The sequence below is a fragment of the Astatotilapia calliptera genome, chromosome 15 (genome assembly GCF_964374335.1).
Source record: "Astatotilapia calliptera chromosome 15, fAstCal68.1, whole genome shotgun sequence".
Taxonomy (NCBI): domain Eukaryota; kingdom Metazoa; phylum Chordata; class Actinopteri; order Cichliformes; family Cichlidae; genus Astatotilapia; species Astatotilapia calliptera.
This window is the reverse complement of record NC_137436.1, coordinates 30,908,989-31,053,167: the sequence shown is the minus strand read 5'-3', so window position 1 is coordinate 31,053,167 and position 144,179 is coordinate 30,908,989. Positions and strand designations below refer to the sequence as shown.

General features: G+C 41.6%; 1 protein-coding gene across 1 annotated transcript in view; it reads left to right on the top strand.

Moving 5' to 3' along the window:
* Positions 1–141,622: 141,622 nt before the first annotated feature.
* The window catches only part of lama4 (laminin, alpha 4), a 33,077-nt gene continuing 30,520 nt past the window's right edge, over positions 141,623–144,179 (top strand). The window contains exon 1 of the mRNA XM_026194639.2: positions 141,623–141,928. Coding sequence (XP_026050424.2) covers positions 141,836–141,928 — 93 coding nt within the window. The 5' untranslated portion in view covers positions 141,623–141,835. The remainder of the gene's footprint in view (positions 141,929–144,179) is intronic.

Here is a 144,179-nt window from a genome sequence, read left to right as displayed (position 1 = left end):
GCTTTCAACAGATTACCACAAAGCTCCTATTTCAGCCACTTAACCTCTAAACTCAAATTAAACTTGGCCTGTCCCGAGGTTAAGCCACTTATACCTCTGCTGGCAGGAGACTTTCTTTTTTAGTGTTACGTAAGAGCAGCGAGTATTAGTGAGCTTGCACACATCTGGAGGAAAATAACAGTATTTCCCTTTCTGGTACACTCATATTAATTGGTATTAGCAAACCTCTCAGTTGTTCTTGTCTAACATGCTGTATTTTTTGCAATTTTTAGTAATTGCCCAAGTGCCCATTAACGCAGAGCATTAGTCACCTCGTTAGAGGTCACTAGGATTGACTTGATTAATAAGGACATGAACATTAACAGAATGATTTGTTGGACTAAATAGATAGCACATAGTTTTAGGATTAAAATCAATTACTTGTCATGGTCCGGAGTCTGTGACTCCGTGTTTATGTTTAGTCTATTAGTATTCTGTGGTTTTGGTTACCTTGGGTGTTTGTATTCTTTTGTTCATGTTCCTATGTTCTGTGTCCCCCAGTCTGTGTTAAGTTGGTGTGTTATGTCATTGCGTGTATGTGTTTCCTGTTTTATTGTGAAGGTCTGCGTCTTATGTGAGTGTTTTCAGTTTGCCTCCCTAGTCTCGTCATGATAATCACTCCCAGCTGTGTTCCCCACCTGCGTGTAATCTCCCTGTGTTCTCTGGGTGTATTTAAGTTGTGTCTTCTGTCATGGTAGTTGCTGGTTCGTCTGCGTTATTTTCCTCGTCGCCATTCTGTGTTTATTCCTCCAGCTTCCTGGTCATTCTCCCTGCAAGGTACCCTCGTTAGTGTTCTGGTTTCGTGTTTAGTTTAGTTTTCCCAGTTTAGAGTTATTACCGTTCTGTTTCTCGCCACCCCTTTTGTTGTTCTTATCCGGTTGTAAATAAAGCTCATCCTCCACTTAAGCAGTCTGCATTTTGGGTCCTATTTCATATTCCACACGGCTTGCCCCGGCAAACCATGACAGTACTAAAGCAACAAGGTTATCTGGAAATATGTATAAAATGTGCATTCAACATATTTTTAGTGACCAACAATATGGAACCAAGTGTGACACTGAAGCTTCGTTTGAACAAAACTTGTTGTTGGGGTAGATGGTATTTCAAGTAACATGAAACCTACAACGCACCTTTAATCTGTGTGTTTTAAATACTGAGCTGAGAAGTTTTTAGCTTGAAATTTCTTGCCTTCTTAAAGCTTTTATGCTAGCTTAGCACAAGCAACCAGGAGGGACAGCTAGCTCAGCTCCATCGAACATAAAAAGGAAAAAAATGCAATACCATCACATATGAGCATGTTGCTTTAGTTTAATCCTTTCTCAAACAAAACTATTAAATCACTGTTAGTGGTTTTAATAGGCGTTGTATGGTGAAATGTTTTAAACCTAGCTTAAATTTAGCATTAATGTTAATGTGCAAAGTCAAAATATAAAATATATAAGGAAACAAAAATATCTATATGATATGTTTAAAGTGGCATCATTCTCACTCCCAATTTGTCACATAGGGATGCTTGTTCAGGATATGTGTCACATACACCATAATATATTGTAATTGTCGCATTCAGTGTAACCATCATTTTTAGTTATGTCTTCTTCTTTTTTTATGGAAAACTTTTTCCAGTTCCAAAATCATTAAAACACCTTGATGCATAATTGAAACAACATGAATTACGCTATCCAACACCAGTGGAAAAAGGAAAGCATTTTGTTTTCCCGATTAAAATTTCCTCATCCTACCTTTTGTGAACTTGAAGCTGGATAGAAATGAGAACATGAGAATGAATTTCCACAGGCACAAAGTAGAATGTAAATCAAACACTGTAAATCATGACGGGAGCAAGGAGAACAGTGTATAAAAGTGAGAGGAATGCCAAGATTCCTTCTATCCCTTAGGTCACTTTGGGTTTTTAGATTAGAACTCTTAGCTGTCTTGTATTTCACTGGACTACTGGCAAAAAAATTCCCAATGCAAGCTCGAGCCACGAGCAATATTCTAGTTTGAAAACCAGAAAGCATGTCACTCAGCACATTATAATTTACAGACAAATGAAGTAACACATTCTCTGTAAGTAAACAGCTTGGATAACTTAAATATGGCTGAAGCGGCATAATATATTTTTGCATTTCCCACTGACTTTATAAAACATAGATGTAGCCACCATGAAAACACCCACTGACTTTTGGCTATTCATGTGTTCGTTTTCTGGAGCCAGAAGTGACGAGAATCTGTACCACATAGCAGGCCATACTATTTGTCAGCTAATTCCAAAACAACACAAACACAGCTGAGAGGTCCAATTCAGTGTGTCCAGTTAATTTCAGTTATAATCAGCTACTTCTCTCACCTACCAAAAGGCCATACTTGATCATTGAGTTTTGTATCTAACCACAACACCACTCTTACCCCTGAGCCTAAACGGGAATTTGGTAACCTCACGAATGTTGAGACTGTTTACAAAGCAGCCATTATTCCATGCCTCTTTAGCTTTTAATTTCTCTCTGCAGTGTTGTAGTTTAGGATTTAAGTCCTGCAATGAGAATTAATGGAGTCAGTTATGGGTGAAGCAGACCTGGTGTTAACTTTCCATTTAAGAAGCCTTAAAAGCATTTAGGGTTTTTCTTCATTATTGTGTTCCTTTGTCATATTTTTATCCCCACTATTGTACATTCTGCAGACTTTCCTCTGTTACTGTGTTTTTATGCTTGCACATTATTTGCTGGTAGATGCAGAGCCAGTTCTAAACACACCAGCACATTGTCTCATCTTATTTGTCCCTCAGCTGGGCTTTTGTTCCAAAATGGTTTTAGCTTTTCACTGTTTGTTACTGGAACCCTTCCTGAACAATTGCACACCTGCAGTCCAGATAAGCGAAGTAGCCATTAGTACAGGCGGTGCTGTCATCAGTGATAATGGTGACTATTTCCACAGACTCTCACAGCCGGAGTTGATGATGAACCAAGCCCATTATAGTGGTCATATGTGACTCTGATGACGCATTCATCCTTTTATTGATTCTGACATTTATTAATTAGACATTTCAGATAAGTGATTCCTGAAGATTAATGACTGCCTTTAACATCCCAGTGTGAAGTTGTAAGATGGAGCCCTTCAAATAAATCACAGGCATTTAATTCAGTGTCACATTAGATGGATAGTAGCTTTGTGAAGCATGGCAGCCTAAAGACAACAGCCTCCCTAGGCTCAGCAGTGTGCAGACAGCAGGTCACAGGGCTGTGCTCCAACTGATTACCTGAACCACAGGCAGACGACATGATCCCATGCTACTTCTCTTCCCATCTCTCACTTTGACCATGTTTTCCTTCACTCTCTCTCAGAGTATAGATCTGGCTGTACACCCTAGGAGAAGAAGCCAATTAGTTGATAATGATTCTTTGCCTCACCAGCCTGTGAGATGAATAAGGCAAGTGGGCACGGAAAGTGAGTGTGCCCATCTGCCATGGCTTCATCATTCCTAATATGCCATGCGTCTCCCTGGGAGACCAGCAGGGGCTAGTGGAAAGTGAGGAAGCATTTACAACAGTAAACAGGCTGCTGGTTAACTTAAGCATATACTACTGCAGTGAAGCAATTAAACATAAACAAAAAGCACACTTTTACACTTGGCATTAAATACTTCCTGGCTTCTATACAGCAGAAACATACATTCTTGAGTCATTTTCTCCTGCAACAATGATCACCTTAATGATCATCATAAACATACTAAATCTGATTGGACTGCCCTAGCCTTTATTTAAAAATAAATAAATAAATAAAGTGAAAGTTAAGATCACACCTGGTCTTTTGTTTCAAAAACAGGGTGTTTGTCTATTTTTAATATTGCATTTGTTTCCTGGATCCTAAGGGTGCATGGTGGTGCAGTGGAAGGCAATGTCACCTAAAAGCTAGACTTTATGGACAGAAGTACGGTGCCACCCACATATTACATCTTTACTGTACAGGTACTGCTTCACCACAGAAACCCAAATCATGAAGCTCCCAACACCCAATTTTTATGCTGATGTTAATGCCAGGTGAGGTTTAGAATTCTGCAGTAAATACTTCCTGGCTTCTATACAGCAGAAACATACATTCAGACATTTCACAAGCTGGCTTGTTGCAACACTGCCCTTCCATGAGTTTTTGAGAGTAACCCATTCTCTCTCCAATGTTTGTAAAGGCATATTGCATGCATTTAAATATATCAGTCAAGGTCTTAAATTTTTGTCACTTTTACACTTAACTTTATAAAGTGTTATCTTTTTTGTCTTCTAGACCTGGGCACAAACTTGCATACTCTCAGCTTGATGCCTGTACAAATGGGATTTTACCAGTGCACAAGAGAGTTGTCTCCCTTTACCTTTGGTGACAGTTCAGAGTACCCAGCCTTCTCAGAGTCACTGGGTTTCACTAAAACCTGAAGGGACACCAATGGCAGGAACAGGCTGATCTTAACCTGACACTCTATGTTGCAGATTGATGATTGATTTTGTGAATGTATCATCTGGGCACAGGTGAAGAAATGATTTGCGTTGTCAACTGATCAGGTGAGAGGGAACAATGCTCGACAGGCCTGCTACACCTGAAAGTATAGCGAAGGTGCACTGAGAGTGCCTGGCACAGGCCCCAAACTCCCACCTCCAGCAGAACTTCAACAGCTTTCCCAGAGAGGCTGGAGATACTGAGTCTGAATGAACCATTTTCCATTCTTCCATTGTATGGTGCTTTCGAAGGCGGTAACCTCCAAACCAGATGAACGGGCCAATTGAAAAGAGCCAGTTGACGTGGTTTAGGCATCTGACAAGGATGCCTAAGGTATTCCAGGTATGTCCGAGGGTAGACCCAGAACATGCTGGAGAGATATCTCTTGGCTGTCAGTTCTAATTTTAATACACTGTAGGTGGCTTGGGCTTAGGCTACTCTGCAATGGACAATTCAAAGTAGAGGAGGATGTATGGATCTGGAAATAACCTTTATCTTCAGAGTGCCATGATATGCAGAAAGAAAGGAATCAAATGCAGGCACCAAAAAATAGACTGACGAAAACATAAAGTGAACCTTTAGTTTTGGTTGAAGGCACGATCCAGAACTCAAAAATCCAAATGAAAGAAACAGCAAATTAGAAGCTTTAATTAAAAGCAAATACAAGAATATGACACAACAACGACAAAGAAAGAGTCAATAAAATCACAAGGGCTGATGAGAGGAATGGGAACAAGTGAATAAATAATCAGGTTCAAACAATCAAGGGATGATGAGACAAAGGAAGTAAAACTTGGAAAAATAATGGGGGCAACTATACTAAGTAAACCGTGGCTAAATTCAAATGAAAATTAATTCAAACCAAGAGCTAAATACTCAAAATTCACTGTGACAATAAATAACCTAAGACTACAAAGAGACATCAAAGTCTAGTAAACTCAAAACTCTGCAGACCCAGGACCATGACACAGAGGTCTTATAGAGCTCTTGCTTTGGTTTATCACAGCCCTTCTGCCAAAATAATGATCAATAAATATTAAAGAGAAGAAATGATCAGATTCATTTTAGTGAACTTTCCCAGTCTGATAAATGCGAAAAGATTATTAAATGATGCTATCAAGATGCATTCATAAAGCAACCACTACAAGCACTTTGAGCTGAAAGAAGATATAATGCTTGTGAAATGTTGGATACCTTTAGGACCTTTGTAATGTGCCTTTATCTAAAACTATTGAGATTTCCTGGAAACCATTGAAGGTATGAAAAGCCTGAATGTAATATTATCTAACTGTAATGACCTCACTCCATCTCGCAGTCAGTTTTTCCTTCCACGCTGTCCCTTGGTCTCTTGTGTGGTTGGTGTGCAGTGTGCCCAGAGGGCCGGGCGGGAGTGATATCAAACCACTTTGGAAGTGTGAGTTTGCATGTGTGTGTGCACCTGGAGCTCCTCTCCCCACAGGGAGAGGGTTTATTTCCACCAGATTAATCTGGGGCAGACTTGGGGAACTGTGTGCTTAAACAGACATCTGGCTACAGTGTCTGGAGTATGTTCGATTTCAGATTACATTCAGTGCTCTTCTTAAAGAGAGCTTATGGTAATTGTGTGGGCATCCACACTATTGAGTTCCTGTTTCTCTCTAAACTTTATTCTTCATGTTGCTCCGCGTTTTTCGGCACTTAACTACTCCCTCAGTTTTCAGCCGATTTTCTCCGTTCAAACTCTAAACTGTTCTGCTATTTCTCCTAATTCCAGCTATATCTTTTGGTGTTTATTACTATTATACGTTTTAAAATATTACATTTTTTTCCTTTTTTTTGTCCCATTGAAATGAATGGGAAACTTCCACAATTCTGCTAAAACTTGCTTGTTTTTCAAACTTAACTACTTCCTCATACTTTCACCTAGAAACTCCATTCAAACTTTAAAATGTTCTCAAATGATTGGGCTATTCCTGTATGATTCAGCTTTTTCAGATCTTCTACCGTTTTAATCTTATCCCTCTTTAAGTTTTCAGTTGCAAAATTGTGATTTTTCAGAAAATATATGCGTTGCTATGGTTGCTATGCAATTAACTCAGAGTGTGTGCTGGTCCTTTTTCAGTTTTCTCTTCATGTCTGAACAACTTCTTGCTACTCATTCAATTTTCACTCAACCTCCTCAAATTATACATCAAAACGTAGGTATTTCTGCTGGCTTTCAGAAAATGTCACTGTCACTGTTGTGGAAGTTACAGATTTTTATCAAATCGCCTCAGAGCAACACAAAGTTTTAAAACTCTCCATAGAAAGTCAATGGAGAGTTTGTTTAAAACCAGCGCTGGATTTCTATAATGAGAGGCATTTTCAAATCGTCATATCTCCGTAACAAAGCAAAGTTAAGACATGAGGCTTGTGCCAATACATCTTCAGACACTGCTGTATGTATCGGTTTTTACAGCAGTTTTTACAGTCATCTTACCGTTGAGCCATAAATTATGTTTGTTTGAGGGGTGGAAATCTGTCCTCCTCTCAGTTGTCAAACTCCAAAAATGAAGCCGTTTCTTCTCTTGTCATAACTCCGCGACGGAGGTACATAGCGCTATGAAAATCGCAGTGAAAGTTCACCAAAGTCTGCTGATTCACCCAGTGCAAGAATTATGCGTCTATGTCACCTAGTTTTTGAGTTACACGACGTTTTGTAACTCCAAAAAACGGCGTTTTTCGCCTCTTACCGCGATCTAATTCTGACTGCTCATCACCCTGTTTTCCAGGCACCCACTCTCTTTGCCAGTGGCGCAGTTGGTAATGACACGGTCGTGGGTTCAATTACACCTTGTCCATATGTTTTTTTCCACTACAAATTAATACACTATCGCAGACATATTGATCATTTATTACAATTCTGCAAACTTTTATGATTTTACCAGCTTTTCTAATATGGACCTCAGATTCTTGTTAACAGTCCATGGCAGAAATACATACAAGTACACAGCCTGATGAAGCAGACAGAAGCAGTACCTCTGATTGGTGGACTGAAATTGAGCAGAACCAGGTTGTTCTGCCTCTTTTCACCAGAAAGTTCAGTGTTTTCTCAGCCTCTTCTGCTGTTTTTAATAAGACTTTTCAGCTTTTTCACCTTTTTCAGGTATATGAGAACCAGTTTGGCTCAGTGAGATGAGTATGAGATGAAATTCTGCTGATTTACCTCTTTTCTGCCAAATCTTCAACCATTTTACCTCTTATCAGCATAATTCTCAGCAGCTTCTGCTCTTTTCAGCAGAATTCTGCTCATTCACCTCTTTTCAGCAGAAATTCTGCTGATTGAACTCTTTTCAGCAGAAAGAACAGAATTTTCACGTCTTTTCAGCCCAAATTCTGCTTATTCATCTCTGCTGCAAAAATTTTCAGCCTTTTCACCTCTTATCAGCATAAATCTCAGCTGTTTTAAGAAAAAACCTCCTTTGAGCAGAAATTCTGCTGATTCATCTCTTTTCAGCGCAACTTTCTGCTTCTTTACCTCTTTTCAGCAGAAATTCTGCTGATTCACCTCTTCTGCAAAATTTTCAGCCTTTTCACCTCTTATCAGCACAATTCTCAGCAGCTTCTGCTCATTTCAGCAAAATTGTCAGATTCCCCACCAATTCGTTGTGCGAATGAGTTTGGCGCAGTAAGATAAGATAAGATAAGATAAGATAAGATAAGATAAGATAACCTTTATTAGTCCCACACGTGGGAAATTTGTTTTGTCACAGCAGGAAGTGGACAGTGCAAAAGTTATAAGGCAAAAATTAGAATACAATAAGAATAAATACAGTACACAGCTGTACAGAATAGAATAAAATAATATACTATATACAGTAGAATAAAATAGAATAAAAATATACAATAAGATAAAAATAGAATACGAATGCTATATACAACTGAGTAAAAATACAACGATGCCAGAAAAGATTATTGCACTTAGTGTTATTGCACATGTGTGGATGTGTGTGTTTGTTCAGTTAAAGTCTTTGTTGTGGAGTCTGACAGCAGTGGGGAGGAAAGACCTGCGAAATCTCTCCGTCCCACACCGTGGGTGCCGCAGTCTCCCACTGAAGGAGCTGCTCAGTGCTGTCACAGTCTGCTGCATGGGGTGGGAGACGTTGTCCAACAGGGATGACAGCTTAGCCGCCATTCTCCTGTCACTCACCACCTCCACTGGGTCCAGAGGGCATCCTAGAACAGAGCTGGCCCTTCGGATCACCCTGTTCAGTCTCTTCCTGTCCCCAGCAGAGATGCTGCCGCCCCAGCAGACCACACCATAAAAGATAGCAGAAGCCACCACAGAGTCATAGAAGGTCTTCAGGAGTGGGCCCTCCACCCCAAACGACCTGAGTCTCCGCAGCAGGTACAGCCTGCTCTGCCCTTTCCTGTAGAGGGCGTCTGAGTTATGAGTCCAGTCCAGTCTGTTGTTCAGATGAACACCAAGGTACCTGTAGCTGTCCACAGCCTCAATGTCCATACCCTGGATGTTCAGTGGTTGCAGTGGAGAATGCTTGTGCCTGCGGAAGTCTACCACCAGCTCCTTGGTTTTACTGGCGTTGATCTGGAGGTAGTTCAGCTGGCACCAGTCCACAAAGTCTTGGGTCAGTCCTCTGTACTCCTTGTCGTCCCCATCAGTGATGAGGCCGACTATTGCAGAGTCATCAGAGAACTTCTGCAGGAAGCACTGGGTGGAATTGTGGGAGAAGTCTGCAGTGTAGATGGTGAAGAGGAACGGAGCCAGAACCGTTCCCTGTGGGTAAGATGAGTAGCTGCCTTGAGACCTGAAAGGCCAGGTCAGGGGCAATGTTTTTTTCAACTTTATACTTTTTCAGCTTTTTTCAGCAGAAATCTTCAGCGTTAAGGCATCCACACAGCATTTTCGCAGGAAATGCAAATTTTTTCTAGTTATAGTACACGTTGTTTTATTGGTGGCCAGCCCTGGGTTGTTGTACTGAGATGAAGAAGGGACAGATGAATTGAAGGTAAAGTAGAAGATATTGTGGGTGAATGGAGGTGGCCAAAAATTTTACAAAATCTCTCCTACCTTTAAGAAGAAGATGTGGAGAGAGATACTCTTACAATTGCTCCAGTTATGCACCAATCAAAGTCACTCACATTCATACAAGTGATTAATGACCCTGAATTGGTTCATCCCTGTCTAAGCCTGGGACGGGCTGAGTCAGTGACGCGTAGTGAGTATTATTTTTCACCAGGATATATTAGCTGTGTTATTACAAGGGCATGCCTTTTTGACTTTCTCTGTTTGACCCGCAGGGGAAATAAGTGAAAAACAACAAATGGGGCAAAAGAAATCCGAACCACCACCACCCTGTTTCCTCCAGCAGCATTACTCCACCCTAAGCACATCCATGCATACTGATTTATCTCTTGTTAAAATGAAGAAGAATTACTTCACATACAGAATGCTGTCATGAGCAGTTAAGCAAATAATTTTTTTTTTTTTGTTTGCTGTAACAGTAATCAGTAATAACGAGACAGGATTTTTGGCTTCCACCAGGCTGACAATACAATTTGTCAGCATGCTAATGAGGGTGCTGTCAGCGGAAGACAGAGCATGCAAGTCAAATGCAGTGGCAAGTGGCATACAGAGGAACTCTTTGTCTGCTGCATGTACAGTGCATGATACTGTATCAGCCACTGTGTGTTGTTCATTTGACCTCCTGGAATGTCCAGGAAAATCTCCATCTCCTCCATAGCTGCTGTGTTTCTTTCTGATGCATGTACAATCCTGTTCATCTCATATATGCTGTAGGCATGCAGAAATAGGGTTCAGTACAGGTGATACAGAATTCTCCAATGATGTATTTTTACTCTGTAAGATTTGCACATGTAAAAGAGGACTGAAGACATAGAAACAGACTTTCTATTAATTTGCCTTTTTCAGCATTGTTAATGTTTGTGACTCTTATTTGCATTTAACTTGGTACATGTAGTTTGTTAACCTCTTCACACTCACTGTGTCCCTATAGTGAACGAATTAGGGGCAGAAAATTTGGTTAGATTGCATTCAGTCCACACGAAAAAGAATACGTTTGTGAATCAAATCAAGCAATTTCTCTTACATCTATTTCAGACAAATTGTTACAAATTTTGGAAAAAATCAGTTTAATGGAGTATATCGGATTATTTTAGATGTATTTCTCTGTCTTAGAAAATCTAACATTGTCATGTTCACAATAAAGCAATGACTTGGACATTTTCTGACATTTCTTGGATTTATAAAATACCCCATAGTACTATGAAGCATTTTACTGTTACCTTGACTCGCCATCAGGAGTAGGCTGCTCTTTGCCTCACCTGCCTGCCCTTCTGCCATCCTGCAAACTTGGCCAGCCTCTGCTTCTATTCGTTGCAAGTAAGCTCCCACTAATTTTCTTTTCATCCCTGGTCCATCTTCTTCTCCGTTAACCTCTTTTCTTCTGTGTTGCTGACCCATTGCCTCTGTGACTCTCAGCACCAAACCCAGTGTAGCTCCTGATTGTTTTCAACTACAACCAGTTGCCAGTGTTTCCCCCGATTCTCCACGCAACTCCTATTATGCTCCTTGTGGTTGTCCAGGGTTTTCCACAAGACATTTACTATAACCAAACATATTCATTCATTCATTCCACTAGTCTGTCTTGGAATAAGACTTGAAAACACACCCTCTGAGGCATTAAAATGCCTTTCTTACAGATTGTGTAAATGAAGAGAAAAAGTTGTTTTCTGTTGCAACAGTAATTGAGTTCAAATGTTAAAATCATTTTTATGAGCACATTAAGATGTCAGAAAGCACACTTGATCCATTATTTAATGCCTAAATATTTATCTCAGCCCTAGTGTTTACATGTTTGAGTTCCCAGTAACATCACATAAAGTTTTAATCAATGAAATGTGCTTGAGAGAGTCTTAATTGCATCCATAAGCAACACAGGGTTTTGAAATTATTTAAAATGTGGTCACAACAAACATTTCTGGTTACACCCACGTGTAAAACCTTCACATCAGAGCATAAATCCTCAATGGCCACACATTTCTACACAGTCTGAGATCTTCTTGTTGCAGTTTTTCACTTCTGCAGTACAGAGGTGACGAACAGCTTTGTTGCTGTCTGTGCCTTTACAGTAGGTATTCAGGTGCTTCATATAAAAATGTAAATAATTTGAAGTCTGCTTGCAGTCTGAGTCCCATTGACCAATCATCTTTGAGCTTTGGGTAGGTTCCTCTTATTTTATTTCCTCGCTTTAGGGATCACCTGCCCTCATCTCACTCTGTCGCTGTGCTGACACATCAACCCAGAGCAGAGACAGCAAGTTGTTTTAAAATGTTTATTAATTAAACTTAAAAGCGTGACAAGGACAAAGGGCAACAAAGCACAGAACTTGAAGTGGTGAGCCCTGGGTAACATGGCTAGGTGGAAGTGGATCTAAAAAAAAGGGGGAATTGGGCCAAAGTTGCAGACTAGAAGGGCCAGTTAAGCAGTCAGACAGAGGAGAGAACACAATGGAGAGGAGCTCTGAAGTTGGCAAGTATATTATATAACACTTCTTACTTGCAGGAGGAGAAAGGGAGCGATGAGAGGGGAGTAACACAAACCCAGAGTGAGCTGTGGAAAGGCTGACCTGAGATCCAGAGGTTCATGATGGTATGTGGCGGCAGGAGGGTAGGCAGGTGATGCACTGAGTGATTTCCAAGATGGAGGCTTGGTATCCTGAGTTCCAGAAAGAAGCTTAAGCTGGAGGTTTATGACAAGGTGAGTTCAGGAACTGTGGCATAAGAAAGCAATGTTAGCATGGCAGTGACAAACTGGCAGTGAATGAATGTCAGCGTGAGGCTTAAATCACTCTGGCTTAACTGCCCAGGGGCGGATACCAGCTAGACTCAGGAAGAACTGATGGAAAATTCCAGCCACACACCCCGGACCATGACAACTAGTGCAAGGCACACGAAGTTCTGGGCAAGAAAAAGGTTACCCTGATAGGTGAAGGTAATACTGAAAGCTACATCATTATAGAATAGCTTATGAATCTGTCATTTTCACTTGTGTGCACTAGACAAAGAAAGAAGGATGTAACCAGGGATTAAAGTGGACCCAGCATCCTTTCAGCACCTTCAGTTAACGAGCAGTTAAGTCAGAAAGTTAAATTAATGCATATTACTTTTGAATTGGCACATTTCTTATGTGCTGTCACTTTCAGTGATGCGTGGAGATATTTGGTTTTTAATATGAAAATCACGATATTGCATAGTCTATTTATACTATTAACACATCCTTCTTTTAGGTTCTCCTAAAGAATTCCTGCTGGAGTCCTTTTAAAATATAATTTTGAAAGCCCTGGTAGAACATCCTACATTCTGAAATTCAGGGAATTCTGGGTTTAGCTACCCTGGAAAAAAAATAGCTTCATTTAGTTTCTAATAAGCTTTGATTCTCAATACTTGCAATGAATGAACAATCGCATGCTTATAGTGCATGTCATATCATATGCAGCATGGGAATTCTAAGAAAAAGCCCTTCATCAGTTCCTTCCTTATCAGTTATGAAGGGCTTTTCTTTTTTGTGCATGTACTTTGCCTCTGGGTTGAACGAGTCATTACAGAACTATTTGTATTTCTGAATGGAGGATGCAAAATTAATGTAATGCCTTTTTACCAACCAGTGTGCCTCTCTGTAGCCACAAGCAAAGAACAGTGACACTGTTATATCCTCTGGTTTTAAGATGGGAGACAGGGAGTGGTGTCTGTGAGAGTCAGAGGTTTTGAACTCAGTGAATGTACTTTTGTGACAGCTCTTCACAAAAGAGCCACACATCATGTCAAACAAGTCTGTGTACAATGAAAGAGCATTATGCTGTGATGTATAGAGTTGTACCATCTGGATTCCTGGCAAGTGACAGAAAGACGCTTTGGAAGCAGAGACTTGAGGCTTTGTTTGGATTTTCTGTCACTTGCATTAAGAATGAGGCCTGATTTATGTGGTCCGTACCCACTGGAGATAATGGCACATATGAAAATACAACGACTGCACACACAGTCACAGATATCTAGGCAGCGCCAGATACAGAGATGAATCATCTCCTTCAGTTTGCAGGTGTTGCATTGTGGAGCCAAAATAAAATCAGGTCAGCTTTTAACTTCCCGAACAAAGTAGGAGAGAAGTTTGAGGAAAGTGGCTCTATGGGAGGCAAAAAGTAAACTGCTGGACTGTTTGCAATGTACGACGGGCACGTGAAAAAATTAGCACAGTGCCTCCTAGCCTGATGATAGCTGGTATTTAAGTGCCATTCCACAGTAATGGCATAACAGGAAGACGTGACATCTTAATAGACTAAGCTTTACAGTAGATCCAGGCCGAGTATTGTTGTGGTTCTCATTAGGCTCATGTGTGATAGCTGACAGGTATTCAGAACGTCTTTGGAGCAACGCCAGACAGGAAGTTGGAATAATAGCAATGCCGCAGCTATATGCAACCACTCCAACCAGCAGTGGACTGTCCAAGACGCCCTAGGTCTGTGTGTGCGTCACAGTTGAGCTCTTGCCTGCCAAGTTGGCCAACAAAAGTACATCAATGGGAAGCTTTGTGTGTTAAATTGTTGCCAAGGGATAGAACATCAAACTGGGTGTGCTCCATTCACTTGATTTTATCACCCGTCATCCAAAAAATAAATCTTTCTAGAGCAGATAAGTGTGTTGCTGTTGAAGAAAAATCTGCATCAAATCATGCAGAAGCTTAGCCAAATGCAATCTCTATCTTATATACCACATTAGAGTACAGAGTCCTGTCTCTGTTCTTTCTACAGTCTCAAAGTTGCTGCATATTAAAATATTCTATTTCATTTTGACCATTGACCATTAAAAAAATAGAGGGATAATAGACTCAGACCAGTAAATCATTAGTATTGTGATGAGATAAATTGCTGGTTTACACATCACCTAAACCTAAACCAAGGCGCAAAATAACTGCCCATGAACTGAGAAAAGTCAAGCGTGCAGCTGCCAAGATGCCACTTGCCACCAGTTTGGCCATATTTCAGAGCTGCAACATCACTGGAGTGCCCAAAAGCACAAGGTGTGCAATACTCAGAGACATGGCCAAGGTAAGAAAGGCTGAAAGACGACCACCACTGAACAAGACACACAAGCTGAAACGTCAAGACTGGGCCAAGAAATATCTCAAGACTGATTTTTCTAAGGTTTTATAGACTGATGAAATGAGAGTGAGTCTTGATGGGCCAGATGGATGGGCCCGTGGCTGGATTGGTAAAGGGCAGAGAGCTCCAGTCCGACTCAGACGCCAGCAAGGTGGAGGTGGAGTACTGGTTTGGGCTGGTATCATCAAAGATGAGCTTGTGGGGCCTTTTCGGGTTGAGGATGGAGTCAAGCTCAACTCCCAGTCCTACTGCCAGTTTCTGGAAGACACCTTCTTCAAGCAGTGGTACAGGAAGAAGTCTGCATCCTTCAAGAAAAACATGACTTTCATGCAGGACAATGCTCCATCACACGCGTCCAAGTACTCCACAGCATGGCTGGCAAGAAAGGGTATAAAAGAAGAAAAACTAATGACATGGCCTTCTTGTTCACCTGATCTGAACCCCATTGAGAACCTGTGGTCCATCATCAAATGTGAGATGGTGAACAGATCAAAACACTGACAGAATCCATGGATGGCAGGCTTTTGAATGTCCTTGCAAAGAAAGGTGGCTATATTGGTCACTGATTTGTTTTTGTTTTGTTTTTGAATGTCAGAAATGTATATTTGTGAATGTGGAGATGTTATATTGGTTTCACTGGTAAAAATAAATAATTGAAATGGGTATATATTTGAGGTTTATAAAGAAAGAGAAGTAATATATTAAAATGCCCCCAGCATCGAACATCAGCATGGAAGAGAGGAAGGCACTCACATCACTTAGTAATGACAACACCTTTATCATCCTTCCAAGTGGTCGAGTCTGTCGTGCGTATTTTACAGTGGTGCCGAAACCCAGAATGGGGCACGGCCGACCCAGTACTGGGCAAGCCAGGGGAAGAGCTGGCCCAAATGGTGGTCGAGATGGCGGCCACGTATACGTGAGGGATCTCACCTGCCGGAGACGGAGGTCGAAGCATACGAGAGTCCTGCTAAGCCTGAGGTCAGCGTGCCGGCCAGACTGGTGTTCTGGGAGTCCATCCTACCTCATAAACCGTCCTATCTGTTGTTTCTGCACATACGCTGGACTTGCACACAATACAAAACCCAAATTTACTTCATTTTTTAACCCATTGTGAATATTTGTTATGGTTAGGGTTGGGTTTAGTCAGAAGTCACCATCAAATTATAATATGGGTAGGACGATTTGTAGAACGGTTTCTCAGAACACCGGCCTCACCTAGCAGCTATTTATGGTATTATTCTATTGCTGAAACAGTCTTTATCATTTCATTTTCAATCATACTGAAACTGAGTTGAATTTTTATTTATGTACAATGAAACATGAAAACAGCACATTTCTGCCCAGGCCACCAAACCAATGGTGGAGGGTACATTAGAATTTGTTTGATGATCAGAAACATTTAACTGTACCTGAGGTGACTGTGGTTGTGATTTGGTGCTATATAAATAAAATTGTGTGTGACAAATATCTGAAAAACTAAGAAATTGTGAAGGAGAGGTGAAAACTTTTTCATGGCACTGAATGTGTAGCCTCTTTGTTTTGTGGCAGTGGGCATCCTTCTCATGGCCAGTGAACCATGCCAGGGTGCCTGACCTATGACAAAGTCTGTCAGGGGTACTTCAAACAGGACATCCTGCTATTCAGAGCTGCTGTCACAGTTGGGAAGGTGGTACTGCTGCAAAGAACGTCCTGACCAGGGTTATATCTGGGAACAGGAAGAAGGTCATTTCTAACCCTGGACCAGAAATGCATCACACATGTTTTTGAGAAAAAGTAAGAGTTAGTTCCATAAATATCATAACAAGAGAATGTGGACAGCATCAGGTCATCTTTTTCTCTCTTGAAACTTTGACAGTCTGAAAATATTTTCTAAAACTTTTCTAAATAACCTTTTTATTGAGGGGGCCTTGTTTGGTGCATCAAATGTGTAAAAAAAAATACTTATTTTTCTATTGAGGTTTTGCAAATGTGACCATGTGACTTCGACTTGTATCTCATTTTGGATATGTGACAATCACATTGAATAATTAGTCACACAGACCTAGAGACTGGTGCGTTGATAGTCTAATGTACCAGTCTATAGACCTGTGTGGCTAGTGAAGGAAAAATGAGTATTCTCAAAATAGCTGGGAGCGGTTCTTGGAAGTTGGTGGGAATCACTGAGAAAATGATTGCAAAAGTCCCAGTCTTCTAGGCCAAGAGAGTGGTCCATGACCCAGTGGCTATGATCTGTCACAAGGGCAAATTGTGTATTTTTGCACTAGTTAGATAGGATTTTGCTGCAGTGGTATTTGAATGGAAATGAAGGATTTGTCTATAAACACTTTCCAGCTACTCTAGGTAGTGCAACTGTGAAAAGTGCATTGCAAACCAGAAAAGAAGGTCTGCCATCATACTAAAAGCCGTGCCCTTTGAAACATTTTTGCAGTGGCATAAATTTACTTTGAAGGTGAATCCTCCTTTTATTTCTAGTTTTACTTCTGTTGAGGTGTAGTTTTTGCAGACAAACATTAAAACTAAAAGCTACCATGGCAATCTGCTAGCAACCAAAGCAATCACTAGAAGGCTTTTAGTGGAGCACCCTCTTTGCAGCCAGTAACATGCAGCTAGAACAAGTACCCTCAAGAAACCACAACCAGCCAGTGAGGAACCAGTGGTGGTCTATCATGTCCAATATAAACGTGACGTCACATCAAAAACCTCAGTAGCATCCTGTGGGAAAATGGCCATCTGTGTTCGAGGGTTGAGTCAGACATGGCTCCGTATATGGATCTGAACGTGGCTTAATGATGCAGTGCTCACAGTGCTCGCCGGCTGGTCCAGATGGGCGTAGACACGATTGAGCAGGTAGATGATGGGGCAGGGCTGGTAAGAAAACTGAAAGGGATCCTGATGTGGCCTGACTATAGGTTGGAGCTGGCACAGGATGAGTCTTTCCAGGGTCTTCATGACATAGGATGTCAGTGCCACTGGCCTCTAATCCTGGGGGCCACTGGGACGTAGCGTCTTTGGTGCAGGAACAAGGCATGACATCTTCCACAGCACTGGGACCCTCTGCAGACTCAGACGTATCAATAACAGTTTATGAAAGACTCCACAAAGCTGGGGGGCACAAGCCTTGAGGAAGCGGGGACTCACCCCATCTGGTCCAGCGGACTTGCCTAAGTGGAGTCTCCTCATTTGTCTCTGATCCTGGTCGTGAGTGAAAGCGATGGGTGGGGGAGGGGTGTCAGGACTTCTACAAGAGGCAACGGTGCGATGTGGTGCAAAAGCGCTGTGGCTGTGGGTTGCAGGCTAACTGCAGGTAAGGCTGTAGGGGGGGTGAGCATTCACTGCAGTGTTGAAACTGTTGAAAAACACACCCAACTTATTAGCTCTGTCCTCACCGCAGTTTTAAACTCCAGAACTGACAGACTAGGCAGGTGCACCAGCCAAGCCATCAGTTGAGACCAGTCAAGGAGACACCTTTAGGGAGGTAGGAGAGACAAACAGTTGTGATCTTTATCATTTGATTGAAAATATTCTCATTGTTAACAACCTATTTGAAAGAAAAGTAATCCCATGTACTAGAAGCTTCTGTTTTATTTTCATTATTACTACAGTGGTGTGTCCGTTACTGGTCACGACACAACCACATTGGACTGTGGTTATATTGACTACACATTTTAGGTCCAGACTGAATTCCACCCAAGTCTGCTTTTCTTGTAGGGTGAAATTTGATGGAGAAGGGTAAACAGCACATTATAATATGACTCCTTTGCTTCATATATTTGGTCAATAGATCCTGTACTCCATTGTCCCTGTGTGTGTTTACGTTAGTGTGCCTCCTGGGTAACTATGTGTACACGCTGACAAATGTATGTGTTTCCTTTTAAACCCACTTACTCTCTCTTTCTCTCAAGTAGCCTCTATTCTCATCAAACACCAAAAGGGCTGAACTCATGAGGGAAAATTACTTGTGGGTATCATCATTTTCATGACAACTTGATAGACTGGTGCTACATAATTAGAGGCTCCCATCATCTCATGTCTCTTTCTACACTGCCGGAAGAACTGAAATACCTGTAGGTAGTACATAGCAGCTGTGGCAGAGAGCTACATCATGTATATTTCATTCCTGTTAACACCACCTGTAAGTTAATTATTGCCATTTTTACAAACGGATCATTTTATTATGGTCATATTTTTATTGCCACAGAATTGAAATATATACATGTCATCTATGGTGTTTTGAGATGTTCATGTTCATTTAATGTTATTTATATTGTGTTATTTATATTGTGTAATTTGATAGTATAGCGAAACAATGAACATCAGCATAAAAACAAAAATAGAAGAAAAGCAGACAAAAGTTAATGACACTCCCATTTGCATCTCAGAGGGAAAAGGTAAAGGGAAAATGTAAGCTTTTTCAATATAAAGTTTTAAGTCTAACTTTTAAAGGATGGGGTCCACACAAGAGGAGCCTGATACCTGAAGTCTGTCTACAATTCTACTTTTGGAAACTGTAGGAACCACAAGTCAGCACAGTCTAAAATTCAAGTGCTTATGGTCATAAAATGATCGGTCTTTAAAATATGTTAGGGCCTGATCATCCATAACTTTCTATGTGAGGAGAAGGCTTTAAGTTTAAAACTGGATTTAACAGGGGAGGAGCTAATATAAGAGATATCTCTCTCTAGTCCCTGTTAACTCTGATCAAGGTAATTAGAACAGTACATGGCTTTTGTATTCTATTTTTCTATTCTTCCAGAGCACTCAGTACGACATGCCTTGTTCATCTGTTTACATAAGCACCTTTTTTCACCTATTAGCTTTTTTATCTAATATTCATATTCTGATAAACACATCAGAGACCAACTTGTCACATGTCACATTAATTTGGGAGTGTAGCTCAAGCTGACTGTGTGGTAGACTTCACCTCATATACTGTAAAATTTTCAAACTTTTTATGACCTGTTGAAATTGGCAGTGTTTAAAATAAACTAATAAAAAAATAATAATAATCGATTAACTGAATAAAAAATGACCACCTGTAGCTCAGAGCTTTTCATGTGATTTTCTCATTTGGTTAGGTTTAGGCTAATATTTGAAGATCACCTTATACCTCAAACCACTCTTGCATGATGGGCTGCTAACACTTGTGGTAGTAGATTTTCATGACTGTCTGATCATCTGCACTCTTCTCTCATGACATGCTAGCTTTACCTGGTGGTTTTGACCTGGAACTAATTTTTGTGGTTTTACACAAGACTTAGTTTGGCTTTGCTTTGGCTTTCTCCTACAGGGAGTGCAGAATTATTAGGCAAGTTGTATTTTTGAGGAATAATTTCATTGTTGAACAACAACCATGTTCTCAGTGAACCCAAAAAACTCATTAATATCAAAGCTGAATGTTTTTGGAAGTAGTTTTTAGTTTGTTTTTAGTTTTAGCTATTTTAGGGGGATATCTGTGTGTGCAGGTGACTATTACTGTGCATAATTATTAGGCAACTTAACAAAAAACAAATATATACCCATTTCAATTATTTATTTTTACCAGTGAAACCAATATAACATCTCCACATTCACAAATATACATTTCTGACATTCAAAAACAAAACAAAAACAAATCAGCGACCAATATAGCCACCTTTCTTTGCAAGGACACTCAAAAGCCTGCCATCCATGGATTCTGTCAGTGTTTTGATCTGTTCACCATCAACATTGCGTGCAGCAGCAACCACAGCCTCCCAGACACTGTTCAGAGAGGTGTACTGTTTTCCCTCCTTGTAAATCTCACATTTGATGATGGACCACAGGTTCTCAATGGGGTTCAGATCAGGTGAACAAGGAGGCCATGTCATTAGTTTTTCTTCTTTTATACCCTTTCTTGCCAGCCACGCTGTGGAGTACTTGAACGCGTGTGATGGAGCATTGTCCTGCATGAAAGTCATGTTTTTCTTGAAGGATGCAGACTTCTTCCTGTACCACTGCTTGAAGAAGGTGTCTTCCAGAAACTGGCAGTAGGACTGGGAGTTGAGCTTGACTCCATCCTCAACCCGAAAAGGCCCCACAAGCTCATCTTTGATGATACCAGCCCAAACCAGTACTCCACCTCCACCTTGCTGGCGTCTGAGTCGGACTGGAGCTCTCTGCCCTTTACCAATCCAGCCACGGGCCCATCCATCTGGCCCATCAAGACTCACTCTCATTTCATCAGTCTATAAAACCTTAGAAAAATCAGTCTTGAGATATTTCTTGGCCCAGTCTTGACGTTTCAGCTTGTGTGTCTTGTTCAGTGGTGGTCATCTTTCAGCCTTTCTTACCTTGGCCATGTCTCTGAGTATTGCACACCTTGTGCTTTTGGGCACTCCAGTGATGTTGCAGCTCTGAAATATGGCCAAACTGGTGGCAAGTGGCATCTTGGCAGCTGCACGCTTGACTTTTCTCAGTTCATGGGCAGTTATTTTGCGCCTTGGTTTTTCCACACGCTTCTTGCGACCCTGTTGACTATTTTGAATGAAACGCTTGATTGTTCGATGATCACGCTTCAGAAGCTTTGCAATTTTGAGACTGCTGCATCCCTCTGCAAGATATCTCACTATTTTTGACTTTTCTGAGCCTGTCAAGTCCTTCTTTTGACCCATTTTGCCAAAGGAAAGGACGTTGCCTAATAATTATGCACACCTGATATAGGGTGTTGATGTCATTAGACCACACCCCTTCTCATTACAGAGATGCACATCACCTAATATGCTTAATTGGTAGTAGGCTTTTGAGCCTATACAGCTTGGAGTATAAGACAACATGCATGAAGAGGATGATGTGGACAAAATACTCATTTGCTTAATAATTCTGCACTCCCTGTATTATTATTATTATTATTATTATTATTATTACAATGAGGCATTTCTGCTAAGTAGCTGACGAATTCCCAAATGTCTTTCACAGCCCTGCTCAGTCTTTGAGAAACACTTATTGGAGGCTTTGGAAAGTCTCACACTACAAATACACTCCATAACATGGTTTTATGGAGTGTGAGTTGAGGTCTGTCACTGTGAAGGCCTCTGCCACCATGTGTCTCGGGTTGCTACAGGAAGTGTGCAGAACTCATTGGCTTGATTTTCCTGCGCACAAATCATCATCCTGTCTCAGAGGAGTTCTTTCCACTATGCCTATCAGCTCTGGAATAAAACTAGGCTCTTCTTTTCTCCCAGTTTCAGTCAGATTACATACTGATTAGTTTTGTACATGTAAGTTCACATACCATAGTTCTTTTTTTCTTTTAACATGTATGCCATCTACGTTAAATGACACGACTCTTTAGGGCTGGGAGGTGTGAGACAGTGCCCAGGATGACACAATGACTGCATCCCATCAGAATGTAAATGCCCTGGCCCAGCTGAGTCCAGCTTACTTCCTGTGGATCAGAGCTTTCTCTCATACACCTCTGAATGGGCCTGGTGTGACAGCACTGAATTGAGTTCCTGTTTTTGCTCTTCAATCGAAAGCGATCCTCTTGCCAAGGTTCTGCCCACTTTTCAACTTTCTATCTACTAAAACAAACCCAGGACCTCTCAAGAAATGAGAAATGAAAGTTGGCTTCTGGTTTAGAAAAAACCCTGAGCTTAGGGATTTTCCTTACTGAACAGAGAAGGTCTTTTTTTTCTTAACTAAGTCAAGTGTTCTTCTTTCAGTCTCACATTTGGTATTGGCAAAGACAGCTCATAGTTAACATTCTCTTTGCTGATTTGTCAGATTGTACTGAGGGTAACCACCTCCATTCAGATTAACAATTTAACACTAACCGCTTAGGCAAGTAATAAAAGGTGAAATAGTTTGACACCGAGATGTGGGATCTCAGAACGCCTACACTGGAGCAATTTATCATTGTATCATTGTTTTTTTACCTTGTTCATAACTTCCATGTAATCCACATTTCTTTCAGAACACTGTCTGCTAAACATTTTGTGTTCTCAAAGCAATAGCAGATAAGAATTTTCCATTCTGTTAAAGTTTGATGGATATTTACAACACAGTGTTCAGACAGACCTGTATACTCAAAAGAAAATAGATATTTCCATCTGCTGTAATTCATATGTGGTAGTGTAACTCTGTTATGGGACTTTCCTGCCCCTCAATCTCCATACAATAAAAGCAGCAGAAGGGGAGAGCAGCAAAGTCCCTGCACCCATTAGAGCAGACATCAGTAATTACACATACAATCATTTTGAAGTCTGAAATAGAAAGAAACAGGAGCTGAGGTGAAAGTTTGGTTAGTAAGCATCTTTTATGTGAAGCAACTATCAGTAGGCTACAGAACTGTAAAAAGCATGCTCTATGTGAACCACTGACATCAACTGACTTACCAGTATTGGAGCTCTAACTTGAGTTTACCTTTTCTTGAATGTGGCCTTTTATTTGATGTTTCATCAGCTAATTTCATTAAAAAACAAACGTATTTTAGTGATTGTCAGAGAGAAAATGTGTTTCAATAAACTGTAGATTCCCTTTTAACTTTTTACTTTTTCCCATATTTCTGCAAGCTCTTTTATCCCCCTATTTAAAACAAAAGGCTGTTGTTACAGTAGCAGTCCCTAAGATGCTCAAAATACACTTTGCCAAAATTGACTTACTCAATGTAAACTTTGCTTGAACTTTGCTTAAACAGAATAAGAATATTAGATGAACTCTTGCCACGACCACAAATCCTCAGGAATGCATGTCTTTAATTAATTGCACATTACAGTGGCTCTGACTCAGATTTTACAGTCAAGGATATAATGTGTTCCATGACATTGAAGAATGCACTGATTGGTTTCTTTCTGGCTAAGATGAGACGATGGTGGAAATATTTGACTACTAGCTTGGATTGCTTTAACATGCTCTCATTCTGCACTTTTACCTGGCTGTCCTTGTCACCAGTGCTGTATAGGAACAGCTGATGTAGTCTTTGGCAGGCCACACTGCAAAAGGAAATATTCAAAGTAACAGAGAAGTAAAAGCCGATTTGGAAAGCTGGTTTTGCCATAAAGCTATTGGAAGGAATTTTATCTCTGTACTTCCCAAGGAAAGACTTGAACTGATGCAGATTTTTATGTATTTTAGGCCCTGTAATGAACTTTTAGAAAACATTTCTCTTTTTTATTGGTTCTCATCTCTCTATATAATCTCAAATGTTAGCTGTAGAGGTATTTACATGTGCTCCTTTGTTGCATGGAATTTGGTCCTTCACTACTATATTTGGTTGGAAGAATGTGTAACAGTTTGTTTCTCCCCCAAGAAATCTCTATCTCACAAAACTATGCCAATGTTGACAGTGTTGCTGAGTAGAGTAGCAGTATCCCAGTAAGAAAACCTCATAGCAACTTATCAAACAGTGGGGTATATAAAGGAAAAAAGGTTTTCTGAGTCACATGATTGCCATGACAACTCCACGTAGAGCTTCTCTTTGATCTGGTAGAGTTCTCTCCATAATCATTTTTATTCTATGAACAAAACACTTAAAATTTGAAGAGTTAATGTCTCAGCATCACACAGCTGAGACATTATGTTATTTAGGCATCAGTCTACATCATCATCAGATATTGCTGTTTTGACATTCTTAATGCAGTACAATTTCAATATGGAGAAATCATTTTGAGAAACTGAGCATGATTCATTGAGATACAAAATTCAGATGAGCTTTTTGGTGATTAGACTCCAATGACCCATCATAAAACAGAATCCCAGCGGTGATATGAATTAACTAAGGCCCCCCTGAAGTCTAGATGCTGGTGGCGAAAATGAAAATGGAGGCTTGGATGGAGCTCTGAGTGACCTGGTTGAGCCGGAGCTAGGGAGGAGGTGGGATCACAAATGAGAGTCCAAAATAACAAAAGAACAGTGAATTCAGAACAGTCTAGTAGCCAAACAGCCAGGAAAGCAGGCCAAAGAAATGTCACACCATGAAACTCATCAAAACCTTCGTGTCTACACATATGCAAATACTTACAGTTTTACTTGGGAACAGCCCTTTAACAAATGAAACACCGGTGTTGTGTTTATACAGTGATGGACAGATCAGAACTTCCACGACTTGTGTTTAGCCTAGTGGCCATTTCTGTTGGAGACCAGAACTTGAGCTACATGTAACAGATATAATCCAAACTGCAAATTGCAAAACATGAAAATAAAAGGTTCAATGAATTACAGGCCTCTTGACAGGGTCTTATATGAATAGGGAGACAGTCATGTGCATAATCTATTCTCTGTCCTGTCATTAGTAACAACACTGAGACCTTGGTGACAGTTGAATGACTGGTGCCAAAGTGTGACTCATTCTCTGGCAGGCACTCTCTGTCCAGAACAGGACTGCTGATGACCAGCCATGATGGCTAAAGCATTGTGGAGAGAATATGTCTGATTGAGGCCTCTGAATTCTCCCAAAGCTCTAGCTCAGTTGCTATAATGACAACAATAATATAATATAGTTGGAATACATGCAACTGTTTTTACAAAAGCAGACATGTGATTGTCTTGGCAGAAGGGAATAGAGGCTGACATTTAAATAACAAAAAAAACCAACATAAACTAAAAGCAAAATTAGAGTCAGAATGAGCTCAAAATCTTGATGTAAGCTCTTATTCATACATACATTCATGAATGTGTGTACTTATACCTGGCCAAACATTCAGTTTGAGTGTAAACAAAACTATTATCCTTTGCCATCGTCATCGCAGGACACCAACTCTTTATTGCATCTTCTGTTATTGATTCTGACACATGAATTGTTACATTTTATAGTGTTTTCTTTGCAAAAGCTAAATTGCTCCAAACCAATTTAATTTAATAAACTGCTGTTTCTATATCTTTCTCTATCAAGCACATTTAACCACTGTGAGTGCTATCATTGCCTCAACATACAACTGTCAAAAAAAAGTTATCTGAAAAATTCATTCAGAATGCTTAATAGCATTTCTTCTCCCTTTCTGTGGGACCTTCAGAGAGTCTACAAAGCTTAATAATGACTGCCAGAATAATCCCATAGGAACCAGGAATGTCAGTCCCCCAGTTAGATACATATCTAGAATCACAGTTCCAAGTTCTGTTTTCAAAATCTCTAGGAATCATTCCTCCCAAGGATGATCTCAGTGTCCTCAGATGACTTTACGCTTTTTAGTTAATTTAAAATGTCTTAGAACTGCTGTGGTTCAGCGCTCAGCTTGGCAACTATGATTCTCTGGTTTTCCAATTTGGCACGTTGCACGTAGACGTGGCTTCTGAAAACCATGACAGAGGCAGATTTTTATATTCCTGACACAAGAACCCTTCCAGGAGTCCCGTGTGAGGACTTTACACAGCACACAGAAGGCTTTAAAGGCACATTTTGCATGACGTTACTTTGGGCTTTAGTGGTAATGTGATTGACAAATGCGAATTCCACTTGATTCATTGATGTTTTCAGTCTTTTTTAAAGTATGATGCTGTCACAGTTTAACTCTGAGTCGGCTGAGTTACTTTTATACTACATAATCTTTGGGCATGACTGAGTAGAAACATCTGGAAAATGAAAACTGATTTGGGACTTTGTCCATATCCTTGAACTGTCACTAGTCTGTGTATTATATGGCTGGAGTTGGGAAAAGTCCATGTTTTACCTTAAATTAGTGGTCACAGCATTCCTTTTGTTGTTAATTAAACAATAAACACTTGTGACATCACAGATTAAAGGTTTGCTTACTGGCCAACAACGTAATTGACGAACTGGTCATTGCGAAATCAGCCAATTTTTAGACCATTTTGTCTTCAACAATCTCCAGTTTGCATAAAATGGTCCAAAGTTAGAACATATAATGAGTGCTGTGAAATGTTAGTTTCATATATCAGTACTTTTCAGTAGTATTTTAATATATACCATTCAGAGTTTGTCAGTACTTGTCTTTTGCCGTTTTGCAAGTTTTTTATATTTGCTCAAATATGGGATTTTTTTTTCCCACGTTTTAACCCGGCACTACTTTTTGAAACATTAAAGATTGAGATTTTTTTTTTAATTTGAGTTTACTAGAAGTTAGGGGTAACAAAGCTTAAATGTAATAAATTTTACTTTTTATGCAACCTGACGATTCAAATTATTTACTTAGTTATTACCTGCATCTTCTTGACTGCTTTCTGAAGGTCAGGTTCTTTTGTTGTGAAAAGGTTCAAACCTTTCATTGCAAATCTCAGTGAAAGTGCACATAGACAGTTATTCATCTTTTATTTTCTTCTTTTCTTTCTCTATGTGGGGTTTAAAAGGTTTTCCTTGCTGGGAGATAATACTTGAGTAGACTGGCTTAGCTCTCAGAGCTAATCTCTAAGAGCTAACACCAACAGCAGTGTGGATTAAAGTTTTCGTTAATATTGTAATATTTTTTTCTTTTTTCTTTTTTCTTTTTTTTTTTGAAGACTTTTGTAGAAATAAGCTAATTGTCTAATTTTGAGCAATCTAGGATAAGTTTACAATTGGAACCAGTTCTTATTGGCATCAGTATCAACATAAAATGGAAGAGACTGATTTGAGCGGATACACTAGTGTAGTGGTTGGTTAGAGAAAACCATATTCCCACCCACAAAATAAATCAGTTACGTATCAAACAATCTGTCACACTATGGAAATCTATCAGGCAAAAAAAAAAAAACTTTTTCAATATCAGTATTGTTTTCAGTATAATAGGTCTGTGGATTTCCTATTAGGGAGGGGAAGTATTGCTGTTAAAATATGAATGGATATTATTTTATGTTATATTTGATGTTTTCTGGTCTTTACTGTGAAATGATTGCTCAGTGGCTGTCATTAAGGTACTGATGTGATTACACTAACTTGCCACCACAACTCAGGCATCTTTCTGTTACCTTACTGTGCCACTGTCAGAATCCATTTCTGCTTACAAGGTTTAAGGAGATCAGGATGAAAGCTTTTCTGGTTTTCACTGCTGTCAGCAAACCTGTCATTCCCTGATACTTTGGGTATTTGTTCCTCCCAGTTAATCTGCCAAATGACACATCCTTAAGTTCTTAACAGGGCCAATTAAAAACTGATGCGAGTAAGTCAGTAATATACATCTGAAGTGAAGTAAGTCATGGAATTGACTGATCTGAATTACATGGACTATTTGTTTTACTGGAGACTTTACTAATACCCAAACATGCCTGCCTCTGTTTATTCACACAGTATCAAGAAGCTGAAAAAAGGAAACAAGTGTGACGTTTCCATGGCAACTGTATCTGAAACAAAACTGAAAAGCCTATAGTAATCACAGTTACTGGATACATGAATCATCCTGCTTTGTGAGGGAGCAGAAATTTGCAGCAGGATCCAAACTAAGTGGCTGTTATTGCTCAAAACTGACAAGAGTTTTGATTTCAAATACAGTATGTTCAGGGAAAAAAAGTACTGGAAGTCTGGACAAGTAGATGTCCTTCTGAGGGGGCCGGGGTTGGCCGATGGTGGCCCGAGCAGTTTTTATCACCCTATGGAGAGCTGCACTGTCTGCTGCTGAGCTGTTCCCAACCTAGACAGTTATACAGTACATCAGGATGCTGTCTATTTAGCAGCAGTAGAAAGACTGATTTGCAGACACGTAGGTCTTCTTCAGTATTCTGAGGAAATAAAGCCTGTGTTGTACCTTTTTTGTTATAATAGCAGCAGCGTTTGCTATCCATTTAAGGTCCTCACTGATGGCAACTCCGAGAAATTTAAAGCAAACCATTCTCTCTCCTGAAATTCCTCTCTGTTGCCTGAAATTAAATTAAAGATTTCCTTTGTTTTTTGAATGTTCAGGGAGAGGTTGTTATATGAGCACCACGCAGATACGATTTGTACCTCATCTCTATACGTGACCTCATTCCTATTTGAGATGACCATGATTTGAGGTGACCTAGGACTAGTCTTTCAAAGCATTTAGATATTACAGATGTGAGAGTAACAGGCCTGTAGTCACTGAGGGAGCTTGAAAATATCTGAAAAATATAGTGAGCTGGTGTCACAGTCCTGGAGCACCCTACCTGGGATCTCATTCGGGCCAACAGCCTTCCTGGCATTGGCTGCCCTCTGGGCCTGTTTTTAACCTCATCTACCTGGAAAATAAGTTGTTGTTCAGCAGGAGTCACCTGGGAGAAAACAGTTCAGTCAGCTCACAGCAGCAGTATCTGTGTGCACAGCCATCTCATCACCTGTAGCTGAATATACCATTCATCTACAGTTTCACAGCATACATATGTATTCGTATTTTTAAAAACAAGTCATCATTTCACATAGTAGCATTACATTTTTAGAATTTCAATTTAAAAAGGTTTTTGGATGGAAATATTGTAATTCAAAATGTAACAATGTTACAGCAGTGATATGACATTTTATGGGCAATAAATCATTTCAATGCATTAAATATGAATTTAATGTACAAGATATTCCACATGAACAAACAATAATGCATAATAAAATCCAACTAAAAATAGTAGTCTATTGCAATTTTGAGCTTGACTATTTGTATTAATACTATTTATTATTATTTGTTGTTATTTGTCAGTCGTTCACAGACTGAATCTGAAATTTTGCTTAAAACACAAATATCAGCTGCAGTGTTTTTAGAGGAAAATATGGTTTGTGATGGTGAAATACCGCTGCACTCAGAGGCCAATTCATCTCTCCTTATTGCATCATCTTGCAGTCCAGCATTTCAGCATCGTAACAGTTTACTGCGTGCAGCTATCTCGAGTGTTTTTGTGTTTTTTGTTTTGTTCTTCATAAAGGCCTAAGATGGCACCCAAACACATATTTAGGGTTAAAACATTCACGGGGACTCTATGAACTCCTGTCAATTTTGGGGTCAACTGTATATTTAATATTTTATTATATTATTCATATAATATTTCAAACAATACACAATTGATTATGTAAAACTGTTTTTTAATTGTGGAAATTTTCTGAATTTGTATAAATTCACTACTGTCATTTTACAGGTGACAGAATATAACACTTATTTTTTGTTAGTTTATGTGATTGCAGTTTGGGTTTTTTTGTTTGTTTTGTATAAAGACATTGGATTCATTTAAAGGAAATGTATCTTTTCTCATCAACGTTCTGGTCATCATCATTCTCATTGTAAATGGATGAATGGAAACAAATGGATACCTGAAAAATCAGGAGGTAGATATCTGCGTGGATATCTTTACCCAGAGCTATTTATAAAATATTTAACTTTGAACATGCACAATTCAACTTTTTACAATGTGCTGATGCTCCTTAAAGATTCCAGCTTCTAATCCCATGTAGCTCAGTCTAAGAAACTAAAGTTCTTCTTCTGTTTGGCACATTGAGTGTCTGTCTAATGTTAGATCTGCTCTTTGTTTAATGTCACATGTCAGATTTTTTGTCTGAGTTTGAGGGGAAAAGTTTGGGTGCTGGTAATAGGGTGTAATCTCACTCATAGTTCTTGGTTTAGCCATCTCCTCAGGGCTTCACCCAGTGCCCTTAGTTAGTCAACTTGACTTTCATGTAACCCTTTAACACAATGAAAGTGATTCACAGTTGAATATCTGGCTATTAATTTGTAAATTGATTGTAACATTTGTATTGTAACTTGCTCAGGGACACTCACAACACAAAGCTGGACTGTTTGCAAAGTCTACTAGCAGTCTGCCACACTGGAAAGAACAACAACATTAGTTACTTATTTCCCTAGCAGCTATTGTATTTGCTGACATTGATGTACAGTTGCAGTACACAACATACAGTTGTAAATACTACTGTATACTGTACTGTTAGTTGGAAACTAGATTAAACTAGACTAATATAACATAGCAGCCCTCAGCAGGGGCCACTCCTGTTTTGTCTTTCTCCATTAGGCGGTTCGTGCATCATTGCAAAGAGTTACAGTAGACTAACAGTCTGTGCTACAAGCTGCAGCTATCAGGGCCACCAGCATCTTCCACTCTCCATCTCTCTTTGTATTCAGATTTGTTTTCCACTCTCAAATGTAAATCCAAACTGGTCTCAAACCTTCCATAAGAAAACCATTTCCAAAAGTTGTTGCAGTGCACAGTTCAAGAAGCCGTTTTAACATTGACATATTATACCAACACCATATTTTTTTCATGGACTAATTGAGAATTTCCTTATTGATTCATACTAATCCTTATTTATTCTATTTTTGTGCCTTGGTAAGAGATAAGATAACTCTTTATTGTCATTGCACAGTCATACAAAGTACAGTAATACAATGAAATTGGAAAACTGTCCTACGTCGGCACTACATATAACACAACACGACACGATATGACACATCACAACGCAACACAAAAAACACAACACAGTATATTAACTTAGTATAAAAAAAGAAGAATAAGTGTATTTGTATTGCACACTGTTATTATTGCACATTAATTATTATTGCACCTTGTTATAAATATAAATATTATTATTGTTATTGTTTAAACATTGTTACCTCCCCCCTAAAAAAGTCCAGGGAGGTAGCCAGTCAGGTGAGCTATTTACATTGATCAGAGTGCTGTACAGGTCCTTCAGGGAGGGAAGAAGATGTCCAATGATTTTTTGGGCCTTATTGATGACCCTCTGGAGTGCCTTTCTGTGTGCTGTGGTGCAGCTGGAGAACCACACACCGATGCAATATGTCAGCACACTTTCAATGGAGCAGCGGTAGAAGACGTCAGCAGCTCCTTTTCAGGTCCATTTTTCTGAGGATTCTCAGAAAGTGGAGAGGCTGTTAGGCCTTCTTTAAGACCGCAGAGGTGTTAGAGCTCCATTGGAGGTCTGTGTCTATGTGCACACCCAGAAACTTGAAACTGGAGACCCTTTCCACGCACTCCCCGTTGATGCTGACAGGCTGCAGCTCGGACTTCCTCCTTCTGAAGTCAACTACCAGTTCTTTTGTCTTGGTGGTATTGAGGTCCAGGTTGTTATCTACACACCAATCTGACAGCCTCTGAACTTCAGCTCTGTACGCAGTCTCATCTCCCCCTGAGATGAGCCCCACCACGGTGGTATCATCTGCAAAATTGATGACTGTGTTGTCTGGGTGGGAACTAACACAGTCATGTGTGTACAGAGTGTACAGTAGGGGACTCAGTACACAGCCTTGTGGAGAGCCGGTGTTAAGGCTGAGGGCTGAGGAAAGATGATGTCATGGTCCTGGGTCGTGTGACCCAGTGTGTTATGCTTAACCTATTTTGATGTTTATTGTTTGCTTAGGTTCTTTAAGGTAGTCCAGTCCTTTTTGTAATTATGTTACCCTTGCATTACGTCTCCCTTGCCCTTCGTGTGGTTATGTCTGTGTGTCTTGTACTGTCAAGTTCATGCTGTCAGTTATGTCACCTCCCCCTGTACTACGTCTCCCCGGTTCATGTCTCATGTTTCCTGTTTTACTTTGAAGGCCTGCATTCACTGTCTGTGTATTCAGCTCACTCCTCCTGTCCTGTCGTTAAGTTCATGTGTGTCAGCTGCGTTCCCATGTGTGGCCACTTCCCCTGATCATCCCTCATGTGTATTTAATCTCTGTGTTTTTTACAGTCTGTGTCGCGTCGTCTGTGTTCCCACCCTCCATGTTTCCATGCCCGGTCTGTTGCATTCTAAGTCATAGCCTTACCTTAGTTCATTCCCAGTTTAGGTTTCTGTTTAGTTATTGCTTTCGTGCTGCCCTTATTCTTGTTTGTTTCTCTTGCGTTACCAGCCACAATAAAAGGCTCGCTTTTGTTTAAAGTTCACTCCCGTCTGCTCACTTGTGTTCGCACCTGGGTCCACCACTCACACCACCGCACGGTCTGTCACAGCGGACCGCGACAGATGAGGCCCCACTCTAACTCTCTGTACACGAGGAAGTCTCTGATTCAGCGGCAGGTGGTAGAAGGAAGTCCGATTTCCAGCAGTTTAACTATTAGTCTGTCCGGGAGTATCGTATTGAAAGCAGAGCTAAAGTCAACAAAGAGCAGCCTGGCGTAAAGGCCCTGCACTTCCAGGTGAGAGATGGTGGTGTGGAGCGTTGAAGCAATGGCATCTTCAGTTGATCTGTTAGCTCTGTATGCGAACTGGAGCGGGTCGAGTGTGGGTGGCAAGCAGGACATGATGTGACGTCGGACCAGTTTCTCGAAGCACTTCATTATAACAGGTGTTAGAGCAACTGGTCGGTACTCATTGAGGCTGCTAATGTTAGTACGCTTTGGCAATTGTGGCTGACTTTAGGCACGGCGGGATGCAGGACTGGTACAGTGAAGTGTTGAAGATCTTAGTGAAGACCCCAGCCAGCTGGTCTGCACACTCTTTTAGGACCTTTGCGGTTACCTCATCTGGTCCGGCGGCCTTCCTGGGGTCCACTGCCCTCAGTGTGCGCCTCACCTCATATTCCTGCACTATGAGGCTTGGGCTGCTGCTGCTGTCCGATGTTTTTGCTGCTGCTGCCTCCGGTCCCTTCGCCTCAAAGCGTGCGAAGTGAAGTGTTGGCTTATTTTCTGTCTGAAACAAGATGTTTTAGCTCCTCACTCATGCGCCCCTTAAACCGACTTTCTTCTGAATGGCTGCTAATTTCTCAAATGTAAGATTTGGACACCGTGTGGGTGGGCCTTCTGTGGACAAAGTCAAACCTGTGTGCCTGAAATGACAACATTTGAAATTATACAGAGCCAATAGTAGTAAAAGCTGCCTGGAACATGGTGGTTAGAGCGGTCTGAAGCATGAGCTTTTTAATCGCAGGTATTGCTCACATACACACTGTCCTAATTTTTTTTGTGAAACTTTGGCAATATTTATTAAGTACATCATATACTGTATATGACAGAAAATAAGAACAAATATATAACAGGTCCCCTTTAACATGTCTTTAGTGAGTATGGACCATTAAGAATTTCTCCATATGCACTGTTGTAATGACGTCTCACACTTTACTCTGGTACTACCGGATTTGTCAGCAAATTGCTGGGATTGCAGAGATCAAACCACTGACCTTATGATTAGAAGCTAACCATGGCTACATCCTAAGCCACAGCCAGCCCTTAGGCCTCTGTATCATGTTCCTAAAAAAGTCTTTGCTGACTGTGTACATCGAGACATTAAAGGGAAACATGAACATTATTCATTGGAAACTGTGTTTCTAGCATGTTCATGAATGTCCATACTCACAATTGCCTCTCCTGAGAAACCCTGTGGCTTTCTGTCTACTGCCCTTCTGGGTGGATGTGTGATACACTTCTGTTCACTGCACACAGCAGACTTGCAACTGAGTAAGTTGTACATAGTGACACTTACAAGAGCTTTTTCTCAGAAAACACCTGCAGTGGCTGAAAACATTGAGTACGCCATAATTTATATTTTTTTTTGAGAAAGCTGACACTATTTTACTTAATGTTAGAAAATCAAATCATTATCAGTAATAATTTTATTATTGTAGGGTCTACCTTACAATATAAAGTGCCATATGTAATTTTAATTCTCTCTTTCTCTATATATATTTTTTTTTCAGTCATTTGAAAAAGATTCTATTCACTGGTCACAGCCATGTGAAAAGCTAAGTACAGTGGGGCAAAAAAGTATTTAGTCAGCCACCGATTGTGCAAGTTCCCCCACTTAAAATGATGCCAGAGGTCAGTAATTTGCACCAGAGGTACACTTCAACTGTGAGAGACAGAATGTGAAAAAAAAATCCATGAATTCACATGGTAGGATTTGTAAAGAATTTATTCGTAAATTAGGGTGGAAAATAAGTATTTGGTCACCTCAAACAAGGAAAATCTCTGGCTCTCACAGACCTGTAACGTCTTCTGTAAGAAGCTTTTCTGTCCCCCACTCGTTACCTGTATGAATGGCACCTGTTTGAACTCATCATCTGTATAAAAGACACCTGTCCACAGCCTCAAACAGTCAGACTCCAAACTCCGCCATGGCCAAGACCAAAGAGCTTTCGAAGGACACCAGGAAAAGTATTGTAGACCTGCACCAGACTGGGAAGAGTGAATCTACAATAGGCAAGCAGCTTGGTGTGAAAAAATCAACTGTGGGAGCAATCATCAGAAAATGGAAGACATACAAGACCACTGATAATCTCCCTCGATCTGGGGCTCCATGCAAGATCTCATCCCGTGGGGTCAAAATGATCATGAAAACGGTGAGCAAAGATCCCAGAACCACACGGGGGGACCTGGTGAATGACCTGCAGAGAGCTGGGACCAAAGTAACAAAGGTCACCATCAGTAACACACTACAACGGCAGGGAATCAAATCCCGCAGTGCCAGACGTGTTCCGCTGCTGAAGCCAGTGCATGTCCAGGCCCGTCTGAAGTTTGCCAGAGAGCACATGGATGATACAGCAGAGGATTGGGAGAATGTCATGTGGTCAGATGAAACCAAAGTAGAACTTTTTGGTATAAACTCAACTCGTCGTGTTTGGAGGAAGAAGAATACTGAGTTGCATCCCAAGAACACCATACCTACTGTGAAGCATGGGGGTGGAAACATCATGCTATGGGGCTGTTTTTCTGCCAAGGGGACAGGACGACTGATCCGTGTTAAGGACAGAATGAATGGGGCCATGTATCGTGAGATTTTGAGCCAAAACCTCCTTCCATCAGTGAGAACTTTGAAGATGAAACGAGGCTGGGTCTTCCAACATGACAATGATCCAAAACACACCGCCCGGGCAACAAAGGAGTGGCTCCGTAAGAAGCATTTGAAAGTCCTGGAGTGGCCTAGCCAGTCTCCAGACCTCAACCCCATAGAAAATCTGTGGCGGGAGTTGAAAGTCCGTGTTGCTCGGCGACAGCCCCAAAACATCACTGCTCTCGAGAAGATCTGCATGGAGGAATGGGCCAAAATATCAGCTACTGTGTGTGCAAACCTCCTCCCCTTTTGTGAGTGTGGACACTTCATCTCTTTGCTCTTTAATGCTTTGCTTCTTTTATTGATTTTATTGATTTTTATGCTGATTTTTTCCCTTTTTTTCTTATGAGCTTACCTGCGATAGCTTCTGGACACTCATAGATCATTAGGACTAAAGAGTTCTTAACAGAAACAGCAACATTTTTATAGTTACCTTATCCTCAGCGCTCCATGTGTCACGGTGGTTAGAGAGTAGACTCAGGCGCGGAGCTCAGAAATGATGACAGTGCATTTATTTACAGTGCAGCAAGGTGAAAACAGTTCAAATGTGCGACAGTGGTGATAGTGCGTCCCTCCTTCCGTGTAAGCCCGTGCGTAGTAATGAGTGCCCGTCTCTCCTCCAGGTGCTTCCCTTGTGTCCGTGAATCCTCCGTCAATCCCTGGGTGAACACACACACACGACAGCAGAATGAGTATGATGATCGGACAGCACTACAATAACGTTTAGTGACTCAACGACACTACCAGGCTTAATGCAATACTCCAGCGCTGTCTGTCGCTCAGCCACACCATTAAGTAGTCCTGCTGAAGATGGAAGTTGATTGGCAGCAGCTGGTGGCTTGACTGTAGGTGTGGCAGGTCCGGGCGACAGCACCTCCGGGTCGAAGGTAGCCCGTTGCTAGGCTACCCCCCAACACATCACAGCGGAGCCGGAGGGGAAGACAGAGCGACAGGAGAGACACATACACACGCACACAGATATACACATACACACACCGGCAGGTCGACCGGTCAGGGCACCGTCAGATCCTGACACCATGTGTCTGTGGCCTAGACACAGCTGAAGCCTGATTACAGCGTCTGGGCACCGAGCAGCCTCAATAGCCTGGAAAGGGGCTAACCGCTAGGCTAACTAGCAACAAGATGCCTTCCCTCTCCACAGATGAGTACCACAGCCTCCTGCAGAAGATTGCAGTACTGGAGACAAAAATTCATCGCTTAGAAGTAAACGTGGAGGTAAATGGACTGTGTGGAAATGAAACAACCTTGCCTTTGATTCAAAACAATGGCGATGAGCAAGCTAGTATACAGCTAAGGAGCACAGATAACATGACCAAGAAAGTAGACGCTGTGCATTATTATAAATCCTCAAGTGATAATCCCCCCTTGGACTGTCTTGGTGCAAAACCAAGACATAAATCATGTCTCCTGGAAGGGGGAGGACGTACCACAGGCAGGGCACAGCGAGCTGAAATCTCTGAAACCGACTGGCTTTCACTTCCTACGAGACAGAGAAGCTCTTCTACCCCTGTATACGGGAGGAAACAGGACTGGACAACCGTGAATAGGAAGAATAACAACAAACCTCCAAAACAACTGAATGTGAAACTGCAGAACAGATTTGCTCCACTATCAAAGGACCCTGGATCTATATCGGACAACCATCCATCTAAAAGCAGCGAAGTAAGGTCTGAAAATCTGTTGAATAGCAAAAGACCACAGGGAAAGCTAAAGGCTAGGCCTGAAACTCTGATTGTGGGTGACTCTGCCGTAAAGGATGTACAAAGGATGTGCGGTAAGAACACTAAAGTCCTCTGCTTTCCTAAGGATATGGTCAACAACCTGAAGGAGAGAATTCTTCAAATTGCAGATGAATATCCAACTGTGACAAACATTGTTCTGCATACAGGGTCAAACGATGTGTCCAAACAAAAGTCGGAGGTTCTGAAACGGGACTTTACTGGATTATTAAATACTGTAAACTCTCTGAATGCAGCTGTATTCATCAGTGGACCTGTACCGCCGGTCAGAGGAGGAGACGAGAGATTCAGCAGGTTGTTTACACTGAATAAATGGCTTATATCAGCACGTGCTGACCACTCAGTGCATTTTATCGACAACTTTAATATTTTTTGGGAACGCAGGCATCTGTTCAAAGCAAATGGATTTAATTTTAACAAGTCAGGGATGAAACTGTTCACCTCCAACTTGTTTTATTCCATACGTCATCCATCTGTTCTTGGTGCCAAGGCTGAGATAAACGAGGAGTTATCTCATAAAGAGGAACAAACAGTACTCCAAGAACAGACAAAGCCCAGCAGAAACCTTGAGGAGGAGCTCCATCTGCCCCCACCCGGGAAGAGCCTGTAACGTTGGGTTGTGTTGTGTGGTTGAGAAGAGGCGGCAAAACACCTAGCAGGCTAGGCGGAAGGATACACACCCACACTGGTATCAGTAATCCACGGTGGTTCTTTAATACGCATTCTTCAGCAACCGTATAAAAGCCCGGCTGAACGGCTGCGGCTCAACAACAAAATGCCCAGCGTTCATACAACCCAAGCGTTGCAAACAAAACAAAAAAAAAGGGTCTGGAAAAGAAAACATAAGTCCGTCCCTCGTTAAGCACGAGCGTGAAGGCACGTGTCCTCATAATCCCAGAGTGAGAGAGCGAGAGAGCAGTGGCACACACTGATGACACCATCAACCCTCGACTTGGGTGTCTTAAAGGGACACCAAACCATAACGGCTGTTACATATTCCCCCCCGGTTAAACAAAGGCTGTCCCCAGCCGAACACAGCAAAGGTACAGTTCAAACTTAACCAGCCTCCATACATGGTCAGCAGGATAAGACGTCAAAACTAAAATAGGGGAATGTACAGTCCAAAATTGACAAACTGGCATACATGACAGTGTCCCACACGGTGAATGCCCATTCAAATAAATGTCAAAGAAAGAAAATAAGCTTAGGACAGCCAGGACAATGGCAGAATGAAATTCCCTCTTATTGTTACATTGCGTTTCCACCGTTTTCCCAAAAATTACAACAGTAAGCATGAACATATCACCACAACATGAAAACAGTGCCAACATGAATCGTAGAAAACTCAAACAACGGTCCTGTGACAACAGTAGACCACATGAAACACATCAGAAAGCAAACAAGGTCACTTTATGTTAAATCTGTCAGTATGAAAAGGGTTGGTCCACCTATTGACCGACCAGTCAGCGGTGACCCTAGGAACTCGTCTTGGTCTGAGGTCATAATAACCTCTAACAGCACACCCATCGGCAGCAGGAGGTGAACTGTTAACCTCTGTCTCCAGAGCAACGTCAGCAGTCTCTTGGAAAGAGTTCTGGTCCACGACAAGCGGGGCAGCGTCAGCACAGTCAAAGCCAGTCTCAGCAGGGGCGTTGCTAAAGACTGCGGGACTTGCGTCAACCGCGTCACAGTCAATGCGGCCCGGGACTGAAAGAGCAGGAGGCAAACTGCTGTCCGGGACACTGAGATCCAAAGCTGCTGTAGCATTTAGCTTCGCACACTGGCTAGACAAAGCTGAGTCCCAGGTATGGAATGGTTGCATGTTCGCAACATGAAAAACTCCCACTCTCTCCCCAGTGTCCACTGTGGTGAGAGAGTAAGATAAGATAAGATAAGATAAGATAAGATAAGATAAGATAAGATAGAACTTTATTAATCCCTCGGGTGGGTTCCTCTGGGAAATTCGACTTCCAAAAAGCACAGCAACGACCGAAGTTACAGTTACAGAATTGTTATATATATATATATATATATATACACACACACACACACACACATATATAAATACAGAGACAAATATAAATAAAATATACAAAGGGGATAAATAGAATAAATAGGAATAAAAAATAAAAATACAAGTGAATTGCACATTTCAAGTATTGAGGTCTATTGCACTGTTGACTATTTACAAAAAGTATTGCACAAGGTATTGTACAGTGAGGTGAAGAGGCACTACAGCTTAGTTGTTCCCCCCTCCTTTGTCCTCCTGTTTCCCCTCCCTCTCCCCTCCAGAGAGGAGTTAAACAGTTTGATGGCGTGTGGGACAAAGGAGTTTTTAAGTCTGTTAGTTCTTGTCTTGGGGAGAAGCAACCTGTCACTGAACAGACTCTTCTGATTGTTTATGGCCGTGTGCAGAGGATGCCCAGCATTGTTCATAATGTCCATCAGTTTCTTTAATGTCCTTTTCTCTGCCACTGTCACCAGAGTGTCCAGCTTCATGCCGACCACAGAGCTAGCCTTCCTGATCAGTTTCTCCAGCCTGGATGAGTCCCTCTTTGCTGTGCTGCTCCCGACTGGTAAAACATCCTCAGGAGCTTCCTGCAGATGTTAAAAGACCTCAGCCTCCTGAGGAAGTACAGTCGGCTTTGGGCTTTTTTATACAGGTGCTCTGTGTTGCATGACCAGTCCAGTTTATTGTCCACCCACAGCCCGAGGTACTTGTACTTGTTGACCACCTCCACCTCCTCCCCCTCTATCTGAACCGGCAGTGGACCTTCTCTGGACCTCCCGAAGTCCACAACCAGTTCCTTAGTCTTTGAGGTGTTGAGTTGCAGGTGGTTTGTGTGACTCCATGCGACAAAGATTCTCATTTTGGCAGCAAAGAAGGCCATCACCAAAAACTGGCTTAAGACAGAAACACCAGACTTCTGTACTCCTCTTCCTGATCATCCCAGATACACCCCATGATGGCCGTGTCATCTGCAAACTTCTGAATATGGCATAATTCAGAGTTGTAGCAGAAGTCAGAGGTGTACAGGGTGAAGAGAAGAGGGGACAGCACATCCGACATCCTCTTGGAGATGCGGTAGGGACCCGTGTAAAGCGGGGCCAACTTAGCAGAAAAGTTGGACGATGCGTCTGATTTTGGGTGTGACTTTACCCTGACGAGGTCCCCAACTTCATAAGAAACCGTGCGACGTCTCAGATCATAGTAGCGCTTTTGCCTTTCATGACTCTCTCCGAGCACCAAGCGAGCTTGTTCATGAGCATCCCGAAGCGAAGCTCTCAGGTTATCTGAGTGGGGCGTTTCCGGGCGCTCAGTCCCTCCCAGGAGGGTTGAGTGACAAGGTCCAACTCTCGCCCATACAGCATCATGGACGGGCTCAAGCCTGTGCTCTCGTGAGGCGCAGTGCGCAGTGCAAAACAGATCTGGGGAAGATACTTGTCCCAAGAGGTGTGTTTATCCCCAACATAGGCTCGAATGGCCATTTTCAAAGTGCGATTTACACGCTCAGTTGCATTCGTTTGAGGATGGTATGCAGTTGTTAGTCTGTGTTCAGTTCCAAGAGTCAACAAAACATGCTCAAAGAGTTCACTGACGAAAGGCGTTCCCCTATCAGAAATAAGGTGGGAGGGAGAACCATGTCGGGCAAAAATGTCAGTAATGAACTTGAGCAGTGGCTTCTCTCACAGCACTCACCTCGACCCATTTTGAGAAATAGTCCACAAAAACAAGGATATAAGCATTCCCCCTTTGTGTGCGGGGCAGTGGGCCAACATAGTCCACCCCTGCGTACTCCCATGGTCTTTGTGGCTGGATAGGGACTATAAGGCCTGCTGTTTTTCTTTGACTCGGCTTAGTGGTTTGACACGAACAACATGAGACCACATACTTTTTCACGTCAGAGTTCATGTGTGGCCAGAAGAATCTGAGACGCAAGCGTGCCAGCGTTTTTGCAATGCCCAGGTGTCCAGCTGTGGGATGATCGTGGTAATATTTGAGCAGATAACCACGGAGGGCAGTAGGAGCAAACAGTTTAAGCTGCTTGAGTGGGTGGAGACCACACTTTGTCTTTGGGTCGAGGAAATAGAGGAGACTGTCATGGACAACGTACTGTTCCAGATCTTGATTATTCTCCCCCGTTTGTTGGTCAGTTTCCAGTTGATTGAGCAACGGGCCTGTGACTGGGTCCTCAAGCTGCAGCTGACGAACATGCGGGCGGTCTGAAACAATCACAGAAGGTAGAGCACGAAGGTCCATGCTCCCAATCACGGCATAGGGAGGGAGAAGATCAATGGGGGCATCCACATCTGGTAGAGGATTACGGGAAAGGGCATCGGGCACCTTATTACGTTCTCCAGGTTTGTGGATGATGCTGAAGTCAAAGTCTTGAAGGCGCAGAGACCACCGAGCAAGCCTGCCAGAGGGATTCGGTCGAGAAATCAACCACTTGAGGCTGCTGTGGTCGGTGTAAATGGTTACGTGCAAGCCTTCGACATAGGGTCGGAAATGTTCCAAGGCCCAGATCACGGCCAGACACTCCTTCTCTGGAGTTGAGTAGGGCTTTTCCGATTTGTGCATAGCCCGGCTAGCAAACGCTACAGCAACGTCTTTGTCATCCTCATCTTTTTGCATTAATGCTGCCCCAAGACCAGCATCGCATGCATCAGTGTGAATGAAGAATGGACGCGAAAAATCTGGGAACCTGAGGACCGGCGCTGAGGTTATTGAATGTTTCAGAAAGTCCACAGCTGCCTGGCACTTGTCATCCCAGTGAAACTGCACGTCCTTTTTAGTGAGGGCGAAGAGTGGCTCTGCATGGCGGGCATAGTCCTGCACAAAGCGGCAATAGTAGCCAGTCAGGCCAAGGAACTGTCGCACCTGCTTTGTTGTGGTCGGCACTCTGAAGTCAGTCACAGCTCTCACCTTGTCAGGGTCAGGATGAATGCCAGCCGGCGTAACCCGATAACCAAGGAAGGTGAGTTCTGAAAGACAGAATTGGCATTTGCTCAGCTTTAAAGAGAGGCCAGCAGACTGAAGCCTACCAAGGACCTCTTTTAAGTCAAGCAGGTGTTGCTCAAAGGTCGGTGATGCGACAACAATGTCATCTAGATACACCGCGCAGGACTTATAAATCAGGCCAGCTAGAACATTGTTCATAAGCCGCTGAAAAGTCGCAGGGGCGTTACACAGGCCGAAAGGAAGGACTCTGAACTGAAACAGGCCACAGTGCGTGATAAAAGCAGTCTTTGGTTTAGCTTCTTCAGCAATGGGGACCTGCCAGTAACCTCGAGCGAGGTCTAGTGTTGTGAGAAACTTCCCTCTCGACAGAAAGTCCAGTGATTCATCCACTCGCGGGAGTGGGTAAGAATCCTTCACGGTCAGCTGATTCAGACCACGGAAGTCAACACAGAACCGTGGTTCGCGGGGGGGTTTGTTCACAATGACCACGGGGGCTGCCCATGGTCCTGATGCAGGTTCGATGATGTTATCCTGTAGCATTTTTTTCACTTGCTCTTCTATGATTTGCTTTTTAGCTGGTGAGGTGCAGTATGGTGGCAAGTTAACAGGCTTTGCATCCCCAGTTACAATGACATGTTCTGCCAGAGAAGTGCGACCAAGGTGGCCATCAAACAGGTCATCAAAACTATTTAATAACTCCAACAGTTCTTCCCGTTCCTCAGAATCCAAGTTAGCTTCTCCAGCCTTATCATGGAGCTGCGGGGTGTTCTGCAGGGTCATAGTTCCACACTCAAGATCAGCTTCCACAAAGCCATTTTCACAGAGTTCATCAAGACATGGGGGATTATCATCCATAATTACAGTTCTTGTTGGGACATGTATTGTCAGTGAAGTGCGAGTCATGAAGTCCATCCCAAGAACAAAGGGGGATGACAGGTCCTGCACTATCACAAACCGCTGATAGACTCGCTTGCCCATAAATCCAATGGTCAGCCAGGTTACTCCTAATGGACTGCAGTTGGTGCCATTGGCCAGTCTTATTGGAGGAGAATCCCACGGATTCTCTAATGACTGGTTTCAGTGTCTCTCAGATAATAGGTCTGCATTTACTGCTGAAAGAGATGCCCCTGTATCTAGTGTGGCATCCAGAGCCGCCCCATTAAAGTTCACTTTAACTCTGAGAGGGGTGTTCCACGATGCTTGCGAAGTTCCATCTTCAACGTGATTGAGCACTGGTGGCACACTTTGATTTGACAAAGACGATGAGGGCTGAGTTATTGGTTGGGGGGAGGGTTGCCCCTGTGAAACACTCTCCCCCCCCTGAAGTTTCCCGGCCTCCTGCCCGTTGCTCTCGTCTCCCTGACCCCGCCAGTTTCATCTGGATCCGCAGGCTGAGTTACTGGATGTTGGTCAGGAGACAGCGTTTGGGGAAGCTCCGGAGCCATCCTGGGAGAGTGTGGAGCTCCCTGAAAATCAGTGGAACAGTTAGGGCACGTACGAGAGGTAACACCAGGCATGGCACATTTGAAACAGCGGGGTCCTCCCTCAGTTCTGTTTTTTGGCTGAGCTCGGGAGGGCCGTGAAAGGTTAGTGCCAAGAACAGAATGCAGCTCGTGGGCACGCAGCACTAGATCAATTACTGACTTTACAGGCGTTCCGTACAGTGCTACTCTGTACTTCTCCACTGCGTGGTTACAGATGAGCTCAATTTGCTCCAGTTCAGATGGTGGGTTCCTCAGTCTCCTAAATTCACTGAGCATGTGGGCAACAAACGTTGGCAGAGGTTCTTCGGGGTGCTGGAAACAGTCCAGGATGCCTCTCAAAATCTGCTCCTGGTTGTCAGCAGGCAAGAAGACGGTTCTGAAAAGTTCACAAAACTTAGCCCATGTAGATACGTGAGGAATGAGCACATTAGACCACTTTCTTGGTTCCTTAGCTAGGAAGTGTGGCAGCTCTCTGAGGATTTGGGCGTCTGTTAGGTCTAAGGAGGTTTTATAAGCAGCAACAGACTGCAGCCATTCTTCTGGGTGAAGGCTGCCATCATTAGCGAACACCTTGGGCTCCAATTTGGCTTGGTGCAATGCCGCAGCAAGGACTCTGGTTGTATTAATTAGCTCCAGTGAATCTGAGTGGGATTGGGACAAGGCTCTGGCGGGCTGCGTGGGGCCAGGTGTTGAGATAGATTGTTGCGTTTCCCTGGTTGGGAGGCCTGGCACATATGGGGTAGAGGAGGCCTGAGGAAAAGGGTGAGTAATCTGGGCAGCTGGCACTTTTGGGACTGGTCGTTTTTGTTGAGTCCACTGCTCCAGAATATTCCTCTGGAGGTCCAAAGAGTCATGAAGACACTGCTGAAGCATATCAACCTCTGCTTGCAGACTTTGCACTTTATGCCCAAGGTCAGCAGTACTATGTCTGGCAGTAAGTCGGTTGGGGTGTAACATAAAGTCTATATCATCACACATGTCATTCAAGTCAGGATGAGTAGCCATAATACACACTTATCAAAGACCCAAATCTATACAAGGTAGCAGTTAAGCAGAAATCAACTTCAGTTCTGGTCACACAAAAGTATATGAAACATGTGAATTCTGAAGTTTAGCTACACATGTCTTATCTGACTTTGAAACGTGGAGGTGGAAGGAGCAAACACCCTGGATCAAAAGCATTTAGGTGTAAAATAGATCCAAACTTACGAGTAACTGAGTATGAGCAACACCTTTTCAAGTCAGATGCACTTAAAACAGCATTTCAATAAGGACAGTTAAGCCAGTGAGAATCAATAGCAAATCAGTTTGAAATATAGACAGCGTTCTTTTTTTTTTCTTTTCTTTTTTTTTAAAATACACTCACTACATCAGTTCGGCGATTTTCCAGAGGACACCAGACTTGTCCAGTCCTGACGCGGTATAGAGGTTTGTCCCATGGAAAAGTTCCCACTTGCAGAGACCGTACGAACGAAGCAAAGTCTGCAGCGTGAGCTCAGCTGGCGAGGAAGAAAAAAAATCCGGTGCGCTTTACTCCGCTTACATTTACATCAGAAACTATGAAGAAACGGCATCCATCTCGCGTCCAAGTAGCGTAAATCCACGTTAATCCAAAAATGTCGCAGTAAAGGCGTTCGGCAGATGACGATAATACATCCCGAAAACAGCGCTGCGGCGGCTCCACTCGTTGCCGTAGAAACACACTTCCGTGATCCGGCGAATCGGACGTCCGCGTCGAGGCCAGCCTGGTCTGTCTCCGCGAAGTATGGCAGGCTACTACTAGCTCTACTTTGCCGCTATGTACCTTTCAGTGTATCAATCATCCGCTGCTCGAAGATACTGCATACTGAGGTCCAAGAGAAGATGTTCGGGCGCCATTTTGTAACGTTGGGTTGTGTTGTGTGGTTGAGAAGAGGCGGCAAAACACCTAGCAGGCTAGGCGGAAGGATACACACCCACACTGGTATCAGTAATCCACGGTGGTTCTTTAATACGCATTCTTCAGCAACCGTATAAAAGCCCGGCTGAACGGCTGCGGCTCAACAACAAAATGCCCAGCGTTCATACAACCCAAGCGTTGCAAACAAAACAAAAAAAAAAGGGTCTGGAAAAGAAAACATAAGTCCGTCCCTCGTTAAGCACGAGCATGAAGGCACGTGTCCTCATAATCCCAGAGCGAGAGAGCGAGAGAGCAGTGGCACACACTGATGACACCATCAACCCTCGACTTGGGTGTCTTAAAGGGACACCACACCATAACGGCTGTTACAAGCCTCAGAAAGGAGAGACATCTAAGGCATCTGAGGAAGAGCCTCAGAAAGGAGAGACATCTAAGGCAAGAAGAGGGGTCCCTATTTGCCTCCAACTCTCTCAACAACACCAACGACCAGGACAAGGGACCACGACCTTCCCCAGTCCCCCAAACCCCTGACAGGCCATCACCCTCCTCCCCCTCCCTTTCTCCCTCCTCCCCACACCTGAAATTCACTGAGGAGATGATGGAGCGGGTCAATGCTGGGCTCAGATCTACCCCCCGTCCCAATCCCTTTTTGTCCCCCATAAACCCCCCACCAGAGCGGCCAAAGGTTCGCCATCGAGCCCCACCCTCAACAGAGCAATCGAAGTCACATTGCCCAGCCTCGCCCCCCTTAGTTCCTCTTCATGCCCTGTCTCCGCAGTCTGATGTGTGATGTGTGAAGGGTCCGGGCTGTGAGGATTATGGCAGTGGTGACTTTTCCCAGGAGAAGCTGGGACCCTGTTTACTAGAAGGTTTTAAAATTTCTGTACTTTTAGGTGACAGGAGACATGTGGCCTGGTCAAAACACAGAGAGCTGCACTCTAAAAGATCTTTAAATATAGTAAACATACCTTGTGTGCCACAGACTGCTCCCAAACACGAGGGACAAGTAATACCTCTAAAACACTTAAGTTGGCTTTATTAAACGTTAGATCTTTAGCTGGGAAAACATTTTTAATTAATGATTTAATCACTGAGCACAGCCTTGATTTTATGTTTTTAACTGAAACTTGGTTGGACCAAAGTAACAGTGGAGCTGTTCTCATCGAGACGACCCCTCCTAACTACAGTTTTATCAGTGAGGTCAGGGCGAGCAGGAGAGGAGGAGGGGTTGCTGTCTTATTTAATGAATCATTTCAATGTAAGCAGCTATCTCCTGGAAGTTTTCAGTCTTTTGAATATGTGTCTTTACAGCTGAAGGCCCCATCCAAAGTTGTGTTTCTTAATGTTTACAGGCCTCCCAAATACTGCACAGACTTTTTTAATGACCTCAGTGAACTGCTGTCTGTGATCTGTGTTGATTTTGACTGTGTAATTATTGTTGGGGATTTTAACATTCATGTGGACAACCCTCAGGACAAAGGGACTAAAGACCTGAGTAACACTCTGGGCAACTTTGGGCTGACTCAGCATGTAACAGAGGCCACACATAATAGAGGACACACTCTTGACCTACTGATCTCCAAAGGCCTGAGCATTTCAACGGTTACTGTGTCTGATGTGGGCCTGTCTGATCATTACTGTGTTTTCTTTGAAAGTAAAATCTCAGCCCACACAAATATATCAACAACAGTGATCACAAAACGGTGTATAACTGAACACAGTAGTGCAATTTTTAACCAGGTCTTCCCATTAACACCTGACCTGCCCAGAGGGTCAGTCAATGAGCTCGTCAATAGCTTTAATGCAAAAATGTTAAATGTAATGGACACTATTGCTCCCATTAAGGTGAAGGTTATCTCTGGAAGGAAAAAGTCTCCATGGAGAAACTCCACACTGGTGAAAAATGAAAAAAGAGAGTGTAGGAAAGCTGAGCGCAGATGGAGAAAAACAAACCTCCAGGTTCATTATGACATTTATAAAGAGAAACTTCACAATTATAATTTACAACTGAGGAATGCAAGGAGGTCCTACTTCTCTGACATCATCACTAAAAACAGCCATAATGCTCGGGTCTTATTTTCTACAGTTGACAGGCTAACAAACCCTCCTGTGTCAGTGGCAGCTGAACTTCATTCGACCATGGCCTGCAATGACTTTGCCAAATTCTTCACAGAAAAAATCCAAAAAATTAGACAAGCAATTGGTACATCAACAGCAGATCCAGGATATGTACTGTGTCCACCAAAAAACTGTTTAAACACCATGAAACAGTTTCAACCTATTAACAGCAAAGACCTGGAGGACATCTTAGGTAAACTGAACTCCGCCTCCTGCTGTTTAGATGTCCTGCCAACAAGTTTTTTCAAAAAGGTCTCAAAGACTTTAGAGTCAGACCTGTTACAGATCGTCAACTTTTCGTTATTATCAGGTGTGTTTCCAGAATCACTAAAAACTGCTGTAATCAAACCTATACTGAAAAAGGACAATCTTGACAAGACACAAATGAACAACTACAGGCCGATCTCAAATCTCCCATTTTTAAGTAAGATCATTGAAAAAGCAGTTTCTCAACAGCTCAGTTACTTCTTAAAACAGAATAACTGCTACGATGCCTTCCAGTCAGGTTTTAGACAGAACCACAGCACTGAAACCGCTCTGACAAAAGTGTTTAATGACATATGTCTGAACACAGACAGTGGAAAAATGTCAGTCCTAGTTTTACTGGATCTCAGTGCAGCATTTGATACAGTTGACCACAACATATTACTCAAATGACTGGAGAACTGGACAGGTCTTTCAGGAACTGTACTAAACTGGTTCAAAACATACGTAGAAAACAGGAAATACTTTCAATACTATCAATAGGTAACTTCACATCTGAACAGACAAGTATCACATGTGGAGTTCCCCATGGTTCCATCTTGGGACCCCTTCTGTTTAACATCTACATGCTCCAACTGGCACAGATTATAAACAACAACAAAATAAACTATCACAGCTATGCAGATGACACACAAATATATATCACAATGTCACCAGGAGACCGAGGCCCTGTACAGGCTCTTGGTAAATGCATTGAGGAAATCAATGACTGGTTGTGCCACAATTTTCTCCAGCTAAACAAAAACAAAACTGAGGTAATAGTCTTTGGCGCCAAAGAAAAACGATTACAGGTCACCAGAGAACTTCAATCTATACATCTAAAAACCACAAACCAGGCGAGAAATTTGGGTGTAGTGATGGATGCAGACCTAAACTTAGAAAAACACATTAAGACAATAACAAAGTCAGCTTACTATCACCTCAAGAATATTTCAAGGATAAAAGATCTGATGTCTCAACAGGACCTGGAAAAACTAGTCCATGCATTCATCTTTAGTAGGCTTGATTACTGTAACAGCATCTTTACAGGTCTACCTAAAAAATCAGTCAGACAACTACAGCTCATTCAGAACTCTGCTGCTCGAGTCCTCACTAAGACCAAAAAAGTGGACCACATCAGTCCAGCTCTGAGGTCCTTACACTGGCTGCCTGTCCGTCAGAGGATAGACTTTAAAGTTCTGATGCTGGTCTATAAAGCTCTGAATGGTTTAGGACCAAAATACAACAGTGACCTCCTGACCCAGTATGAACCTTCCAGATCCCTCAGGTCATCTGGATCCGGTCTTTTATCAGTTCCCAGAGTCAGAACCAGACACGGAGAAGCTGCATTCAGCTTTTATGCTCCTTATATCTGGAACAAACTCCCAGAAAGCCTCAGATCACCTGAAACACTCAGTTTATTTAAATCCAGGTTGAAGACTCACCTGTTCTCAGCTGCATTTGAATAAAGCACCAAATCCACACTTTTAAGCTTAAATTTCAAAACTTACATTTAACTACTGATTTTATCTACTGTTCTGATTTTATCTGTTTTGATTTTATATACTGTTTTGTTTGTTTGTTTGTTTGTTTGTTTGTTTGTTTGTTTGTTAATTAGTTAGTTAGTTTATTTGCTTGTTTTAATCAATTTTAAATCATGCTTTTTATTTGTTCTTGTTTCTAATGTCTCTGTAAAGCACTTTGAATCACCTTGTTGTTGAATTGTGCTATACAAATAAACTTGCCTAAAGACCTATAGTAAACGTTTGACCTCTGTTATTGCCAACAAAGGTTATGTTACAAAGTATTGAGTTGTATTTTTGTTATTGACCAAATACTTTCCACCCTGATTTACGAATAAATTCTTTACAAATCCTACCATGTGGATTCATGGATTTTTTTTTTCACATTCTGTTGCTCACAGTTGAAGTGTACCTCTGGTGCAAATTACTGACCTCTGTCATCATTTTAGGTGGGGGAACTTGCACAGTCGGTGGCTGACTAAATACTTTTTTGCCCCACTGTACATCCTTACTGCTTATAAGAGCCGGTCATTAGCAAGTGTGACCATATCAGCACAACCACCTCAAACCAAGGATGGTGATGGAGGGGTGATGATTTTGGTTTGTTTTACAGTTTTAACAGCTAAAGCTTGGTCAAAGATGAGTCATGCACAAGGATGATGATACTAAGCACACCACCAAACCTCAGTGAACTGAAGCGTATTAGAAAGAAGTGTCCTCTTCTTCCACAGCAATGTGGAACACTGGTCACAAATACAAGCTACTGAATCACGGGGTGTATTTAGATTTATAGGACTGAATAGAATCGTGGCAAAACGTTTTTCCACATATCTGTATATTCTTCACATATTGCTAATGATAGTTCAACAAGAAGAGCACCCAAACAAAGACAGGACACCAGTCACATAAAAATGTCAAATTAAAATCTATAAAGCTGGACTTGATGTAATACTTTAACGTCAGAGCTCATTCAACAATTAAAAAAAGACTTGGCAAAAATGGCAAAAGAACACAAAGACTCACATTTACCCATTAAACAGGCTGATGATTCCCAAGACATTTGGGAAAATATTCTGTTGATTAATGAGACAAAAATGTTCTATTTGGTATAAAACTAAAATAGCAATTTCAGTAAAATAACTTCAACAGGATAGATACCTGCTACAGATACTACTGGCTGCCAGCAAGAAAGCAATAACACGCAAATGGCTGAATGAGGAACCACCAACTGTTTCGGACTGGATGGAAATAATACACGAAATGGCTAACCTTCTCTTTGAGACCATCTTCAGAAAAATATGGACAATATTGGAAGAAATGGAAATGTTTTCACAGAGAAATGACTGTAGACTCCAGTGTTATTTCTTTGTAACATTTGTATTAATAAGATATCTTTTTGTGTATATATAACTCGACATGACACAACTTTTTTCTTCTTTTTTTGTCTGGGTTTTTTTGTTTGTTTTGGGTTTTTTTGTTGTTTTGTTTCAATTTATTTATGTTGATCCTGCTTGTGTTACTTCATGTTTAAATGAAAAAAAAACAAACAAACCAATAACTATATAGTTTAAAAAAAATAACTTCATACCAAAATTGTGATGGTCTGATCTGGTCATACTGGAAAACCTTCCATGTTGCCGAATTAAAGCAATCTGCAAAGAAGATTGGGACTAAATTCTTCCACGGTGATGTGAAAGGCTCATTGCCACTTATCACAAACACTTGATTGGAGTTCTTGCTCCTCAGGGTGGCACAAGCAGTTATTAGGTTCAGGAAGCAATTACTTTTTCACAGTACTGTAGTCACTACTAACATAGCAAACCGTGATCTCTGATTGAGCTCTTGATGATCAAGTTTCACTGTGGGCAGTGAAGCTTGATGATTTTGACAAGGAATGAGAAAACAGAACACGTTTTTTTAAACTCTCCTTTATGATAGAGCTCGGTTGGTTGTTGGTTGTGTTAGTGTTGATTTCATGGGAAAGATTTTCATATTGATTATTGTTCCTGTTCTTAAAAGCACTCTGTACACTGAATGCTCTTGGTAATTATTTTAACATTTGCTGCCACATTTTTTAAAGCGGGCTCTACTCTTGAAAGCCTAAGGGTTCATTGAGTTCTGAACAGAACACAAAGCTGCCATTCATTTTGCAGCCCTTTGTATTTCTTTGTCCTCAACAGAGAAATCTTGTTCTCTTATCCCTGGGAGCTTCATTTATTTCCCATTATTTTGCGAGATGGCTATTTGTTCACCAAATATAAGTCCGATGTCCTTGGAGACAAGTGCACAAAAGATCCCTCTTGGTGGTTCGAAGTTAATTCATTACTCTGTAGCCTCCTCCCACCATATGCCTTTAAGCTTTTCATTGCTCACACAAGTAGCAATGAAATTACACAGTGGAGGAGAATAACACCTTCAGTGTCTTGTGAGAAACCCAGTAGGATACTTTCAAATGGATAGAAAAGCTCAGCTAAATATATTACATTGTCTCTTTTTTTTTTCTTTTTTTTACCACAGAGGTCAGGTAGGGATGACAACAGTACAAGAGGAAGCACACTACTAATCCATACACTAATATGTAATATCACTGCTATTATCTAATGCTGATATCAGGAAATCTGAGACCGAGGACTTTATTTTGGTGTGGATGCAGCTGGTGCATTGATCACACTGGCACGCAGTGGACAGTGGTTGTGGCTTTTTCTTTTCTTATTGCCAGCCCACATTTCCAATCATCAGCAACATTCATATAATAAAGCATATATATAATGAAGCATCATTGCTTCATTTTCTTTCTTTTTCTTCTTTTTACTGCTGCCTTTTGAAGTTGCCACAGTGGATCATCTGCTTCCATCTCACCCTATCCTTAGCATCCTCTTCTGTCACACCACCCCTGTGCATATCCTCCTTTACTACATCTGTAAATCTTCTGTGTAGCCTTCCTCTTCTTCTCCTGCCTGGCAACTCCATCTTCAACATCCTTTGTCCAGTAAAAACACTATCCCTCCTCTGCACATGTCACGTGTTCAGTCTAACTTTGTCTCCAAACCACTCAACCTCAGCTGTCCTTCTGATATACTCATTCCCGCTCCTAATGAAAATCTTAACATCTTAAATTCTCCCACCGCCAGCTCATCCTCCTGTCTTTTTATTATTGCCAACATCTTCAAACCATACATCAAAGCAGGTCTCACTACCATCTTGTAAGTCTTACTTATGTTGCCACTAATCACCTTTGTCTTCACCCACTCCACTCTGTCTGCACTCTCTTCTTTACTGCTCTTATCCACTCTCTGTCACTTTGGATGGTTGACCCCAAGTATTTAAATTAGTCCATCTTCACTATCTCTACTTCTTGTAGTTTCACTGTTACACCTCCCCCTGCTCCTTACAATGTTGTCTGCTGTCCAGTGCTCCTGGCCTTGCTTTCCTTCCATCTTGTCTCCAGCAGACAATTCACTTCAGTTCAATTTTATGTAACAGCAATCCACAACAAGGCACTTTTTAGTGTTAAGTTCCCTACAACACTGAACAGAGAAAGAAACCCCAGCAATCACACGACTCCCCATGAGCAAGCACTTGGCGAAAAAAGGAAGGAAAAACTCCCTTTTAACAGGAAGAAACCACCTAAAGAATCAGGCTCATGGAGGGGTGGACATTTACCACAACCAGTTGGGGGTGAGGGGAAAAAGAAGAGAGCAGAGTGAGACAGAACAATAGGCAAACTGTGAGAGCGAGAGCCAGAGATTAAAAACTGCTGATGAGTAAGTACAGTCTTCAGCCAACAGTAGTATAGTTCTGTTGTTGGCCAACAGTACCAGAAACAGTTGTTAACCCAAGCCCTGACTGATGAGGTGTGGAAATGTCATAACTGATGTTTTGTTTTATGCTGAATCCCCTTCCTGATGCACCCCTTCAGATTTATCTGGGCTGGCAACTGCATTGCATTGGGAGTACACTGGCATGTGACCCCCAGAGATGACAAGGACTATATTAAATTAACCTTTGTTAGAAGCAAAACCTGCACAACTGAACTGCACAGCATAGTTAAGAGAAGTACTAGAATTAACAGTCAAATATGATAATCTAATACTGTCCATACAACTGAATGTATGCTGAGCTTTAATCATCAGAACATTACTGCCTGTGTGGTGAGAAGTACAGAGAAAGAGTCAGAGAGTAAAAGTACAAACTCAGAAAGCCTGAGAGTTTAAGTTCTTGAATCTTTTGGTAAATGAGATGTGAAGTTGAAATCGTAAATACTGCATAATGATTTTCTAAAAAAAAAAAAAGAAAAAAAAAAAGGAAGAGCTATTTGCCAGCTATGGCAGAGCGTCTACTTAAAAGCCCTGGGGCTTTCAAGTGTTGTGTGTGGGTGTTTTAGTGCAGCATAGTTCCTTTACTATAGACTGCTGCTGGTGTCTGTGCCTGTGAAAAGTATGATCAATTTAGGCCATTGGGGGATGATAGAAATCCTCTTAGTTTCCAAATTATTTGGCCATTAATCAAAATAATGAACAAATTAAACTTTTGACCTGCTGGTAGTGTTGGATGAGAAATTTGCACTTCACCCAGTCATTACTACATTCATACAATTTTGAGACAGTTTTAAAGTCAAGGTTGAATTACTGAATTTAATTGTCTTTTTTGACCTCAGTAGGAGAAAAATGAGTGAATCACCAGCCTGCTAAGGATTTATCAGCTCGAGCTAAGGACATTTGAGCCAAACTTCCTTGTAGGCATATGTTTGGAAGTGATGATGGAGCAGTGTTGTTGATAAGGATATGGTTTGCTTTTGTCTGCCATCACTTCCAGCGAGCAACTGTTCTGTTTTTTCTGAGTTATGTTAATGGACCCAGAGCCAGATACATTCTGTAGACAGAAAGCATTGTTATTTTAGCCCAGTATTTAACTCGGCATTAGGAAATATCACATTCCAAATGCTACTGTGAAACAAGCTGCAAGCAATGCAAGCTGGTGACACAAACAGCAAACTGCTGATCCAGCCTCAGAATGCCAGTTTCTTGAAATGTGGTTTGATCTCAGCAATCCTGTTAGATGCATCATTTAGCCGCCTGTGTGTACATCCCAGGGTACCTACTTGAGACACATATGTCATTGTTGCCCTGCCTGGGATGTCTCTAATATGCCCTAAAATCATCCAGCTACTGCAGGAATTAGAATAGAATAGAATAGAATAGAATAGAATAGAATTCAACTTTATTGTCATTGCACATGCAGGGCAACGAAATGCAGTTTGCATCCATCCAGAAGTGCTTTAGCCATGATATAGATATATTACAATATATATTAGCAATAATATAGATATGCAAGTATATTACAGAAATGGGTCTATTACGGTATGAAATATGTACACGGTATGAAGTATGTTGTGAATATGCTTTAACTACAAGTATGTACAGGCTGTAGTGAGTACAAGCTATGTACAGGCTATATAAAGTGCTAGTGGTTGTGGGTGGTGGTTCAGTCCATGTTATTATTGTGTGTTTGAGGGTACAGTTGTCCATTGTGTGTGTGTGTGTGTGTGTAGGTGGTTGTGGGTGTGTGTATGTCCAGACCATGTGTTAACGTGGGTCAGATGTCAGGAGGCAGAGTTCAGGAGTCTGACAGCTGTGGGGAAGAAGCTGTTCCGGTACCTGGTGGTCTTAGTCCGGAGGCTCCTGTAGAACTCAGGACCTTCTTGCTGTGAGACAATAGTTCTAACCACCATGCTGGGGTATTTAAAAGCAATGTAGCTGCTAAACACTGCATGTTTTTGGGGGGGTTTTAGCAACAAAAAAAAAAGGGGTTCTTGTATAGGACCTTTCTACTCTACTGGAGCATTCAAAGGTCTTTATACAACTTGTCTCATTCATCCATTTATACAGGCACTTTTTTTCTATGCCCAATGCTTTCTAAGATTCACACTTTGGCATATAGACTGAAGCACCCAGGGATTGAACCACAAGCCACAAGCTCATTAGTAAATAACCTGCACCGTATCCTGAGCTAGAGTCGGCCCAAACAGTAAATATTAAAATAGCAACAAGTAAATCGTAACGTGTGTATCATTATTAAATCAGTTTACCCTTGATATAAATACATTCCTCCCTATATTTTGTTTCATAAGAAAGGAACTCCCAGAAATACGTACTGTAAGCATCAGGGTCAGTCACAAAAATCTTTCCACCTCGTGCATGCAGTCTTGTTACTGCAATCTACACCCTGATGCACTGAGATTCTGTGCCCGCTGCAACACCACATTAGCAAATCTAGCCCTTCGAGTAAAAATTTGGGTGTCCTTCAACTTTTCTCAACCTCTACACAGAAATGTATTGAGGTTTGGTCAGTATTATTCTGCTCTTTGGTTTAGTTTAGGTAATAAAACTACTTGGTTAACAAAAGATCACATTTACAACTCCTGTCAACACTACATCTGTTTACCACTGATATAGCTGTGAACTGCTGAAAAAGAGCTTTGTTTATTTACTCTAGTGGCAAGTCAGGGGAGCTACTGTTTGGCAATGGATGATGTCAGTTCGATTTAGCACCCAACCACAACAGTTCCCTTAATGCGCTCATGTGCAACACATAGGTATTTAATGCTCTTTTGGGGGCTTTCTAATGCATTTCATCGATTTATGCCAACAATTCTAATCTGTCAAACTCTGTCTATAGAAATATTTCTGCTGATTTCCTCGGTTCTGTGCCCCTACTGGCTATCATGATCAGTGTGTTGAAATCAGTGGCCAAAAGTGTTTGGCTTGTCATGCTGTGAAGGAATTTGGTGCAGCTCTCCAGATGGCAGTGGTCACTCTGTCCCTCTTGACCTGAAATAATGAATTTGAGCTGTATTGTGCAGGCATGTTAGTCTGTATGTGCCTGCCCAGCAAAACACCAGTGCCCTGACCAGCAGACCATAGGAGGGAATGTACTGAGGGTCACAGACAGGCCAGTCGGCAATTTCAGGCCATCTACTGCTGACGCGTTGCTCCCCTCCAGCCTCTCCAGTCAACTGTGTGCACAACCCGTCACACTGACCGACCTGCATATTGATGTAGATACAGAGAGCCTGAAGCTGTACACACTGCAGTCCAAAAAAATAGCAATCAGACCAGTTGAATCACCCTCAGAGGGTCACGTATTGTTGCTTTTGATGAGTTTTCTGTTGCTTGGTTTCTGGCAGAAATCCAGCCTACATTAAATCACACAAGTCTTTTATTCTTCGAACAATGCGTTTGTGGTTTCAGGTCCAGCATGAAAGTGTGTTTGCTCAGCTGTTCTCCACTATCTCCACTTTGACAGAATTCAGAGCTGTGTCCCAGTGCTGAGGAACCATTCATTCGCTGATCTTATAAACTTTTTGACAGCCAAATGTCAGTATTTGGTTACTAACATGATCTATTTTCCAAATGGATTATTTGTATTTGGAAATGATGGATATACTTGCAGAGAAGAAATCTAGCTGCCACACATGAAAAACTGTTTCCTAGAAAGAGTTGATCATTTGGAATTTGGAAAATCCAAGTAATCCATGCATCATCAGGTAGTGTAAGCACCCTAAGACTGCAAATAAACTCCCATCCCACAAAGATTATTGTACTGTGGAGCTGGAGCCTTAGGGAACACTGGAAAAGAAACAATTTTCATATTTCTTTCAGCAATCCAAAAAACCAGAGAGCCCACAGCCACAGTGATTCTTAGGAAATGTATGCACGCTGGTGGGCTGTGTTTCACATCAAGATCTCCGTTCTTTTATACACATATGTGGTGTGATTGAAAAATCAAATCACAACCAAAATTTCAGAAACTAGTAACTTTATGCAAAGTGCTGTTGCTTTTTGCGTGTATTTTAATTACTTCATCTTCAGTTTTTCAGTTGTTTATTTCAATTAGAGAAATCTATTTGACATGTTCTGTCTAATTGCCAACAATTCTGCCCATGAATGAAGAGAATTTTTTCAGATGCTCTTTATCCCAATGTTCGGTGACTGTACATACAATGGATGCTGAAAGATCAATATGCTTGGCTGAGATTGGTTTGAAATTTGAATGACCAAGGGGGGCAAATAAGGAAGTACAGGCTCTGTGAAATGCCACTATTCAGCTTTTTAATCTGAAAATAAAAAGGACCTCCAACTTTGTCTATTACTTTTCTTTTGCTTATACAGTTATGTGAAAAATAAAAATTTTACAGGACAATATGTAGTAATGTTAGAAACTAAGTAGCGCTAGTAACAGTGGTCCAAAGCTCTTCGACAATGTCGTGAAAGAGAGCTAGAAGAAAACCATTACTTCCAATTTTGCTGCTGCTACAGGTGATTCTCAAAGCTACTGAATTTCAGTGTGTACTTAGTTGTTCACAGGCCTAAAGAGTCCTTTGAAAGCTTTCTATGTTACACTACTGCAGCTGCAATAGCAGTATGTGGTCATACTATTCAGCACAACAAATTGGCTCCTCGTGCTGCAGTAGGGCATTCTGTTAAAGCTGTTTTAGCCTGTATAGTGTTACTGCACAGTGTAAGCTGCTTTACAACCCACTACTATCCCAGTTTTTCATTTGATGTTGTGTCTGAATTAATTAGTTTCATGTAAGTCATTAATGCCTGCACTGTTTTACGCTGGAGGTTTTGCTATACGCTCCTTGTTGCCATCTTATTCCATGTCTTCACAAGGCAGAGCACAGACCACAGAGCAATGCTGGTAAATTTAAATTACAGCAGCTAGAGAGATTTTATTTTACTATGTAGAAGTATCATAGATATTACCATGAGATTTTGTACTAACCCTGTTAGTCTTCTGAGGTTGAATGATGCTGACTTTGCTGTACCCAGAATTCAGTCAACATTTCTGACATATCGTGCCCATCTTAAAATTTAATGTCCTTTGAATCTGAATTTAAATGACTGGGACTAACATCTGTCCTGTGATACACATCAGCTGATATATGTAAAACAGAATTATGTGTAGGCCCCAACCAGGGATACATCTGGCTCTGCATATGTGCCGCAGTTTATCACTAAGTGTGGTAACACAATCGGAAAAACGCAATGTTTATTTTTTGCTTTATATTTGTTCTTGAACCATTATTTGTTGCAGAAATCACAACATCCTGGAATCCACTGTTTCTTTTTGTCATAAAGTAACCATACCTAATTGTGCTACAGTATGTTTACTGTACAGTAGTTACTGTACAGTAAATAGTGATAAGCAAACATTATCTCTGTGCTAAAAATGTAAGCAGCTATTCTTGAAAGTACACAGACTCCTCGTTGAAACCAAAACAAATCAGACAACATAATCACAGCGTAGAAAAGTTTAAAACAACAAAACAATATTCTGAGGTCATAACTTCAACCTGGTCAGTGCAGCGGACCAGTCTGTTTACACTGGGAAGAGGAAGAAATTGCAAGTGTAGCCACAGTCAGAGAATGTGTGTGATTGCTATCTCACATGTCCTACATACATTTTGAGAGGAGGAATGTCAGTGGTTTTTTCTGCTAAATGGTAACAGCTGTCTCTGAGTGATGTTTCTGATGGAGGTCGAAAGAGGGGTTTGCTTTTATTTACTTTGGCCACAGCCTTGGAAGGGGAGTACATCAAACAGACGCAGACTGCCATCAGACGCCAGGCCCAGCGGTCAAACATTCTTTGGTTTCCTGCAGCAAAACATGGGTGTTTAGTTTCAATGAGAAATATCCAGTTTGTGTTGGGTACCACAAGGCCCACAGCTGGGATTTTACAGGTCAGCACATTTCAGCTGCCAGTTCTGATTATGGGAGAGGAAAAGAAATAGATTTACCTCAGCCTGGGAATGTGTTTACGGGCTGCTGGTTAGTCTCACAATTCACACTCTGGTTTTATCTCTTACTTAATATATGTACATGTAGTGAAATGAAATGATTCGAGATGTATTATGGAAAAAGATGCATTTTGTCTTGTAAATGTGTGAAGAGGAATGTTGTGGGAAATGTCATGGATTATTTCAAGTAAATTTTTGTATTAACTATTTGTATTCTCACAAGTCCAGTAATAGGCTTCACAGTGTGGTTCAGTAGGTAGTCCTTAAAAGTTATTTTTTAATGTGAAGTATAATCCCTCATTGTCTAAAACAGCAGCAGTAACCCTTTATTTATTTTCTAAAATAAAAGGTTTTGAAAGGTATGAATTTTAACCCAAACCACAATTTCTTTTAACTAAACCTTTCTAAGCAGTTTTCAGTGCCTAAAGCTAGCTTGAAAGTAAAGTCAGAAATAAAGGGCGAGGACATGAGCCGGTGTTTTTGGCTGACAAACTTGCATTTTATGATGTAAAAAAGCATCCCAGAACCCAACTTACCTTACCATAATCATTTTTTTTTCTTTTCTCATTTTTTGTCTTACTTTTTTGTCAGGCCAAAAGATAATCAAGTTATAATTAATATTACAGAAAAACAAAACAGTCGTCCATTATCACATTTGACAGATGTATCAAATAGTCAGTATGTTGTGCTTTTGTATTTCTTTCCAGATAAAATGCATTCATTACACCTTTTATGATTGCAAAGTAATGGCACAAACCACTATACGTAAGATATTTCCAATCTGTCAAGTAGTATTTAATAGGGATAGGAATTGATAAATGGCCTGTATTTGTATAGCGCTTTACTTAGTCCCTATGGACCCCAAAGCTGGGTGACATTCAGTCACCCACCTATTCACACACTGGTGATGGCAAGCTACATTGTAGCCACAGCCACCCTGGGGCGCACTGACAGAGGCGAGGGTGCCGGACACTGGCGCCACCGGGCCCTCTGACCACCACCAGTAGGCAACAGGTGAAGTGTCTTGCCCAAGGACACGACGACCAAGACTGTCGGAGCCGGGGCTCGAACTGGCAACCTTCCGATTACAAGAATAACTGATTCTGACTCCATTACTGATATCACTTATCGATTCAATTCCTTATCGATTCTTGTTGGCTTCTCGTTGACTCTGCTTTGCCTTTTTGGTGCCTCTTGAAGTTCAGGGTCTGGCTACTACACTGGGGTCAGCATGTACTCATCTTTAACGTCATTCTGGGTTCTTGTCTAGCTTAGCATTAGCATGCTGTCTGAGTAGGTGCTTGCAAAGAGCCAAAGTTAGCAACATAATGCAGCTGTTTCTGTCCTGGATGCAGTTTCCTCTTTATCATCATGCTCTCGTCCTTTTGTGCTATAAAAAACAAAGTATTGTCCATATCCACACATGTCCTCCTCCAACACAAACTGAAATCAGCTGATAGTAGCGCAAGTGCAAGAACCAATAAGTGGGAACGATAGGCAGACAGACTGACAATTCCAAGTTAGAATACTGGGAACCGGTTCTCTACAAGAAGTGGTTCTCGATTCCCATCCCTAGTACTGACTGACTGGACAGGCCTGTATAGTAAACTGGTAAGCAAAAGCAGCACTTGCAATAAGATACTGCCTCAGTAAGTATTTATCAGGATATCAGAAATTTGAGTTCTCTGTTGATAATGAAGCTCTTCTCCATAACCATAGGTTACAAAATGATTGTGTTGCATATAGAAAACCTGTTTTACTACTTAAACATAAAAGAAAATAAAAAAATATTCTTTTAGAAAAGAGTTTGGAACCAACCTATTTGGTTGTATTGATTATTTATAGGTACAAAGCTTATATGTGTACTTATCAGCAATTCTGCAATACAACCACAGACATGGCCTTAATAGTTGAGATATAAACTGCAAAGTGAGATAGACTCTAATAATCACATGGAAATGAGACAGGAAGGTGTATTAAATATTTCTCAGGTAAGAAGGTGAACAAACAAGTGGAACTTTTTATTATATATCAGGTCATCAGGAACCTACCTATGGACTGGGAAGAGTTGCAATGTCAAAGTCACTGTAAGGGTCTGCATTTAAAAAATTTCAAGCAATATTCTAAGTACTATCTGCTAAATCAAGAGGACTCTGATGTATGGTAAGATCTTAAGTGACAACCTGTTTGACCTGCACTTGATTCCAATTTCTTTTGTCCTGAAGGGCTTGATAAGGTTAACTTTGGAAGAAGATTCTAAAGCAAAACAAGTGCACTCTTGTTTTGTTCAGCACCCTTAATTTGTGTCTGTAATGTTCAGTGTTCATCTACACACAATAATGACCGACTGCCTGATATTTTTTACATATCTGCGGTGTTGTTGGTTGCTCACTATGTTTGGTATTTAAAGTAGTACATTTTTGTGTTACGTTTTTTCAAAGCAGCATAGCTGATATTAAATACTGCTGTCTGGATGTACATAACATGTATGGCTGATGTTTAAGGATAACTGATAATCACTGTGAAGTATCATAACCCTTTCCTCTACTACATGTAGCGTCCCCTTGCATCACCACTCAAGTATCCATCCATCCATCCATCCATCCATCTTCATCCGCTTTATCCGAGGCCGGGTCGCGGGGGCAGCAGCCTAAGCAAAGATGCCCAGACCTCCCTCTCCCTAGCCACCTCCTCCAGCTTATCCGGGGGAACACCAAGGCGTTCCCAGGCCAGCCGAGAGATATAATCTCTCCAGCGTGTCCTGGGTCTGCCCCGGGGCCTCCTCCCGGTGGGACATGCCTGGAACACCTCACCCAGGAGGCGCCCAGGGGGCATCCTTGTCAGATGCCCGAACCACCTCAGCTGGCTCCTTTCGATGTGGAGCAGCATCTGCTCTACTCTGAGCCCCTCCCGGATGGCCGAACTTCTCACCCTATCTCTAAGGGAGAGGCCAGCCACCCTTCGGAGGAAGCTCATTTCTGCCGCTTGTATCCGCGATCTCGTTCTTTCGGTCACTACCCACAACTCGTGGCCATAGGTGACGGTAGAGACGTAGATCGACCGGTAAATTGAGAGCTTCGCTTTTACACTCAGCTCCCTCTTCACCACGACGGACCGGTGCAGCGTCCGCATTACTGCAGCTGCAGCCCCAATCCGTCTGTCGATCTCCGGCTCCCTTCTCCCATCACTCGCGAACAAGACCCCGAGATACTTGAACTCCTCCACTTGGGGCAGGAACTCATCCCCGACCCGGAGTGGGCACTCCACCCTTTTCCGGCTGAGAACCATGGCCTCAGATTTGGAGATGCTGATCCTCATTCCCGCTGCTTCACACTCGGCTGCGAACCGTTCCAGTGCGAGCTGGAGGCCTTCACCCGATGAAGCCAACAGAACCACATCATCCGCAAAAATCAGAGATGAGGTTCTGAGGCCACCAAAGCGAAAGCCCTCCGCCACTTGGCTGCGCCTAGAAATCCTGTCCATAAAAATTATGAACAGAACCGGAGACAAAGGGCAGCCCTGGCGGAGCCCATCACCCACCGGGAACGAGTCCGACTTATTGCCGGCAATGCTAAGCAAGCTCTTGCAACGGTTGTATAGGGATCGAATGGCCCGTAGCAATGGGCCAGACACCCCATACTCCCACAACACCTCCCACAGGACACCCCGAGGGACACGGTCGAATGCCTTCTCCAAGTCCACAAAACACATGTAGACTGGTTGGGCAAACTCCCATGCACCCTCAAGTATCCTCGAGAGGATAAAGAGCTGGTCCAGTGTTCCGCGACCAGGACGAAAACCGCATTGTTCCTCCTGTATCCGAGGTTCGACTAGCGGACGAACTCTCCTTTCCAGCACCCTGGCATAGACTTTCCCAGGGAGGCTGAGGAGTGTGATCCCCCTGTAGTTGGAACACACCCTCCGGTCTCCCTTCTTAAAGATGGGGACCACCACCCTGGTCTGCCAATCCACAGGTACTGCCCCTGATCTCCACGCAACATTGCAGAGGCGTGTCAACCAGGACAGCCCTACAACGTCCAGAGCCTTCAGGAACTCGGGCGGACCTCATCAACACCAGGGGCTCTGCCACCAAGGAGTTGTTTAACTGCCTCAGTGACCTCGCCCCCGGAAATTGGCGGGTCATTCCCCTCATCCCCAGACTCTGCTTCCTCCTCGGAAGACGTGTCAGTGGGATTAAGGAGGTCCTCGAAGTATTCCTTCCACCGCCTGACAATTTTCTCAGTCGACGTCAGCAGCGCTCCGCCAGCACTATACACCGTGCAGGTAGAGCACCGCTTTCCCCTCCTGAGACGCCTGACGGTTTGCCAGAATCTCTTCGAGGCAGTCCGAAAGTCTTTTTCCATGGCCTCTCCGAACTCCTCCCACACCCGAGTTTTTGCTTCAGCCACTGCCCGAGCCGCATTCCGCTTGGCCTGTCGATACCTGTCGGCTGCCTCCGGAGTCCCACAGGCTAACCAAGCCCGATAGGACTCCTTCTTCAGCCTGGTGGCTCCCTTCACCTCTGGTGTCCACCATTTGGTTCGGGGATTACCACCACAGCAGGCACCAACCACCTTGCGGCCGCAGCTCAATGCAGCAGCTTCGGCTATGGAGACGCTGAACATGGTCCATTCGGACTCAATGTCCCCAGTCTCCCTCGGAATGCTGTTGAAGCTCTGCCGGAGGTGTGCGTTGAAGATCTCGCGGACTGGGGCCTCTGCTAGACGTTCCCAGCACAACCTCACTACGCGTTTAGGTGCACCAGGTCTGTCCAGCGTCCTCCCCCACCACCTGATCCAACTCACCACCAGGTGGTGATCAGTTGACAGCTCAGCCCCTCTCTTTACCCGAGCGTCCAAAACATAAGGGTACAGGTCTGGTGATACGATTACAAAATCGATCATCAACCTACGGCCTAGAGCGTCCTGGTGCCACGTGCACTTATGGACATTGTTATGTTCGAACAGGGTGTTCGTTATGGCCAAGCTGTGATTAGCACAGAAGTCCAATAACAAAGCACCGCTCGGGTTCAGATCAGGGAGGCCGTTCCTCCCAATCACGCCCCTCCAGGTCTCGCTGTCGTTACAGCGAGACCTGGAGGTAGTACAATCACATTTATAATATTCTCACGACAGCTATGTCGATCTGTTTGCAATTAAAGCGATCACAATGAAGTTTTCGGTGCAGCATCCTCTTTGTGACCAATTTAACCTGGTGACAGCCAGGAGTCCGCCAAACACCAGTTGCCAACCAGTCAAGAAATACATGTTTCCCTAGTGACCAGAGGTTGCCAGGAGCTTGCCTATCAGTCTAGGCCTGTATGTTGAGTGCTGGATATTAGCCACTTCCTCTTTCTGCCTCTGGTACATACTGTGCAGGGGCCTGTCCTTCCATGATGGTTCCTCCTCTTGCTCCTATTTCTTAGGTTTCTGCTGCCTGAGGTATTTACTGAGCATGCGCTCAGTTGTGACGATCTACCTGACGTACCTGTACAAGTTTGTCGTCTCAGCCTGGACTGTGGTACTGACACTCACTAGTCCTCTGCCCCCTTCTTTCCAATTAGCATACAGCCTAAGGGTGCTTGACTTGGGGTGTAGCTGTCCTTCATTTCTGCAATGTTGCTTTCTGGTAGTTCAAGCCCCTCAGTTCTGACTACTTTCCCTCTCTTCATTACCATCCAGCCACACTTCTTCAATCCGAATGACATTCCGATGTCCTTGCTGTATATCCTGGTGTGTGGATCAGTGAATTGATGTCTTGTTCACTCTAGGCATAGAGCTTGATGTTATCCATATGGAGGAGGTGGCTGACGATTGCTCATTTCCGTAGTCAGTATCCGTAACCAGTCTTGTCTATAATTTCACTGAGTGGGTTCAGGCATATGCAGAACAGCAGTGGTGACAGAGCATCTCCTTGGTAGATCCCGCACATGATGCTGACTTCTGCTATGGGCTTAAAGTTGGCCTCTGGTGTTGTACACCACATCCCCACTGAGTTGCTGAGGAAGGCTCTTAGGGTCCTGTTGATCTTGTACAGTTCTAGGCATTCCAGGATCCAGGTTTGGGGCATCGAGTCATATATATACATATCTACAGTACTGTGCAAAGGTTTAGGCAGGTGAGAAAAAATGCTGTAAGCAAAGAATGCTTTCAAAAATGGAGGTGTTAATCATTTATTTTCGTCAATCAGCAAATACCAGCGAATGAACAAAAGAGAAATCTAAATCAAATCAATATTTGGTGTGACCACCCTTTGCCTTCAAAACAGCATCAATTCTTCTAGGTACTCTTGGACACAGTTTTTGAAGGAACTCGGCTGGTAAGTTGTTTCAAACATCTTGGAGAACTAACCACAGATCTTCTGTGAATCTAGCTTCCTCACATCCTTCTGTCTCTTCATGTAATCCCAGACACACTCAGTGATGTTGAGATCAGGACTCTGTGGGGACCATACCATCAGTTCTTGTTCTTCTTTACGCTAAAGAAAGTTCTTTAATGACTTTGGCTGTATGTTTGGGGTCGTTGTCCTGCTGCAGAATACATTTGGGGCCAATAAACAATAATTTATATTTCTGAAAGAATCTTTGTTTACAGCATTTTTTCACACCTGCCTACAACTTTTGCACAGTACTGTATATATTATAAATAAAATATCTCAATCCTGCAACTGTCTATGTCATGCTGTGTTTTTGCTTTTTAATATGGACCAAGTTAATGTCACTACTCCAGTGAGTGCACAAAGTCTTGTACAGTTGGATGGTACTTAAATTTGTTTTGGTCTCAAGGTCTTTGCAGCAAATTCAAAATACATTTTCTCAAGTTCTGTTTATATCAGGTGTAGTCAGTGGTTCAATATGGATGAGATGGTGCAGACCCTATAACTGCCAGTGTTGTGCAAGTTACTTTGACAAAATAATTTGTTATAGTTACTAGTTACTTCTTCAAAAAAGTGAGTTACAATATTATAAAAGTAACCGATTACTAGGAAAAGTAACGATTGTGTTACTTTAAAAAAATGTTTAACCCTCTGGGGTCCAGGGTATAACTGGCCATTTTTGACTACTTTTGATTTTATCTCTACATTTCACCTTTAAAACTGTTTACCTTACCTTGTTTGGTATCATTCTTTTCAGCACAACCTCACATGTCTGAATTTATAGTTACAGTATTTTAATTTTGACATACTGTATTAACACGATTAATCCAAAATTAGATTAAAAACACAAAATCCGACAGCCCGACTGATGTAAACTCTTTTTTCATGAACAGTTGAAGATGAACTTAGTCAACCCTGCTAGTAATCTCTATTTCTTACACTGTCTTCACCCCCCTCTATCCCTCCCTCTGAGACACAGAGAAGACAAGAAGAGAAGAAGGGGAGCTGAGGAATGCACTTTAGCACCGGCACAATGGAAGCCTTTTGTGGAAGATGAAAAGAATATTAGTCACCACTAATGAGATTTGATGTTGGACTGCCATTGTCAGTTCAAGCCAGATGGGTAGGGTGCACAGTGGAGCCGCCAGTCACCACACATCAAAGACAAGGGGAACCCTGTATTGCGTACTCTTTCGTTATTTAATTAAGTGACAAAAATGAACAGATTAATTAAAAGCATGGCTTTTGTCAGCCCAGTGCTAATGAGCACACTGCTTTGTGCACAGCCTCAAGCAGCAGCCACCTACAATCCATAGCAGGCTCTGAACTTGACAACAAAACATCCTCTAGTCTGTTTTCTTTTCATCTTCAACACTACACTTCCTCCACCCACTGATTCTTGCCTTACCTTTCTTCACTCTTCCGCCTAAGCTTTGTTTGCTCACTCAAATATTGTATGATGACACACGTCTGAAAATTCTGTAAATCTCTATCATCTAAATGTGTCTCTGTCAAGGCAAACTCAAAGCAATTTTAGTATACTGAAATAGAAGTGATACTGCACCAAAAACATCGCGCCGAGAATATACAGCACACAACCACAGATGTAACTAATGCTTGTTTTCCTATAATCTGCCAAGATTATATGAAATCTGAATCTCCCAGGCAGAAGTATTGTTGGCACAGAAACCCCAGTAAGCTATAAAAGCATTATCTGAGTTAATCTGGAAACAAACTCAAACCTGTTTGTCCAAAGATACGCTCATCATCTGTTGACTGGCAGATACATAGAAAAAAAGTTGAAGGCTGCATACCTCCACCGAGGTAAAAAAGGAGAAAAATTCCCACCTCACCTATCACTGAATATATTAAGAAGAATATCTGAATATTTTTTTCATATGAAGACAATATTCCCCAGTTTTATTGTGAAAATAAGAGAAAATGCTCAACCCTGCCCTATATTTTTCACACTACCCATAAATGAACATGGAGTCTGAAGAAAGGCAGCTCACAGTTGGTTTGATCCCAAATTTAGAAATAAAGCCGTTAAGCGCAAATGAGAACGTTCTGGGTTGTTTATTTTAACTCATGACCTGGAATTGTCACAATGACCGAAGGCTGGTCCAGAACTGGACTCAAACGCAGAAACCCAAGGCAGAGATGGCAGAATGTTTAACAATGTTTATTAAACTAGCACAGGTTAGATTTAACAGTACTGGGCACAGAGAGACATGGAATGAAACTATGATGTGGCGTGAGTGGTGTGGTGCCGAGGTCGTGGGCCTAGAGAGGGGAATGGGGCTTGGAGAAACGACTGGAAGGTGACAGGTACATCTAGAGGTCGTACTGAGGAGAGAGGAGAATGGCGTTACAATGGTGGATTAGAGAGGAGCGCATGAAGGATCAGGCCTTAAGGGAGAGGCGGTGAGTATCCGAGTGAGGTGATGGTGCGAGCTGGCTGACCTGAGTTCCGTAGGATACGATAGCGTTCGATGGCTGGAGGGCAGCCAGGTGAGGTTCATAGAGATTTTCAGAGTGAGATAATTATCCAAGACAATAAGCTGAAGCCAAAGGCAAGTGTCGTGGAGAGTCCAGGAGAGCTGAGGCACAGGGAAACAAGCTAAGTAAGGCACTTAGTAACAGGAACATGGAGCATGGGAGCCAATTACCAACTTGGAGTAGCTGAAAAACTGGTGATGAAGGAGAGTCCACATAAAGCTTCAATCTCTCATTCTGATTGCCTTGAATCAACTCCAGGTGCGTGGAGCTGCTGGAGAGGTAGCAGCCCTGCCCAGGGGTGGAGACCAGAGAAACTCGGGAACCTGGCGGAAATTTCCAGCTTCTCAGCCAGATCATGACAGGAATGACTATGCAGTTTCTGATTACTGTAGTTTCTTAAATTCAGAATAACAGTAAAAAGTTCACTATTATGTCTGCACTTAGTTGAGTAACTGAACAGTGGCTTGGAACGCCCTCTGGTACCAACACTAACTGTGTCCCTACCTACCTACCGTTAAGATTGTTCTATTTAAAGTCTTCACAGCCATGTAACAATGTAAACCTCTTCTATAAAATGAACATTTTTCATCAATGAATAACTGCCTTGATGACATCACATAATAACATATTCTTACAAAATGTAACTTATTTTTAACATTGGATGTCTTATTTATACTATTATTAGTTAGTCTGCATTTTATATTTTTGCATTATATATTTTTCTTTTTCACATTTCCAACTATTTGCAGGAACAGGATTGTACTTTTGATGTACCATCACTTTCCTTCAAACTTAGTCGCTGAAAATACATTTGACTGAAAATAAAAACATAATAAGTTTTGTTCTGGAGCCCATGTTTCCTTAATGCCAAAGGGACAGTGCAAAACATTTCTCATTTACTGAAGCAACATGTCTGAGTAACAAGCCTGATTTATGCTCTAGGAAATATAGAAACATATGACATGTCCAGCAAAATTACTGAACCACGTATCTGTAGACAAAGTAATATGTGGTCCTAGGCACACCTACTTTGTCTTGAACTACCACTAAGATCCTTTCAAGTGGTCTGACAGATTGTTACAGATGTCTGTCAGTCTAGAGTCAGAATGACAAGCATGAGAGCCACTGACCATGCTCATATAAAGTACGTTTTAGCTGCTGTGTTAGCATACAGTATGATGGGATCACTGAAAAAAAATTAAGCCACAGCGGATGTGCCTGCTTTGAGTTTGACTCAAAGCTGTGGCTGAGGTCTAGCAGACACCAGTTGGCTTTAGGTGCCATGGCTGACACCATTCAATCGATTCAGCTAGACACCTAATTTAAATATACAATGAGTTATAAACACATTTAAACCACTGAGCAGTTACAAGGGTGGAAACTATCAGCATTTTATATCAGGCTGTAAATATGCTTCTTTGCTGGCCAAGCTGGCCACAGAATCCGTGGGGATTGGAATAAGCTTCAAGTGCCTGAGGAACTGCAGTTTGCATTTCCGAATTTCTGTCCTGGCTTGATTTATAAGCTCCAGAGGTTGCCCTTTAGTTAAAAATCACTCACCTAAAGGCATTAAAATCATATTTATAGGACTTCAAATACCTCACAGAGTAAAAAAGAATATGAGACATGGGCATAAAGTGTCTCTTCCCCTACCATTTTACAAGTTGGACCACTCCAACCCATTAATACTCAAATGCGCTTAATAGTGTTGTAAATGTACAGACACCTACCCTATGTGTTTATATTATAAACACCTAGAGTATTCACAACTACAGCTCCCACTCCAGTGGGTGTGTCAAGGAAGACATATAATTAACTTAATATATCACTTTATAGTCATGGATTAATTTGGGTTCAGAAAGCTAGAGATCAATTGTGATAAATGGACTGGTTCTTATATTACACTACCTGAGTACTCAAAGTACTTTATACAACTTGCCTTTGCACCCACACATACAAGCACATTTTTCTTTGTAAGTGCTTTCTATGAACGACTTGGTGCTGGCATCTTGCCCAAGGATATTTGGCATGCAGACTGGAGCAGCCAATGATTGAACCATAGTCCTTCTGATTAGTGACACTATACAATACACCTGCAACAGACTAAAGTTTTATCTTGGGAAATACTTGTTATAGGATTTTAGTTTATAATTTAAACATTTTTTTATGTACAGCCAATTTCATGCCAGAAAGCTTGGCAGTAGAGTGGAAACACAGGGAAACTAGTCTGATTTGCTAAGGACTTATGACTGACAAATGGTAAATAGACTCCCAGTGTCAATGCAATGTTTCAGAGCGCCAGCTACAAAGGACAATTTCACTTTTTTTTTTACTTTCTGTATGAATTGTCTAAAATGTTATATCCCACCACCACCACCTCCCACTTCCCTCAGCACTTCCTCTGCCTGTTAAAATAAGTCATCTTCTCAACTTCCAAAAACGGAAGCTGCTCAATCAGTCTGCAGATTGCACACAGTGTAACCAAATGCTTTAACAGAATGTCATTGTGGCGACAGGAAGAGTGTTTATCCTGAATTATAGCTGAAGCAAATGACACAAATTTTGGCGGTGATTGGGAAAAAAGAATGGCCTTCTACAATTTGATGATGATTTATCACAGTGCTTAATTTGTTCATCACAACACAATTGATCTAAAAGATTTTAGGAACATCTACATTTTCTAAAAAAAATAAAAATAAAAATTAGCAGAGAAGCCCAGGTCTCTCCCTCCCCAAACACTTAGTCCAGCTCATATGGAGTCAAAAGAAACAGTGACAAAGAAAACTATACTAATACTAATGTCAATTTTACATTCATCCTCTGCATCAAACAAAGACCTTGAAGTACACCCTTAGCCACTTCAAAGATAATACATTGAGCAGGCTTCCAAAGGAAGACAAATCCTGAGGCATCAGAGGCTTAAGAAGAAAGGAGTGCACTCAAAGGGGACCATAAGCCGTCTGTCCCTCCCTATCTCCCGTCTGTCTGAGCAGAAGAGGGGGGCTTAGGGGTGCGTGGTGACTTTTGACACTGGGCATCTGTTGCTTAACCAAGGAGTTCCTTCTGGAGTCCATGTGCAAACAAATACTGTACCAAACATCCCCCTTCCCTGCTGGCTTTTGACCCCAGGCACATGGCCCACAGGTCTTGCATTAATGTTACACAAAACCTCAGTGGATCTAATTTCAGTTAAAGGTTTCTTTTGAAATTAGTTTTAGAAACACTTGAGAATTATAAATGTTTTTTGGGTTACTTATTGTAAGTCTCCAGCTTATTTTATTCTGGAAAATTAGTTAAGAAGCCCACGCACCCTTGTGAAGACACAAACTGTTTCCAACTGCTTTCCAAAAACTATCCAGTAAAAGTCTAAAATGAATCCTATTAGTTGCCAATCACTGTCAATCTGTGCATTTTCTCTTAATTAAATAAGAGATGTTTCTTTCTTTTCCTTTTTCTGCTCTACTGACTATGTCTCCTTCATTAATGCTACTGGTGTAATAAATGGCTCCATTTCAAGTAGGCAGTGTCCTGCAACTGTTTTCCTCTCAGTTGGGGGGCACACATCTTTCTTTTACTTAGAAAAGCAAAGATTTGGCCTTGTGGAAGGTGGTGGAGACTGAAATAATGGTGAGGACTTAAAAAATGAGTTCATTCAGTTGTCACAATGAGCGTGAGCCCACAACCAGCCAAAACACATTGTGGGCCAAGTCCTGTCATCATCCCAGGTTCTTGCTCTGTATTTGTTGAGTTTGTTTTGCTCTTTAGTCATCTTTTTAAATCATATTTCCTGGTGTTCCCAGTGTTTCCCTGTCTTTTCCTCCTGATTACTGAAAACACAGCTTGTGAACTCAAAAATCTGTGTTTACATTTGAATGAAAAAACAGAGGTTTAGTTTATTTTTACTCCAGAGAAACTCTGGATGCTCTTAATATATACCAATTCTAATCTACCTGTTGCCAATTAACCATCTTCTTGTCCTTTTGTCTGCTCACTTTAGGGGTCAACACAGCAGATCATCTGCAGATCATCCCTCCTCTGTCACACCAATCCTCTGGATATCCTCCTTCACTACTTCAGTTAATCGTCTTTGAGAGCTTTCTTTTCTCTTTCATCATCAGCATCCTTTGTCCAGTATATCCATCATCTGCACATGTTCAAACCATGTCAGCCGTGCTCCTCTAACATTGTCTTAAAACTTAACATTTAAACATTTCCCAGCTTCTTGTTGTGTTAACCTAACTCTTTTGTGACATGTTGCTGGCGTCCATTTCAAACTAATCTAATATTTTTCATGAAATAAAAACACTTTTCAGTTTGTTGATACAGTATGTTTTCTGTGTTCTATTGAATTGATGAAATTATGGCTTTATGTGGTTTATGCAATTTGCAAAATGTTGCATTCTGTTTTTATTTACATTTTATACCACATCCCAAGTTTTTTGGAATTGGGGTTGCACTTAATAATTAGCAAGTGACTGCATCTGCATTTCTTAGTTGCATTTGCACAGTTTATGGTTGTGGTTTGCTAAGCTTATTTGCTACTGTTAGCTGAAAACAGAAGCTTCTTGGCCAGATAAACTAACTCAAGGCTTCAAAATGTATCAAATCTACATTTTCCACAAAAAATTCCGATGATGCTACAAAACGCACACAATACTTAAAGTGCATCAAATTTAAAGGTCTGATTTTCTGACATATTACATGCAACAATAGTCAGAAGGGACAGATTTTTCCTGGCTTGTATTTGGGGAAAGTTTGGTTAGTACTGTTGCCTCACAGCAAGAGGGTCCCCCCACCCCCATGACCCTGAGAGGAGCATGGATTATGTCTTCCTAGACATAATTTCTTTTAGAACTTTATATGGTTACACATATTTTTTTTCTTTTTTTCACATTTTCTTTTTCTGTAGTGAACAATGCAACCTCTATTTGTAATTATCAGCAAAGGCAAGTGTGGGCCGCAGGTCCATCCAGTTTGACAGGGTTATACAGTAAGTCACTCTGAAAGAACTAAAGAGGTTTTCTCCAGGAGCTAGTCTGTTCACTGAGCCAAAGAAAGCTGTCAAGTGCACCATTAAGCCAGGCTCAACCACCAATAAATCTGACTGATGTCTCATTCTACACACAAGAAAGACACACTGAGGGAGAGCAAACCATGCATGGAAGAGTTTGAATGGTATATGGCAGGCATTAACATTATTTTAGTGAAAACAGGCTGTGCTTCTTAGCACAGTGTTTATGTTCAATTTCCTTCGTGCACAGCACAGCATTATTGTATTCAACACAGGAATGAACTGCAATATCACATTTTAAGCACTGCTTAGTCAGTAATTTGCACTTATATAACAGTGAATATTTAATTCTATTGATCATGTCCCAGAGTACTGAACTCAGTATTAAGTGCTTGTGAACAGGAAATTAAATGTCAGCCACAAATGTCTGGCACTGTTCCTTCATATATTACATTCTAGCAAATCTGTGACTCTCAACTAAATCAGCTCGTTAATAATAATATACCCTCTAATTTCCATTCTAGAACGCCTACATTTTCTCTGTTAAAACTTCCTGTACAGAACATCATGAAACAAAAGCTGCACTGAGGGGGCTTTTCCTTGGAGACACTAGAACCTTTTGTCGACTCCATTCCTCTGTTTCATTTACTCTTGAGGAAAAACTGTTTACCTGCTGAAAAGTCCCTTTTCAAGGCATAGTGCTTTGGAAAGATAAGGAACTTTTAGAGTGCAATGCAATCATGTATAACAATGAAAAATGACCCAAGTTTGGTCTGTGCTGTCCCTGAGAAGTCTGGAGCTGATATCATCCAGGCCCTTTGCTTTCCTTACTTTCATCTCCCTTAACACATTTCTCACCTCGTCTGTCATTATGGAAAGCAGCTGGGGTGGTAACTCCTGAAGGCTGAGGTATAGTCGATTCCTCTGATGTGGAGTGGAGCGGGTGATAGTGTAAAGTGAATGCTACTGGTGTTAGTGGGGCACTGGAGTCTCAGAATCTCATCTCTGCTTTTCGCAGATGACGTGGTTCTGTTGGCTTCATCGGGTGATGCCCTCCAGCTCGCACTGGAATGGTTCAAAGGCGAGTGTGAAATGGTGGGAATGAGAATCAGCGATAGAGTGATAGGGTGATAGGGACGGGGTCAGAGTAGTTGAGGTGGCTGGGGAGTGGGATGTCTGGGCCCCCCTCCTAAGCTGCTGCCGCCACGACCCGGCTCTGGATAAGGGGATGGATGGATGGATGGATGGATGGATGGATGGATGGATGGATGGATGCTCCTCCATGCTTTCTCCTGTGGCTGTCCTTTCCCTTTTCAGCTCCTTTTACACTCTCCTTTTTCTTTCCAGATCCAAAAACCCTCTTCTTCAATTTCAGTAGGGTTTAGTTCTGAGGTCAGCTTTGGATTATTGTTTTGAAAAACAGCATCTTCTTGATTGGCAGTGTTGTCTACACAAAAGCTTTAATGATTTTTGTTAGGGCTGATGGTGTCCAGCAAAAGTGGCAGCTGTAAATTTTGACAGATCAGTCGGGTAATTTGCATAATTATCATAGGCTTTTTGCCCACATGACTCACTCACAAAATATTTAAGGGTCATTTCAGTATTTGTGTGAATCCATGTTAAACCTGGCAAAATTATAGATAAAGCAGGAAGATAAAACAGGGAGGTAGCTACAGGCCAGTGAATTATTGACTTTCCCTTTGTCAAGGGCAGACTTATTAGCCTGAAGTCATGACTTCAAAGCTATTTGGTTTCTTTTTTCTTTTCAGATAATCAGGTTATGATTCTCTCACCTGTGCATACTATGATTTCATACCCAACACTTTTAACGAAAAGAATCTTCTTTTTCTTTTTTTCACAGATAACCTACAGAAAAACCAGTGGTAAAGTACGTCTGCACATCCAGTCGAGCTCCTTCACTGAGCATTGCTTCATGCATTAATGAAGATAATGTGACTGTCTGTCCTCTTTCTTGAGCTACTGTTTACTGTCTGCTGCTCTTTGAATGCACCATATTTGTCTTGCTGTTTGCTTGGACCTTACAGAACCAGTTTGGAAGATTAATAGTAGATGGCTCAGTAGATGGCTACTGTTATGGCAAAATGATGGTGTGCTATTATATTATTAAATAAAGCAAATGATTAGAAGTGGAAGGCAATATAAAACATTAAACATCAACAATAAAACTTCCCACAAAAAGGTAGAGCAGATCAGCTACTGATTGGAAGGTTGGTGATTCAATCATTGGCTTCCCCAGTCTGCATGCCAAATATCCTTGGGCAAGATACTAACCGAAGTTGCCCTCCGATGCATTCATTGGAGTGTGAATGTGTGTGAATGTTGGTTAGTTTGCATTTGGGTTTAGAAGTGCTTGCATGAGTGGGTGTGAATGGGTGAATGAGGCATGTTGTATAAAGCGCTTTGAGTACTCCGGGAGAGTAGAAAAGCACTATATAAGAATCGGACCATTTACCATAATGCATTTTCAATTGTTTGTGATGGGTTTTTTCTTTACTTTCGTTTTGCGTTTTATGTATTTTGTTTTTGATTTTTTGGAGGCGGGGTATTAAGTCTTTAGTTTGTTATGCTCTGTAGACCTTTGTCTTTAAACTGTAGACATGCACAGGCACAGATACTAAAATCACCTAGCAAACATGCCGTGTGGGCCTACACCTGGCAGATGTTGGTGAACTGTAGGAAGGGCAAACCCATGCTTATTTCACCTGGGCTCAAGTGGGTGTTTTGTGCCTTTTATGGGTTTCCTGCTAGGTAGAGAGAAGAATGCCCAGTGTCAATTGCCCACACAAAGCAAATGCAGTCCTTATGTGGTAAAAGCATCATCACCTTACAATATAAAGCACCTTAAGGTGACTATTGTTGTGATTTGGCACTGTCAAAATAAAACTGAATTGAATTAAAACTACTGTAGTGTCTGCATAATCTAACCCACCAGGGTGCAAAAAGGACAAAACTGCTTTGAGAGGCCTATTGGTTATACTACATGAGCCCTACATGGTTTTCAGTGAGCGAATCCCCTCTAGGGTGCTCACAGAAATTTTTCTTAGGGGACAAAAAGTGCAAAATTATTATGAGCACCACAAGGGGTTTCTATGGATTGAAAGCCCATATAGGGGCCCCAGTGGAGACTGGGCTTTACCCGGGAGATTGGGGTTCGTACCCTCTGTGTAAACATTATTACATCCCCCAAGGAGGTTATATTTTTGGTAGTGCTTGTGTGCGTGTGTCTGATTCAAACATGATAACTTGAAAAGTTTTGAATGAATTCTTATAAAACTAAGCCTCTGTAGGGTGGGATAATGTTAGCAATCCAATGAAATTTGGCTTACATCCACCAAGGTCTTCAAGGTCAACTAAGTGATTCTTTGGTTGAAAAATGAAAAAAAGGCATTGTAACTTTTATAACCATTACTCTTAAGTGGGGTAGTGTCAAGATAAAGAATGTACCACAGACAGGATTTAAAATATGTCACATTTCACCTCTGACCTCTCCTTCAAGGACAATAGATTGATCTGAAGGTCAATGTAATAATAATGCTATATAGAGCTGTTAAAAACTGTTTCTTATTGCTAACTTTTAAGAAAAACACTTGACAATTACAGAATGGTGTGTATGTGTAAGTTTGGTGATGGAGTTTTTATCATGAATGAATGATGAATTTTTATGAATTATGTCTAATTTTTATGCTTAAGGACAACAGATGGAAATTAGCCCTTGGCTATAATCTGGTATGTTTACATTCATGTATTTATTTTTTTTACATTTATGTTCATTAACATGCACTGTCCTAAATAAATAAATAAATAAATGTCACCAGATAAAATGCTTTGAGCTGAAAAAAAATTAAAGCAGAATGGGAATGAGCATGTGAGGACTCATAGTTGTAGTGAAAGGAGGGTCACCTACCTCCTTACTAGAGGAAGAAATTAGGTAAAGTATTCAGTGGCTACTAAAAACAACCACAGTCCCAGAGTCTCTTTAAAAATGTAATTTTAAGACTTGTATATTATACAATAAATATTTAATCAGCAGCTCCAGTGCACTTGCTCTCTGCTGCTTTTAAGTTTCTGACTTTTTGCCTGCTACTGTTGTAAAATTGGTACTGATGCTGTGTGAGAGAGCTACCCTCAGCTTTTTAGCTAAGACATTTTAAATGGTATTAATTTCAATATTTGTGGTTTTACAATAGTATCATATATTCAGGATGTCTTTAACATGTGTGGTTTCACAAATGACAGTACTGAGAAAGCTTCACCAACTTGGCAGAGGTTAATTTTAATATTTACTAAACTGAGACTGACTGGAGCAGGTTGCACCATGGAAACAATTCTTTTGGGTAAATTAACTGTTATGGTGCTAAATTATATCAACCAAGTTGCTTCCTGAGTCCCACAAGCTAACCAAGCCCAAACCTGTGCAGCCACCTCAATAATGGAGGTGTTCTGCTCTGGGAGGGATTTAAAGAGGTCTACTAAACAGGGCCTCTGCTAGATCCTCCACAGCATAGCTTTACTATATATTTGGGTATGCTAGTCCTGTCAAGCACCACCTGATCCAACCAATGGATGAGTTGAGAGCTCAGCTCCTTCCTTCACCTGCATGTCCAGAGTGTACTGCCACACATCTAATGATACAAATACAAACTCTATCATCACTGAGTAGTGATCTAAGGTGTCCTGGTGCCATGTGCACTTATGAACACCTTTATGGTCATTATGAACCAACCATCCAAAAATAGAACCCCACTCGTTTTCAGATCAGGCAGGTCATTCTTCCCAATCACATTACTCCAGGTATCACTTTCATTGCCTAGGTCAGTGCTGAATTCTCAGGTAGGGCATTCTCCAGCACCACATCCAGCAACTCAAAGACACCTGGGTATTTTGAACTGTCATTCAGTGCTTAAGCACAAATGATAGTAAGGACCCATTTCCCAGCCCAAAGGCAAAGGGAATAGGTCCTAGGAAATACTCCAATCTACACATAACAAACCAACGGGATACAAGATTACCTACCTCTCTCTCACCTAGGGCAATTCCAGATTGGGACAGTCCAGTATAAACTTCAGCTAAAAAACTGAGTTGATGCTTGTCATTGCAGACTTTTGCAACAATAGTAAAGGTACAAGTTCCTTTTAAAATATTCATACAGATGGTCAGGAGCAATTACGAAGCAGACCACTGTATTGTAGTACAGCTGTCACAAAAAACTAAACTAAACAGGAAAACACACAGAAGAATAAGCTCAACAGAGGAAATAACACAGGAGGTAGAAACAGAAAACACCCACAGATCAAAATAACTCTTAATATGAACAAGGACTGAACTAATAACTAAAGACTCAAACATATAAAAGACTATACATTATGATGAAAATGTAACAAATAAACCAATTAAAATCCAAATGACAAATATCAAATAAACAATCACATATATGTCCAAACCTCAAAACTCTAGATCCAAGATCCAGGACCATACAGCACACTTTTTAGCTATTTCTGCAGAATATGGCAAATAGGAAAGAAAATACTTGGTGTGCTATATTATCTTCATTAAATATTGATAGAAAAGAAAATACATTCTGTATTCATCCACACCCTCAAAGTCTCTACCATCTTCCAAGGCATGAGCTTCTGAAAGCCTGTGAGATGGTATTCACTGCCAGCCATCTGTATAGGGAAAGAAGTGGGTTATATTTAGATCTGGCTTGGATTCATGTGTAGATGCCCACCGAGGCAATCACAGTTACTATCAATAAACATCCTGTCTGTTTCATTTGCAGGCTGAGTTACAGGCGGCTTCCTTGGGGAGCTAATAATACAAAAAGCCAAGGGGTGAGTTAGTCTTCCAAAGCTATATCAGAGAAACATATTGCAATTTATCTTACTAGTTTACATTTTGAAAGATCATAGCTTTAAAGGTGCATGATTGTCGTGCGTGCCTTCAATGTTTATACATTGTTTTAAGGATTTTAAATTTTACAAACCTGTGGTTGTATAATGATAAAAAGTTAAACTTCTTAAATTTGTCCAGTCCTAGGCCCACTGCTTAAGAACATTGTTGAATCAAAGGAGCTTGCAAAGAAAAGCGTCTGGACTTCTTTAAGTTACTTGAAGACGTTTCACCTCTCATCCGAGAAGCTTCTTCAGTTCTAAGGTCAAATGGTGGAGAGTCCCAGATATAAACCTAGTGGGAGTATCCCCCCACAGAGGGACAAAAGGACCCCCTGATGATCCTCTAATAATCGCCTGAGCCAAGGTGTGAAACTGGGTGTGGGTCCCAATCAGCCAGAGTTTCGGGTGAGTTCATTGTGAAACCTGGCCCCACCTTATCATGCGAATTCCTGAGATCAGATGGCCCAGGATGTGAGTGGGCGTTAAGGCGTCTGGGAAGGGATCTCAAAACTGGATTATAGATGGCAGAGAGTTGGTGTCGTTTTATATATATATATATATATATATAGATAGATAGATAGATAGATAGATAGATAGATAGATAGATAGATAGATAGATAGATAGATAGATAGATAGATAGATAGATAGATAGATAGATAGATAGATAGATAGATAGATAGATAGATAGATAGATAGATAGATAGATAGATAGATAGATATGTCAAGATGTTTCTGTATTTGTAGTTCATGGACATCAGGACTCAAATCTGTCAAATGAACCACTGGTACATTCTTTAACTATGACCATTATGTTGTAAGGCAATGAATTGCTTTTTACCAGGTGTATCAATGCTGTTGAGCATCAGCATTTTGACAGATATACAATGCACAGGAAGCTTCCATGTTACTCAAATCATATTCTTGTATTGGACTGTTCACTTTTATGTAACCCTGTAGTTACATAAGTAGTGCTTGTCACAGTAATGGCTTTCCAACCAAGCATTTCAAGTTCTGACACTTATGTTTGATCTGTAATATGTTTCTGTATAGTTTGCTGCTCATTTTGGGTTTTGTATTCTAGCATAGTCTCCTGGTTTGATTGCAATTATACCATTCTCAAACTTTCCCTGTCTCAGTGTTTTGATTAGTTTCAGCTGTGTATCCTGGTGTTTCATTTCTTTGAATTGAATTGAATTGAATTGAATTGAATTGAATGAATGCTTTATTGGCCATATGCAGGTTGCCCCGCAGAGGAATACATGTGATTACATTGTGTGGAAGCAGCCTGTGTCTCCCCTCAGTTCTGTTGTTATGTACTGTGTGCTTGTTGGTTTCCTGTGGGTTTCCAGGTAGCAAATTTCCATTTATTTAATATTTTTTTAATAATTTTTTCATTGGCATTACTTCACCCTCCATTAAGTTAGTTTTTTACAATGCTGGAAGTCCTTCAACAGTGATGACCAGATGAAGCCTCATGAAGCCTTGAAGCTTTCCATCCAGTTGGTTCAGAGAAGGTTTCATTTGTCTAGACTTCATGTGCACGCAAACCCCCTGCTGGTCAAAACCTGTATTTCCATTTCAACTATTTGTCATTCCTCTTGCTGTCTAACAACAGTGTCAGCATGGGAAACACTACCAAGAAAAACAATAAAAAACACCTTCATCTGATTTTTGTTGCTGTTGTTGTTTGTGTTGAATTAGTGTTAAATTAATGTGTTCGTATTGGGAATAGAAGTCAATATAAAAAAACATGATTTCAGTCAGTCTTTCAATAAATCCAACAGTCTGGTACAAAATGTAGCTAAACAGCCAAAACACTCTAGAAATATTAAATCACTGAAATCCTAAACCTGACCAAGTAGCCAGTGAAATGTAACTAAAGATAATCTAAAATCAACGATCTTGGTATTCCAAGATGGGTGTCGTTTACTGCCATGTGAACAGTGCTTCAAGGACATGATGTGCAGCCGCTGTTAATCATGGACCACAGCTAAACTCTTGGTTGAACTACAGGACAGGTGGACTTTTAAAGTGTCTCTAACTGATTCTCCAGGGTCGAGAATACACTGCTTAAACTCTACACTAGTGCATGCTCAAGCTGCATTGATTTTCTTTTTTGCCCTGTATAAATACAATACCAGAATGAAACATTTATCAAAGTGCTTGTCTTGTAAAACCAAATCAGGAGACCGAATCTGAGTAATGATGATCCCCTTTTGCAGCTCCTCTCTTTCCAAATTTATTTGTGTAATTTTTCAGATGGATAAACAGTTGTTTAAAGCAGTCTCATTTTGTTATTTGGATTTGTGCTAAACCTACTTGGCAGAATACTGACATGTGTCCCCAGTTCATGAACATCCCCTCTTTTAGTCTATAAGAATTTACGTAGCGGAACATAATAAAACTGAATATTTATTAGGTCTTATAATTAGGTAAATAATCATGCAGTGTACTTAGTTTTTCACAAATCTTTCACACATATTTTATCATTTTTATAATTTTAAAACCAAGTGTTATAAACATTATGTCTAGACATGTCTGGTCAATTTAGATCTGGAAGACAGTCCATTTTTTTACCCCCACTCAGACAGGTCGCCAGTCTGTCACAGCGCTAACACAGACAATCATTCGAATTCACATTCACACCCATGGGCAATTTAGAGTTACGAATGACCTAACCTAACTACAGTTGGACTGTGGGAGGAAGCCAAATACCCAGAGAGAACTCACGCAGACACTGGGAGAACATACAAACTCCACAGACAAAGGCCCCAGCCAGGTGGTGAAATGTAATTCAGGCCAGAACGGTGGGACTGTGGTTTGCACTGTTGCCTCACAGCAAGAAGGTCCTATTTGTATAAATTTGTCAAAATTTCAGTCTGCACCAAGTTGTTTTAAATCCTCATGTACATGTCACACAGTGGAAATTTGTATTTGTCTTTTATAATCGATTTTATTCTGAGTGGTTTTGTGAGTGTAGATGTTATTTGCATGATTTTATTCTGATGCTTGTAGACTGAAGGTGATTATTTGGTGCTTTGGTGGGACTTGAGTTGGAAGTTGCTCCAGAGAATAATAAATTAATCAGAGCTCCTCATTACTGGTTCCTGAGGAGCAGCTGGTAATATCATCAAAACAGGGCTCAGAGGGGCTCACAATGTTTCTACCTGATCATCAGGAGGGAGAAAATGGAGAGAAAACTGACAAATTGTAACAGCCTTTACTAATGGATGGTTCTGTGAACACCCCACCCCAAATTACTCCTCAGAGGAGTTCATGTGCAATTTGTGAGCATTTTTTAAAAATCCTGCTTAGTGGAGCACTGGTTTCTGCTTGTAATTCGTGTTTGGTCTGAGCATAGACCCACTGATGGGATGGAAACTAATCTTCTGTCAGATATAGCATCTGAGTAGAAATGATGTTTTAATGCCTATATCACTTATAGGAAGATATTACAGAGGCGTTCGAGGGCTGCAGTCTAATAGCAATAAAAATGGGTGTAATTAGAAAAGTAACATATAATGTCCTGTTAGTGTCTCCACAGCTATGACTAGTGTAAACAGAGTAAGGCATATTGTAAACCAATAAAAAGGCTTTTGTTAAATTACATATTCTGATTAAAGTTACTCTAGCTTCTTGCATACTTCTTCTGACACACATTTGGTGATATAAACATTCCATCCTAAGCGCAGAAACACGCATGTTATCTGAACACCAGAATAAACCAAGGTTTATAGCACATCTTGCCAGTTCACATCCTCCATTCTTGGCAGTTAGAATTAAAGAAAGACAAAACTGCATTTTAAACGCACAAAAAATCTCAAAGCATAGGATAAATTATCCTCAGTAATTAGAGATACCGAGTGTATACTCATTTCACTCTGCTCATTATTTATCAGCATCAAATATTGATGTGTGAATCTACTGCCTCCCCATTAGCAACCGTGTGGGATTTGACAGCAGGAGTTTTCCAGTGAGGCTTAAGGAAACAAATACAGCTGATTGATTAGTCTGTGTAACATGTTTATCTTTGCTCCAGGGTAACAATTTAATACTACATGTAATGCTGCCAGCATAATTTACCTTAATCTCCATTTGAACCATTTGTCATAGAGAACAAGATCAGTCAATCATGTGACAGCAGAGCAGTAGTTAAAGTCTTGCAAATATCTGTCAAAAGCTTCAGTAAATGTTCAGGCAACATCAGGATGGAAAAAAACATCCCTACTATTGTGGTGATTTAAAAAAAAAAAAAGCTTGATATTTCCATCTGCAGTAATTTATTATTGGCTCTGTTCTGGAATTTCCGCACACTTCGAAGTGCATATGTGGAATACATACTTCGATGAAATGGAAAGCTAGAGGCATCAGCAGCAATACCTTACCAAAGAAAAGAGCAGGATAGAGTGACAACACGGTGTGACTGTCAAGTGCAGACTATGTAGAAAAAATTAATAAACAACAGACAAACCTTCAGTCAGCTGGAGCAGCAGTTTAAATGGCAGCTGAAAACAAAGACCATGGGAATACAAACAGAAGCAGAGGAAATACAGAAGTAAAGCCAGACAGTAATACAGTACAATGAAATGAGAAACAAACAGACTGAGGCATTGAATAGATTGGTAGTCAAAGGAGACGGGAAACACCAGTGTAAAAGAGACCACTAAAACAAATCCATGATGTCAAGACAGGAAATCAAACTAAATACTGGACAAAAAAGACACAAACTAAAACAGTTCTTTAATCAGAAATGTGATAGTGGCATTGATTAAGACCATGAATGATTGATCCTGCCCATCATAAATATCTGCGGTCCAAGCTGCTGGGGGTATAATGTTATAATGCTTCGTCATTGTTCACCATGTCTAGCTCTTTAAGATCACAGCTTACCATCCCCTTATAGTAAAGTAACAGAAAATGAGTCCAATAGATTTCATTCACAAATTCCAATGTGTGAGTCAGTGACTGACATAATGAATGTGCACTTGACAAATTTGCTGAAATTATGTGACATAATCATGTGGATATGCAGTATAGTCTCTGTTGAATGTTTCAAATTGTGTGTGAAATCACGAATACAACAAATGACGACTAACTGAGAGACAAGGGAGGCTTGTTCCAGTACTAGTGGCAGCAGCATATGTTAGTGTGCATTTACACCTAGAAGCATTAGCAATAAACACTCTAAAACTGTAATGCCCACTTGTGTCACCAAAATGGTTTTTGGTGCATCAGTGCACCTACATGGAACTCCTCAGGACATTCAGTGGTGTTTGGAACCAAGATGTGATTTACACTCATCCTGGCACATCGGTTGCTCAGTCAGAAAGGTCGTGGTACTTTGGAAGTGTTGTTAAAGACTTAGGCTCTTTGTCGCATTCCTTGAGCTATTGAAAAAGGCCACTGCTCTTTAAGTGCGATGTATCATGTGTCGAAGTAACATCCGTATAAATGCCAGCACACACGATTTTTCCAGCAGAATATTTTTAGTTAATTGATGCTAGCCATTTCACCTGTTGCTTTTAAAATATAAAAAAAATCAAAATTTAGAAGCATGTGGTCGCCAAGTGGTGGGAGGCTTTTACCTTTTCAGCATCAGAATCTTATCTCTGTTTTTTGCAGATGACATGATTTTGTTGGCTTGGTTAGGCTTACACTGGAGCGGTTGTGAACCAAGAGTCTGAGGCCATGGTTCTCAGCCGGTAAAGCATGTAGTGCAAAATCCTGGTCCAAATGGAAGACTTTAAGTATGTCAGGGTCTTGTTCACAAGTGAGGCAAATTGGATTGGTTCAGCATCTAGCAGTGATGTACTGGTCTGGTGTGATGAAGAGAGAGCTGAACGTTAAACCAAAACTGTGAGTTTACCAGTTGATCTATGTCTCTACCCCCTTCTATGGTCATGAGTTCTGGGTAATAGCAACAAGAATGAGGCCACGAATACAAATGGTTGAAATTAGCGTTCCCTAAAATGTGGTTGGGTTCACCCTTAGAGATAGGGTGAAGTTCCGTTAATCGAGAGGGACTTCATAAGGAGCCAGTTGAGGTGAATCGGGCATTTGATCGGGATGTCTCCTAGGGTCTTCACAGGATCGTAGGTTATATCATACCAGATGTTGTTGTTGATGTGAGTACGGCTGGCAGCGGGATTCACTACAGTCCTAAACTGTGTATATTAAACAAATATATCAGACTGCTTTTTCCATTTTTTTTTCAAAATCTCTCAAATTAGAAAAGCTGGTTTATGGATTTATTACTTCTGGATGGCAGAGCCTTCAGTTTTCAGGACCCTTTTCTGTGGAACCAGCTTCCAGTTTGAATTCGAGAGACAGATACCCTGTCTATGTTTAATATTAGGCTTAAAACTTTACTTTTTGACAAAGTATAATGTTAAGGCTGGATCAGGTGACCCTGAATCCTTCTTTGGTTATGTTGCAATAGGTCAAGACTGATGGGGTCTCATCACGATGAGTGCTTTTTCATTCACATTTTTTCACTCAGTATGTGTTCACACACCACTTTGCATTTAAACATCAGTTAATATTCATCTCTGTCTCTCTTCCATAATATGTCTTTTGTTCTGTCTTCCTCCCCTCACCCGACCTCAAACGGCCAGTCAGGGACAACCAATCGTGTTCACATCCAGTCCTCGGGTCTCATTTGTTTCTGTGGAGCCATTAGAGACTCCCCTGAGAGTCTCTCAGGACCATATGGCAGATGACATTAGACCTCTGGGAGTGCGTAGTACACAGCCCTTCTCATTATCTGAAGCCTTGATAAGAATACTTTAATATTCTCCTCCCATACTGGAGATCACGCAGTGCTGAAGCAGAGAATGTGGCTAGGGAATAGTTGTGGTGGAGAATGGGGAAGGAGAGGGTTACCAAGGCAACTGGTTACTCAGCGACAAGCTCACCATAGAAATACGCTCAATGTTACATCAGTTTTATTACTTGATCACTCCCCTCCCCCATCATATCAAACTGAGAGCTATTTTAGAGAGACAGAAAAAAGGTCACTGAATAAAACCGTCAACAAGTCATGACTCCACCATTAAACTTAAAGGATTCCCCTTGTATCCAACCTTTAAATTAGCTGGCAGAATTACGCACACAAAATCATCGAATTCTGATCAGCCCTTGCTCGAGCAAGCGGCATTCTTTGCTTTAAAGAAAAGGCACCTACAAGGACTCTTTTTCTTGCAAGTGCTGAATAGTATTTAGGTTACCATGGAAACATCAGGAGCAAAACTAAAATAAAGGCAGTGAGTGCAGTGGGCCTTTCCTGGGTGACAAGGGAGTGATAGTCTCTTTGTAGTGGAGAGGAATGTGAAAGGCACCCTCATCTGTATGCTGGTGCATGAACCAAGCCAAAGATATCATATGCATAATGGCTGTCACCGAAGGCTACTTCCTTTCCTTCTGATCCATTTAAGATTTCAGAGATGTTATTTTTCCAATAGTGCTTCCTGGACAATTAGCAGATAGATTAACAGCAGCACTCATGAACCTGAAACTTATCACAGTGAAAAACAGCTTCTCCAGACATCCTGGATTCAAGCTAGTGAGTGGGATAATGAACTGTCTCCGTCCCTGTGCGGCATCTTCTCTACAAAATGTAGTTACCTCTCTGAACTGTGCTAAATGGCACCGGAGTGGCTAATTTGAACAATTTTTGGGCCAGTGCCATTCTAAGTTGGACCTGAGCCACTTTCGTTGGAAGGCTATAGAAACCTGAATCCCTACACAAGTGATCCAATTGGATAATGAATTGGATGACTTGGATTCCACTGTTGGATGATTTGTACAACACTCAAGTGTCAAAACATTTGCCATGCCAAGAAGCCCTGCTTGTGGATGTAATTAACACCACAGCAACAGCAAAAAAAAAAAACAGTGCAGAATATGCAGATGGAAAACGGTAATACTTTTCAGAAGTTTTAATTATTTTAGCAGTATAATAATAAATAATACTCAGTGCATTATAGGTTTTTCTTTTTGTTTATTTGCTTCGTATTACCTAAAAATGCTGTTTCAGAGAAAAAGAAAGTTATTTCACTTACGTCTTATAATTTTGAGTCATCTGTGTGGTTTCTGCTTTTATGAACCTACAATCGATGTGAATGGAATACCACCTATGGTTCAACTGGGCAAGTGGTACTTGTTGGCTGAGGGTTGGTTAACAGGTAATCACGAGGAGTTATTGGCACATGGGAGGGATTCACTGAAAGGCAGGAGACATGGATTAATCCACTTGTTCTGTATTGGTGAATATGGACGATGTTTTTTGAAGAACGGGAAAGGTTGAATGTCTTTTATGTGGCATCTTTCACCACAGACTGAATAAAAACAATGAACGTAGCCAAAAGGACATTTATGGAAAAAGCCCGATGCTAAAATTTAAGTGTGCTTCAACTTTAGCATTGGACTGTTTCTAAGTTTGCGTTTTTTGGAGCCAGAAGTGACATTTGGATGAGAGGTAGAAGTGCTATTTATTTTTAAGTAACAGAGAAAATATTACAATTTAATTGATCAAAGCTGGAGAAAAGACATCATGGATGGGCTGTTAGTACAATTAACCACACACATTAGTGTGATTCTCTTATGGTATGAGTTATGAACCTGAAATTTTCATTTTCTTTCATTGTATTGGCATTGAAAGCTTAAAAACCAACACTGAAAGCAGTTTATAATGCTAGGTAAATAGACACAGAAAACTTCAACATTTTAATATATCTCAAAAGACAAAAGAATGACAGTATTTTTCTTTCAACAGCTCCTTACAGGTAGAAACACACATCTGTGTTATTTCTGGACCAAGCGTCAGTGAACCAAAAACATGACAAACATGAGTCAATTGTCCGCAGTCTACTGTAGTCATACTGCTGATCTTAACTGATGCTTCTGTGGAAGCTGTTCATTATCATATTTCATTCCTGCACTTATGTCACTTGTCAAACATGAACAAAGTAGGGCATTAACCTTTCTCTGCACATTTGTTAGCTAGTAATAAGCCAAAGTACATGGGCAAGAGCTGGAGCCAGCATGTGTCCAGATGACGAGGTGAGTCATGTGAACTCTGCCTGGCATTTAAGTTGCATGTTGCTGAAAATTCACCAGTGTATAAGGCCTTGAGTTTGCCTTGAATGTTTTATTTTTTTTTTTAAAAACAAACCAGCCATAGGGGGCCGCAAGCCAGTGTCAATCCCACACACTGAAAAATTGTAAAGGTTGTGTGAAAAAGGGGTCCGGCATATGTAGAAAACCAGGTGGAAGGGAATCATGACCAATAGCGCAGGGGGTAGATTCAAGCTATTCTACCATGCTTTAGATTAGAAGAGAAATAGAGTAGGGATAATGTAGAAGGAAGAGCATGTGAACAGTGTTGTGGAGGTGAAGACACTGTCAGGCAGGCTCATGAGTTTGAAGCTGGAAAGTGAAGTTATGTTCCCCTGTCATCCTGCCAGAATCCCATCCCCAAAGACTGTCTGTTCCCAGACCACTAAAAGAAAAACCAGCAAAAAACAAGGATTTTCAGGATATTTTGGCTGAAGGTTAACATTATACTTTTATTAACATCCAACAGGTCACTAGTGAATCAGTTAGTGGTAGGGTTGGGATTCACTTTAAGTACATGCTGAACATGGACAATTTTGAGAACTACAAGATATTAACTTTTAAATCTAGATTTTTGCGTGCTTTTAGTTTTATGTTCTTGTGGTGTAAAGTATAGTTGCAAATTCTGTGTAAAGGTAAAGAAAAGAATAAAAAGCAAGAGGTTAAGAGGCTGTTACGAGGTTTAAATCTAGTAGAAACTGTGCACATATGTAACTTTTATTCATTGGAAACATATGTATCTATTTGGTTCTTGCAAAAGTGATACAAAAAATTATATGGAAACGCAATGCGTGTGCATTCCCCAAGTGCATGCAATGCGACAAGCCCAGGCAGTACCTAAAAAGAGATCTATTTTAACTACCTCAACCTACAGGTTTTTGCAAAGCATGCCATTCCTACTAAAGGGGGAAACAAAAATTTGTTTTGCCACTTACAAAAGAGACACCATTAAGTGCAAACAGGTTAGGAAGGACAGAAAGATAGTGCTAATGTTTGATTTGTGCTGTGTCACTGGATAAAATGCTGTATCACTAATGTGAGCGCTTTGTGATTGCCTGTCTGCGAAAAGCGCTTAATAAATAAAGTTTACTTACTTACTTACTTATACTGTAGTTCACCTGGCACCTTGTTTCAGTAGCTTCAGCATTCAGCAGATGGGGTGTACTTCAATTCCAAATATTTTGAGTTCTCTACTTTAAATGACTCCACTGACATCAGGGCCACACACAGAAACACTTCTGTACAGATAAATGCCGCATCAGTACAAAGAGCCTCTTCCTCACCACTCTTTCACTTTCCCGTCAGTCCCAGCTCGTGGTTCAACTACAGGGGGTGAACGGGCGACCCTTCCTCTTTCTCAGGTCACAATAGCCTTTGATAGCCAATGGTGGGAAAGACAGCAAAAGGGTCCACATTGCACATTCAGCTGAATCTGGGCAGTTGTGGCCAGAGCAGCCACAGCACTTAAATAGATGCAGCCATTGACGGTTAAATCAATTTGGGATGGTGACGGCGTAGCAAGGCTCCAGACTTTAACAATTGCAGATTACAAGAGTACTACACCCCTCCCCCAACATACCCCACTCCGCCAATCCAATCTCACACTTGCTTCTTGGATAAAGTGTGGGGACTTCAGAAGGGTTTAGAACGGGTGGGGTTTGAGGGTGAAGGGGGACTTAAGAGAGGCGGGGAGGGTTTAGGGTGACAAAAGAGAAAGATCTCTGATGAAAGAGAAAAGGGCGAGAAGAGAAGGCACATTCAGTACAGCTAAATACACAATACTGTTTCACTTGCTTCTGAAAGAGAAAATAAAAAGACAGAGCTAAACAGAGCTGCTTCACTCAGCTGCTCCTCCGTCAGTCTTTCATTCTTCTTCTTGCTGCTAAATATGCATGCATATGAACAGACACACATACAGATAGATAGATAGATAGATAGATAGATAGATAGATAGATAGATAGATAGATAGATAGATAGATAGATAGATAGATAGATAGATAGATAGATAGATAGATAGATAGATAGATAGATACTGCTGAATAGTTTGACACAGTGACACAGCAAGTTTGCATGGATTGTCATAAAAATTTTTAGAATTTTGTTATCTTGCTTTTGGGGTTCTTTTGTTTGTGTGTGTGTGTGTGTGTGTGTGTGTGTGTGTGTGTGTGTGTGTGTGTGTGTGTGTGTGTGTGTGTGTGTGTGTGTGTGGTAAGAAAACAGGGCTGCCTGAGAAAAGGATCAAGGGTGCCCTCTTCAGATAGAAACTGTAAAAAAAAAAAAAAAAAAACCAAAAACCAAAGGGCAGTTTTGCTTTGCCGTCTCAGCATTCTTGCCTCCACTCTGCTACATGTGCAGGGAATGGCGTCAGAATGGTGGAGTAAAACTCAAAATGCAAGATATGATAATTTTATTGGCGTGTCAATTTGTATTCTTATTAAACATCTCGCATTTCGGTTCATGTTATGAAGGAGCAAGACAGTAGCATGTTTGTGTGTTGGTGGAGGGGAGGAGTGGGGTACTAGCTGACAGATGCACTAGAAGCCAGAGGTGGTCCATGGTCACCATGGCAACGGTGTGGGCTGAAGGAGCTGTGAGCATATTGAGTTTGCAAAAAAAGCTGACCCCAGAGATCTCTGAGTGGATTTAAGATGGCTGTCAGAGGGAGATCTGACTGGATTTTCATTTGCTTTGATGGCAGCGTAAGAAGGCACACTACAGAAGAATAATCAATCACTTCATTTAGGCTTCTAGTGCATTCTTTAAACAATGGGCAATAGATGAAGCGCAGTTTCCTTTTTAGAAAAAGATCTATTGATGACTTCCTTTAGTCTAGATCCAACTGTTATTTCAGTGCCTCTCAGCTTATGCAGAGCTGAACTCCTGTTGAACGCTGCCTTTGCACAGACCCCTGTTGCCATGGTCACAGCAACTACATGACAAAGCAAAGGAAATGGCTGATGCCTTTTCCAGATGTTGTCTTTCCAGATGTAGTCTTTTTTCTTAACAGGCAGGAAAGAAAAAGAAAATGTGCCAACTTCAAAATATAGCAAAGAAATGTCATAACTCTATAGTTGTGATTCAGAGCTTACAGTTACAAAAACGGGCTGCAAACTCTGACTATTTTTATTGCATGTAATTTAGAAAGAAGCATTTAGCAAAAAGAGCCAATGTAAAATTCTAAAGGATCATTAAAAAAATAAATGTTAGCGGAGAACCCAGATAATCAGAAACAAAAATAGAGATATGTATGCTAAAACTGAAGTGAATGTGAATTTAATCTGCTTGCCTAATACAAAGTTCTCCAATTCCACCACTTTAAAACCTGCTAAGGTATCTCCAGAGATTAGTCAAAATGGACATAATCCAAAGATAACTGCAAAAACAAAATCATTGCTAACACCTGCTAATGCTAAGTCAAGCGCTATCAGCATGCTGATGCTTGTTTTAACACGTAGCTTGTGCTTGCAAGCTAGTATTGACCAGAGCAGTGAGACATATACTGTCATGCTTTTTCATCACACATATCAGATCACACACTGAGATAGGTTTTAAGTGATCTGCAACATTTTATTAAAAGTAAGTCAATTTCATGAGGTGAGAGTGGAAAAAAGAGATAGATAATACACTACAAAATTAATGAAACCCATCTGGCCCAGTCTGGCTCTATGGATGAGAATCTTAGCATCTAAAGTACTTGAAAGTAATTGTGTGGTTCTGTATATAATTAAATTAATAAGCAAAATTACAAACATCACTGTTTTTATTGGGGGGGTTTATGTATCACTGATGATTGAGCAGATAAGCATATCTGTTTAGGGGACACAAAGAGCTTTTAAACATTACTGACAATAGATGTAAAAGAAAAATAATAAACAGAAAAAAGTTAAATGAGTTGCAACATGAAAAGGAAGATGTCTGACTATAGTCAAACTATAACATAAAGCCTATATGTGAGCGTGCTTCTCTAACAGCAGCAGCAGCAGCAGCTGCCACAGAAACACCTCCAGCATTCCACCAACCTCTGTGTGGGCAAAGGCCACCTATTACAGTGGCACATCAAACAGCGTCGTCTCCCATTCATCTCACTCCATACTGTTATACTTATGGATTCATTAAGCCTCCTTATAGACTTCCACATGACTTCACATGCTATCCAGAACTGTTTCCATCAGATGCAACCAATAAATGCATGTGTTTGTGTGGGGGTGTGTTCTTTCAGACTGAACAGATGTAGTTTAGATGGATACGTGTGCCAAATAGCACTGATGAATCAACACTGGAGTCCTGCTTTTTTTTTTTTTCTTTGAAAATCTCAGCGGTTGAAATCACGCCTGTTAGGCTTTAGCATGTCATAAACAAGGTCCCTTGTGGCAGTAATGTAAGTCTGGAGCAGAGTTGGAGTCTAGCGCAGTGTTGCTGTCTGACAACAGTGTGCCACCTTCCTGGTGCTGTCCCTTCTTTTATTTTGTTTCAAACACTTGAAACCACGTGAGAAAATATTCCTAATTGAGAAGGGAACATCAAATTCTGCAAGCTCTGCTTGGAGCTTGCTTTCACTTGGGCAGAACTTCTGAGACTTTTAAGCAACTGCAATTAATTTATGAACGTTTCCACTCTTTGTAGCACAAGTCCAGAACACCTAGTTACTCCCTTACATTGTATGCCAACAGAAGCCACCTGGACGTACCTCCCCTGAGTTCCAGTCTACTGCAAGTGGCTACTTTTATTGCTCACAAGGCTCATGAAAAGAACCTTTGATCTGGAGGACCTGTCTTGAACATGAAAAAGTTGCATTCACACTTCTGTACATTGCTGAAACAGCTGTGAAGTTATGCCTTTGTGAGGAGCCTCTTTTTATCGTCTCAAAGCTCCTGGACACAAAACCACATTTCCCTTTTATGGCAGAAAGGAACTTGTTGAGCTGAATCCCTTTCTTCCTCCTGTTTGTTCGTCCTGTGTTCCTGCTTATAGAATACGCTTTAGAAAATAGCTTAAAAGCTTTATGGAAACAGAACATTATCATTCCAGTGTAGGTTCTCGCATTCTTCATCTTTCAATGGACCTTTTGGTGGTTAAATGAGAGATTGCTCCCACTCATGTGTTTTTTCCTCCAGAACAAAGACCCTGCTTCCACTCTTTATCCTAAATGAAGTTAACCCCCCTGTATGCATTACATTTACGAAGGCAGTGTTCATGGATTGTATGTCACAGTAAGTGCCATGGGCAATGTCTGACTTCAGTTCAAGTATTGCAATTCAATCTGCCAGATGATGGACACACATCAGCTACACAAACACTAAATCTTTTGTATATCAAGTGACAAAAATATGAAAAAAAGATCTATTGAAAACCGTGTGTTTGAGTTCCAAAGTCTAGGATTGCAAAAGGTACAGTATAAGGTGAAGATGAACATAAATGGACTGGAATGGTTTTCTACTCTGAGTGCACAAAGACTTTTGTAACTGTCACACATGCTGTACTTCACAAAACTGACCAGAAGGAAAAATACTGAGATATTAGCATTACTTTGTGTGTTCAGGTGAGTGCAAAAATATTAAATAAAATAAAGTTATCTGCTATTGACTCAACTCAACATTCTCTAGGATGACAGTCTTTTCAACCTGTCATTAATGGCCACTCAAGGCGGGCCCCAAAAGCAGCAAAGTTAATCCTCATAGTTAAAATGAGCCATGGCAGTGACATGTTCGTAATCTTTACAAAACACTTTTTGTCCATCTTGGTTATTTACATTTTTTTTTTAATAAATTATACATTTGAATAGTGTTAGGGGTTGAAGTTTGGAGGTTGGCCAAAACAGGCCTTTCAAAATTAGTTCAATTTCCACTGATTTAAATGAATAAACTGGAGGAATGCTATAATAAATGTCAGACTGTAGTTTTCTCTGGTCCCTTCCCCAATCAGACCAGGAGTGACATGTTTAGCTGCATGTTCTCCTTAAATTGCTGGCTGTCTGAGTGGTGTCCCAGAAACGATGTGGGCTTCATAGATAATTGGCAAACTTTCTGGAGGAAACCTGGTCTTGTTAGGAGAGACGGCATGCATCCCACTTTGGATGGAGCAGCTCTCATTTCTAGAAATATGGACAAATTTATTAAACCCCCCAAAATATGACTATCCAGAGTTGGGACCAGGAAGCAGCTCTGCTTCCTGGTCCCAACTCCGGATCCCCCCCCCCCCCCCCGCCCCCAAATCTCCATTGAGACTGTGTCAGCTCTCAAACAGACAAAAAAACAAACTAAAAACCAGCAACAAACAACTTAAACATAAAAAAAATCACAAAGAAAGAACAATACAGTATCCACATTTGAACCAAAGAGTAAAACAGTGAAATGTGCATTATTGAATATTAGGTCTCTCTCCTCCAAGTCTCTGTTAGTACATGACTTAATAATTGATCAACAAATTGATTTACTCTGCCTTACAGAAACCTGGTTGCAGCAGGATGATTCTGTTAGTTTAAATGAATCAACACCCCCGAGTCATTCTAACTACCAGAAACCTCAAAGCACAGCTGTGTGGCTGTGTGGCAGCAATTTTTCACACCAGCCTATTAATCAATGAAAGACGAAGACAGACTTTTAATTCATTTGAAAGCCTGATGCTTAGCCTCGTCCACCCCAGCTGTGAAACTCAGAAACCAGTCTTACCTGCTACCATCTATCGTCCACCTGGGCCTTACGCAGAGTTTCTGTCTGATTTCTCAGACTTTTTATCTGATGTAGTGCTCAGCTCAGATAAAATAATTATTGTGGGTGATTTTAACATTCATGTAGATGCTAAAAATGACAGCCTATAGAAACTGAACATTTAACAGTGTTTCCTGAAAACCCTCTCCTGTCTAATCATTTCCTGATTCCCATTTACATTTACAATAATTGATTACACAGTAGTGGGGAGCGGACTTCATCACAGTAGATGTCTTTCTGAAAGTGCTGCAACTAAGTTTGAGAATATGATCCACCCACTGTTATCATCTTCAATGCCCTGTACCAACACAGAGCAGAGCAGCTACCTGAACGCTACTCAACACTTCAATTTGTTAATAATTTTACCTCCTCACTACGTACAACTCTGGATACTGTAGCTCTGGTGAAAACTAAGGCCTCAAATCAGAAGTACTTGACTCCGTGGTATAATTCTCAAACACGTAGCCTAAAACAGATGACTCATAAGCTGGAGAGGAAATGGCGTGTCACAAATTTAGAAGATCATCATTTAGCCTGGAGAAATAGTTTGTTGCTTTATAAGAAAGCCAGAACATCTTACTACTCATCACTGATTGAAGAATATAAGAACAACCCTAGGTTTCTCTTCAGCACTGTTTGTTTTCCATCTGAAAATATCTCCATGATGAAGAGTATAGAAAGTCACAACGGTCAATCTTCTACACACATTTGCTGATATACAGAAGTAAAGAGCAGTGATAGAAACTACTGTAGTTCAATTTGTTGTGGAAACACTGGTTTGTACGCTGAATGCTGCCCAAATAGTCTCAATTTCTTTGGTATATTAGGCTGAAGAAGACACTGTGATAGATGGAAATTATTATACATATATTACATATATTACATATATATATATGTATAATAATTGTCATTGTTCATTACGTCTAAGTAATGTGAAAATGTGTGAATACTTACAGAAGAAACCATCTAATTCTGTTTTCACCCTGACAAAGAAGCATTTCAATTTAATTTTTCACAAAAGTTAGTGGATCTAAGTCCCACTAACAATTACATGAGGCATTCCCAAATATTCAAGCTGTAAGGTTGGCCAGGATTTAATTAAGCAAAGAAACAGCTCTCTCCTCTGCATTTGGCAGTACTTGATAGTTCACCGATTCAGCTCATTAGCAAAGAAATCTCCATGACAGCAGAGAAAAATGTGCTTTCAAAGGCCAAAGGGCAACGTTCCTTTTGACTGCTCTCACACAGGCAGTTCCTCTGTCAACCCTTTTCAGTTCCTTGCTGCAGACAGCACGAATGGTCATGACAAATATCGCATCTGCATGTCCAAGGTTCCTGGTTGCTGCTTTCATTGTGTGTAAATGAAAATGGTTGCTGGTCCATGACATTTGCAAAATGCACTTTTCCTTAGTAATCAAACCCAAATCCAAGTCTTGGATATTTAGCATTAAAATAAAAAGATACCTCAAATAAGTTTATTAAATCAACCAAGAAGAAGAGAAGAGAAAATAATATATATATTTTTTCTTTCGGCACGGTGGTTTGCATTGTTGCTGCACAGCAAGAAGGTCTGGAGTTCAATTCCACCATCAGGCCCGGGTCTTTCTGTGTGGAGTTTGCATGTTCTCCCCATGTTTGCGTGGGTTCTCCCTGGGTACTCCGCCTCCTCCCACAGTCCAAAGACATGCAGTTAGTGGGGATAGCTAACTGGTCAATCTAAATTGCCCATAGGTGTGAATGTGAGTGCTAATGGTTGTCTGTCTCTATATGTTAGCCCTGCGACAGACTGGAGACCTGTCCAGGGTGTACCCCGCCTCTCACCCTATGGGATAGGCTACAGCACCCCACGTGACCCTGAAAAGAAGAAGTGGAAGCAGATGGATGGATGAATATTTTCTTTCAAAAACAGGAATCTGAGGAAGAACTCCAAACTGGTCCAGAAATGGTCCAGTTCAATCAAAGAGATCAGAGACCCACTACAGTGACATTTGTAGTAGCTACAATGATCTGAAGTGTGGAAAACTGAACTATTCCTTAAATACACAGGAGCTTGAGGGAATGATAAGCAAATGCGTCCAGGTGGAGTGGCCAACAGCTGACTGGAAAGCCCATACCTGTCAAAAGACAGATTGAGAGAGAGCAAGAAACAAAGGAGGTGGAAGGCGGGCTGTGCCAGGCCATATCAGTGACATAATACTGATATGCACATGTGTCAGTCTATGACTCTCACCAAGCATTAGACATTTGGAGCAGGTTAGTATACATTTGTTTCATAGAGCAACATCAAACATGTGCCTTGCCTTCTTCAGACATTACATGTATTTATCAAATATTCAAATATGTTGGTCACACCAGAGCCACGCTAGGGAAGATACACCAATTCTTATGAATCTCATTGTACAGAAAAGTGCTGCAATTCAAGCAGGCACACTCCTCAAGGAATGCAGATAAATGACCAAAGTAAATATTTTGTTCTCTTCCTGGCGGATGTTAATTTAAATAATGCTGAATATCTGAAACTTTCAAGATTAATGAACTATAATTAAAGATGATGCTGTTATACAATTAAAGTAACATTAAGGTTTAGCGGGGAGACATTCTTTTTGTCAAGAAACTCTACAACAAAGATTTCACAGATGTCTTTTTATTTCTCAGACAGAAAGGAAATGAGTGTTTACAATCTCCTTAAAGACTTCTCCAAACATGGTAGAGACACAAATGGTGACCAAGGAACACAGGTCATTGACTTCCTCTTCCCCCACAGCTGTAGCTGAGCTTCTGTAGGCTAGTCAGTCTCAGGGCCTCCCTGCTTCCTGACCCTGGAAGCCAGGGAACTCTGGGCTTCCTTGTCTAAAAGAAAGTAGTCATGAACTGTGAAATATCTGCAAGGTATTAGTATTGCTCAGCCACAATGGCAGAGCCCAGCACACAATGCATGGAAGTTCTGCACAGTAGTGCAGGATGACATATCCGGTGTGGGCCAAAAAGAACACATCATCCTATTGTATACTATCATTGTGTGGATGGGTGGGCGCTCTCATTGGAAGAGAGGCAATGTGTGCTCTTTGGCTTTTTCTCCAACTGTCTTAATCCCTACGTTTTCATAGGGGCACTCTGGTTCAGACTTGGCCCATAGAACAGTTACAAAAAAAAAACATCTGACAAAAGCTGGCAAGAAACTTCCTCCCACTCGAGTCAGGCCATCATGGCAGCAACTTTTATGTATTTGTGTTTTGACAGTGAGCTCACCTGAATTTCATCTTATCTGCTCTTCTTCAAATATACCGTAAAGCAGATTCTTCCTATCTCTAGAGGAATGCTCTAATACAATTTCTTTTCCTTGGCACTGTGACAGTTTGGCCTTGGGTCAGGTGAAGATTCTCCTTAAGCAAATGCATAAGTAAACATTATTATACCACTAATTATTGTACTCTAAAGCTATCATAGCGCATGTTGGTCTGCAAGTCAGGGCCAATAGACAGGAAGCACAAAATTAAGTTATTAATGCTCTCTTTATACCATAAAGCTGTACTCGGGACAAAGGTTTGTAAACAGCTTGGATCTCGTTCAACAGGTACACTGATGTGTCAAATGAAAAGTGTGGGAAAGTCACACAAATGGTTTTCATGAAATGTTAGACATGCAATAACCTGCATGTGTAAACATGCACGCTGGTGTTGTTTTGAGCTTCCTGGATGGTTTTGTTTATGTTGTAATCTCCTTAGTGGAACTGGAAGTACATTATAAACTTCTCTTTCTAACAACACAGTAGCTGTCGCCCACATGAAATCAACAACCTTGAGCAAGATGTTAAACAAGCTCAGGCTTGACTGAGGGGTCACTGGAGTTTGTTTTAAGCCAAATCCTGGCAAGAAGAAAAATACACAGTATTGCTTAGTGTGGCCTTTGCAGAATGCCTTCTACCATAATAAATGAGGAAATGCTTGTATTTGAAAGGCACAATGCTACTATTACAGTACTAATGTATGTAGCAGCATTAAAATGTGTTAGAATGAAACTGCAACATAGATATATAGATATATAGATATAGATGTTATTGGCCATAGTTCTGACCTTTGTTTTCTGACCTGAGGGGTGGCAGGCTTGTGTTCACAGGGTCAGAACACTGTGCTGCTCCTCTAGTCAGTGTGGACAGACTGAGTGGGAGCCAAGCCAGAAGAGCAGCCGTGGTAGCCGGGACCTAAGCCAAACAACGTGGGCACGTATTTCAGCCGGATGCAGCAGGAAGCTCATTCACACCTTTTGACTCACATCTAAAGTGGGCAAAGTTCCCTTGTTACCTGACAAGTAGTCTGTTCAAAGTCATTGTAATGACACAGATGAATAGTTTTGTTGTCCATAGACAAGCAGTAATACTGTAACCAAAGACTGGACAGAGAGGTTTGATGAGCTGATGAGATTTCACATTTCATTTACTTTTATTTTTCAAAAACATCATTTTATCACTGCTTTAATGAGGTTAAATCTAATAAAGCTTAAGGGGTGCAGTAAGTGTTTTGAAAATAACCTTATTAGTCTTTCTAACAAGATGAAAGTTTATGCAGTTTTACAGGTTTCATCCATACTTACTGTTCATTCTTGACTTTGGAAAAAAGCAAAACCTTTGTCAGCATATTCAATTACTTCTTACAGTCTTTGAGTTTCTGCCTTTATATTCTTCCAACATGTGTAATGAATCTTGGCAATTCATCAATAACAGTATATTGATTTTTTGGCTCATTTTGATCTCACCTGAAGTTCTCTTTCAGGTGGCCTGTGACTGACAGGGACCGGCAAGCCCTGGCTGGGCTATAGACCAGCTGTACTAACAGGAGGGATATTGATCCTCTCCCATCCCATGTTTTCCTTCCACTAAGACAATCTTCAAACAATGACCTCACTACTGTGGCAACACAAAAACAATCAAGAAGAGAGTCCAGGCTGAGGTAGGGACAGTGTAAGCTGAAGTCAAGGGCATCACAGAGCAAAGGGAGACTGCCATCACACGGGAAGCAATCATCAAACATTTATTGAAATATTTCAAGAGTTTTATGAAAACAAACTCTGGTTTGTGCTTTGCAAGGAGAGAAGAATCATGAAGCAGCCTCTGGTGACTGCACAATATTAAACAACTGTTTGTCTGTCTTGAAATGTGGCAGCTCATGAAGTGAATTTGAGTTGTGCCACTTCTCACTTTGCCAGATTGACCCCCTGAAAAACTGAGAAGTGAAAGTGCCCTGCTTCTTGTCTTTAACACTTTGGGCACTGTTAGCAGTTCTGATTTTTGTTCTGTTTTTTGGGGTTGTTTTTTAGGTTCTGCTGTTTGCATTTGTGGTCAGTCTTTGGCTTCGAATTGTACTATACTTACTACATATTTAGTCTTTTTCTCTTTTGTTTTGTTTTTTGTGTTTTTAATGCATAACCAAGCAGCTTATTGTAATACACTTTGGTAGGTTCACAGGTACAGCTATTATCATCCACAACATCATCATTATCGCTCACTTCTCTTTCTAGTGTGTTGCTGATGGATAACAGCTGTTGTTGAGATGTATTAATCATTAAAAGCTCACATTCTTTTGGCTGAATGATTTATTGGAGTTGTTATCACCAACACAAGGACATAAAACCATGGAAATTGGGGAAGTTTGTGGAAGGGTAGACAGCAACTGAACATCCATATCTAGCCACTAAAGACATACTGTCAAAAAAACCAAAATCATTTTCCCTCAGTTTCTGCCACCTCCAGCGTGATATATTATAAAACATATTTTCCCTCCCTTCCCTCTCCAGCTGTGAAAATATTTTCCCTGTCAAACATCTGTTGGAGGAATGTGAGGACAGAAAGGGGGCCCACTTCCTGTCAGTAAAGCTACAGAGTGGTAGACTCTCCTAGCCCCCCAGTGCATACACAGTTGCTGCCAACAGCTTCTCACAGTAGTTTCACGACCATCCAACCCCACAGGTGTCCTATCATCCTTATACTCATTTACAAACATAGTTTTCTGTGTGTAATAATACTGTACTGAACAGCAGTTTAAACCAGCTGGACCACAGTATAAGCGATGAAAATGAAGAACTCTTTGACCTGTAGGAGAAGAAGAAAAGTTTCCTAGTTCAGTGAGTTCGATTTTAACTTCTGTCAAAGTTGAACCGATGAACTGTTTTGTGAAAAAAGGTTCCCATAAAAAGTGAGGCAACCCAACTCTTCCCTTTCGTTCTATGGAGCTTGATAGACTTTTTTTAATTAACTGTTTTGATTTCCACAAACTCCTAGATCAATCTTATTTCAAGCTGCAGCTGTTTCGTGGAAGAAAAACGACTCAATGCCAAACTCTGCTCTTTCAGATAGGATGATGATATTTATGATACTTAATGTAAATTCCTGAGTTAAAAATAGTTTACAACTTTCCACAATTAACAAATGCTTTCAACAGTTTGGAGTATTCATTTTTCTTGCATTACATTTCATCGGCGAGTCTGTGGCTCAGGAGGTACAGCAGGTCATGCAGTAATCAGAAGGTTGGTTGTAAATGGCCTGTATTTGTATAGCGCTTTACCTGGTCCATATGTACCCTAAAGCACTTTACACTACATTCAGTCAGCCACCCACAAGTTACATTGTAGCCACAGCTGCCCTGGGGCACACTGACAGAGGCGAGGCTGCTGGACACTGGCACCACTGGGCCCTCTGACCCCACCAGTAGGCAACAGGTGAAGTGTCTTGCCCAAGGACACAACGACCGAGACTGTCCGAGCCGGGGCTCGAACCAGCAACCTTCCGATTACAAGACGAACGGCCAACTTTTGAGCCACGATCACCTACGGTTGCTTGAGTCTGCATGCCAAAGTATCCTTGGGCAAGATATTTAACACTGAGTTGCTTCATGTGTTTACTCGAGTCTGAATGGTAGATAGAAATAGATGTTAGATGAGGTGAAGTGCTTCCTTTCTTCTATATCAATTCTGTATATTGTTGTTGTTATCAGTGATATGGCCTTGTTTTCCAGCTTATACGTATTTAGTTTGCTCCATGCACGTTTTGCATTTATTTTGCCTTTATCTGAGTGCAGTTCAGATAAGGCTCTGCAGAAGTCCATCATTCACTCAGAAGTCTTGCACTCAAGGCTTTTTGACCTTCCAGCCGTTGTCTGGGTAACCTCCAAGGTCAGACAGGCCAGGAAGCAGATGGGCAGCAGACTGAGATATCACCACGGGCTGTGGTTAGTTGTGATTGGCCACGTTCCTGTGTGGCTGGGATGATGAGATCGTGTTAGGAGGACAGAGAGTGAGGGGCCTGCTGTTTGGTTTTGGCTACACCGGGGCCTGACTGGAGCAGCTGGGCTGCTGCACAGCGTTCCCATTATTCATGTGAGGACCTGACTCGCAATCCTATATGGAACTGCCCTGTGTGTGCTGCACCAACTGCTTCTTACTGTTGCCTGTCAAGGGTACAGCAATGAAGAGGGTATGCAGAGTGGATAGGCAGGTTTCATGCTGGGAATCCTGAAAGACAACAGCAACACAGTGTGTATCTCTGAGTGTAGATCTGACACAACAGATACTTTTCATGTCAGGGCATTCAGTATGGAAACTGGCTGTAAAATTTTGTAGCTATGTGCAGGAGCTTCATCAATTACGACATCAGCACCTTAACAATTTCATCCAACGCAAGAAATGTCATTGACTAAGTGTCCAGAGCAACCCTGGCCCTAGCTGTGGATGTTGTTTGATAATCCTGTAACACCTATATTTTTCATCTTTTGTGAATTTGAAGGTTTTTGTCTTTATCAGAGGATCAGCTCTTTTATATTTTCAGACTTTTAAAGTTTTCTATTGTCGTGAGCTATATTAATGAAAAGCATGAAATTAGATCCATGTCCCAAGTATAAATACCAGCGCAGCTATTCACTGCATTTCAGACAATGTAAGTCCTTGCCCTAACCCAGGACATAAAGCAATTACCACGGATTTTAGTTTCTCCTTGGCAGTCACTTCAGTGCATACATACTCTCACAGTTACTTTCTACTTAATTTTGTCAATGAACAATCAAAAGAGCAATGAACTCCTTGACTTACGGCATCAAGTAGCTGTTTTACTGATTTACACTTTGGCAGGGACATACTGTAACCAACATGTCTATAACCTATTTGTTTCTAGGTATAATTCCATTGATTTGTAAAGTAAGGTATATTTCTGTATTGCCCCTGATACACAACAGTGCAGATCACAAAGCACAGACCCAGCTGCATCATTATATATTCCACAGACACTGATTACAGTTTTTGCCTCCTACACTTCCTTTCTGTGGAGCACCAGGACACTTAAGCCTCATTTGGTTGAAAAGCTTGTCCTGTCTTTGCCTTTCTTTTAATGAGAAAGTACCATTCAAATGTGGACAGTGAGCATATGGCATTAGATCTGGGCTAGTCATCACTGTCTGTTTCCTCTGCCCTCCTCTCAGGGTAATAACCTCCTTCCTTGCACGAGTTATGTGGGGGTGCAGTTTACCAGAGTACAGTTCTAAAATATTGTTATTACAAGACCACTCACTACAAGAACCGCTGGACCAAAAGGCTCGAATCTAATCTTAAGTGCAGTGTGATGATGATCTTCTGCGTTTCATCCATAGACTGCTATCATATTTGGAGGAGAGGAGTTCTAAATGATCAACTATAGCTCACAACTTTGAATGGCAACCTGCATCCGTAAACGTGTAGACACAAATTTAAATTCGATTCACAACAACAGTCGCCTCAAGGCACTTTATATTGTAAGGTAGACTCTACAATAATACATACAGCGAAAAACCCAACAATTATATGACCCCCTATGAGCACTTTGGTCACAGTGGGAAAGAAAAACTCCCTTTTAACAGGAAGAAACCTCCAGCATAACCAGGTTGGGGTGCTACAAACTTTGATCTAATCCAAAGTTTGTAGCACAAACTTCTTTGACAGTATGTAAGATGAAGCAAGTCGTGTTATTCGTCAGAGAATTCTATTAAATGCTTGAAAAGTCCCTACAATTGTCTGAGAGGTTGATTTCACAACTCAAATTAGCAGAAGTAAGTTCTGCCAGAGAACTACCAGCAATAGTGCCATTGTCAACATGCCTGATTTGGCATCCTTAACAAACTCAGGTAGAGGAACCAGCTTAAAGTGGTCAAAAGAGGAACCTCATTTTTTCACCCCAACGTTTGAACATGATGTCTAGTACCTCAAAGATACAGTGGTGTGAATATGTGTTGTCCTCTTCCTGATTTTCTTTATTTTTTGTCTGCTTGTCACACTTAAATGTTTTAGATCATGAAACGACTTTAAATGTTAGACAAAGATAACACAAGTAAAGACAAAATGCAGTTTCTGATCTCTCAGTCTGAAAGGTTATAAAGCAATTTCTAAAGCTGAGGGACTCCAACGAACCACAGTGAGAGCCATTATCCACAAATGGCGAAAACGCAGAACAGTGGTGAAGCTTCCCAGGAGTGGCTGGCCGACCAAAATTACCCCAAGGGTGCAGCGGCAACTCATTCAAGAGGTCACAAAAACAAAACCCAGAAAAACATTGAAAGAACGGCAGGTCTCACTTGTCTCACTAAAGTCATTTTCATAAGTCCACCATAAGAAAGAAATTGGACAAAAATATCTTGCATGAGCAAGTTTCTAGACGAAAACTACTGCTGAGCAAATGGAACATAAAGGCTCATCTCAGTTTCCTAGAAAACATCTTGATGATCTCCAAGACTTTTGGCAAAATTCTCTGTGAACTGAAGAGATAAAACTCTAACTTTTTGGAAGCATTTCAGAAAACATCATACCAACATTAAAATATGGTGTTGGCAGTGTGATGGTCCGGGGTTGCTTTGCTGCCTCAGCACCTGGAAGACTTGCTGTGGTAAATTTGAATTCTGCTGTCTACCAAGATATCCTGAAGGAGAATGTCTGGCCATCTGTTCATGACCTCAAGCTGAAGCCGACTTGGGTTCTGCAGCAAGACAATGAGCCAGTCCACTTCTGATTTGCTTAAGAAGAACAAAATGAAGACTTTGGAGTCGTCCTGACCTGAATCCAATTTAGATGCTGTGGCATGACCTTAAAAAGATAGTTCATGTTCAAAAACCCTCCACTGTGGCTAAATTACTATCCATCCATCCATCCATCCATCTTCATCCGCTTTATCCAAGGCCGGGTCGCGGGGCAGCAGCCTAAGGCCCAGACCTCCCTCTCCCCAGCCACCTCATCCAGCTTATCCGGGGGAATACCAAGGCGTTCCCAGGCCAGCCGAGAGATATAATCTCTCCAGCGTGTCCTGGGTCTGCCCCGGGACCTCCTCCCGGTGGGACATGCCCGGAACACCTCACCCAGGAGGTTTCCAGGAGGCATCCTTTCGATGTGGAGCAGCAGTGGCTCTACTCTGAGCCCCTCTCGGATGGCCGAACTTCTCACCCTATCTCTAAGGGAGAGGCCAGCCACCCTTCGGAGGAAGCTCATTTCTGCTGCTTGTATCCGCGATCTCGTTCTTTCGGTCACTACCCACAACTCGTGGCCATAGGTGAGGGTAGGGACGTAGATCGACCGGTAAATTGAGAGCTTTGCTTTTATACTCAGCTCCCTCTTCACCACGACAGACCGGTGCAGCGTCCACATTACTGCAGCTGCAGCCCCAATCCGTCTGTCGATCTCCGGCTCCCTTCTTCCATCACTCGCGAACAAGACCCCAAGATACTTGAACTCCACTTGGGGCAGGAACTCATCCCCGACCCAGAGTGAGCACTCCACCCTTTTTCGGCTGAGAACCATAGCCTCAGATTTGGAGGTGCTGATCCTCATTCCCGCTGCTTCACACTCGGCTGCGAACCGTTCCAGTGCGAGCTGGAGGCCCTCACCCGATGAAGCCAACAGAACTACATCATCCGCAAAAATCAGAGATGAGATTCTGAGGCCACCAAAGTGAAAGCCCTCCGCCACTTGGCTGCGCCTAGAAATCCTGTCCATAAAAATTATGAATAGAACCAGAGACAAAGGGCAGCCCTGGCGGAGCCCATCACCCACCGGGAACAAGTCCGACTTATTGCCGGCAATGCGAACCAAGCTCTTGCAACGGTTGTATAGGGATTGAATGGCCCGTAGCAATGGGCCAGACACCCCATACTCCCACAACACCTCCCACAGGACACCCCGAGGGACACGGTCGAGTCCACAAAACACATGTAGACTGGTTGGGCAAACTCCCATGCACCCTCAAGTGTCCTTGAGAGGATAAAGAGCTGGTCCAGTGTTCCGCGACCAGGACGAAAACCGCATTGTTCCTCCTGTATCCGAGGTTCGACTAGCGGACGAACTCTCCTTTCCAGCACCCTGGCATAGACTTTCCCAGGGAGGCTGAGGAGTGTGATCCCCCTGTAGTTGGAACACACCCTCCGGTCTCCCTTCTTAAAGATGGGGACCACCACCCTGGTCTGCCAGTCCACGGGTACTGCCCCTGATCTCCACGCAACATTGCAGAGGCGTGTCAACCAGGACAGCCCTACAACGTCCAGAGCCTTCAGGAACTCGGGACGGACCTCATCAACACCAGGGGCTCTGCCACCAAGGAGTTGTTTAACTGCCTCAGTGACCTCGCCCCTGGAAATTGGCGGGTCATTCCCCTCATCCCCAGACTCTGCTTCCTCCTGGGAAGACGTGTCAGTGGGATTAAGGAGGTCCTCGAAGTATTCCTTCCACCGCCTGACAATTTTCTCAGTCGACGTCAGCAAAAGACTTTCAGACTGCCTCGAAGAGATTCTGGCAAACCGTCAGGCTAAATTACTACAATTCTGCAAAGATGAGTAGACCAGAATTCTTCCACGGAGCTGTGAGAGACGCATTGCCAGTTGTTGAAAACATTCGATTGCACTTGTTGCTGCTAAGGGTGGTCCAACCAGTTATTAGGTTTAAGGGGCAATCGTGTTTTCACAAAGCACCATGTAGGTTTGGATTTTTTACTTTTTTCTTTTTTTTTACCTTGAAGATGTTTAATAAACACGTTCATTTAAAAACTGCATTTTGTGTTTACTTGTGTTATCTTTGTCTAATATTTTAATTTGTTTGATAATCTGAAACTTTTAAGTGTGACAAACATACTAAAAAATATAGGAAGTCAGGAAGGGGGCAAACACTTTTTCACACCACTGTAGGTTAATATTCTTGTGCTTCAAAATAACAGAATAGCCTGGGATGGAGTTCATTTCTAGGCCAGAATTAATCTTTCAGTCAATCCATGAAGGGAGAACTTTTCTTTTAACATTAAATAATGATGCAATGTGCTATCAATAGATGTGGTCACTTAAGGATTTAGTTCAGCAGCGACCTCAGCTGAACTAAAAACTTGTTAGTGTGTGAATGCAGGTGGTAGTGTTTTCAAAGCAAGGGTGCCTTACTTTGGAATGAAACTCTTTGCTTCCTTAGTATGAGTCACATTACAATGCAGATTTAATATTTGTTCAGAGACTGAGGGGTTATAACCAGAAACACCTGTGTATATGCTGATCATGTCCCAGTGGATAGAAAACAGCCTGTACATCAGCTACTTTTACAGCACATTGTTTTCCAAAGTGTACAAAGAGAAACATTGGGAAGCTACCAAAAATGTCTTGGATGAATCACATCATTAATAATAGCAAATAAACCCCTTTTTTGTTCCTTAAAGATCTGCTCCATGATCAAACCTTTTACTTTTGAGTTTGCTGGACTGTTTCACTGTTGAGGCTCTTTCTTAACTTCATTTTTTAACATTGAAAAAAATGCAGGAGTACAAAATGTACCCGGTTCACTTAATCATTAAAATGTTAACCCACATTGGAATTTATCACACATGACCTTTTCTGTCAAATGGCTTATTACATGAATATGAATTAAATATATGATGGAGGGATTGATGTGTATGGATTTTCCAATTGGACCAGCAGAAAATGGAAAAATATGTCCAGTTTATGTTGAATTATAGTGTTATTGCAGTACTATTGTTGTACTCTGGTTCAAAATCAGCATTACATAGTTTGTCTAATCCAGCAAGCTTGTTTTTAATACTTCATCGAATAATAATTCCATAAATCCCTTTTCTGTGGGAAATTCTGAAAAGCATGTTACAGCATGTTTCCTCTTGATATCAGCACAGTGAAGTAAACTGTTTTATTCAGTTAGTATGAGTAGTGAAATTTTTTCCTAATTTAATATATGGCAGATATGTAATTTTGTTGCAGGTACTGTAGGCACCCACTGCAACTGCTGTAATTTTGTTAAATACAAATACAGCAAATACATGGATTGGACTCTGTTTTCTTTGTTAACTGCCATGATTTAACCACAGACAAGTGAAGTGATTGTTATCTAACGACAATGGTACATTTCAGCAGTATTTAAGTTGCCGTGTTGAAAGCAGGTAGCATAACAACCAAAGCTCCTTTGCGAAAGGATATGTTTTGATGTATCATAAGCAGATGCCTTCATTGCTGACACCCTGCCCTAACCAAACATCTGAATTACCTCACACCAACTGTACATATGCCACACTGAATTCCACTTAGTTGTATAAGCACAGTTAGAACATATTGCTAAACACAAAAGCAAAGTTTGTTATGTCACAGTTTAATCTAATAGTGTGTTCAAACTTAATGAGCTGTAAATGTTCCATTTGCTAGTATTATTACTAGCACTGATTCAAGTACTCAAAGAAGCTCAACACAGTATAGTAATATCTAGCTTTCAGGGAATGCCAAGCACTGAAAAAGTTGTCGATAAAGTGGAACTTTTCTTTCAGCTGGATTTTATTTGTGCAAAAAAAAAATCAGTGAGACAATATGGAACCTTTTATTTGGAGATTTGTTTAGTAGACACGAAACACTGCCTGTATTAAGGATAACTTACACAATAAAGCCCTGCTTTGAAAACTGTCACAGATTTAACTCTGACAACTGTGAAGCTGGATTTAAAAGATAACAGCTTGTAGTGCAGGTCTTTAGAGCATGTTCAGTGCCATCTTGCACAAGTGCAGAATGTGACATCACTGGGTTGGTTAGCTGGTTAGTGCTAGTTGATCCTAGCTAACTATTGAAAGAAGCGATAACTCATTGGAAAACAAGAAACCTAATACTGAAAAGCAATCTAAAGGGTCACTTTTGTATTGTCCCTGACTGTAGGAATGAGTTTTATGTTTAAAAAAAAACTGAGGCTATACTGTGCATTTTCACTCTCTTTTTCTTTAGCAGTAAGTGGTTCTTCAATGTTAGCTAACTGTGTGTAAGAAAATTCACTTGTTAGCTGAAATGTTAGGGTCTGTAGCACTTTATAAATGAAGACTGTGTGGAGGAGACCCTTTTTGAGTCAGGTGGTTCACCGGACCAACATGCGCTAGGCGAGTGGCTCCAGCAGATCCCGGGAACAACATCGGAGATCTCTCTCCAGAAGAGTGCAGTCCTGGGAACAGCTAAGATACTGCGCAGGACCCTCAAGCTCCCAGGCCTCTGGTAGAGGACCCGAGCTTGAAGGATAAAACCGCCCGCAGGGGCGTGCTGGGTGTATACACACACACACACACACACACACACACACACACACACACACACACACACACAAACACACACACACATATATATATATATATATATATATATATATATATATATATATATATATATATATATATATATATATATATATAAAAAACACCCAGCACGCCCCTGCGGGCGGTTTATCCTTCAAGCTCGGGTCCTCTACCAGAGGCCTGGGAGCTTGAGGGTCCTGCGCAGTATCTTAGCTGTTCCCAGGACTGCGCTCTTCTGGACAGAGATCTCCGATGTTATTCCCGGGATCTGCTGGAGCCACTCGCCTAGCTTGGGAGTCACCGCACCTAGTGCTCCGATTACCACGGGGACCACCGTTACCTTCACCCTCCACATCCTCTCGAGCTCTTCTCTGAGCCCTTGGTATTTCTCCAGCTTCTCGTGTTCCTTCTTCCTGATATTGCTGTCATTCGGAACCGCTACATCGATCACTACGGCCGTCTTCTTCTGTTTGTCTACCACCACTATGTCCGGTTGGTTAGCCACCACCATTTTGTCCGTCTGTATCTGGAAGTCCCACAGGATCTTAGCTCGGTCATTCTCCACCACCCTTGGGGGCATCTCCCATTTTGACCTCGGGACTTCTAGGTTATACTCGGCACAGATGTTCCTGTACACTATGCCGGCCACTTGGTTATGGCGTTCCATGTATGCCTTGCCTGCTAGCATCTTGCACCCTGCTGTTATGTGCTGGATTGTCTCTGGGGCATCTTTACACAGCCTGCACCTGAGGTCTTGCCTGGTGTGATAGACCCCAGCCTCTATGGATCTTGTACTCAGAGCTTGTTCTTGTGCTGCCATGATTAGTGCCTCTGTGCTGTCTTTCAGTCCAGCTTTGTCCAGCCACTGGTATATATATATATATATATATATATATATATATATATATATATATATATATATATATATATATATATATATATATATATATATGGCATAGTGGCAGTATGACAGTTATTATTTTACCTCCAGAGAGTAAAGCTGTTTCTCTGGTAGTTATTATAGCAAATATTGAAATATGGTGCTGCTTCAGGCGTAGTTTCAGGGCCTGTGTTTTGCAGTTTTTACACAAATTTGTAATATGTTTTTTAAACTCTGAATGTGGAGAATGAGAGCTGGATAGCTATTATTCATTTTGTATTCTGATCTAGGAATGCGTGTAACAATCAGCCCTCCTCTCCCATGTGAAATGCAGGAAACATAAACATCAGCAGTTTATCAGTTTGTTGCTTTTTGCGCACATAGTCTTTATTTTGCATGACTTATTCACATGTGTGCAGTTATATTGACGCATCTTTAGTTGCAAAGCTGGGGCTCATCATCATGATGTTTTTGGGTCTTTTAAACATCACTCTGTGATGACCTCCAGGCACAAGGTGTCTCTGTTTTGGATTTGGTGTGGTGGTTTGTAATGTGCTTTGTTCTTCAGGAGCTGATTGTGGTAATGGGCTGCATGAGCTTCACCTTGGCGCAGTGAGCCTGGCTATAAAATGTCCCTCTTTTCTGCAGTGGGCCTCTGGCTTCTCTCCGGTTCTCTAATTTGCTCTCCATCCTGATTTGGACACCAGTTTCCCAGACTACACCAACTCAGCTATAATATGTGCTTTTGAGCCATTCTGCTTTCTAAAAACTTTGCCACACACCCATGCATGCTTTGCACTATTGATTTGCTGACAAACATTCACTTTAATTATATCCTGCAAAATAAATCATTCTTTACTCGTTACTACCTCATCCAGTCTCCCTCTGTTTTGTTGCAGCCTATGAGCTGTGTTGTAACACCTCTTTCAGGCAATCCAGATTAGGTTGATCAAAGCTGAGCTTGTGCACTGGTAGCACACTCCCACAGATCTGTTCTCTTTATACAGAGCTACCTGCTGCCTTTATGCTATTAGAGCTGGCCCTTCTTTGCATTTCACCTGTGGTGCCAAGTGCAGTAACAGTCTCTGCAGCAGCACCTTGCCTTCCAGCCTTCTCTGTAGCAGTCACTGACTAGTTCTTGGTACCTCTCCCTATTCTGCTCAAAGGTCTTCTCCATTCACTCTTCCCACAGCACAGTGAAAACATTCTTTGTTGCCTCTAACACCGTCATCATGTCAAGTGTGAGGGTGGTCTTGATGGCATGCTAGGGAGACTTGGGAATTGTCTGCCAAGGTCCACTGACAGCTGGCAGTCCTGTGCAGTGTTGAGAAACCCCAAAGGTGCCTGAGATGTTATTATTGGCTTCTCTCCTTCTCTGATGAAGCTGGTGGCTTTCTTTTTGTGTTTGACCTTTGGCAGTTGGTTATCATATTACAGATGCTCTCGGTGATGGTCTTAAACCACTGATAGCAGCCTTCTCCCAGGGCAACAGCTCAGAATATGCTTGAGGGTCCCTGTCTTCTGGCAAAGGGACAATGTAAGCCAAGCCTCAGCAGTGCTGGTAAGATGGCCCAGAAAGAGCATCATAGAGAATCTGAACCAAGACCCTGATGCAGTGTGGGTCTGTCTGCCATCAGGACTCCATGGCACAGTAATGCTGTCTCTGCTCTCTGATTCCTGCTGGTCATGACTGGCACTCCTGCCCTAGAAACTTTAGGGTTCAAACGGTTTTACCAGCATATACAGCCAAAGAAAACGGGATGACTAATATAGTGGTACCTGGCATGATTTCAACCTCCAATTTGTGTTGCTCTGATGTTATTGACCCTGCTGAAAGTCTCAATCTGAACTGACTGTAAAAAAAAAAAGATGGCTCTTACTGTGTCTGGAACATGGTGCCTCTAACATCAGCTTGTGAGATATGCATTACTTTGCTAAGGTCCTGACCTATTTTGATTCTACAAGCAGTGCATTTGAATACAGATTAGGCAGGAGTGGCATTGAGGGATGTAGTTGTCATTAATCTCAGACAAGAGCTTGACAGGAGCTGAACACTGCAAATGGAAATGTCCATCTCTCTGAGTGAGCACTCCGTTTAAGACAAGCAGGTTAAATCATTCGCTCAGAACTTTGAAATGGTCACTTTCTCCTGTGTGGGTTCAGTTTAAGTGGGTGGATATTAATTTACAACACAAGGAATGTTGGAATGCACTGTGATGAATCACATACAGAATTGTACTTGAAGATTGTCCATCTGGTTTCAACAGTCTAAATTTGTATTAAATGGATCCATGATTCTTTTTATACTCTGTCAATATCCAAGCAAGTAAGGATGAAGCAAGCTACTGCCAAAGTTGCAGTTCCCACTTGAGACTGGATCCAAAAGCAACTCTTCCCTATGTTAAAATGCCAAAGTTTACAGCAAAAATGGTATGAAAACTGTCACTGTGGACAATTTCATTCTTCTTGACAGCTGTAGAGGAATAAAAAAGGCACATGATATGTTTGCCAGCACAGTTGGCTACACCTCCTCCATTGTGATTGTGGTGTTGTTGCCATTTTAATTGCTTTTAATACAATTATCTGAAACACCATATGGCCTGCTGTCAGATGCAGACTGTCTTGGACACAAATAACTTTAGTTTGAATAGACTTTTATTCAGCACTCTAATTACTCTAATATACAGTCACGACAAACAGTTTAAGGCCACTTGAGAAATGGCAAAAAATCATATTTTGCATGGTTGGAACTTAACAAGTTACCAAGTAGAGCTTCCACATGCAACAAGAAGAAATGAGCATGAAATTTATTGAAAACAATGCTTAAACTGAAACAGGCTGTTTTAAAGCTGATCAAAAGTTTAGCATCATGTGCCTTTAAAAGGCCAAATCTATGCAAAAATGTGGATTCATTGTCATTTTCTGTCAGGTAGTCACACTAACATTGACGTTCTGATGGCCAAGGAAAAAAAACTTTCCCTTTTTTGCATAAGCAGGGTGTCACGCAATGCGCCATCGCTGCTGAGGTGGGACGCAGTAAGACGGTCATTTGGAATTTCTTAAATGATCCTGAGGATTATGGAACAAAAAATTCAAGTGGAAGACCAAAAAAAATTTCACCATCCAATTGGCTGTCCGTCAAGACACTGGATGATCCTTCAATCAAATTAAGACCGTTACTGGTGCCGACTGCAGCATCAGACGGCATCAAAGACTGAAAGGCTTCAAAAACAAAAAATGTCTGCAAAGCTCTTGTCTCCTTGAACGGCACAGAACTGACCATTTGGACTTTGCAAGAGAGCACCAAACATGGGACATTGAAAGTTTTAAGAAAGTTTTGTTCTCTGATGAGAAAAAACTGATTCTTGATGGTCCTGATGGTTTCCAATGTTACTGGTATTTCATGATACTAGACAGAGCACCCAGATATATTAATATACATTATCACAGATAGAAAAAAGGAGATTAATATCTGGATCAATCTGCTTACATATTTTCAAGGATTAAGAAAAATTCCCTTGTGATTTGATCACATGGGAATTTTTGTATTGTTGAATCATCCAAAATCTCATCTAAACACTGATAATTTCTCTTTCTCTGTAGCACACCATCTTTCCAACCTTTCCCCTTTTCTTGAATTGTAAAGAACCCTCCTCCACATATCCAGAGTCGAAGGCCCAGATGAAAGTGTGGAGGAATACATTTGTTGTGAACCGACATAGATAAGGTTATCCATCTTTGTGCTTTAACAAAATCAGGTGTCTTGTATGGATCAGACATTTGAAAGCAAATACAATACATAGTTCATCACTTTCAGCTGACACTTTTCCTTCTTTTGAGGAAGGTTTTCTTTTTTGTCTAAGGATCTATTTACCCTGTTCGAAACCCTGGGGGAAAATACAGTGCTTCTCTATTGACTGGCCTGGGCCATAATTGCTGTATAGCTACCGCTATAACACTCAATAAGGGAGCTTGGCCAGTACTACTGATTTGTGATCTGCCAGCTCTGCCACACAGGTCTTTCTTCTGTCTTAATTTTTTCAAGGGGAGGTTGGCAGGAGTCCTATCCGAGAGCAACTGGGAAACAAAAGAGGAAGACAGCCTCCTTCCTACATTCCAGGAGCACCCTGAGGACACGCAGCAGCTGGTTCCTGTGCTAAAATCTGAGAGCAACACTGCCCTCTAGAGTGTCTGTTGCTGAACCGGCAGCTTAACAGAAAAGTTCGGGAGACACAGTGGTAAACAAGGGGCCCGCTCTGTGTTGTGAGTTTGGTGATAGTGTTGGGCGATGAGAGCAGTGGGCCTGATGACAAATTAGACTGTTTATCTCAACCAGGGTCTGAGTCAGTGCTTTGTTTTCCCATCCCATCCCCCATGCTGTCAACCAACTGCATCTTTGTGTCTCTCTGTGGGCATAGAGGGCATGTGTATGTGTTTGCATGTCTGGCCAAAATCATTAGCATAGATCTTAGTGCTCTGAGGTTAATGATGACACCCAGGGAAATCATTTCAAACACAGTTCAGGGTTTCAAGCTCAGCTCTTTAGCTGATTATCTCAGACTGGGTGAAACCCAGTCTTCTTCCTGCTCTACATGTGTATTCTTGCTTCATCTTGTTTATCCCAGCTGTCGTAGGGTAGGAGGCAGGGTATACCCTGGACAAGTTCCCAGCCTTTTACATGGCTAACACAGAGAGATACACATAACCTTTCATAACCTATGTAAAATATAGAATCACCAATTAACCTAACTCCACCACCTGCAAGAGTACCACCGCACCGCGATGCTGCCCATGTTCTTGCCATATGACATTTAAGGTTTTATGTCTGGTTCTTGAGTAATGGGTTGCTGTTTTCAGAGCAGAAAGATGACTCTCAGAGCACTCTTGTTTTCTGGTTTTGACATGGACCTAGAGCACCGAGGTATTTTTCCACAGATGTAAGAAAAAAGAAATAAGAAAGCCATGTTGACCAGTCAGAACCAACATTCTGAATAAGACACAGGTTTTGTTTTCAGTGACCAAAAGCTGCATTTTCATGTGGACAAAGACCAATATCCAGTATGTATATACTAAATCCTATTATAGTTAGTGTCCATGCTGATAGCAGTAGATTCAACTCAGAAGTAGCTGTATATGATGCAAAGGGGAAAAAACATCTCAGAAATCATTCTGACTTATGCAGGCATATGTTTGATCAGAGCATCAGTCGTCTTCCATTAGAAAAACAGACTTAACAATTTGAGTTTAAACAGATGTTTATGAAACAGAGTATATGTTTATTTTGAACACACATTACTTTATAAAAGTTACTGTGGTGAACCTGCTAGCAAATAGTTGACAGGTTGCACAACAAGCTAGTACAGAGTTCAGTTGAAGTTTAGCTTCAGCTCTCCTGATGAGTAAAGCTGTTTCAGCATTTCTAACTTACTGCAAATGCTTTACTTTTTTGAAGTCTGGTGTGACCAGGATTACTTGGTGAATATGAATATGAAACAAAGTCGCACTTCAGTCTCACATGTTAGCATTTTTTCAAAAACAGAGCTGGCCCACCATACATGCTTTATTGTTCTTTTCAACTCTAATTGAGACCACTAAATATCTTTCATATTCTATTCAATAAGAGTTGAAACCATTAATAGATCTCATAAACTAATGAGGACACTGTTTACTGAGGGAATGGATCAAGACAGCCAAGGGTTACTTTCCTATAGATGTCATGTATCCAGACTTCTGCTGCCATTTCTACACTGGCTTAATATCAGTGGTACTGGTATCAGGTACATTGTGCCTGCGAGCACGTGGTAGCCCAACAAGATATCTTCTAAAAATACCACTAGTCACCATGGCGATCCCTCTAAAAATTGTAACTGTGTACAACAGCCATACATCACAGCTGACACTGTTTATCCAGGTAGCGTTTTGATGATTTTGTCCACAAAATAAAAGCTCCTGACACTACTGCCCATGTATACAACAATGAAGGGAGTTGAAATCTATCACATGGTAAAGAAGTTCTTTGTGGAGAAAAAGTGGGTGGGGCTGCTCGAGGATACTGAAATCAAATCACTTCATGCAAGTGGACATGAGAGCGTTGGTGAGAGTGCAACATTCAATTTGCATGCTGGACAGATTAAAATCCTAATGTTGCAAAATGACCTCCACCTCAAAGCCCATCACGGTGTACCACACTTTTGTTGCCTTATGGACACAGAATGAACAAAGGTGTATGCACAGCAGCTATGAATGTTGTCTACGTGTTTTGGTTCAACCTACCTCTGTGTATCATCCTTTTCTGACATAAATTTGATCAAGAGCAAACACAGGATATGCTTGTGAGTTAAAATGAAACCAGCATCTTTCTTTAACCCTACATGTAACCTATCGTGCCATTCAATTGTTTGTCCTACAAATGTAATAAAGTACAAAAGTGACATGAATTTAAGATTTAATAATGTTCTAAGAAATGTTACAGCAGTCATTTCTACAACATTATAATAGGTGTGATATCAAGCACAAGGCTACAAATCAATAACAGAGAGAAAAACACTGAAAAAGATAAAACTACAAAGGTTGAAAGCAATTGGTGTACTTTTTTTAGAACAACACTAAACAGAGAGAAGAAACAACTTGGTAACATGAACAATGACATAACATGGATAACAAATAGAGGGAAACAGGACAGAAGACAGGACAAAGCAAGATTCAGGAAACAGGATATAAGTGGAAATAAAACAACAGAAAAAGTAAAAGGTAAAAAAGTGTAAATAAAAATAATAACAATAAAATCACAATAACAATAAACAAACAAATTACAAAAAGTAAAAACTAGTAAAAACTAGCAGAGACTAACCTTTTTTAAAAACCGGGGAAACTTATGGAATTATGGATTAGACAAAGAGGAAACAGCACACATGGGAGAAATAATTAGACATGAAAACAAAAAACAAGAACAACATGAAAAAAGAAGAAAAGAAGAAAACTTCCGTGACACCACGAATAGAGGTCAAAAGACAAAAAGTAAAGCATAAAACAAACAAAAACTAAAGAGGCAGGATACATACAGAGACAAACCATAATGACCTGGGTAAAAAGATGAGGAAACACGAACTAGACAATGGGAAAACAAAAAAAAAGTGACTGCTTCAGTCTCAGCTGACTACAGGTTTCCCCAGTCTTAGAAATAGTACATTTGCATAATGACTAAAACTAGCTATTAGTACTATTAGCTGGTACTATTAGTACCATTCACAGAGTTGGGGAATGGCTGCTATCACAGGATTGTAAGATGGCGAAAGATGTACCCTTAGGCTCCCTTCCCAATTCAGAGATGTTCTTTCTCTTTTCACATAAAAAGCCTCTTTGACTCCCCACTCAAACCAGCGTTCCTCCCTGTTCAGGATGTGTACATCCTCATCATTGAAAGAGTGTCCACTGGCCTGTAGGTGTAAATAGACTCTAGAGTCCTGGCCTGACAAGGTAGATCTTCAGTGTTGTGCCATCTGCTTAGAGGTTCTTTGGTTTTCCCGATGTATAAATCATGGCAATCCTCCCAGCACATAACGGTGTACGCTATATTACTCTGTTTGTGCCAGGGACCCGATCCTTGTTCACAAAGTGACGACCAACCCATTGTTCATTCACTGGACTAGTTTCAGTCATTGTGCAAATGTACTGTTTCTAAGGTTGGAGAAACCTGCAGTCAGCTGAGACTGAAGAAGTCACTTGGATGAGTGACGAAACGTTTCTCCCACTGAAAACACTAAGTCCAGATGAACAGAATCAACTTTTTGGGATTTGCTGAACTGGATAATTGAGCATGCATCAAGACATATAAAATCACTTGAAAATGTATAGTTATCATTTTCATTTGAAAAAGTTTGAAATATTTAAAGCACTGTCAGATTTTTAAGTTGTGTTAAGAAAAGCACAATAAACAGACAAAGTGTACAAATGTGTTTGCAGTTGATGAAAAGCAGCTGACTCACCTGTGTTTCTTTCAGAAGCTCCAGGATGAAGGATGTTTATCATCTCATACACCAGGTTCTTTGGAAACTTGTTGAGTGCAGCAGTTTGAGAAAAACTATATAGCAAATATTCAGAAGCTGTCTCAGTGTCACAGATGAGTGCGTAAGTGAAGTGTTTGATGATTCTGCTGTGTTCTGCAAACGTGGAACAGGCTCGACAAACCAAAGCAGCTGAAATCTGAACAGAGTCTGAGAGCGAATGAAATGGGAAAGTTTAAAAAGTTTCATGCGATGGAGTCTATATTTGTTCCCATGGAATAGAGTTTATGTGACACATCGCTTCTGTGCTTCCTTTCCAAGCTGTTAGACTACAATTACCTGGATGATTGAGAACCTACGGGGAAAAAATGAAGAAAAATAAACATGACGTAGATAAAAACATGAGGAAACAGGGTGTGCACAAGGATATTTGGCATGAGGACTGGACTTGGGGATCAAACAACCAACCTTGGTAGATGACCTGCTCTACCTGCTGAGCTACACCCATCCCCAAGAAGAAAAGTGCATATAAAAAACACTCCATTTTACCTTCCACACCTACTATAACTACAGTAGTTTGTAGTATTATGACAAAGATTACACTGATACGCTTCTTTGGACTGCTACAGAACAGGTAGGTTTTTGTGTTAGGTTACATTAATGGTTAAATCCAGCTAAATCGTTGGCTAAATTCTGGCTGATCGGAGCTGGCTTGGCCCTGACTTATCGAAGAATTAAGAAAGCGGAACTGGCTGTTCAAACGCCCACAAGGCTGCCTGCTGGGATTGAAACGATGGAAAGAGGCGTGAGTTTCTCAAAATGGGCTCATTGAGTCAGCACGGATAAGATCTTGGAAAGGTTTACGGCTGCCGTGAATACGAATAAGATCTCTGAGTGCAGACTTGATTACATCTCGGAATGGCTCGCTCGGAATAACATCTCTGGGTGCAAATTGGATGGCATCTCGGGGAGGCACACTGTCGTGAGTTCTCAGAATCGGCTCTTTGAGCACAAGAATGACAACATCACAGAACGCAAGTATGGCGAAGCTCGCGGCTCTCCAACGGGAGATTGAGAGACCAGTGTTGGACTGTAGAACTGCTTTGAAATTCATATGAGCTGTTCGCACTAAAGTAAAAAGCACCATCACTTCATGCGGATACCCTTTCGGCGCCAGCTGCGGTCGCAAGGCTGGAGCCGAACAAAAACACCCTGATAACGACTGTGTTTAGTCTGTTCCTTCTCATTCCATGCAAGGCCACCTGGGTTGGCTGGAAGACTGTTTACTTAGCCTAGCAGGGCGAAGGACACTGTCTCAGCTGAACGCTGGACACGCACACACATACTTATACACTGATATGCACACACTCATCCCCCCTCCCTTTCCAAACGCCTTCGATGCTTGTTCCCTCCTGGGAACACAGCGGGTCTGAGCCCGCGCTGGAATGGTAGCGCTTGGCAGGATGGCTGTTGTGTTTGCTTCGGATTACTCCTCACCCCCCACCCGACCCTGTGGGTTGTCACGTGTTCCACAATGTTGTACTGTGGACATTTATGTGCTTTTTTGTGCAGAGTTTATTTGTTTCCTGTTCTCATGCTGTCCTCCCAGGAGCCCAGCATGAGTAGAGGTCTTTTTTTTCCCTCTTATACTTTCCCATTGTAGTGTATATTTCAGTTTTTTGGGGGGGAGTTTTCTGTAGCGCTACCGATCTCCAACCTGTATCCCCATGTGATGTCTGTGTTGTGTGTGTAAGGTCGGGGGGGGTATTATTTCACTGCAGGGCACCCTGCACGTGGCGAATAAAGCCTTGATTGATTGATTGATTGATTGATTAAATCCACAAACACCAATGAATACAGGAATTATGTGCCTTTTTTCTAAGTGTTTTCCCCATGCTATACTCCTACATCTGATCGCAGGGCTTCCCCACCTGACAATTCTTACATTAATTCATGAGTATACTGTATATACAGTGGGGCAAAAAAGTAGTTAGTCAGCCACCGATTGTGCAAGTTCCCCCACCTAAAATGATGACAGAGGTCAGTAATTTGCACCAGAGGTACACTTCAACTGTGAGAGACAGAATGTGAAAAAAAAAAATCCATGAATCCACATTGTAGGATTTGTAAAGAATTTATTCGTAAATCAGGGTGGAAACTAAGTATTTGGTCAATAACAAAAATACAACTCAATACTTTGTAACATAACTTTTGTTGGCAATAACAGAGGTCAAACGTTTACTATAGGTCTTTACCAGGTTTGCACACACAGTAGCTGGTATTTTGGCCCATTCCTCCATGCAGATCTTCTCGAGAGCAGTGATGTTTTGGGGCTGTCGCCGAGCAACACGGACTTTCAACTCCCGCCACAGATTTTCTATGGGGTTGAGGTCTGGAGACTGGCTAGGCCACTCCAGGACTTTCAAATGCTTCTTACGGAGCCACTCCTTTGTTGCCCGGGCGGTGTGTTTTGGATCATTGTCATGTTGGAAGACCCAGCCTCGTTTCATCTTCAAAGTTCTCACTGATGGAAGGAGGTTCTGGCTCAAAATCTCACGATACATGGCCCCATTCATTCTGTCCTTAACACGGATCAGTCGTCCTGTCCCCTTGGCAGAAAAACAGCCCCATAGCATGATGTTTCCACCCCCATGCTTCACAGTAGGTATGGTGTTCTTGGGATGCAACTCAGTATTCTTCTTCCTCCAAACACGACGAGTTGAGTTTATACCAAAAAGTTCTACTTTGGTTTCATCTGACCACATGACATTCTCCCAATCCTCTGCTGTATCATCCATGTGCTCTCTGGCAAACTTCAGACGGGCCTGGACATGCACTGGCTTCAGCAGCGGAACACGTCTGGCACTGCGGGATTTGATTCCCTGCCGTTGTAGTGTGTTACTGATGGTGACCTTTGTTACTTTGGTCCCAGCTCTCTGCAGGTCATTCACCAGGTCCCCCCGTGTGGTTCTGGGATCTTTGCTCACCGTTCTCATGATCATTTTGACCCCACGGGATGAGATCTTGCGTGGAGCCCCAGATCGTGGGAGATTATCAGTGGTCTTGTATGTCTTCCATTTTCTGATGATTGCTCCCACAGTTGATTTTTTCACACCAAGCTGCTTGCCTATTGTAGATTCACTCTTCCCAGTCTGGTGCAGGTCTACAATACTTTTCCTGGTGTCCTTCGAAAGCTCTTTGGTCTTGGCCATGGCGGAGTTTGGAGTCTGACTGTTTGAGGCTGTGGACAGGTGTCTTTTATACAGATGATGAGTTCAAACAGGTGCCATTCATACAGGTAACGAGTGGGGCACAGAAAAGCTTCTTACAGAAGACGTTACAGGTCTGTGAGAGCCAGAGATTTTCCTTGTTTGAGGTGACCAAATACTTATTTTCCACCCTAATTTACGTATAAATTCTTTACAAATCCTACCATGTGAATTCATGGATTTTTTTTTCACATTCTGTCTCTCACAGTTGAAGTGTACCTCTGGTGCAAATTACTGACCTCTGTCATCATTTTAAGTGGGGGAACTTGCACAATCGGTGGCTGACTAAATACTTTTTTGCCCCACTGTATTATGGAAAGTGAAGGATATAAAAAAACAACAACAGCAATAGAATAATATTAAACACAAAGTGAACCCGTCTTCCTTCATTAAATAGGTTCTTTTAGATGTTAAGGAGGAATTGACTTAACCAGGCTGGCGGAGAATGAAGACAACCGGACACCTGCTGCAGATGGGGGAATCAGTGAACTTTTATTGAGACAGAGACAACCTCTCAACACAGCTCACATCAGGAGATTCCCAATATTTGCTGTGAGGATGGGTATATATTCTCTAAAACTTACAGGAGGGGGTTGTGAGGACAGTGCTGCATTAGCAGAAAAACAACTCCATAAAAGGAAAGCGGCCTTGGGTGTTCTAGTCTCTTCGCTTGCAGATATCTTGCACCTGCAGAATGAGGCGATCGCTTCTTATCGCTCTCAAGGCCAAAGTCGTGAGCACATTTTTATTACACAGTTGCACAGTAACTTTAAAGCTGAACAATATTTAAAGCTGAATAATGTTTGATCAAATTATATTTTCTTCAAATCCCCCTTTTGACCCATCTTAAATGGGTCAACACACAAAAATAAGTAACATTCAAAGGAACACAGAGACGTGTCGAAGCCTGGCTCGAAAAACTCCTCGGGTCTTATCATTTGTCTTTATCTGTCATTGCAGATGAGGAGAAAAGAGTCCAGGCACCACCCTGCCCAGGGGTCGGCTGCAAGCAGTCTCGGTTCCCGACGAAAGCAGTAACAGCTGTCCTGCACACACGGATACAACGAGTTAGTGCAACCAGGGTAGTGACACAAAATTAACAGTTCCTGTAACCCAGCAACCAAAAAACATAAGTAATGATAAAAATGTGGAGAGTACAGAGTATACTATAATAATGAGAGATATAAACGTGAAAATGTGAAAGAATAAATCAACCGTAAAATAAACTCAGAACGGTAACTGCTACGGACATTCAAAAGTGAATATGTTAAAAAGTGAGGAAGGGGCGTGGAATAAAACAATTTATATCCACTGGTGGGAGTACACATTCGCTCAGGCTTAAGTCCGGAGACCCTGAGAACATCGCTTAACCCTCACAACCCGACCAGACACAGTTCAACCAGATATATCCTTCAAGAGGAAGTGGGTGAGGGAAACAATTAATAACAAGCCTAATACAAAACACCACAGAGAAACAACCATTCTAGAAGAATTTAAACAAGAGAAAGACGATAATGTTCGTCACCCTCACGATCAGAGTTTTCATCATCCGTTGGCGAGGAGGTGGGAAGTTGACTAGCCAATAAAGGCATCTGCCGGGCGAGATCCTTATCCTCAGGAGTGAGAGCTGTAACAATCAGTCTGTGGATGAGGGATCGAATGCATGGAATACAACAGCAACCGCAGGTGACTAGGATAGCAACAAAAACTGAGATGGAAACTAAGATGGAAGCTACAAGGGCCTTATATTTGCCAAACATGTTAAGCCAAGAGTCCCACATGGCAGTATCAACGCCCGAGTGTTCCTTCATTTTAACAGTAAGAGCTGTGAGACCAGTAATAGCTTTAGTGAGGGAACCATCAGGAGCTGTGTTATTGGGGATATAGGTACAGCACTCCTGACCAAAAAGGCTGCAGACTCCGCCTCTTTCTGCGAGGAGAAAATCCGTTGCGACCCTGTTTTGGAAAGCCATTAGGGAAGTGGCAGATAACTGTGCATGCACAGCTTCAAAACCATCTCGAGTGTAATTAGCCAGCAGTTGCACATTAAAGTGAATGTAGTTAATTCTGTCTACATTCGCATTTATTTCAACCATCCAAAGTATCGAGGCCCATCCTGCTTTAACCTGGTCTCGCAGTTTATATTCATCGGGGACCCCACGGGGTATACCTACAGCATCAATATAGGTTGGATTATGAGCTGAACCTGGGATTAGAGAACGTTTAGAGCGGCGTTCAGAGGAGGATGGGAGGCCAACTTCGTGTACTTTTATAGAGAGATCTACTGGAGTGACTAAAACAGGTAAAATAAGAGTTATAAGAGCGCAAAGACCTGACGCATCCCGAGGGAAACCATCATATAACTTGTTATTGCCACACCACCACCACAAATCAGCCCTAGCCGTAGGTCGGAAGTTTGGTTTCATAACCGTCATCTCAGTGCACCAAGAAGAGTTCAAGCTACCTAGTTTTACTGCATTGCCAGTCAGGTTAATACAAGTGAAATTGTTCACAGCTACATCTGAAGAAAAGAAAGGTGGTTTATTAGAGACCGAGCGTTGAGTTTTAGGAAAGTGGTTTTCCAGATATGAGCAATGACCTCGTTTTGTATTGTTCATAAGATGCAGGAGGCATGCACTATTGACTGGCGCCGGTACAACTCGTAAAGTGGGGCGGGCTCCCATACACACTATGCAGTCGGAAGCCGTCTTGTCAGCAGCTTGTTCAGCTAGTAGTAACCAGTTGTTTGTTGCTCCAGAAATACCGGTTAGAATTTGGAAGAGGTCATCTTTAGACATTTTATTTGTGTCTACAATGCGTATTCGGCCGTTTCTCCCCCCGTTTGTATATGTCACCGGAGGGCCATTAAAGGTGGGGTTATCATCTTTAACTACAGAGCTTGGAACTGCACCAACGCTAGGGCATATTTCCATTTGCCAATACAGGGCGGTGCGATCAGTCCAAGGGGCAAGTATAAATTGTTGACAGGAGGTCAAGGCCAGATCCTTTAGGGTAAAAATTAAGCCTGAAAGATCCGGTTTTTTTGCTATTCTGAGCATATTTTGGTTTCTCCAGTGCAAAGCCTGACCCCTAGAGTGCTTGGACCAATCGAGGTCCGTTTCTGACACTAAACTGGACCACTTCCACTGATGCCAACCTCCCAGGGTTATATACCACACTGAGGAGGAGAGATGTACTGCAAGGTTAAAAAGATCCCCCCCTTGGTCTTTGGTGACGGGAGTGACTGGGAAGCTCGCGAAATCTATTTCGACTACCCAACTTTTATTGTTGGGGACACAGAGAGTAATCATTCTAGTCGTACTTGGGGTACAGGAGGTAACCGTGTCTCGTTTCTTTCTAAATCGATCGGGCGTGGGCAAAACTGGAGAGGAAGTGGTGGGCAAGACCCTAGGGGCTACATTTGTCAGATTGGGACTGTCAGAAGGGGACGAAGCTTTTGAACTTGAAGGTGTCAGAAGTGTCGGGGGCCCTTCACAGATCAGGATTATGCCAATGGGAATGAGACCCAGGGCCAGGAAGCAAACAAAGACGCAACATCTTTGCCTGCCTGTCATTTCAGGGGGAAAGGGCCAAGACATGTTTACTTAGCTTGGATGTCGTCTAATAGAGGATGATGGGGCACAGAAAGGTGGTCCAGTTCCCCCCACCTCGCCAAGGGCGTGTTCTAGGAGTTAAAGAGCAACAAAAAGTATCAGTGACACAACTTTAAATGAGCTTTCAGCGGTTAAAACTATTGCAATGTAAAATGTAAATCTTAAAAACTCAAGCCAATATAAAAGCAAAGTCATAAAAGATGTTAAAAATAAAAAATGTTTAGTTCAGTATGAAGAACACCCCCTTTTGTAACCAGCCGGCTTGTAGGTTGAGTCTTGGCTCCCTCAAGTGGTTGGTGATGCTGTTGCAGCTCCTTCTGACAGGTCCTTCTGCACCTCTTTCAAGGTTCTTCCTGGTTCGGTGGCAGCAGCGCACTGTGTGTAATGAAACCAGGTGTCACCTTTACCTTCGAGCCTGACAGCGTGGGAGGTCCGCTCTGTTATGCGGTAAGGGCCTGTCCAGCGAGGCTCAGCCCACTTTCTCTTTGTGACTTTCAGGAGGACGTAGTCCGTTCCAGGTGTAGCCGCCTCTTTCAGCTCTTGCTGGTTTCTTTCAGCGACCTGTGAGGAATACTGGGCAACAAAACTGCGGAGCATGTTATAATATGTCCTCGGATCGAGGTCTGAATCAGCTTCATCCGACATTAACAGGCGAGAGGAGGGGCCAGGAAAAGGCCTGCCATGCTCCAACTCAAATGGAGTGTAACCAGAGGTTTGATTTACTGAGCATCTTATGGACATTAATGCAAGAGGCAATGCCTTAACCCAATCTAATTTGGTCTGTGCACAGATTTTAGCCAATTTAGTTTTTAGAGTTTGATTCATCCTTTCCACTTTCCCCTGGGACTGGGGGTGGTAAACTGAGCCAAACTTATGTTTCAAACCTAATGCGGCTTCAACCCTCTGCAGATCGTGGTTCCTGAAATGTGAACCATTGTCCGACCTTATGACCTCGGGAAACCCATGCTGTGGTATATAATGATTAATCAGACACTTCACCACAGTTCTACTGTTTTCACTTGCTGTCGGCCAGGCTTCTGGCCAACCTGAAAATGCATCCACAGCCACCAGCAGGTACCTGTAACCACCCACTCTGTCCACCATGTCTGTGTAATCAATGATTATTTCTTTCCCTGGGCAAAGTGGGATGGGGAAGTACCCTGCTATTGGCTTGAAGGCGGGCTTGATTCCAAATTGGTTGCACTCCTTACAGGTTTTAACCATGTATTTTGTCATGTCTTTTAGATAAGGGTGCCACCAGACGGCTAAGTTTCTCATCATTTGTGCAGGTCCCACATGCCCCACTCCATGTGCCTCTTCCATTGCTGTCTGTCTGACCCCTGGCGGTAGAATGGGCCTTCCATCTGGGCCACGCCAGACATCTGTGTTTGTGGCCCCTCTTGTTACCCACAATGATTTTTCCTGGGGGCTGGCTTTGTCCTGTAACTCTCTGATTGTGGCTAGGCCTAGTTGTATGGGTGGTCTTTCTGGAGGGGGTGTGGCTTCTGGGTCCATTACCATAATCAGGGAGGGTAAGTAACCAGCTGTCTGCTTCGCTACTAAGTCGGCCTGTTTGTTACCTAATGCCACTAAATCCAATCCGGCACTGTGTCCTTTGCATTTTACCACTGCCACCTTAACAGGTAACAACAGTGCTTCCGCTAATTCCCTCATTTCCATCTCATGTTTAATAGGCTTTCCGCTGGCTGTCAAAAAACCAGCTCTTAGCCACTGCTTGAGCTCCACATGCACTGCTCCCACAGCATAAGCTGAATCACTGTATATATTCACTTTCTGTCCCTTTCCCATCCTTAAGGCTTCAATCACCGCTCTCAGTTCAGCTCTCTGTGCAGACTGTTGTCCTGTCAACTGTTCTGCTTTCACTGTTTTCCTCAATGACTCTTTCTGCTTTTTTGCTTCTTTAGGCTGGTGTGTGGAGTTGATGACTGTCTCAACACATGTTAATTGTTCTCCCAATGTGCTAAGAATAACACCGGGACCCCAACCATCATCATTAGTTTCTCGATCTAATTCTCCATCCATTTTACTGTCAATGGAGGAGTGTTCTTTTATTGATTTTAAAGGAGAATTTGGGCCAGCTGGGTTTCTGCCTATGTTAGGCACTAACAGCTGGGGCGCTGCTTTAAAGGTGAGTCAGCACTGAAATATCCCTTCAGGTGTTACCAAGCTTCTACCAAACCGGAGTCTGGCGGGTAACCTTGCCTAGAGCTTCCTGATAGGGGTGCTAGTTGGTTGTCACCTTGTTCACACGTCTCATTCACACTTCATACATTACCTGCAGTCACTCATTACCCTCCTTATGTATGTAATAAATGTGTAAAAAAATTCTATGTGTGGTGTATTATTTTAACCAAAAGAGGAACCTAGTTCCTTTAATTGTGTAATCTGTGAACACGGAGAACCAAACTGTCCTGCCCAGTGTTCCACAGCAAGCATTCAGCGTGTATTTATGTGTGTCCAATATCAAACAGAACATCAAAACATTTAAAACACTAAAATCATCGGGGTTTTAAGAAGAGATCCGTTTTCTCCTATTGATCAAAGGGACCCCTCCTTTGGACTCCAACCAGTACTTCTCCTTTTAAGTTTTAGAGGATCTTTTCTAATAAAGTCCTCTGGGCCTTCCTAACCCTTCTGTAGTTTAGAGAATATTACTAAAAAATATTCTCAAGGCCTTTAACCTTTTAATTTGTTTAGAAAGGCGTTACTAATAAACCCTTTCAAGGTCCCAGACCTGCACTGAGGTATTTATCCGACACCGGAGAGCAACCCGTCGGCTGCAACCGTGGTCAGACCTCAGTTCACTCTTATCTTTATTCACTTATTCACTTATTTCTTATTCACTTATCTCTTATTCACTTGTCTGATTCTCAACAAGCCTTAAGTAAGCCAGACAATTTTGGTTATGAATTACTAGGAGTTTGGACACTAAGTATTTTTATAATGTTCAATATAGCAGAAATAAAAGGTCTGCTTACCTTGTTTTTGTGTGCACACAGCTTTTGTCCAAACTCCGTTCACTCAGACCACGGCCGATGTCCTCCCACCCGTTCCAGTTTGGCCTGGAGCGGATCCTGTTCGTGACGCCAATTGAAGGATATAAAAAAACAACAACAGCAATAGAATAATATTAAACACAAAGTGAACCCGTCTTCCTTCATTAAATAGGTTCTTTTAGATGTTAAGGAGGAATTGACTTAACCAGGCTGGCGGAGAATGAAGACAACCGGACACCTGCTGCAGATGGGGGAATCAGTGAACTTTTATTGAGACAGAGACAACCTCTCAACACAGCTCACATCAGGAGATTCCCAATATTTGCTGTGAGGATGGGTATATATTCTCTAAAACTTACAGGAGGGGGTTGTGAGGACAGTGCTGCATTAGCAGAAAAACAACTCCATAAAAGGAAAGCGGCCTTGGGTGTTCTAGTCTCTTCGCTTGCAGATATCTTGCACCTGCAGAATGAGGCGATCGCTTCTTATCGCTCTCAAGGCCAAAGTCGTGAGCACATTTTTATTACACAGTTGCACAGTAACTTTAAAGCTGAACAATATTTAAAGCTGAATAATGTTTGATCAAATTATATTTTCTTCAAAAGCAACGGAAAACATAAGTTCCAAGGTAAAGGTAAGACATAAATTCAGGAAGGATTTAATTCAGGAAGTTTGTATCAAAATAGGAGCCCACCTTATTACTCAGTACCCTTAAAGTTGCTCTCAGTTTGTAAAATGTTGGTGACCCCGGCACTAAAGGTTTAGTTATTGTAATTAATGTATTGATTTGGTGATGCTCATGTGATTTGACTGAAGGTGAGAGATCTTAGTCAGGTGAGAATCAGCTGAGAGTCAACATATCTGTGCTATGTTATGGAAAGTCTAAGGCACCTCAAAGCAGGCTGTGCAAACATGCATAACACTTGAATGCTTGACTGATCGAATAAGTCTTCTTTACAACATCGGCCACTTTCTTTTTTACTTGACCATATCCAGAGCAGAGGTACAAAGAGAACAACCAACAAGCCTTGGGTCTGTTATTTATGAATGTTAAAACATATAGTGTATCATTTAGTATTGTTATTGGGCTTACTGTATTCTTGGTTATAACTCTTACACGCATTTCAGACAACTAAAATCAGCTTAAGTGAAGTCTGACTGTGTCAAACAGTAATGAAGATGTCAGAGAGACTCAGCTCAGACTGCAGGTGTTTTCACTTGGCAGATCGAGCGGCCGGCTGGACTCACTGTGAGGCTCCCTTCTAAAGATAAATGAAAAGCAATTTGTTACTCCTGCCAGACTAGACACTGACAGCATCTGGTCAGTGTGTGAAACCATTTAGATAAAAATGAATTTGGTGACCCAGAATTTCTGCAGGCCTGGTTTTCCATGACGGGAGAGATGGATTAAGTTTGTGGTGCAGATACGGAGCAGGAAGGTGGAAATAAAATGAAGTCAATTTGAGTTTGTGCAGTGGCAGACAGGTTGATGGAGAGCTCGGTCTGTCTTAGGTGGAGATTGGTTTGTCTTTTAGGGCAATGTGTGATGCTGGACCCACTCAGAGACTGTGTTGTGTTCACAGCAGCAGAGCAGTGGACAGTACGTAGATAGACTGAAGTGGAGTCTGCAGCTCTTTGATGTGTGGGGTCAGAGAGGTTAAGATAAAGAGGTTAGTGGAACCAGCTGTGAATGGGTTTTTTGGCCAGTCTTGTCTGAATGCATATAGAGTAAGCCAAACACATTCTACTATGTGATGGAAAAATCAGTATGCACAGGTCATTAGAAAAATATTAAAGAGCAAATCAATTGTCAATTTGTTGAGCAGTAAAAAAATTTTCAGTACAAATTTCAAAGTCACCTGATTGTTAGCTGGACGCACAGTTTTTAAAGAAAATAATGAAATGTGGCCCTTCCATCCATCCATCCATCTACATCCGCTTTATCCGAGGCCGGGTCGCGGGGGCAGCAGCCTAAGCAAAGAGGCCCAGACCTCCCTCTCCCCAGCCACCTCCTCCAGCTTATCCGGGGGAATACCAAGGCGTTCCCAGGCCAGCCGAGAGATATAATCTCTCCAGCGTGTCCTGGGTCTGCCCCGGGGCCTCCTCCCGGTGGGACATGCCTGGAACACCTCACCCAGGAGGCCCCCAGGGGGCATCCTTGTCAGATGCCCGAACCACCTCAGCTGGCTCCTTTCGATGTGGAGCAGCAGCTGCTCTACTCTGAGCCCCTCCCGGATGGCCGAACTTCTCACCCTATCTCTAAGGGAGAGGCCAGCCACCCTTCGGAGGAAGCTCATTTCTGCCGCTTGTATCCGCGATCTTGTTCTTTCGGTCACTACCCACAGCTCGTGGCCATAGGTGAGGGTAGGGACGTAGATCGACCGGTAAATTGAGAGCTTCGCTTTTACACTCAGCTCCCTCTTCACCACGACGGACCGGTGCAGCGTCCGCATTACTGCAGCTGCAGCCCCAATCCGTCTGTCGATCTCCGGCTCCCTTCTCCCATCACTCGCGAGCAAGACCCCGAGATACTTGAACTCCTCCACTTGGGGCAGGAAATGTGGCCCTGTGCAATTCAAACTTTTATTTCCCTGCTGTGTTTTACACGTTTTATTTATCTGAGTTTATTTGACCAGGTGGCTGTTTTTAGAATAAGTAGACCTGAGCATCTTTGGGCTTGAAACTAAGGGGCTTAAAACTCTTCTTTAAAAGTCCTGTGTTTAAAAAAAGATCAGATTTGTGGTTAAAACAAACAACTATAGTTTTCATAGCTTTAATAATTAATTTGTCAGTTAAAATGATTAAAATGTAATGGCTCAAAGAAACAGTACTTCTGGTAGTCTGATGATAATGTCCTTTGCCATCTCATCAGGTTGTGTGTTTGGTGGTGTTTGGATGTGTGCATTGTTAAGTGAGGATGTATGATTCCTGCTTCTGGGTCTAAACTACTCTGAGTTTATTAAGGCTGTTGTGTTTTTAACATGTTTTGTATCTTGTTCTATTTAATCTGAACAAGCCCCTGTCTCGGTTTTTATTATCACTATTCATTTTAGAGCTCGGTTTTTAAAACCTTAAGATGTAACTACAGCCCACCACGTGTAGCAGTATATTGATGACTAACCTCAAATTGTGGATGGATGATCTTAGTTGTTCTCTTGACTGAAGTTTGGTCCACTTACAGCATTGTGCCATGCGATTGCATTTGTCCCTAACTTTTGGGAACCCTCACATTAACTTTTATTGAGTGGAAAAAAGTTAGCGTTCATCCTCTAGCTTCACTGTTTTTATATTATGCTAACCATAGCTGTGTAACAGAGGTGTGGACTCGAGTCACATGACTTGGACTCGAGTCAGACTCGAGTCATTAATTTTATGACTTTAGACTTGACTTGAAAAAATGTTCTAAGACTTGTGACTTGACTTGGACTTTTACACCAATGACTTGGGACTTGAATTGGACTTGAACCGGTTTACTTGAAAAGACTTGATATTTTACCCCAAATATAAAATTTAACATGCATATTATATAGAGATTGAAAATGTGACGTCATTCACGGGTAGAACCGCAAAGGATTCTGGGAACTCGTGGCAAGAGTTACTAGCGCACGCAGGCTTTCAATTAAAATCAGTCACACAGCGATAAAAAGAAACACAAAAATGTCAAGAAGCTGTTGTATTATTAACTGCAATAGCCGGTCGCATGACAGCCACGGGAAGCCGACGGGTAAAGAGATCGGTTGTTATCGGATTACGTCGTTGAAGAGAAATTGTTCGAGCCATGTTTCCGAAGTAACAAAGAGGCGACGGATGGCCTGGATTGCAGCCATTCAAAGATCAAATATAACGTCCCAGAACACTCCAGCTCACAGGTTAGTCTGCTCCAAGCATTTACACAAAGGTCAGTCTGCTGTTGTAGTTAATGCGTCATTTTCATAACATAATTGGTGATATAGGTTACAAGCAAGTCTGGCGCTGAACAGAAATTGTGGCGCTATGCTCCTTTGTTTATTGTGCATAAATAGTGAATTGTCCTGACACAATATTGCGTTTCGCTTCTGTTATTATGGTACATTGACAAAAACATATACTTTTATTCACAGGATAAAACAGGTTTTTTGTATCACTAATTGCCCAGTACGATTACAGCATACAATATTATTGTCACTGCTACATTTCTGTGATGGGTACCAGAAATTATTTCCACTACTAATTAATTACCGTTGAGCTCAAAGGTCCTATTAATAAACGGTTAACGAATGTGTATTTATGACGACGATTTGTGAGACTGGTAAACTTATGATACGTACGATGGTCTTTCGTTCTACACGGTGCATTTCAAGGTCCTGCACCCATCCGTCGGTAAACTGTACCTGGGCTTGTTGCAGTGACCTGAAGTTACTAAACTTCATGAGTGTATGCACTCACTCCAAGAACCGTATGATTATAAATATGCATATAAATATGCTAAGATGAGATAGCTGACTTCATCTAACTAGCAAATGTTGTCCAGGCTCCGTTGGTGATACAGTTTTTTTTAATGTGTATGATATTTTTGTCATGCGATTTTAAAGCCGGTCCTACAACCGCATCCAAGAATAACATGCAGCTTATCTCAGAACTGTCGGTGAAAATTATTCTTGGAGCTAGGTTTAATTGAGCTGCATTTTAAAGAGGTGCAATTTCACAATTTGTGTATATTTTCTAAGTTCACTATTTTGTCATGTGTTGAGAAAAACACAGATTTTAAAATTACATGGTCTAATATTTACATTTAGCATAACTGCAACATTATTTTTTCGTTTTGTTTTTTTTAAAGACTCGAAAGGACTTGAAATTCAAAGTTTCAGACTTGTGACTTTACTCGGACTTTTACACCAGTGACTTGAGACTCGACTCTGACTTGCCTGACATTACTTGAGACTTGACTTGAGACTTGAGGATAAAGACTTGAGACTTACTTGAGACTTGCAAAACAATGACTTGGTCCCACCTCTGCTGTGTAACTCTGTTAAACTTCATAAATTCTGTTTTCATGGATGCCTGCATGTTAAACTTTATTGTTACACGTGTAGAGCAGCCACACTGATCATTTTATTAAAGATGAAAGAATTTAGACAGTGTATAACTCTCGGTGATGCCGCAGTATTCGTTTGACTTTGACTTTTGGGACCAAAGGCGGAGTTTGGCCAGTTGCTTAAAGACTTGAAAAGTTTTGAATGAATTCTCATAAAACTTCATAGGGGTGGAGAGTGCGGACATGTTAGAAATTTACTTACATCCACTAAGGTCTCCAAGGTTAACTTAATGATTTATCAGTTGAAAATTGACAGAAAGCTATATTCAGTTAAATTCAGTTAAATTGTATTTTTATATAGCACCGAATCGCAATAACAGTTGCCTCAAGGCACTTTATATTATAAGGTAAAGACTCTACTGTATAAATATTCAAAATATGACACATTTTATTTTTAACATATATCCTAATTTCATGTAGAGCTTTTTGATACTATGTTTCCTACTGCCATTGTTAGTACTGACAACATATAAGCATATAGGAAGTGGTAAATAGGGATTCTAAATATATATATAGATATTGTAACTTTATGACTGTTATGTACATTAGAGCAACAGATTATAATTGTTTAAATATATAACTATTTTAATAGATGTACAATTTTTCTGATTTTTTTGTAAACAAAAGAAAAACCCTTCTGATCATAAAACTAACATTTAAATAAATTTACTAAACAGTAAAATGAATGCTTCACATGTACCATTTCCACATAAATACAAAATAATTGTGTTCAAAATTATGTCAAATTATGTACTTAATTAGTTGCCCAAGTGTATTTGTATAAAATAAAGACTTTTGTTCAGTCATGGATAAAAGATTTTAAAGGATAACAAGCACTAATATTACATTCATGATTTCCAAAAAGAATTTCTAATTTGGATTGGTGAGTCCACAGTTTTCCACTTCACAAAAGCGTCTTCGGGATAGTGGAGGCACCTGTGGTTCTGGTTTAGGTATCTTTTAACTTGCAGTGGCATTTTACATGCTAAGAGTTAAGATTTAACTAAGAGTTAAGATAATATATTATACTGGCCTGAGCTTCACTCAGCAAATCACTATGGCACTGCCAGTATTTTCACATGTGGTTTGCAGCAATCTTATCTGTCGGGTAGTTTCAGTTTTACATGAGTGAAGATTAAATCATTCAGTTTTCCCATTAAGTCAGACCTCTGCTCTACATTTTGGAAATCACTCTCTCACACCCCCTCCTCCTTCCATCTGTTTCTAATCAACGCTCTCTGCCAAAACTAAGATACATTTCCCTGAAGAGGCAACTCACACACAGGAAAGTCATGAAAGCAGTCTGCAAGCTAGACCTTGACTGCAGGATCCCACAGGAGTATTCTTTATCATAGTATATCAACACCTAGGTCCAGAATTTCAGAGAAATTAACATCTGTGGTTGTGTTCCAACTGAGTGTTCAAGGGAATCATGTCAGGCTGTTTGGCACTGACAAATACGTAACTAAAGATTTCAGTCATTGGTTGTACACTCAACAAAAATATAAACGCAACACCTTTGTTACTGCTCCCATTCCCCATGGGATGGACGTAGAGACCTAAAATTCATTCCAGATACACAATATAACCATCCCTCCCAAACAGTGGTCACAAATCAGTCCAAATGTGTGGTAGTGGGCACATCTGCTATATTGAGATAATCCATCCCACCTCACAGGTGTGCCACATCAGGATGCTGATCTGACATCATGAGTAGTGCACAGGTGTACCTCAGACTGCCCACAACAAAAGGCCACCCTGGAATGTGCAGTTTTGTCTCACAGCAAAATGCCACAGATGCCACAAGCAATGAGGGAGCGTGCATTGGCATGCTGACAGCAGGAATGTCAACCAGATCTGTCGCCCGTGCATTGAATGTTCATTTCTCAACCATAAGCCGTCTCCACAGGCGTTTCAGAGAATATGGCAGCACATCCAACCGGCCTCACAACCGCAGACCTCGTGTAACCACACCAGCCCAGGACCTCCACATCCAGCAGGTTCACCTCCAAGATCGTCTGAGACCAGCCACCCAGACAGCTGCTGGAACAATTGGTTTGCACAACCAAACAATTTCCGCAAAAACTGTCAGAAACCGTCTCAGGGACGCTCAACTGCATGCCCGTCGTCCTCATCGGGGTCTTGACCTGACTCCAGCTCGTCGACGTAACAGACTTGTGTGGGCAAATGCTCACATTCGATGGCGTCTGGCACGTTGGAGAGGTGTGCGCTTCACGGATGAATCATGGTTCACATTGTTCAGGGCAGATGGCAGCTGAGAATGTCCCAGTTCTTGCATGGCCAGCATACTCACCGGACATGTCACCCATTGAGCATGTTCGGGATGTGCTTGACCGGCGTATACGACAGCGTGTACCAGTTCCCACGAATATCCAACAACCTCGCACAGCCATTGAAGTGGAGTGGACCAACATTCCACAGGCCACAATTGACAATCTGATAGACTCCATGCGACGATGTGTTGCACTGCATGAGGCAAATGGTGGTCACACCAGATACTGACCGGTTCTGGGTCCCCAGACCCCCAATAGCGCAAAAAACTGCACATTCCAGGGTGGCCTTTTGTTGTGGGCAGTCTGAGGTACACCTGTGCACTACTCATGATGTCAGACCAGCATCCTGATGTGGCACACCTGTGAGGTGGAATGGATTATCTCAATATAGCAGATGTGCCCACTACCACACATTTGGACTGATTTGTGACCACTGTTTGGGAGGGATGGTTATATTGTGTATCTGGAATGAATTTTAGGTCTCTACGTCCATCCCATGGGGAATGGGAGCAGTAACAAAAGTGTTGTGTTTATATTTTTAATGAGTGTAGTTGTGCTTCCATTGAAATGTGTCCAGTTTGATCAAGGACAGTAATATTAAGTACAATTAGGTAGAAAATTCGTTGGGCGGAGACACATCTATGGCTACGTTCACACTGCAGGTCTTAATGCTCAATTCCGATTTTTTTGATCAAATCCGATTTTTTTGTCTGCTTGTTCACACTACAAATAAAATGTGACAGCAAACGCGCTCTAGTGAACGCTCAAAGCGGCCCGCATGCGCAAAAGAAGATGTCACACATAACGCGCTCTGTTTAGACCCAGAGCAAACAATATTGTTTGACTGATGGCCCTTAATGTAAAGACTTCGGACTTTACGTTTCCCAATTTTTGCTTTAAGTTATTTTGTTATTTACATAATAATGTAAATAACCTAATAATTATCCCTATTGCTGTTTTAGAGGAGCGGTGCTTTAAAGGATTTGCAGATTTCTTTCAGATTGGCAGATTATACAGTACAAATAAAATGTTCACGTTTCTCCAACGTTTCTTCCCAACAGTTTCACTAACATCTACACGGGATGGCCAGGAAGCGTCCCAATGTCTTCTCGGGCGCTTCTCCGGCGCTGATAATTGGCGTCTGTCTTGTGTCAGTGACATAAAAGACGGATTTAATGCGACATGACCGTTCAAACAGCAGTCGCTTTCTAAAATGTATCGGATTCAGTACCACATACGAAAGTGACCCAGATCGGATTTGAAAATATCGGATTTGCGCCGTTCACACTGTCATACCATGATCGGATATGGGTCGCAGGGTCAAAAAAATCGGATTTGATGCGCTTTCGCCTGCAGTGTGAACGTAACCTATAGGTTTTCCTCTGTATACTGCCATGTTGCTTTTTGTACAAACTTGCAGCTTTGATTCAGATTTCACACATGCATAGAAGCCCATTTTCAGATACTCAAAATTACCTGGGAAAAACATAACATAACATAATTTTAAATACAAGGATTGTTTTTAATACTTGGATGAAAACCCCAATGACTGCCTGAAGTCTTGAACTCTTGAGATGCACTGCCAGGCCTTTACTGCAGCCAAATGCAGTTAGTCCTAGCTGGTTGGTCTGTTTGCATGTATTTTGTATTTAATAAAGACAAGATTGGGGTGAACGCAGGTGACCAACTTGGCCATTAAAGAAGATCTTCTTTGAGAAACTCTTGATTTGCTTCTGGAGTATTTTGGGTCGTTTGCACTGTGATGATCAATCCAGTCAGTTTTGAATCTGTGCAGAGAGTTAGCCATGTGCACTTCAGACTTCATCCTTTTTCTGCTATCAGCAGTTACATCATTCAAGCATAATTCCAGTTTAGTTGAATCAATTCAGCAAAATGCTCACAACACTGAGTCTTTCTCACACCGTTTGAATTCCTGGTGTGTAAAATAATGTACTTTTGTCAAAGCCACCAGTGCTTCTCAGTTACACTCGAGGGGTCAGCTGGCAGAGGTGTGCGACATGCCTGGTCATGACCTTAGTAAAATGGAGCTGTCCCTCCCAGCACATGATTTTTGAATGTCTAGAGTTGCTGTTACACAGTCTTGCCTAAACATAAAGGGAGTGCAGAATTATTAGGCAAGTTGTATTTTTGAGGAATAATTTTATTATTGAACAACAACCATGTTCTCAATGAACCCAAAAAACTCATTAATATCAAAGCTGAATGTTTTTGGAAGTAGTTTTTAGTTTGTTTTTAGTTTTAGCTATTTTAGGGGGATATCTGTGTGTGCAGGTGACTATTACTGTGCATAATTATTAGGCAACTTAACAAAAAACAAATATATACCCATTTCAATTATTTATTTTTACCAGTGAAACCAATATAACATCTCCACATTCACAAATATACATTTCTGACATTCAAAAACAAAACAAAAACAAATCAGCGACCAATATAGCCACCTTTCTTTGCAAGGACACTCAACAGCCTGCCATCCATGGATTCTGTCAGTGTTTTGATCTGTTCACCATCAACATTGCGTGCAGCAGCAACCACAGCCTCCCAGACACTGTTCAGAGAGGTGTACTGTTTTCCCTCCTTGTAAATCTCACATTTGATGATGGACCACAGGTTCTCAATGGGGTTCAGATCAGGTGAACAAGATGGCCATGTCATTAGTCTTTCTTCTTTTATACCCTTTCTTGCCAGCCACGCTGTGGAGTACTTGGACGCGTGTGATGGAGCATTGTCCTGCATGAAAATCATGTTTTTCTTGAAGGATGCAGACTTCTTCCTGTACCACTGCTTGAAGAAGGTGTCTTCCAGAAACTGGCAGTAAGACTGGGAGTTGAGCTTGACTCCATCCTCAACCCGAAAAGGCCCCACAAGCTCATCTTTGATGATACCAGCCCAAACCAGTACTCCACCTCCACCTTGCTGGCGTCTGAGTCGGACTGGAGCTCTAAGCCCTTTACCAATCCAGCCACGGGCCCATCCATCTGGCCCATCAAGACTCACTCTCATTTCATCAGTCCATAAAACCTTGGAAAAATCAGTCTTGAGATATTTCTTGGCCCAGTCTTGACGTTTCAGCTTGTGTGTCTTGTTCAGTGGTGGTCGTCTTTCAGCCTTTCTTACCTTGGCCATGTCTCTGAGTATTGCACACCTTGTGCTTTTGGGCACTCCAGTGATGTTGCAACTCTGAAATATGGCCAAACTGGTGGCAAGTGGCATCTTGGCACCTGCACGCTTGACTTTTCTCAGTTCATGGGCAGTTATTTTGCAACCCTGTTGACTATTTTGAATGAAACGCTTGATTGGTCGATGATCACGCTTCAGAAGCTTTGCAATTTTGAGACTGCTGCATCCCTCTGCAAGATATCTCACTATTTTTGACTTTTCTGAGCCTGTCAAGTCCTTCTTTTGACCCATTTTGCCAAAGGAAAGGACGTTGCCTAATAATTATGCACACCTGATATAGGGTGTTGATGTCATTAGACCACACCCCTTCTCATTACAGAGATGCACATCACCTAATATGCTTAATTGGTAGTAGGCTTTCGAGCCTATACAGCTTAGAGTAAGACAACATGCATAAAGAGGATGATGTGGACAAAATACTCATTTGCCTAATAATTCTGCACTCCCTGTAGTCAATTAGTTTTAGTACCTAAACCTAATCAGTGGGTAGAAGTCAAAGTACTTACCCAGTGAAAATCAGTAACAGGTTTTTCACTCCAGTGTAACTGCAGCGCTCCCACCATCTTATTCACAGGATCATACTGAGTCTTCAACACTCTGTTAAGCATGGTGTGTTTTTGTATTACAACTGAGATCGGAGGTCTTTGCTCTGATAGAGGTTACAGTTTTCTCTGTGTTCAGAGAGTAAGGAAACACCACAGGCAGGAGGCGCAGGTCTGACCCCTTGGACTTTTTGGCCTCTTAGGTGTCTGAAACTAAAAGCAGTGTGGAGAAGCATGTAGCAGGCTGCTTTCAGAGTCACTGCGAATTAATAATTCATTCTTTGTCTTTCTTTTTTGGGAGGGGAAAGAAGTTACTCAAATGTAACTTTGCAGGAAGTCAGTTAGAGAAATTGTGATGAATGCTCAAACTGCTCAAACATAAGGGTTTGTTTGTAAACCATTTGCAATGGTTTTATGTACAGCCAAAATAGTTCACAAGATCTCATTTGTAATTATTAGAATTGCTGTACTGCAGGACAGACATCAGAAATACATGTGTTTGCTGTCAGTAACTCCCTGTGGTTGTGGCAAAGCTTTACCGATTATATTAAGTCAAAGCAGTGCAGATGGATTTCTCCCTGTTGGTTTTGGCTCAGAGAGCGGTGTTACTCTGTGTTATACACTGTGCCACGCACACTGTATCCCTTGGCTGCCAGACCCAGCAGTGGCCTTTGATTACATGAATAGCCTTAGCTGAATAGGTTGGCAGAGAAGACCACCCAAAGGGACAACCTCGTTGCTTTGTGGAGAAGTTAAGAATGCAGTGCTGCTGCTGTGAAAACCTCCCCTATCACTGCCTATGACCCTGGCCCATGAGTGATCGTTGGTGTTTATACTGTGGCTGTGCTGAGAATACCAATGTGAAGCCGACCAAACATGGAGAGAGAGCCTCCACCCTCTTAGTGAGCTGGTGAAATAAACAGAATGTGGATGAAGTAACATTAACTTCAGCCTCCTGGTTGTTAGTGCAGTTCAAGGCTATTTACTTTTCATAGAAGTTTTATGAAGGCTGAAATTGCATTCAGAAAGTCCTCACTTAAGTACACATTTATTCTTAAGGCAGCAATTAACTCTGATATGGCATCACTGCTTTTTCAGGCAGCTAACACAATGCTAGGCAAAAAAAAGTGATTCAGAACTTCAGCTTTATTGCTGAACTACACAACCCTAGAACAAGATGCAACAATGCAACACAAAACCAAGGCATGACTAGAACTAAGAACTAGACCACACAGCGAGAGGGAAGACATGACAACATGACAAAGAATAGCAAAAGACTCAGTCAACATATACACAAGAGGTAATCAGAGCAGATGACACATCCAGGGAATATGGATAATCTAACTGATGGAACATGACGCATGGGAGACAAGGGAATGTCAAAATAAAGGGAAAACACACAGAGGGATGAATGTGGGAACAGGAAGGAAACAACACATGGACCAGGACTACAAATGTATCATCTAGACAAGACAGGGAAAGCACACAGACACTAAGGAGAGACGCTGAAGACAGAACACAGAGACAAGACAAAGACAGACTGGATATGGATCATGTGAAATAACTGTAATACTTAAAATACTGTAGGAGTGAAAAGAATTCCGATTTTATGTCAATTTTCTGTTCAAAGGGGTAAACCTAGCCTGGCCTAACAAGCCTCTTAATGCTGTTGTTTTAATGCATCACTGCCAAACATAACTAGTGTTTATTGGTTACTTGAGACATGGTGCATAATGGGACATATTTGGAACTGCCTACAACACGATCTTTGTGGTGTTAAAAAAAAAAAGTCTGTCTTGGGACCAGTGTGACTCGCAGAGTCATGAGTTATACCTACCCATCGGTTTGAATCTGAATCTAAAAATACCTTCCTCAGACTCTGACAATGCCTTCTTTGTGCTGGAAGTGTCATGCTAAGTCTCTTCCTGTTAACAGACTCACACTGTGTCTGCAAACTTTGCAGCTTTTGATGATCGAACCTTGCAAAACATAGAGAAGGCTCATGTCTGGGACTGTGAAGAGAAGATGGGCCAGAAAATCAGAGCAGCTTTTTCTTTTCGGCCTGCTGAGCGCAGAGTGAGTGTTGAAGCTTTAGACCCTCTGCCCACCCTGGCTGACCAGAGGGGAAGGGGAAGGGGAGGGGGAAACAACAGAAGGAGGGATCCCGTGTTGAAGGTGAAAAGGGTGCCAAAGTCCTGCAAATGGAGACAAGGGTTTAACACTCAGTCTGACTCTGACGGTTGAGTTGGGGGTTGAACAGTTTGGATGGCCTAGCGTGCTCAGCAGACACAAACCCTCTGTGGCTCATTTCCCGCTCCCTCTGCTGTTCTGTCTCTCTCACTGTTTGTCTCGGTTTCCAGTCTTCCCATCTGTATGTGATTTAGGCACAGGCTCAGGGGAGAGGCAGGTCCACTAGGGGAGAGGAATCGGGGCAGGGAGGGAGAGAGAGAGAGAGAGAGAGAGAGGAAGGGAAGCAGTCAACACAAGTTTGTTTTACAGGACTCAGCTAGGGCCGGGATAAGGGGCAGTGGTGGATCTGGACATCGCAAGCTGTGGAAAAGCGAAGCCAGAGGGTGCAGCCGATCATAAGGAGCTGCCCAGGGACTTCCCTACAGCCAGTGGACACTGATTGAGACTTAAACGGAGGATCAGTGGGCAAATACAAATATGGCAGCAAAATCTCTGCCCTTCTGCTTTCTCTGCATCTTCTTATCGATTGCAAGAATAACTTCTGGGGAACAACAGCAGTCAGTTCTCAAAGTAAGACACATTTGGTTTTCCTTCTTTTTGGCTTGTATACTGTGAGTGTTATCAGTTTCTGACTTTCTATGAGTTATGATTGAGTACACAGGCTTTTGGGAAGCTGGAAATGATGTCTTGGGAGTTTGGGTTCTTTGCAAAGCTCTCTGAGGATACAGAAACTTCACAGTGGTCTTGCAGTGGGTTTGCATGTGTGTTTATACCATCAGAGGTACCCCAAGACAACAACTCTGATAGGCTTTGAGTTACTGTATGTGATTCAGGCACAGCCTGCTCCTCCTGCCCCTCCCTGACAGTTCTCTAATGGAAAGCAGCTACAAAATGTTGAGCAACAGCACGGGGAGGGGGCACAATATGCAGTAAGGGCATGGAAGCCATTAATGACTACTGGCACACACTCTACAGTTCCATTGGCAATAGCTTTAATACTTGTAAGCTCACACGCTTAACTTAAAAGTATTGAATTTACGATCATAATAAACTTAGACCGTGGGGAAAGATGCATGGAGATAAATAATGTGATAATGTGAAAGTCTGAGGTTGTTGCATGTGCATTTTCACATAATATAAAAACCCTGGCAACACTGGTCTTCTTTCTTCTTCTTTATGTTATAATACGACTCAGGCCGGTGTTTGTTTGTGAGTGCAGACAACAGCTGGTCTTCTAGCAAAGCAGTCAAAGATGTGTTTCTTTCCTTCAGTGTTCAAAGAATAACTTGCTATTAGATCCCGAAATCAAAGTTTGCTCCGAACCCACAAGTACTCAAATCTTTGACGGACTTCTAAAAGTCCATTTATGTATCTTCATTATAGGCTGTTCTGTTTATGATGACCCAGTGCCTGATATAAGTACAATGACTGCATTGTCTTGTGCAGCTACTAGACCTCGAAAGTGGTTATGGTTAAGGGCAGTGTTTACGGACCTTGCTGAGCTTTGCTTTTCTTGTCTAAACAACAGAAAAAAAATATAGCAAAGGTCTGACACAGGACAGTAGAGAGGAAACTGGACTTTGCTGGAGTCTCATCAGAGATGGTCTCAGTGAAAGAGTACTTGTCGTGAAGTCATTCTTCAGGAATAGAAACAGGGAGAAAAAGGCTTAAATATGCCAGTGAGAAAAGGCAGTGACAGGTTTTATCTAGTGGTGAATCCAAATGTAAAAATTTTATGCTCATATCATCATCAGTATGTACAAAAGATGTGTGTCTTCAGCCATCTTTAAAACACGTTCAAGGCCCTATCATAGTTTGGGGCTGTATTTCAGCCAGTGGTGTTGGAAGACTTGTCAAAATTGATGGAATTATGAAATCAGAAAAGACTGGTAAAAGAAATTACAAGGAAACCTGTCAAAGAGGGTTCAGACTTTATTTAAGAAAAAAGCTGATTATACCAAATACTGATTTTCAAGCTCGTTGGAATTGGACAAACGCTGTTTTTACATTCTGTACTGTAATTCCAAAAAATATATGCATGTTTTAAAACATCACAAGTATAAAAAAGTGATCGGTGGGTGGTTCAAGACTATTGTATAATACTGCAAATCACTGCAAAAATTAAGTTTTTGTGGTGCCTTGGTAGTGCTTGCAACACATTCTTAACATAATATAAATTTATAGTTAGAGATAAATCTAGCACTTTAAGCAAATAAGTTATAGTTAATAAATATCCCTAACATTGTGATAATAAATATGAGATCTGTATGAGCAAAGTCACTTATAGTCGGGATGAGATTCTCATGACCCAGGGTATATCCGGATGTTCAGAAGAGTTACAATGACTAAATCCACCGTCTGACCATCCCTTCAAGGTCAGTCTAAGTACAGCAGATAACTCCATTTGGGAGGCAAAGCGGAAATGACATTCAACCCTCAAGCATTAACATTTAATCCACTTATAGTGCCCTTGTGCTAGGAAAATCTCAAAAAGCAGGCAGAAGTACATATATTATAAGCAACACATCCACAATAAGAGCTCCGTGTACACACATGGCTGTACAAATTTCAACCTATATTATGGGACAGGGTGTTGATTTTAGGTGAGCTAATCTGTGGAGCCATAAATTGTTTTTTGCGTGTGATACCTGCCTTATGGTCCATCCTCAGAGCCTAGGTCAACACACAGATACTGATAAATACCTAAATGTCAGAGAGAGTGAATCATTGGAAAAGTTATCTTCAGTTAAAAAACAAATCGAGGTTATATAATATGCTGAATGTAAGCTTTGTCCTGCCCTCCCAGTGTAGGAGGGCCACA